Source organism: Symphodus melops (assembly GCF_947650265.1).
Source record: "Symphodus melops genome assembly, chromosome: 18".
Lineage (NCBI taxonomy): Eukaryota > Metazoa > Chordata > Actinopteri > Labriformes > Labridae > Symphodus > Symphodus melops.
The window spans coordinates 22,040,940-22,162,802 of record NC_136708.1 but is presented as its reverse complement, the minus strand read 5'-3'; the positions used below and the strand labels follow the sequence as shown (position 1 = coordinate 22,162,802).

The following is a 121,863-nucleotide window of genomic DNA, read 5'->3' as shown; positions in this document are numbered from 1 at the left end:
ATCAGAAACTTTTGACATCATTGAACAAAAGTTATGATCCAGCACACAGAATCCAAAACACTTCCAGAACATTGAAGCAAAGCTGCTGGTCTCTGTGCTCTCATTAAATCCTCTCATTCATTTAGAGAGGAAAAGAAAAAGTTCTCCTGGAACTCTTCTTCTCATCTTTCTGATTCATGTGGGAGAAAATGTTTGGATACTGAAATGATTGATTCAACAAGTCCAATCTTCAAGTGATGCAGTCACGCCCCTGACTTTCACTCACACATATGTTTCATTCAACTTTTGCTTCTTTGCTCATCAATAACTTGAATGTAGCGACACCATCTGCTTTTTATGTTGCTCCCCTTTCCCCACACCAGCCGGCTCCCAACAACTGTCCTTTAAATGAGCCATCATTTGTGAATGCTGCATGTTGTCTGCTTTCTGAATGCACCTCCATCATTCTTCTCTTTTTAATCTGCTCTGCACAAAAACAAGCTCACAACAACAAAGCTTTGAGAGAAATCTGTGCAGGAACAAATGTCTCCACTTTGAATAAAGTCCACAAACTTTGTACTCTTATTAATGAGGAATTGTTCAGGCTGCTGTGGATGGGTTTTTTTTTTTTTACTTTCACAGATTAAAAGCATTTCTTTATTTTTGAGTCCGGAAACACAAAGTGAGCTGTGACGTTTCAGTCTGAGAATAAACTCGTGACTCCCCTCTGGTGGACAAACTGTGTAATGCACACTCTGTTTCTAAATGATGTTCAAGCTGCTTCACTGTTTCTGTCACTTATCGGCCAACATCAGCACAGAACAGCACAGAAAAGTCACACAAGTATTTAGAGCACATTGATGAAACAATAATAATAGATGTTAGAACATTAAAGTGTCATGAAGGACTTAAAGAGTCCATTGAAATGCTCTGTTAATGCTTTTAGAGGTGAAACACTTTGAAGGCATTTTCTTCCTTTTTCTTTCTCAGTCAGAGTCTATCTGCTGTGTTCACTGTAGTTCTGCTGCTATTTCAGCATTCATGCTCCTCTTCATATGAACTGGGCCTTCATCATTTCTCGGCTTGTCTTTTGGAAAAGAGAAGCAGCAGACACTTTTTACAGCCTTTCTCACAACAACACTTTTCTTGGAAGTATCAGAGGACGTGAACAAACAGGATTTACTGACAAGTCAAATTCAATGTTGACTTTTCACATGTCAACAAGCTGCTTCAGTCCTGACAACAAACATCAAATGAAGCTTTTCATTTCTACCAACACTTTCTAAACACATGATGCCACATTTCCCTCTTTCCATGAAATCGTCTTCAATCAATCTGAACTCACCTGCCGTCGCGTCGTGGAGGAAAAATCCCGCGAGAGCCAAAAACATCAGAGTCTTCATTGTGACCTGTGAAGTCTTCATCTTTGACCAACTTCTCTCTTCTCTGCGTGTTTCCAGCTCGAGCTCTGAGGGTGAAATGAGGTGACCAGAAAAAAGATCGATGACTTCAACCTCTGTCTCAGCCAATAGGAATTCAGCCTGAGCGTCGACGTCACTAGTAACTCGGTCAAACTGACTGAGACAGGTTTGTGAATGAAAGCGAAAGTTAACTGTGCTTGTTTGAGCCCATGACAGAGCATTGTGAGACACGCAGGACTTTATTTATTGATCATAGTAGAGTTCAACCTTCACATGATCACATTATTTTCAGACATTTTGTTGGTTAATGTGAAGTTTGAAGAACAAATGTGGACATTAGTGAGAGTTTAACCCTTTATAGGTCAAGTGACTATTTCTGGTCATTTCCACAAACATTACATATGGCCACCCTTCTGCACCTCAGTAAGGTCGAGAAGCATGTGATCTTCACTCAGCCAATCAGAAGAGATCACCCTACGTCACTGATCCTGCTAGTGTGGCATTTGAACCAAATAATGGGAACTTTGTCAATGTTCATTACATTTAAATTTTTTGTCAAATGTTATAACAGAATTAAAGTTCTGTTATGTCCATGAATAACACTATGAGGTTTGATTTTTGAATTTCAAAGTGTTTCAATGAGTGCTCTGTTAAGGGTTAAAGGTCAGATTCAGGGATAATCTGGAGTCTGTAGGGATGCAGTTTTAGGTTTTGATCACTAGGTGGCAGCACTGAGTAACAACAAGGTTACTCCGTCAAATGATCCTGAACTAGTTTGGAGCTTTGAACGCTGAAATCTGCAGGAACAAGAGAAATGTGACACCTTTGTTGATGTTTGGACACCTGATGCTGTGTTTCATTTTGCTCTACTTTTAGTGCTGAGTAAACTCTGCTTCAATCCTCACTCATGGTTTGTGAAGATCTTTATATCATGTTATGCAACGTAAGGTTTTTGAAATCAATCACTATCACACAAACAAAGCTTTATAAGAGTTATTTTATCTAAACACAACTTTTACATTTTTGTCTTCATAAAGATTTGAACTCTTTCTGACAGAAGCTCGTCATTCTCTCTGCTGATCAACACCTGAGTTTATTACAGACTGTATATAAGACGTGAACGTAACCTCTGCTTTTCAAAAGTGAAGCCAAAAACGGGAGTAAGTTGAAGCTGCATTCTTTCTAATGACCAGCAGGGGGCGACTCCACTGGAGGCAAACAGAGAACTGGACTGTATGGAAGCAGTTAATAATGAACGAGCTCTGAGACAGAGAAAAGTTGAGATGACTTCAGGACACATGACTGACTGATTGTCTTTATTTGATCTGAGGTCAGGTAGTTTGGGTTTTTCATTCACAGCTTTCGTCTTTTATTGTTACGTTTTCCAGGATGAGGGAAACAATCAAATATAACCAAGGAGGAATTAAGTGTCAGCTAATTTAAACAGATTTATTTACAAACTGCAGGATCTAATTCAGATTTATCGTCTGTTCATCTTTAATGTGAGCAGAAGTTTTAGCCATGATAATAATTATGATCGGCTTTCTCTAAAGTTTCATAGAAGAAAAAAAAGTCGGTCAAAATAATGTTTGTGGCGGTGAAAGGTTAAAAAATGCAGCTGATGTCGTGGTTTCCTCTTGTTTAGTTTATTCCTTGTGTGTTTGTGTAGTGTGTGTGTGTGTGTGTGTGTGTGTGTGTGTGTGTGTGTAGTGTACCACATGCAGGAGGACGGCTGGATAAAGGTGTGTAAGGACGACGTGTCAGAGTTGATCCATCGCTACAGGAAGGGAATGTTCTGAGTTTGACCCCTTTAACAAAGACCAACATGTCCAAATGATGTCTTCTGTTCTAACATGATGAATCTGATTCAGGAAATTAATGACTCTACTTTGTCTGATGTTGTATCAATAAAATGGCAGCCAGATCATTTCTTTCCTTCCATATCAAGCTGAACTTAAGCGGCTCAGACTGTTCACATCTCTGTTTAGTTCATTTCTTGATGTTTTCTGCTCGTCACTTCTGTCGCTCTCCAAACGTACAGTGAAGTTTGTGCTGTGGCACCCTGCTTATTTTAGCTGCTCAGACTTTGCCTGTGGTTATTAGTTACCAGATTCACCTGCTTGAAGTAGCAGAGTAATATTCATTGCAGCCAGTAGGTGGCAGTATTGATATGTCACCAACTGGCGCTGTTCCCTGTGTATGACAGGAAGTAAGCACAGTTATATGCGTCACACAGTATAAGTCAGGTTACAAACTACTTTTACTCACCAGCTAAATCTAATGAGCTTTACTTTGAAGTCCATGCCCACGGGTGGGACTCCATGCTTTGAATAAATAACATGTGAACCTGTTTCATTTGTTCAGCACCGGATGAAGAGTCCGGTCCGGATCGATACGTTGTGTGTTTTTCACGCGTCCAGCAAATAAAGAAATATATTTTTGGAAGCCATATTTGAATCATATCAGTGACTAAATAAGTGATGTGATGTTTGCTGACTTGTTTGTGACGGCAGAGTTCATCCGGGATATTTATTGGTGTGTCTCTGATTCGTGTTTTTAGATTTTCTTTAAGTTTAAAGTGGATTTATTTAGAACATTTTAACACTAAAAGTTAGTTATACAGTGTTTAGATTGTACTATATATATATTTTAAAGTTTAAGTAGAGGATGAACAGCTCAGGAGAGTTTACAGCAGTTCTGTTTCTTGTTGCTAGGCAGACTTCAGTACAACAGGTTTGCTCAGGGGAAAACCAGTTCAATGCATGCAGTATAAGAGGAAGGTGGAGTCTGTAAAGTTTACACCACATCTCTCACATCTTTACTCAGGAAGCCTTTTCTTATTCAACAAGAAAGAAACGTTGTTCTTCAAATCTTGTAAATTTAAAGTTAATCTAGAAGGCAGGAACACAAGTTTTTAACAACAGGATTTATTCAGACTGGACGTGAAATCACAAGAAGACTCACTTTTTAAAGGCTTTATTGAAAAACATCACATTTGTAATGTTTACATCACCCGGCACAAGAACTGGTTATGAGCATTGATGCTTCATTTTGATTGGTTTAAAACTGAACATAAATCATTCAATTGTTCTGATCAGTAGACAAATATCTACGGAGAAACATTCAACATCCCTCAAACATTCAAGACCTGAACTCAAAGAAAACTACTTTTCATCCCATCAGTGTGTTATCAGCTTAAGCATTTACACTTTATAAAAATAGATACCACAGAAGAAGAAACTACACAGTCCTGATTACTAATGAAAAACTTGAAACACAAACTTTAATTGCTGGAACCTCGTTTAAATAAACACACTTCATTACTTATGCATAAAAAGGCTGTTCCTGTTTTTTCAATTCAATTCAAAACCTTTATTTTAACTTGAAAGACACTGAGGTTTCCCTCATTTGCAGTGAAGAGAGACAATAAAAGTGAGTCAAAAAGAAAAAAAGGAAATCAGCTAAACCCCAAAAACCAAACAGACAGACAACAGTTACACAGTTAAAAACAGATACATATTAATGACTCTGTTATTATGACCTTAAGGGCTGCATGGGAGGGCAGAGCCCTAATTTTTAAAATTCCTTGGATGACATTCCAGGAATCAGGAGCATCAAATGAAAACTCAGCCTGTCCCAAATCTGAATGTGAGAGGGGGGGGGGAACCTTTAGTTCGAGCTGCTGTGATGAATGAAGGCAGTTTACCAGTAAGGGCTTTGAAATTGAACAGATACCAAGGATTCTTTGCATCTTTCTGCAAGAGAAGGATGATAGATATGACACACAATGGTGAGTGTCACATCTATCATCAGTGATTTATCTGAGAGCAGAGTGGCAGACAGAGACAAGGGGCCTGAGAGCTGATTCTGCAGCATGCCTGTAAATCACATCACCATAGTCTAAAAACCCATCTCTTCTCCCTGGCCTTTGACACTGAGTAAGATGATTTTATTTATTTTATGTATTTTACTTATTTACAGCATACCATGAGTCATGTTTTTATATCTTTTAAATTATTCTGTATTGTGTATTATGCCTTTTTGTAACTTTTTGTTTTATTGTCCAGCACTCTGGTCAGCTGTGGTTGTTTTAAAGTGCTTAATTAAATAAAGTTGGATTGGATTGGACCGATAAGAAAACAGCCTCTACAATCCTTTTCCTGTTGGTTCTGTTTCTTTAGAAGAAGCCGATTATATATCACAACTTGATGGTACGCTTGTCTATATGATATTTAAATGTTAACTTTTCATCCAGCCAAGATACTTGTATTCAGACACTCGCTCAATGCTAAAGCCATTTACAGCAGATATCTGCACTTCATTTTCATTCATATTTCTCGCCCTAGAAAAAAAGCATTCATTTGGTTTTACTTACTTTCAGAACCAATCAGAGTCTCCTGCACAACATTAAAGGCAAGTTGAGATTTCTCAAAGGCAAACAGCACAGAGTCAGCTGTACAATACACAACAGCATCACCAGCATACAAATAGACCTGATCATTTTCCAAATATCAGACAATGATATAGACAATAAAACGTATTATACCTAATAATGTATATGTATAAAAATGTATAATGTTCGTATTGGGTGTGTGCGCTGACATCACTGATGCAACATATTATCGTGCATGTAACTGGTAATTATTGGCTTTACACTCAGAAACGTAACAATGACACAAAATGGCTCAAACAAGACTCGTTTAAATGAACACACAAGCCGGCAGCCCAGGTTTAAATCCAACCTATCAAATCTTTTATGTAACACATGGAGAGCGGCGCGTCTCTTTGTCTTTTAGGACTTTGGAAGCATGTGTTGGTGCACAGTCGGGTCGTTTACAGCTGTAAGATCAGAAACACAAAGTTAGCACACGTCTGACCCTGAAACCATCATTTACACCAGGAAACACTCCACAAAGCCTTTTTCATTTACAGAGGGCTTAAAGGTCACACTGGATATCTGAACATCAAGTTCTACTTACGGGATGGAGGGCGTTTGGCTGAAACAGAAAAAAACAAAAAACAAGAAAACATTATTGATTTATTTTATTAAAAGTCACCTCAGGAGAACTGTTCAGCAGACGTAAATATAGATGTAACCCAGAGATAAATCCCAGAGTTAAATGATACATACTAGTAGAAACACTACTGTTACTATAACATAAGCTATGTCACTTTATTAAAGCCACAAATGGAGGTTTTCTGCAGTGCGACTAAACTGGTTTGGACCTGCTTTCTTCTTTATTACTTTTTCTATGCAATATGACGCTTTTTGCATCACATGAAGAAAACTTTCAAGCAAAGAAAAACATATTTTTCTCGTCTCAGGGCAAAATGAGGGCTGGATTCACGACCATTCAACACTACCATGTTTCTAATGATACACAGCTTCATGCAAATGGGTGAAGTATCCCTTTAACTATCATTTAATTTATCTGATACTCTAAATGACTGCTGGAGTGATTTCATTCACAAGGAAGTAATTTTTTTTTTTACATAAGTCAATAAATACTAAATTAATCTTTACCTCTCGGTCGGTTAAATAAATAAGGACATTAACAAACAGGGTTTAAAACCAGGTCTTCACACTGGAGTAATTCATTTGTGGGGAAGTACTTGAAGGAGCAGTGCACGTAATAAGACCAATGTGAGTTTAAAGAGAAGAACTCGGGGCGCTGTATCTCTGAATAGATGATCAATAGGAAGTGCTACATAGAAAACATGTTTGAATGTTTCCTCTTTGCTCTCTCACCATATCTGGTCTTCTGCAGTAAGTATCCAGCTGCACAGGTGATGATGACAAGAACAAGAACAGCAGTGATGATGGCGATGATGGTCATGATGAGAGGATTCTCTGTTGGACACAAACCAAACACAGTCACATGACCTGTGAGATCAAACAGGTTAAAGACACGCTCATTAAAGACTCTGTGTCCTTCGGTCACTCAGCTCGTCTTCATCACTCCACTGTTCCAGTCAAATCCTCCTTCCATCACTTCTCATGCAGGTCTTACCGTAGTTGGTCTTGATGTCTCGTTTGTCCAGTTTGGTGACGACGTCCTCCTTCACACCAGCCAGCTGAAACACACACTCGTACTTCCCCCAGTCATCAGAGGGCAGTTCAAGGTCAACGCTCATCTGGAAGGAGCCGTCGTGGTTGGGGAGGATCTCTCCGTGCTCCACCTGCTCGTGAAGCTCCTCTCCATCTTTCCTCCAGAACATGGCGGCTCTGTTGGGGTAGAAACCTGTAGCGTGGCAGGTGAGCCGAGAGGACGGAGTCTTCTGGAGGAGAGACACTGTGGGGAGGTCTGGAGAACAAACAGGAAGACACATTCTAGTTTCTTTATCACCACTGACTGTTAAATACTGTTAGCACTCATGTTTGAGCTCACTTTTTAAAGGGACTGATCAAAAAAGAGACTTTAAAATCCACAGTGTCAACAATGAAAATCCACCTTCTTAAAGTGGAATTCAAAGAAGAGAGGCTCAGAGGGGAAGAAAGAGAAGAAGAGAGGTGAGGAGGGTTCACATGGAGGGATGAAGAAGAGAGAGAGAGAGAGAGACTGTGAGAAAGAGCGAGGAGCAGCAGAGAGAAAGAGATCCAACATGAAGGGAAAGGTAAGGGGAAGCTTCCAGATGGAGACAGAGCATGTGTGATAGAAACATGTGTGAAATATTGATTGTTCAATGACAAGAGAAACAAGAAAAGAAGAAGATGAACATTGTCAGAATTCAACTCCATCAGCTCATTTGATCCTACCTGTTCTCATCAGAGAGCTCCTCCCATAGTTCACATACTTCTTCAGCCAATCAACACACTCGTTGTTGAAGTAGTTCTTAGTCTGTGCTAACCAAGCTTTGTTTTGATCCCACTTCTGTTTGGTGCTGACAGCCTGTTGTTGTGGAGCGACATACGTCATTGTCTTCATGTCCAGAACTATGAAGTCTTCTCCATCATAACCATACTGTCTGTAACCATTAACGTCTCCAGTCTCATCATCCCACTCACAGCCGTACATCTGCTGGACAATGTGAACACCTGAGAGAGAGAGAGAGAGAGAGAGAGAGAGAGAGAGAGAGAGAGAGAGGGTTATAGTTTAAATCCTTGACAGACTCTCTCTCTGAGTTGTAGTCCAGACTAGCAGACTCAGATTCAAGCGGTCCTGGACTGAACGTGGACTCTCTGTGGATCAGTCCAACATGTCGCTCGTCCTGTGAGAAACCACACACTCGACTGTCCCCAGCTGGTCTCCAAGTTTCCTCTGAAGGAGAGTCTCAGTCCAGGATCAGGTCTGTAGACTGGTCCTGCTCGGCCCTCACACACTTCAGCAGTGTGTTACTACAGCTGCTCACAATAAGGCCCGGACCAGCAGGACCAGTATGGAGACTGGGAGACAGTCTGTGTGTCCTGATTGGTTCATCCATCTGTCAATCATTCAACACTAGCTGCAGATGTTTGTTTGATGCTGCTGCCTGAGAGGACGAAGCAACACTGAGGTGAGAACAGTGGAGATCATCTCATCTCATGTGGACTTGGACTTTTAGTGAAGAGCTCAGAATAAAGATTCCATTCATCATCACATTATTTGGATTGATTCATGAAGCCAGCACTTCTTTAGAAAGCTCCACAAAGAAGAAGGTGAACTTTTCAAACAGCTCCATCATAACACTGAACGCTCTTTCATTGACAATCCTATCAAACAGCTCAAAGCAGCTCACACTCACATCTGACAAAGTGGAGAAAACATTTTGGAGCTTTTGGATTCAACAGAGTGAAAGAATGAGTCCATGATCCAAATGATTGTCCCTTCATTTTCTGTGGATCATCTCATCAATGAATGGACTCAACCTTTCAGCCTGATGACTGAATCATGGCGTACAAACACTGTTCAACTTTCATTCATCTCATTTCATCCACATTTACAATTCACATGGACAATCTGGGATGGAAGCTGAACATCAGTACGCTCCACTTCATCCCATCCAAAATGTTTCAGAGCACAGATTTACAGCCTCCACTCACTCTTCTTCTTCTTCTTCTTCTTCTTATTATTATTATTATTATTGACGATGTGACGGCTTTTTTTAATCCATCAATAAATGTTGGAATCTGTTCAACGTCAATAAAAAGTCAAACGAGTCCGTCACAACTTCTCCGAGGCCGAGATGAAATCTAGAAATGACTTCTTTAGTCTGAGCGACACTGAGCAGAAACACACACACACACACACACACACCTCTGTGTGTGTGTGTGTGTGTGTGTGTGTGTGTGTGTGTGTGTGTGTGGTAACATCAGGATAAATTGAATCATAAACAAACCTCCAGTTTGGTTGAAGCGCTGCTTTAAAGTGTCAATGCTGACTTTGAAGGTCTGCTGTTGACCCTCAGCTTTCTCAGTCTCTCTCTGCCAGTAGTCATCTTTTTCTTCCGTCATTCTGTTCGCCCAGTCCTGTTTTGGAACGAACCTCTTGGTGTTGCTGTCGTAGTAATCAACCTGAACATCATCAACCATCCCAACAATCACAAACTCTGGGAAGTTTGGGACTTCAGAAGACGCCGTGAAGAAATACTGCAGAGTGTGAGTCGCTGTAAAGACAAAATGTTTTCATCAGTTTAATCAGAAACTTTTGACATCATTGAACAAAAGTTATGATCCAGCACACAGAATCCAAAACACTTCCAGAACATTGAAGCAAAGCTGCTGGTCTCTGTGCTCTCATTAAATCCTCTCATTCATTTAGAGAGGAAAAGAAAAAGTTCTCCTGGAACTCTTCTTCTCATCTTTCTGATTCATGTGGGAGAAAATGTTTGGATACTGAAATGATTGATTCAACAAGTCCAATCTTCAAGTGATGCAGTCATGCCCCTGACTTTCACTCACACATATGTTTCATTCTGTGTGTGTGTGTATAAGTAAATGTGTGTGTTTGAGGGATGGAGAACAACCTCTGATAAAGATGTGGATGTAGAGCTATGGTAGGTCTGTCTATCAGTGACGTGACTTTTTCCTTTCATGAAACTCTGATTATTAATGATGTCATAACAATGAAAGTATTGATGTTCTCAGACCCTCACCAACTCACTCAATCAAATCTAATAACGGAATTTTTTCTTAAAATCAACTATAAAATCAATATATGTCCTCAACTGTGAAGTCACAGGAATTAAAGCAAATAAAACGATTTTGACTAAAAAGTCTCAACTATAAAACAACCAATTTTAAATCAGGGGTTTCTATCTAAGGAGTAAAACTGAGACACATTTTTCTTTTTGAAATCTCAAGATTGAGGCTGACATATGATGTGAGCTGCAGTCAAGTTCATTGTGCCTAAACACAAAACTCAGCTGCTGTTCATCAGCAAACTTTAAAGAAGTTAAACTATGACAAGAAACACAAGTAGATAAAGGTCTGAGGGTCCCAGAGGAACATTTATATTCTGACATTCAGATCCTGAGAAATGAAGACAGTGATGAAGAAGAAGTCGACTCTGTTCTTGAACATAAACAGCCTAAAGAAATAACAACAGAGAGACAACTAACACCATGCGTTAAATTCTCCCTCATTTTACTGTCACTGCTTCATCTGGAGCTATTTTACCTTCACAGATTAAAAGCATTTCTTTATTTTTGAGTCCGGAAACACAAACTGAGCTGTGACGTTTCAGTCTGAGAATAAACTCGTGACTCCCCTCTGGTGGACAAACTGTGTAATGCACACTCTGTTTCTAAATGATGTTCAAGCTGCTTCACTGTTTCTGTCACTTATCGGCCAACATCAGCACAGAACAGCACAGAAAAGTCCCACAAGTATTTAGAGCACATTGATGAAACAATAATAATAGATGTTAGAACATTAAAGTGTCATGAAGGACTTAAAGAGTCCATTGAAATGCTCTGTTCATGCTTTTAGAGGTGAAACACTTTGAAGGCATTTTCTTCCTTTTTCTTTCTGAAGACACTTTTTACAGCCTTTCTCACAACAACACTTTTCTTGGAAGTATCAGAGGACGTGAACAAACAGGATTTACTGACAAGTCAAATTCAATGTTGACTTTTCACATGTCAACAAGCTGCTTCAGTCCTGACAACAAACATCAAATGAAATTTGTATAGGCCTACACCTACAGTTTCGAAAGACATGCGCCATTTCCCGAAATTAAACCCTAACCCTTTAATCTGAACTCACCTGCCGTCGCGTCGCGGAGAAACAATCCCGCGAGCGCCAAAAACATCAGAGTCTTCATTGTGACCTGTGAAGTCTTCATCTTTGACCAACTTCCAACCTTTTTGTTTGAATCAAACTTCTCTCTTCTCTGCGTGTTTCCAGCTCGAGCTCTGAGGGCGAAGTGACAGAAAAATCTGTCTCAGCCAATAGGAATTCAGCCTGAGCGTCGACGTCACTAGTAACTCGGTCAAACTGACTGAGACAGGTTTGTGAATGAAAGCGAAAGTTAACTCTGCTTGTTTGAGCCCATGACAGAGCATTGTGAGACACGCAGGACTTTATTTATTGATCATAGTAGAGTTCAACCTTCATCGGTGAGAGTTCAAAGGTCAGATTCAGGGATAATCTGGAGTCTGATGGGATGTAGTTAAGTCTTATTGTGCTTCTGTTCTGTATGGCTGCTCTGAGATTTAATATAAAAAAAGTCTTCATCCAGATATAAATATAGTTTTATATGAGTTATAGTGAGTAAATGTGGTGATGTGCTCTCCTGTCCTGCAGTAACTCAATGTGGTCTGTGATTATCTCACATTTAAACACCTATTACGAGCTCTGTGTAATATAACGATGACCCTTTAAAGGATTGGATCTGTACTTTATAGTGATGCTAAATAAAAAATCTGTTCCTTCTGAATAAAACTACAAATCACTTTCAAATAATGGAGATGGGACGTCACAGATACCACATACTGGCAGCTTAGGCCTGCAGGATATAAGAGAAAAAAACATGCAATAATGATTAATACATATTGACATTGTTCAATACAGCAATAAAGACTTTTGATTGCAATAAAGTTTGCTTATTAACTGTCTGTCTGCTCATCATGTCTGTTTTTGCAAGATGTCACTCTAATAAAAAACATTTATTTCCATTAATTACCCTGAGAGTAGCTGACAGCATGTCTATAATCCACACAGGCCTCCGACTGGTAAAATGAACTCTTACGAGTGAGAAAGATTTCTGGACCACGTTAAAGGAACAATGTGCAACATGTTCAACATCAATATCTCATAACTCCCGTCTCTCCTGTGTGAATGTGTGTGTGAGTCCTGACTGTCTCCAGTGAGGGAGAAGCTGGAGTCCTGCTGGCTGTGTTGTTGTCAGAGCTGTGTTTACATGGCTCCTCCCCTTGTGTATAAAAGCTGTTTGAGTCAAGAAGAAGAAGAACATACTCACTGATTATTTGGATGAAGAGTTTTTAGATCATTCTGTGTCAGTTTACATGAAGCTAGCAGCTAACTAAAGAGCGCTAACATTAGCATGCTAACACAACAACCTCCTGTATGAACACGTCTTCTTCGGAGCTTGTTTTGTTTGATCACATTCATTGTTTGTCCATATTACTTTTATTACATTTCACTTTCTTCTCTCTTTTTTCTTTTCTTTTTACATGCTGGAAGTGTATTGAGTTTGTTTTGCTCAAGGGCGACATCTAGTGGAACTAAAGGTCGCACATTCTTCCTTTAAGTCATATAAAATAATCTGGGGAAGTTTGTCTTGGTTCACTTCGTCGCTTGCATTTGACTGTTTCGTGTTGATGCGAGTAGAGGGGGTTTGGAGGTGTGACGCTGGAGGAGAGCGAAGGCTTCAGTACGGAGGAGGTGTGGCCAAAAAGCAGTTTGTTTTGGTTTCACGCTGGTGCTCAAGAGCGACACCTACTGGATCGAACAGTCACACACACTGCCTTAGAGTATTTTTCCAAGTCACTGCGATAAAATTTAATTTTTTTCAATGTATTCATTACGAACGCTCACATGTGAGAGGAGGTTTATGACCCTGTAGACCAGGGGTGTCCAAAGTGCGGCCCGGGGGCCATTTGTGGCCCTTGAGTGGATTTTTTGTGGCCCTTGACTTCGTTCGAAGAATCAGAAGATTTTGGCCCCAGGCCTCATCAGATGGCGTATTTTGTTCTTTTTTTCTTCTTCTTGTTAGCGAGGGAGACCTATAAAAGCCTGACTATTCTTTACAAAAAATTAGAACACAACAGTTTCCCACTGCAGTTAGTTATTGTGTATTTACATTATTTTTTGAAAAGGTCAAAATACAAAAAGTTCCTTCCAATATTTAAAAAAAACAAACAAAAAAACCCCTGTGGCCCGTGAGAGATTCTAACGCGACAATTTTGGCCCGCAAGAAAAAAAGTTTGGACACCACTGCTGTAGACGCTCTCACTCTTCTGTAGCAAGAATAAAAATGCCAGACCTGCAAAGGTTTTTTTAGTTTGTTTTTTTACCACTGTGACATCACAAGGACAGCACATTAGAAACAGAGCATTTTTCTCTATATTGTCAGACTTTTGCAGCCCACAAACAAAGCAGTGGATGAGTTTATTTCACATGTTGTGGGTCAGTAGACTCTCAGGTTACCCAGATAAATGTTAAAAACACTGTGTGGTTTTTTTTGTCACATCTCTCCTTTAAGTGATTACAGCACAGTCATGTGGTGTGTAACACTATGAACCGTCACGTTGCCTCTTATATCTCTTCCACAACTATGTGTCATCATCTTCTTCCTCTTTTAAAGAATCATTTTGTTTTCATGAACGTTGTCTGAAAGTTTAAATCTTCCACACTGAGCAGGAGATTTAAAAGTGACCGATTCTTTTTTGTTGCACTAAAGAGTTTCATAAAAGCCAAAATAAGCTCAGATGCAACTCCGTCTGCACTCTGCATACATGTCACTACATGTGGCCTCACCATGTAAATATTAGGAGGAAGTAGAGTGCCATTTTGTGTCTTCGCTTGTTTATGTTTTTTTTTAAAATGGCAGACACATATACGCTGTCTCTGTGGGAGGTCACTGCAGGGCAAACATGTCGTCAACATCTGATTCCTCGCACTCAAACTTTGTTTTGTTGTCGCTATAAAGCAGAGGAGAGGGATTCTGTTTTTACTCGGGGCTTATAAATGTTTCATAAATGCAGGAAATGAAAGCAGAGAATCAGACATGAGCCGAGTCTCACTGATCAGAGCCAGGAAGCCACTCCTTCCTCATATCTCTGTGCCAAACTGCTCCTCCTATATCAGCATGAAGCAGATCAACAGAGCACACCAGCTTTTTTTCATACACACACATTTGTTGTTAGGAGGAGTGCAGTCTTAGAGCGCCTCCAGTGGACAAACAGCACAACTCCTCTGAGCTGTTTCTGGGAAATCACATGACCAGTGAGATAAGTTTTGTTTTGATGTAACTGTGACGGAGATCTGGCAACAGTTTTATAACTTCATTCACTCCTCTTGTTCCACCTGCTTTACCACATTATTGTAATGATGACGAAGACAAATAATCAGAGAGGAACAAGAACAATGATGTGAGAGGGAAACGCCACAAATGTCCTTTTCTAATGTGACTTTAATCGTTTAGCTCAATAGAAAAGAGAATAACACATCTGGTGATATGGAGGATGGGATTTAATGTAACTGAACTAAAACTTTACATGGTGTGAATCCAACAACCCTGTGTTTAAGTCCAGTAACCTCATGACCTGAGAGGCTGAAGGCAGATTTAACATCCATGAACATTATATGTATGTATGTGAGGATAAACAGGACCACTTGGGGTTTATTTTGAGGGGAGGGGGCAGCTAAAGGTGATGTTTTCATATTCAAACAGTGGCTCTTAAAGGGTTAAAACATGAAGCCTGAAGGTAATGATCTCTGCAGAGTCCAGTCCCCATATAAAGAGATCAACTTTAAATGAATTAAATTACACGTGTCTCCCTTCAGCACTTTTCTCCACCCCACATTCAGAAAGGTTGTAGTGATCGATACGATACAGAAACGTTCTTCAGTGTGGTTTATATGAAAGGTGCACGAGTGAAGGATTAAAACCAGCGAAGTCTGAACCACTCGACATGTTTAGAGACGACTTTGAGAGTCTGTGTGAGTTTGTCTGCAATCCTGAAGAAGAAGAAATTACTAAACGTTTGGTGTTTTGGACTTCGATGTTTGTCGTCGAGGTGTCACAACAGATGTCGTTTGATTTTTACCACAAGCCCATCAAAGGTTAAAATTCTGACGTGTTTATTTAACATTAACAGTGAAGGGCAGATGGCTTAGCGGTGAGGTCACGCCCCATGTACAGAGCTTATAGTCTTCAAAGCTGGTGGGCCAGGTTTGAGTCCAACCTGCAGCTCCTCATTCCTGAATCTCTCTTTCTCTCGGCACAAAGACTGAAAATAAATCTTAAATAAAAACAATAACATTAAAGCATGTAATAATGCATCTTTATGGCATTTTAATAGCTATGGATCAAAAGGCTCAATAGCAGCTTCTTCCTCCAACGGGCAGTCAGTCCCACTTTCCCCGGTGAGACGCCCATGGATCTATGAGGGTCATAAACTTCATGTGTAATATTTAGTTTAACATAATGATTGAAGTGTTTGTAAAGCAGCACTCTGATGATGATCGCTCATTAAAAACAAACATCATGTGTGAAAAACTAGCTTTGTGGTTTCAGACTTTATTTCATTACTGTTGTCCTCATGTGACCTCTAACAGTCTGGATTATAATTTTAAACACTTACATCCTTTTATCTCCGTTAAAGTCTCAATATTATCCCATTTTAAGAATATGTTTGTCCTAACATTTGTTCACAGAGTCCTCACCAACCTAAACTATGATTAATGTCAGCTACATGGTGTTTGTAGAAACACAGAGATCATGGCAGCAGGGAAGCTCGTGTGAAGTGGGACACGTCCGGTTCATGTTGGATTATTGCTTGGCAAATGGCGCCATCTAGTGGTCAGATTTGACCTTTACTTTAGGCACTATTTGAGTTCAAGTTCACTTAAACTGTTTGTCTTTCAGTCTTCATGCAGTTTTCCTCGAAAGTGTCACCCCTTATTCTTCGATCATAACCAGTACGAGGTCAACAGACGTTTATCAGCCCGATTTTATTTTTGAAATTATGACCGGAAGTGGTCTTTCTTTATGAAAACTTGACGTAGGAGTTGTAGGTGAAAGTGAAACTAACATGCAGTTGGGGTTTAAGGGGAAAACCGTTCAAATAACTCGACTTTCTTCGTGAGGAAACGAACAGAGAGCTGAACGTGAGGACAAACAGAACTAATAAAAACATGACGAACTTCTCTACGATCTACAAACTGAGCCTGCTGGCTGCTTTCTGCCTGCTTCAAGGTAAACGATCTGTTTAGATCATATCTGTCTTTTTATTTCAGCATATGTGACGAAGAGCTGCTTAGGCATGATAAAGGGATCAAATTAGACTTGTGCGTTTTTAATTTCTGCAGTCTGGCTGCTTGTGTCGTCGTGTAATCAAACTACATTTAAGCCTTTTTAACTTTACATTTCAGCCCTTTAATATGAAGTATTTTAAACATTAAGTCTGTTATTCGTGAGGTTTATGGGCCGACTTTGACATTTGACTCGGTAACTTTGTAAAATGTATAGATTTATTTTGTATTCAGCATATTTTATATTTTACAAGTTGAGCGATATTTCTGTATCGGGTGCGCATGCGCAGTAGCACCCTCTAGTGGCCAAACTTTATAATGAAAAGCACCACGGTGTCCACAGACTCATCAGTCATATATCTGTCTAAATTGCTGAAATTCACACAAAATAGTCAAAGAGAAATTGTATTTTTAGACAAATCCATAATGCTCCCTGATCCTTACTGTGTTTTTAAATAAATAAATATTATATTTCTTGTTTTCTCTGAAGCGGCCAGCAGCAGCTGTCCCGTGTTGGAGTGCTGGTTTGTGCACGAGAAGGGTCGAGGAGGTTTAACTTCAGCCGGAAACCAGGAGAAAACCCTGCTCTACATCTCACCTGATGAACACGGACACCCTGAAGAGTCTCAGAGAGCTTCATCCGACTCCGACAGAGTCATCTTCATTACAGGTGAGTTACAAAATGAAACCCTGAACAGGAAGTGTACCCGGACTGTTAGCTAGATTATTAGATTCACATTTCTGATTTTAAGATGTAAAACATATGCTCTCTCTCCGACGTGTAATTTACTGATATTTTGTGGCTTATTTAGTATCAAATACAATACAGCAGCTATTAAAGACGTATTTTGCACTTTTTGCATACTGCATTCCATAAAGCAGGTTTTCTGTTTGGCATATTAAAGTAAAGTAGGATTTGATTTCATTGGTATTTTTTTTTACATCTCAAGTGGAAACTTTCTCTCATCAGTTTCCAATGAACAGTAAATGGACTTCAGCTGGTTTAGCACTTTTTAGAGGGGTCATTTTGGGGTCTTCGACACTTCGACATGTGGCTGCAGGAAGTTGCGATCGAATCCCCGACCTTGTGTTTCATCTGTCTGACTCGTCTTCCCTCAGATCCTGCCGGCACTCTCTGCCAGCCGTCTCTGAAGCGGCCCCAAGGCTCGGCCAAGAAGCCTCAGTGTGAGATCAACCCGTTCCTGCCGTACCCCTCCGACCTCAAATGGGTCGCTGCACTCACAGAATCCGCCCTGAGCCCCTTATACCTGCAAGCTGATTGGATCACAACCTCTCATCAGGACTTCAATCAACAGCGGACCGTTTCCAGCATCATGCGTGCGGCCACAGGAGCCCAAGAGCACAAAGGTAGAGATTTGTGACGCAGAAGAGAAGTGGACATGAAGGTGTTATGTCGTCTGACTCTGTCCTCCTCTCTGTCTGTCTCCTCAGTCATTTTGAGCGTGACCAGTAAAACGCTCTCCGTTCACGCCAGACTTGGGGAGCCGGTGCAGCTGGACTGCAGCTACTGGGTGGACCCCTCCTCTCCTCTGTCCGGGTCTGGTGTCGCCGTAGAATGGCGATACCAGTTCAGAGGGGATGGACGACTGGTCCTGGGGTACGACGGCAAAACGGACCGCGTGGCCGATGCACGAGAGGAGGGCGCCACGCTGGACTTTGAGGGTCTGCACAAAAAGGGAAACGCCTCCCTGATCCTGCAGGAGGCTAAAGTGCGTCACTCGGGGATGTACATCTGCACAGTGTACCTGCCGTACCTCGTGGCCCAGGTGGCGATGGAGCTTGAGATTGTTGGTGAGGAAAAGATCAACAAACACTTTACAGTTGTATCAAGAAGTGTCTCAAACAGCCCTGCTGAAAATCTGAACTCTCCCTTTAAGTCTTTATGCAAAACAAAAAAGAATTCTGTCACAGCCTGTTTCAGTTTATATTCACAGCTCTGAAACAAATTAACCCACTCTACTCGACTTCCACCCAGAACCTCCATCCCTCTCCATCTACCCCTCTCCCTTGCCGCTCACCGTCCCCGGGCAGACTTTGACGGTTCAGTGTGAGGCGTCTGGTTTCGCGCCGCTCTCTCTGGAGCTGAGCTGGGAGTTTAAAGGTGCAGACGGGAAGTCCAGGCCTCTGGAGTCCAGCAGCGTAACGGGGCACAGGCAGGCCTGGGACGGGACCTTCAGCCAGAGCTCTCAGCTGGAGCTCGACACCAACAACCTGGACCTGGACCTGGGCCGAGGCGGGGAGGTCACCTGCGTGGCCGTCCATCCTGGAGGCACGCGGCGGGCCAGCGTGACCCTCAACGTCATCGGTAAAGTGGATGAAGAGAGATTTCAAGCTCTTCTGGTGACGTCGTCAAAGACAAATATCAGTCTCTGGTTTTTAAATGTTTTTGCTCAATAACAAAGAAGAAGAATAAAGCAGCTCGGCAAGATAATTAATGAATCAGCAAAGTCAGTTTATCTAATATAAGAGCACGTAGAGTTTGGTTGTTATTATTTACTTCTTAAGGCAGCAGGTCAGTAATCCAGCGTGCTGCTTCGTCTCTGTGTCGACATGTCCACATCTTTTACTCAGTGATCATATAGATTCATATTTGACACTTGTGATTAAAGCAGGAGAAATTTTAAAAAATCATATCTCCATATTTTAACTAGTTGTTGGTTAAATTAAATATTTTCTGTGTTAAGAAAAATAAATGAAGACTGGATTTGTGTTTTCTGACTCGCAGGGTTCAGCACTCCCTCCGTCGAGGACTCGATGGCGATGGTGGGTGTGGCACTGGTGCTCTACGGTCTCATCAAGTTCGTCTCTTGGACCTTCACCAGCTCAGGTAGAAAAATAAAAAATAAAAACTGAAACATTTTAAAGCTGCCAGTAATAAAAAATAAATCACTCTTTAGTTTAAGAACATTTTAAAGCTGCAGCAGTTTGTTTTGGTTTCATGCTGGAGCTCAAAGGATCGAAGAGTGGCACATTCTTCCTTTAAAACTTCAAGTATTTAAAATGAAATATTTCATTTTCATTCAGTGTTTGACTTTGTGTTTTATTTGACTGTCCATAGGACCAGATGAGACTGATGAACAACAAAAGGTAAAGTTACTTTTCACACAGTTAAACTCAACATCTGTCCTTCTGAATATCTTTACATGTTCACCTTTAATAACTCTGGATCTGCTCCTGTGTTCACGTGTCTCTGAGTGTGTTGACAACAACAACTGTCCACTTTTTCTTCTCTCACAGAAAAAAAATTAAAGAAGAAGAATGAAGTCGTCCGATGATGAAACAACAAACCTGCTTTTTTTTTGGGGGGGGGGAGGTTTTTAAATTAATTGCTTCATGCCGGCAGCTGCATCTTTTTTTAGAGCTAGCATTGTTTTATAAATGTTGTTTTTGTTTTAATCAGATCCAGACAGAAGTCATATTGAGCCCATAGACTGTATGAAGGATAGCGGACCTCCGTCTCCTGGTCTCAGGAGGAGGCTGTCCGGTCACGGTCTATGATTGGGCTCAAACTCGCTCCGTTCTGTGTCGTTTGTTTCTTTCTCTCTTACTCACAAATAGAAATAAGGTTTTAGACGTAGTGGGATGAAGATGCAGGGGAAGACTTTTGTAAAGATGTACTCCCTTTCAAAACGCACGCCTGTTATCATTTTACAGTCATCCACATAAAAGAACACAGCTGTTATCTCTTACTGTTCACGGCCTCACAGAGTTCACACGCTGTGTTGTTCATGTTTGTCTCAAACACTGGAAAAGAAGAAGAAACCTACCGGAGGGTTCAAAATCCCAGCTTCAGTTCAAATATGGTACTGATGTAACTATGATCACTGAGGGATGAGTGTGTGTGTGTGTGTGTGTGTGTGTGTGTGTGTGTGTGCGTGTGCGTGTGCGTTTTGTAAATAAATTTAAAATAAAAGACTTTTTGGGGAAGATGGAAGGTCATTGTAATTGACAAACCCTCAACATGAATCCTGTCAGTTTAAATGAAGAGAAATCGTGTACATTCAGATTATTTTAATATAGATGTGTTTGTTGGCTTCACTATAGTCATAGTTAAGCTTCAGCTCTGCATACAGCTCGCTGCTCGACTAAACACTAAATAAAATGACCAGGTTAATTCCACTGCTTCTAGTTTCTTGTTTTTATTGTTCAAAGTAAAGGCCACTTCTCTTTGTACAAAGATATAACATTAAATATAAATTTAACAAAAAAAATAAGTAATTATAGCTTAATATTTAATATATAAGACTAAATAAGATATGATAATAGTGCAGTGGTGAGTAGTGCAAAAGTATTTTTAGTATTTACAATAGTGTGTAGATCATTTAAATAAAAATAGTATTTTACGTATATGTACATTCACAGTGACAGAGAGTTTAACTAAACGCTACCGAGGTGAAGAGGGAATCATCAAAGACAAAGATTTATAATTATATTCATAAAACTTTCCATAAAAATCAGTCACAGTATAAACGGGATGTAGTCCGTTTTAATAGGTTTATTTTGAAAGGATTTAACGGAAGTCTATCTTCGCTACGTGCATCGAACTTTACTGTACGGATGTAGTTCTTCCTTAAGGCCACTAGATGGCGCACGATACTGAATACACCACTACATAATGCTGAAACACGAGGAACAGGACGCCTAAAATAAACACAAAATATATTTTAACCGTTGTGTTGTTCACTTCAAACGTTGTCTTCATAAAGTGCAGCTAATGTTAGCAAGAGGAAGCCTATAAAACCTTTACTAGCTTTCACAGTTTGATAGAAGAAATGGAGAAAAAAAATATTTTGTCATAATTTGGTCAAGTTAATTAATCAGCGTGAACATTCACACCGGACGAATTGTTGAGGAGGATTTTTATATTTTTGAAACTTTACTGATCATGAAGGAGAATAAAATACTGAAACTTAGTTAATTTTAAGGTAAAAGTGTTGATAATAAACGTTTTCCACTTCTCTGAAGTCACGATGTTTTAATGTTTCTGTACAAGCTTTCACAGTTTGACAGAGGAAATCGATTTAAAATATTTAATTTAAATTTTTTTTTTAAATTTAATTTATTTAATTAAAAAAAAATATTTTATTATTAGTTTAATTCGGTCAAGTTAGTTAACCGGTGTGAACGTGAATAACGGGTTACTGGCTTTGGCGAATTGTTCAAGAGGATTCAAACTTACCTGTGATGTTTAGAATTGGCGTTAGAAACTTTGCTGACCAAGAGGGACAATAAAATTACTCGAACTCAATTAATTTCATGTAAATATATTAAAAAAACGTTGTCCACTTCTCGAAAGTCGCGTAATTGTGTCTGGAAAGGATGAGCTCGTATTCATAGATACATAAATCTATGGTCGTATTAAACGCAGTTGAAGCAACTATAAACGTAAATACACACTGCCCTCCTGTGGTCAAAGTGCGAAACGACACCAGTTTCCGGAAATGTAGTAGTAATACCGGAAATGGTGCTTTGTAAAAACATCTATCTTGACAGATTGGTGGTGCAGTAATTCTTTGTCCCGCTAATATAATAACAAAGCAAACTGTATCTAAACTGTTTATTTAACTATTGAGGAAAATGTATCCTTTAACAATCTTAAATGATATCGTTTAATTCACTGTAAAATCTGTTTTTTACTGTATGTAACCATATCATGAACAAACGCAAAACATTTAGAAACAAATATTTTACATAGTATTTATTACTTGTAAAGAAAAAGACCCACACACTACTTTTTTTTTGTTTCCTCAGAAAAATGAAAAAATAAAATAAAAAATAAAATAAATAAATACGCTGATGTCAGTTGGTCAACGGAAGAAAAGTCTTCCAATAGCTGTCGACATTACTTAGTGCGATAACTATCTGTTAGCCAATCAGAGGCGTCGATACTGTTTCGTGTTTAGCGGGTAGAGTTTCGAGCTCAGTGTGTCGAAGTTGACTCGTTTTGTTTTTAATAATCGGGAAGTGTTTGTGATTTAAAAATACGAGTTTCCAGAACAATCTTTTTTTAAAAATCTGAAGCCGACAACTGACGTCATAAAAACAAAATCACGCGGGATTTGATTTGTTTTTCTTTTTACTCACAATGCTAACTAGCTAGCTAATGCTAAGGGGAGCTAACAGGGAAAGCAGAATATTTAACGATGAAACGGCTTCCTCTTTTGTTGTGACGTCAACCTGCTCGTAAACAACAGGTCGGTAAGTTAGACTTTAAACACTACAGGATAGTTTTACCCTCTTTATGTCTTTATTTCAGTTTCAATGTTCCGCTTTGTATTTTATTGAACTGTCTCCTTAAAGATGGATCAGAACCGCATTATGGTTCTGTGACACACAGGGGGGACTTGTGAGGCACCAAGGTTCAGGAGGACCCCTTAAATGTAGAGCTTCTTTTGCCTACCAGGGTCGGTTCTGGACTCTGTTGGGACCACATCTGTCTCAGACCCAGCATGGGTCCACATCCAGCTCTCCGACATTTACTCTGGTTCTGATTGAGTCTGTGGGTTTTCACTGCCCCCCCCCCCCCCCCCCTTTCTCCAGGTCTTTGGTTGGCTGCAGGGTACAGATCTGTCCGGGTATTTAACTGTGGTACAAAGCCTCAGTGACGTTTCTGTTTACTGTTGTACAGGTGCCGGTTCACTTCCTGAGCCCTGCCGAGGTGTCCTGTGTGTGTGTGTGTGTGTGTGTTTTGGATGAAGTCGATCTTCTGTACTCAACGTTCCCCCGGTTTGATTTTTCTCTCTGCAGCAACGATAAACCTTTTGGATGGCGGTGGCTCCCACTTCGATGGCGGATAAGATCATTGTCCTCGACGACGACGACGAAGAGGACTCCCCTCCGCTGTCCCGCTCTTCCCCGTCTTCGCCTCGCGTCAAGTCCCTCAGAGTTCAGCAGGCGGCACCGACCCACATCACCCAGTCCCCGTTCGCCTCGGCGAAGAAGGACGCACACGTCCTGCAGGCGGAGAATCAGAGGTTGTTCACCGAGGTAAGAGTGTCGTTTCTGACAGCGTGGAGTCTTAAATACGACCACGACACGATCACACACCAGCAGAATAACTTTCAACAGACTCAGATCCTAGAAGCACGTGGTCATCGTCCACGGTTTTGTGTGTGTCCGTGTTTGATGACAGGGTGTGGTTTGATTATGTCAACTGATGTTTTAACTGAGTGTGAACTGGAAGAACCTGAATCTCTACTCCATGTGTTTGACTTTTCTGTGCTCCTCCCTCCTTGCCTCCTTCCTCAGTTACCTTGACTCCTTCTCATAGTGTCCTTCACTTCCTTCTCCTAGTTTGTGGAGCACTGCTCAGGTCCCACTAAGGACTGCCCAGAGGTCCTGACCTACCTTCAAGCCAAACATTCAAAATCCTCCCCGGACTTCCTGTCGTCCGTGGAGTTCAGGAACACGTTGGGACGATGTTTAACCCGCGCTCAGGCCCAACGCTCCAAAACCTTCGTCTACATCAACGAACTGTGCACCGTGCTGAAGCAGCACGCGGCCAAGAAGAGGCCCGCCCTCACCAAGGTGCAGTCTGGACCTTGTACCTCAACGTCGAGCTCTCCCCAGTCTACCTCTGCCACGCTCAAAAGTAAAAACACGACTAAAGAGGAGGAGGAGACGCTGACCTCAGAGCAGCCGTCCACCTCAGATCTGCACGAGGGCGCCGAGGACGCCAAACACGAGGAACAGGACGCAGAGAAAAAGGCGAACAGGGCGTCCAGGAAACAGGTTTGTGTTTAACAGTATGAGACGAGATGAACGTGATGATGATGAACTTATTCAGCAGCTATTCGGTTACCATGGAGATCTAAGTGTCTCGTAAAGTAGTTCAGCGTCACCTCCAAACTAACCGAAATATTCTCACAGAAATGACCTTTTGATTTCATGTGGCCAATCAGTGAGCAGCATTTCCTCTCGTGACGAGCTTTGAGTGCGAGCTAGAGCACGCAAGAGGTAGAGAGCGAGCAGGGAGACAGGGAGGCTGTGATTGGGTCATCAGAGAGCAGAGAGGCGTGTGATTGGTTCATCAGATTGGTACCTCGTAGCAGACATTGGTTGAAGTTTTTACAGACTTACAAACTGATACAGATGATGGATTTACTTTGATCCTTTTTCAGAGAACCTGAGTTATTAATGTCTGTCAGGACCTAAAGACAGTTTAAAACAGAAATGACCTTCCTTCCTTTCACACTATTCTGACATCTTTCTGCCTCTCAGATAGCGTACCTGGAGAAACTACTGAAGGTTTACAACGAGGAGATCTGCCGCCTGCAGCGTGCCGAGCTCGATTTGGACGACATGGGAACGGAAGACTCTACGTACATCCAGGAGCACAAACTGAAACGAAAGGTCAGGCTGGAGTCTAACGTGGCGTGGAGCTCCGTCGCTTGTGAAAAAGTTCAAATATACGGAGACGAGTTCAGGATGTGAATCTGTTTTCTATCAGGAGGACAGAAGAGAATCTGCTTTTGATTTATTCTCCTAAAAATCAGTTTCAGTGAACTTTGAAAAACCAAACAAACTTAATTCTTTTCATGTTACATTTGAACACATCATGCTGATCGACCTTTGCCCTCTAGTCATTTGACTGAGTTGACCTCAAACGCATCACAACTCTTTAAGCCAGTTAACTCTCTCTGATCCTGTCAAGTAATATCTTTAACTGACGGGACTTTCTGCAGAGTTTTACTACGGCTGCTCTGATTGGAGGAGGAAGGAGCCGCAGAGTTTTAAACCAAACAGTCAATGTAGCATTTTCACCATCAGTGACCGATCACTCGACTCGACGCTTGTATTAATAACGGAGCAGAGTTTTGATCCCCGTCTTGTTTGAAAATGCTGCTGAAAGCTGAAAACAAGAAAAGAGCTCTTACACCAGGTGGTGTCACTCACACCTCTCTCCGTCTTCTCCTCCAGATGATGAAGATTTATGAGAAGCTGTGTGAGCTGAAGGGCTGCAACACACTCACGGGCCGAGTCATCGAGCAGAAGATCTCCTACAAGGGCACTCGTTACCCGGAGATCAACCGGAAGGTAAGAGTGCACGCCACGCTGATAGGAGCAGGGCCGACGTCTATACTGTATAATCATATGAAAACGTAAAGCTGTGAGTATGTCCCTCATCCTTTGTGTCCTGCTGTCAGATTGAGCGTTTCATCAACAGTCCCGAGGCGCTGAAGAACCCTCCGGATTACCAAGACATCTTCCAGCAGGTTCTGCGCGCCAACGAGCGCCACAACCTGTGCCTGAGCAGGAAACAGCTGACCCAGCTCGCCCAGGACGCGTTCAGAGAGACCGCGAGACGCATGCATGATAGACGTCACCTGGACCTGGTGTACAACTTCGGCTCGTCCCTCACCGACCCCTACAAACCTGGTAAGACTTCGCTCACCCCCTGACCCCCCTGACCTCCCCCGGTGGCAGAAAGACGTCCTCTTCACCCTCCTCCCTTCTTCCCGCCTTAAAGCCACAGACCCGGCGCTGTCGGACCCCACGCTGCTGCGGAAGCTGCGCTCCAACAGAGAAGTGGCTCTGTCCCGTCTGGAGGAGGTCATCACCAAGTACGCCGTCAAACAAGAGGACCTGGAGGAGCAGGAGAGGGTCCGTCGACAGGAGAAGGACCGCAAGGACAAAGAGGTATGAGAGCTCCGAGCATCCTCTCCCTCCATACTTTCCAGAACCGGAAAGTTCTGTGACGTTGAATTCTAATCTCAGCAGGTTGCATTCGGAATACATGTAGATGTTTCTTCTCGCCCACTCAGACTCTGAATGTTGGATCAATAAACTAACGAGTCGGCTGTTTTAGGTCCCTCAGCTGACAACAGTTCGACCCTTCTCCCTAACTGACCAATCAGAATCAAGACGGGGCGGGACTTCTGTTATCAGCTTTGTCATTAACAGTGATGTAGAGAGTAATCTGACTCGTGAACAAACGAGGTGTGGAGCTGCCAGGATTCATTTCCATGTTTTCTTGATATGTCTTTGAATCAAAGTGAATCTTAAACGAGTCGACCCAACGAACTCTGAAGTACTCTGACTCTGAGGTCGTGGGCGCTGCGTTGACCGACAGGCCCTGAAGCAGCCACTGCTGATAGAGAGCCGAGGAACATGATGATCACGTTACTTTTAGAGTCTGACGAATGTTTTCCTTCTCTGTCCCCCCCCTCACACACACACACACACACACACACACACATTTCTCTCAGGGTCACAAATCAGAAAAGGAAGAGGAAAAAAACGAGGCCAACGGAGTGAAAGAAGAGGAAGAAGACGAAGAGGAGGAGGAGGAGGAAGATGAAGAAGATGATGAATCTTCAGATCCAGACATTGAGGAAGAGATTCAGGCCAGCACTCAGCAGGAAGGACCGGGTAAACACATTTACTTTAGAAAACTTTAGGAAGTTTTTAAATATTCCGTCGATTCTCATCAAACTCGGTGTTGAATTTAAGAGTTGACAGATTTGATTGTTGCAGCTCCAGTTTAATATTTCATCGTTTCCTGTTTTGTAGACGATGAGGTGGAGGAGGACGAGGAGAACGAGGAGGCAGGGGACCAAACCAACAGAGACGATCAGACGGACATGCAGTCGGGAGTTTCAGCGGGGGACGAAGAAAACCCAAAAGAGGACGATGAGGATCTGGCCACAAGTGGACTCAGTCCTCTGTCTGATGAAAGCGTGTCCCAGATATCTCCGCTGTCTGACATGCCCTCCCCCAGACACAGCCCCAGCCAATCAGAGCCAAAGCAGTCTAACGACCACGTGCCGCTGTCCAATGGTAACCTCACAGGATTAAATGAGCCCGTGGACTCCTCCAATCAAGTTTCAGTCGTGTTGGTCAGCACGAGCAAAGTCTCTACGAAGCCCTCGGAGGGCTCCCCCGTAGCAGCCAATGGGGTGTCTCCGTCACCGGATGTCATGATAGAGAGTTGTGAGACGCACACAACGACCGGCACGTCTCCGCCGCCAAGTCCCCGAGCCACGAGGGCCCGGAAGAGAAAGAGAGACGGTTCACCTTCAGAGACGTCCAAGAAACGCATCATCATCCACGACAGGTAAGGTGACATCATCGGACACGCCTCCAGTGGATTTTCTACTTGTCTCCATCAAGTCAACATTTGTTGTTTCTGCTGTTGATCCCTCTCTCTCTCTCTCTCTCTCTCTCCCTCGCTCGCTCGTCCTCAGTGAGGTAGACATCCCTCTGGACATGGGCGTTTATAGCTGCAATTCTCCGCAGCAGGCCGAGTCCACCCGAGCAGACACTCCAACCCAGGAGAGAGTCAGCAGCTCCCAGATGACCCCGCCTCCCAAGAAAAACAAGGTGGGGGTCACATGGGGGGGGGGGGGTTAGTTTGTTGAATGGAGGTCAGATCATATCTGATGTGTTTAAGGTAGGCTGGGAATCTAAACGCTCATTGGCTGTCGCGACAGTCAGCTGTTTATAGAAAGAAAGAAATCTGTGTAGATGTTCGTCTGGTTTCCATGCCAACGCCAGCCCGCTGCTACACGATTGGTCGACACTGACTCTGACTACAAACACTTAAAAAAGGAAACGATAACGTATAGCTGGACACGTTCCCTAACTGTTCGTGTGTTTGTGTTGGCAGGTCAACGTGGCCACGCAGTGCGACCCCGAGGAGACCATCGTCCTCTCAGACTCGGACTGACCTGGCGCTCTCCCGCAGGACTCCTCCCCCTCTTTTTTTGGAAACTCCTTTTCACACAGAGCGTCTTCGCCTGCTGGACGGTGAAGACTTGTTGACGCTCAATCTGTGTTTTCTAAATCAGGAAATCAACGTGAAGTTTCCATCGTAGCAGCCTTTCACTCGCTGTGAGCGACGGGGGAGAACGAGGAGTCCAGACGAGTGATTCTGACTCGAATAAAAGAATCACTTTCTGAAAGGAAGCTGCTTCGCCTGGATGAGTTCTTGGGGAGACAAACATCAGGGTTTTGGCGCTCTTTCTTGGAGGATTAAATTGTGAACTTGGACTTTAGTTTGTGTGCTTTGGGGAAAGATACCAGTGCCTGGAAACATGAACTGTGCAGCGGGACGTGCGGTTTGTTTTCTCGGACACTCAACCGGCGCCGCCTGCGTTAGCTGGGCCGCCTGTTTGTTTACATTTTTATATCTTGATCCAGTTTTTTTTTTTTTTCCTCTAAAAAGGAACGGGGAGCGGTTCTTTGTACGGGAAGAAATGTGATGATTTTTACTGTTTTATTTGCCGTAGATATTTATGCTTTGAATCAGTCAGCTGCATCGACCTTTAACTTCCTTCTCGACACTTTTCTGGTTTTAAGGTTTGTAAAGAGTCATTTTTATTCGGAGATCTTCCTGCTGAAGCTCAGAGGTTTGGTGGTGGTTGTTAGTTTGAATCAAAGGCTGTCTTTGCAAACGGACGGCGAGCCTCAGACTCCTCCTGTTGAACGGGTTGAAGCCAACATCGACGTCCAATCAGAGCGTGTGTAGCGGGGACGCGCTGGACGAGCGTCTGTGATGGCGTCTAAACGCTCCTCAGCAGAACAGATTCTCGTCTCGCTCTGAAGCTGACACTCCTGCGAATTTTCTGTGTGTTAGATTTGCTGCTGTAATCCGCTAATCAGCACAGCAGGAGCCTCATTGGTCGACAGAGCTGTCAATCAGGACATCGTATAACGTTTAGACAGCATTAAATAACTGAGAATGAAGCACATGCACACTGAAGGGCGTAATTAAAAACAATCATGTTACAGAAAAATGTATCTGATGTGCATTTTGATTTCGTAGTTCTGTTTGAGGAGGCGGGGCTTATGATCTGCCAATCAGCAGGAGGAGCTCGAAACCTTTTGGCATGCCTCGAGGCGACGTGTCCGTTTCTTATATAGTCTTTGGTTGGAATGACAGGCAGAAGATTTACAGACTTCAAAAACGTAGATCAGAATTTCTCCCGTCACCAATAAATCTACTGAATTAATTGATCAGGTTTATCGTTTGTTGTTGCTCCGTGCCAAAGGGATCAGCGTTCAGCACCGGACGTGTTCCCACATCGACGACTTCTTTCTCCCTTTTCCACACTTGTGTTTTTCTGTCACGTGTGAAACGATCGCACAAAACGAGTCAAAGTAACCGGATTGTAATGAACAGTCTTAGAGGAGATCCTTCTTCCCGACTCGTTTCTTTCAAACTGTCGTGATGATGCAGAGATCTGATTTCAGGTGTCTCCTCCTGTACGCTGGGCTTTCAGATACATTCTCCTATGATTTGCTCTTAACATGGCGTGTTGAATTTGAGAAATGAGATTTTATTTCCACTTCTGTGTGTGTGTGTGTGTGTTGTCCTTTTGATTTATTTCTTTTCCTCCCTCTCAGAGTCGATGCAGATATTTGACCAGCGCAGGTAAAATGACATTTTGGGCCAAACTGTCTTTAGAGTAAGTAGAATGTAGTTCTTGTGGCTGCGACGTGTCAGAGGAGTGATCATCATTCACTGTGAACTTTTCCTTTTTTTGATAATAAATGATACTTTTTTACTATCGGCCTCTGTGTGTGTGTGTGTGTGTGTGTGTGTGTGTGTACTGTGTGTGTGTTACTTCCAAACAATCCGCTCCGTGAACAGATCAGTCCTGGTCGGATTTAGATTTCTGTGTTTCCACAGCGGCGGCGTCTTGTTGTTTGTAGGGAGAGCAGATCAGGTGGCGTTGTGGGTCATCAGCGTAACGATATTCCACGTTGGTCGATGACGTGGCTGGAGAGAGGCGGCGTGCGCCGGGCCGAAGACACATCCTTTCTATATACAGAGACTTTAAAAGAGATTAAAAACAGAGGATTTTTCTCACCAAATAATTTATTAATGTTATTTTGATACAGGGCCGAGGTGAACATCGATGTACTGTAGTTAACATTTAATACCCACACAGGATTTACATGAACTGTGACAACTGTCCCTTCCTGTTCAACAATCAACTGGTCATCAGAGGTCATGAAAGAAGTCGTGAAGACGTTTCAGAAATGCACAAAAATAACAACAAATATGTGAAAGTCTTTTCCAGCAGCAGCGCGTAGCTCAAAGGCAGGGTCGGTCATTTTCAAAAACTAGCATGATGTATAAAGTAGAAAGCCACGCCCCCTCTCCATCTGAAGCCACGCCCCTTTCTCCAGAAGAGGACCTCAGCTCATCTCTTTATTGTGTAGAAACGACATCGTCTCACGTCTTGCACTTTGAGTGCGAGCTAGAAGCACGCAAGAGGTAGAGAGCGAGCGGGGAGACAGGGAGGCGTGTGATTGGTTCATCAGATTGGTACCTCGTGGCAGACATTGGTTGAAGTTTTTACAGACTTACAAACTGATACAGATGACGGATTTACTTTGTTCCTTTTTCAGAGATCAGGAGTTATTAATTTCTGTCAGGACCTAAAAACAATTACTACTAAAATCTTGAGGAAAAAAAAAAAAAAAAGTGAAATGACCAACCCTGCCTTTATGAAACCAACTATTATGATTGGTTATTTTAAAGAAGATAGATAGATAGATCGATAGATAGATTGATAGATAGATACTTTATGGATCCCGATGGAAAAAGAAGACAAAAAGGCTTTCACAGAACCGGACTGATTGGGCCGAAAACAACAAACATAAAAACTCTCTTTGGTTTCGAGTCTGGCGCTCCTGAAATCCTAGTTTAATGTTTTATGTTTTTTTTTTTTTTGGGGGGGGGGGGACTCTTGTTCTTCATCATGTTAAAGTCCTTAACTTCCTCTTCTTAACCTCAAACACATGTAGTCTGTTCAGAGTTAAAGATACCTGCCTATGTCGTTAGTATCAGCTCTTGCTATGGTTACCACCAGTTTAGTACATCTTGTGCCCTAATATTGATGACCGTGCTGAAACAAAAATAATAAACACTTATTTAAAGTATTTTACATAAATCAAACGTTTAGTGACATAATTAATTTGTGTTAAACGAGTCAATTTAAACGCTGATAAGGCACATAAACACACGTGATAATGTCCCCACTATAACATAAACAACCTGTTCACAAACAAACAAACATCTGAAATGACGAACAACATGCACAATCTCAAGTACCTGACCTGTTCAGTTTGGTCCCTGAACGCATCACACAGCTCTCACAGTACTCTGAATTTCACACAGTCCCAGTAAACATACAGTATCTACAGCACAGAGCTCAACGTGTTGGTTCACCCCAGCGGGGGTCCAGGAGAGACGACACGGGGGGGGGGAGGTTTTCTTTTAATACAAGTTTTGTTGATTTAGTTCCAACGGCTGAAATCCAAACGTAACTTTATTTAACGGGAAGCGTGTTGCGTTCACATGAGCGAATAAAAATCTGCTCAATTTGTCTGACTTAACGAGACGATCTTCTCTGGAGTAAGTAAACGTTAAAGTAACGACACATTGAGTATCTTTAAGATCCCAAACAGACGATCTCACTCCGACCACTTCAAGCAGAAAACATGCTCGAGTGCCATCCAGCATTTAGATTTATTTGGGTTTTTGGGTTTGACACTTTGGGAGATAATCAAGTCTTCAGTCACCTCCGATCATACGAGACGCTTCAGGGACTCAAGACACCGGCAGGCATCGCTGAAAACACTGGATCCTAAAAGTGCAGCTGAGGCGTCGACCTTTATTTTGTAAATTAGGACGAAAAGCAGATTTTTATTTTGCTCATGATTAACTCTTCTGCGCCTCCTTCATCAAAGTCGACTTCTTCTGAGGAACATTTTAGGACTCTGAAGCTTATCTTTCAAACTGGTGCCTTCTGCACGAACAAGTGACCCGGACTACAACGACATTCACATCAAGAAAAACCAAACAGGAAGTGACCCAGACTGCTTCAAAATAAGATACAGAGTTTAAAATAAACGCTCACAAACATCTGAGAGGTCACGGCCTGTAACTGCTGAAAAGTGTTGCAGAATAAAAACATGAAGGAAAAATCGACTTTTTAAAAAAAACATAAAATGTCACCGTATGAAAAAAAAGAAAAGACTTCTTTGTGTGTGTGCGTCAGCTTTTGAGGATTTCTTTAGAATGAGGTCCCTAGCTTGTTTCAGGTGAGGTAAGCTTGTAAACACACTATACACTGTATAGCTTAGATAGGAGACAACATCTACCGTGAGGAGGTTTCAGAACACAGCTGATCGAGCGGCTGTGTTCATACCACCGTGTATAATCTTCATATTTACACCCATAATAAACAACGACACAGTGAGAGATTTCAAACTTCACTTTTGGACTTTTGTTTCTTTAAAAAAAAAAAAAAAAAAGTCAGCGAGTGTGGAGTTCAAAAAGCCAAAGTAAAACCTTGCGTGTGGATCTTTCTCTGTCCTCTTGTTAAGAAGATAAATATTGAACTGTTAAACTCCTAACCTTTGAGCAAGGCAGCCATGATGCATCCTTCTTAATCCACACTCTCAGTGTGTTAAACAGGAGAAGCGTTTTGCTTCCTCTCTTCAAACCCTGAACCGTGGAGTGCGTGCAGGTTCGTTGTGATGATGTTGAAGAACAATACGATAAGAACAGTCTCGTTTCTACTCTACTGACACGATAACGTCGCCACAGAAGAAGGTTAATTCACTTTTTGGTCTCCTGTCAACATAAACGACACGCCGACACCGAGCAAAGAAAAACAACGTCTGTGAAGATCCCTCTCTCTCGTTTTAGTGAGGCCACGTTTTGGAGGCAGGTTTCCTAAAGTGTTTGTGGATAGTTAGAGACGCCATCAGAACGACCACGACTTCACTTACTTTACGGCACAATGGTCAACAGTGGAATCTTGGGATGGCGTTGATTTATAAACACGGGCGGGTTCTTGTCCGACAGAGGCGACTTCACAAAGATCATCACTGCTTGTTGGCGGGTAAAAAGTGCTTCACTTCCTCCAAGTTTAAAACGCTGTAAGAACCGGGGGACGTGATCGCCCCCTGCTGGACAAAACACACACTTTTGGTTTAAGTCACGCTACTGTCATTGGCACTAACCTCGCACACGTCTTCATCGCACACACTTCGACCCAGCCCCAGTCCACCGAACATCCCTGATCCCTGACCTGGACTTGAAACCACCCCTAGAAGCGCCCCTGTGGCGGCCATGTTGTTGCTCACGCTTCCTGCGGCTGAGACGCCGCCGTGCTGCGGCGACAGAACGGAGCCCGTGAGATGCGATGAAGTAGACACGCCTCCTCTTCCTCCCAGCATGCCTCCCTGTCCTCCGTCTCCTGCAGACAGCAGGAGTTGAGGAGGGGACATCAAATCTTGCCCGTCGTCACTTCCTCCTCCTCCTCCTCTCCTCCCTCCCTCGCTGCCGCTCCCTCCTTCGCCGCCGTCTCCCAACCCGCCGCGCCTCTCGCAGTGCGAGCGGTGCCTCATGAAGCTGTCTCGCCACATGAACTTCTTGCCGCAGCCCAGGCAGTCGTACGGCTTGAGGCCCGTGTGCGTCTTCATGTGCTCCGTCAGGTGATGCTTCATCTTGAACTTCTTGGAGCACACGGGGCAGTGGAAGGGCCGCAGGTCCAGGTGCATGTTGATGTGGCGGTCTCTCATGCTCTTGTGAGTGAACGTCTTCCCACAGTGGCACATGAATACTTTCCCTGAACCCCCCGTGCTGCTGGCCCCGCCCCCACTCCCGCTCCCCATCCCCCCACCGTCCAAGCCGTCAGCTCCCAAACCGCCCTGCACCGACAGGTGCACCGCCCCGTGCTCCAGACCGGCTCCTTTAAAAGAGGCTCCTCCCATCATACCGCCTGTCAGACCCAGGGGCGGGGCCGAGGCGTCCAGAGAGAGACCGGAGGCCTGGCTGTAGAGGAGGATCTGGTTCCCCTGCATGTCAAGGGGGAAGAGCTGAGTCCGGGCTGAGGCTGCAGACTGGACCTGGCCCAGCAGCGCTGACACAGCACGGTTGGCGCTCTGGCTCTGACCGGCGGCGCTGTCATGAAGATGCTGAGCCAAAGTCTGCTCCATTAAACTGCCTTCAAACTTGAGGTAGTCCTCTGAGGAGTGACAGTAGTCCACCTGCAGGGGGACAGGTGAAGGGTTTGAGACTTTCTCATTTTTAAAACCAGACTGAAACATGTCGACGAGTCTCTCAGTTGGACTTGTAGAAAGAAGGTATCTAAACATTATTTATCTATTCACTCTAAAAACTCTGTTCCTTTGTAAATGTGTTAAACAAAATACCAGGATGTTGACGGTCTCAGCTCACCTGTGAGTCCAGCTCGCTCTCGGCTCGCCCCCCCAGCTCGGCTGAGAGGCTCCTCACGTTGGAGATGTTGAAGTCGCTTCTCTCCCTCTGCCTGGCCAGCTCCATCTCCCTCTCCTCCTCTTCCTCCTCGTCTTCTCCTCCTTCCTCTCCAGACACCACGATCAGGTCGTCGTCCTCCATCCGCTCGCTTTTCACCACCACCCACTGTTTACGAGGCATGATGCTGGGCTGACTGTACGCCGGACGCTTCTGAGGTGGCATCGCCGTTTCCTCGCCGTCCTTCAAATCAAGATAATCTGAGTTAGATTACAGACCTGATGTTTCACAGATCTGGATTAGCAGCATGCTAACGTTCTGATCGTACCCACCTGATAGGACGACACTCCAAAGCTGTCGCTGACCCCGACTTCCTGCTCCGACAACGAGCTCATCTTCTTCCTCCTGCCGCTCCCTCCTCCTCTTCCTCTCTTCCTTTGGTGGTACAACACCTCCTCCTCTTCCTCCTCCGCTTCCTCCTCCTCTTCCTCCACCAGGAATCCTTCCTCTCCTCCAGAAGGCGTGCAGTAGCTTGGGGTGTTGCTGGCCCCGCCTCCATCCACTGAAGCTCCTGCGGCGGCGCCGCCGCTCCCGTCCCGGGGGCTGAAGTAGTTGGTGCTGCTGGGAGATTGGCTCTCGCTCGCTGATGGCCGGCTGGGAGGCTGGGAGGCGCGCTGCGGCTCGATGGACCCGACCTCTTGGGCTTGTCCAGAACCAACGCCACCGTTGCTCACAGCTCTGTTACCGCCACCTGCTTCAGTGTCCCTGCTGCTGCTGCTGCACCCGGGGTTCGCTGACCCTTCACCTCCTCTGACGCCCGCTCCATCCTGCACGCCGCCACCTCCGCCGCCGCCGCCACCACCACCTCCCCCGCCACTCCCTGCTCCGGCGCGGCCCTCCTTCAGCAGCTCGGTGCATTTGTCCACGATGTGCCACATCTGCAGCACGCTGCCCACCGTGAGGTAGTTCACTATGTCCTCGCGCAGCATCCGGAGCTGACCGGTGTAGGCGCAGCTCAGCACGCTCTCAAACGCCAACGGGTCCATGACAGCAGGGATGGAGACCGTGGACATGTTCTTCAGTAGTACCTGTGGATCAGAGAACAGAAGCAGATGTTTTTAACATTTCAAGCCTCTCACACAAGCCTCCAATAGGATCAGACACAACTCCCCCACCTGGTCATGGAAATAGGGCGAGGAGGCGGCCAGGACGCAGCGGTGGGCTTTGAACACGTGTCCCTGGACGTGGATGGAGAGGTCACAGAGCCGGCCTTCTTCTCTCTGCCGGTTCAGACTCTCCAGCACCGAGGCCTGAGCGCCGGGGAAGCACACCTGCACCACCGAGCCAGATGTGCCGCTGGGAGCTGAGCTGCTGCTGCTGCTGCCCACTTCCACGGACAAGGACTGCATCTGAAGAGGGAACGACACCTTTAGGAGGTCAACTGTCTGATAAAAGAATAAACTCCCTCTCGTTTAGTTTCTGTTTATCTGCAGAGTTGATTCTACTGTTCGGTCTTCATCACACGGCGGCGTGCGTGGGACTCAGAGAGCACACAGACGGATCATGCAGAGGGAACAGATGCCAATCAAGGAGGCAGTTGAATTGATTTGCCCCTTTTGTTTCCAGGAAAAAAGACTCTTGATTTACCCAGAATACACTGCAAACGAGTCCTACTTGAGACAGCGGCGTGCAACTGGAAACCTTTAAGTGTCTGACCGACGTCTTTGTTCGAGCTCAGGCACAGAGTTCGTCTTTGTGCAGCACGATGCACCGTCAACAACATGCACAGTGTTCAGATCTGCAGCCTGATTACAAATCAAATAAAAACCCATCCCAGCTAAAAGTCTGTTTCACCAGCCTGATGTCGCCGAACCCGTTTATTTCTCATTTATTCTGATCAATTCAGACTTCTGCGTGTGTATTGCAAAAGCTCATGTTGTGATTAAACGTGCAGCTGGAGTTTGTAAAAACGTCGTTATGAACAGTGAAGAACATGAGTATAAGAACACCCTGCAAGTCCTCCCAGCTAGGAGTCATGGAGGGTCTGACATGTTTATTGAAGGTGCATTTCCACTGTGAGGTGTGAGGCGTCTTTAACGAGCTCAAACAGGTGACACTAATTTAGATTACTAAGTGGAGGAGAGGTGGAGTATTTAAAGGCAGAGTAGCGGGTCTTTATGAATTGTTGCTGATTGGCAGGTGTTCAAATACTTATGTGCGTCAATAAAATACAAATAAATTATTTAAAATTCATACAATGTGATTTCCTGGTTTTATTTTGTAAATTCTGTCTCTCACAGTGGAAATGCACCGACGCTGTAAATTACAGAGAAAAGTGGGAGAACTTAAAAGATCACTGGGTTTTCACAAACTTCTGTTCCTCGCTGTATTTCTTATATAAATATTCTTTTCTGACATATATAAACACGTTGTTCTTTGCTCCTGTAGAGCACTTTGAATTATCTGGTACGGTGGCTGGGAAGTGCAAACCAAAGTTAAACTTTTGCAAAGCTTGAGACAAATTAGATTTCTGTTGGTGAAACGTTTTTATAATTTAATAAAACAAGACTTTAACGAAGGACAAAATACATTTACGTTTTATTAAATACATTCACAAGAGGTTGAACACTTTGATAAGTCCCCGCACACACAGACGACAGTGTCAATTCTTTCGTTTTAGAAGAACAACTACGTTAACGGTTTTAAACTGACAAACATCCTTCAGTCTCCTGAAACTCTGTGAAACACATTTCACACAGTCCTGCTTCTGCTTCTTTTGGGTGACAGCACACGCTCTCGTTTATTTATCAGCAAGAAACCACTTCCATGTTTTCATACACTAAAGAGACTGCCTCAGCTTTCAATCACACAGCCACTCAGATGGACACCTGATGCATTCATGGGCTCCTCGGATGGTCCCAGTTTCTGAGTTGGGAAACAACAGCAAACATGGTGGACGCCACAGAGACGTTAGTGAACGTCTCTGTTAGAAGTTATATTTCAGTGAAAATGTAAATGTACAATAGAGCATGAGCAGGCTGTCACAACCCGGTTCTCAAGGCCTGACGACACCACGGGAAACGTCTGGCTTTAACGAAACAGTTTTAAGGTTTATTAACAGAACACAACAACAACAAAGCAACAACACGCTCTTTAATTCAGGAGCTGCTGTCATGCTGAGAATGGATGAGAGAGGGAATCATAGATTGACGGCCCAATCTTAATTAGCCTACACCTGGGAGACTGACCGTGTCTGTCCAGGTGTGGCAGGAGAACAGCAACCTGCGGGGACACAAACAGAAGGACAAAACACAAACAGCAGGTGCTGCTACTCCCCAAGAGAGTTCATCATTATTCCATCATCAGCCAGGGAGGAGTTCAAAGGTCACAATAAATGTCCCATATATTGATTTAAGAAAAATAACACTTAAATGGTCCCAAGCTTTGTCAAAGTGTTTCACACTTTTTTTTTTTTTTTTGCACATCCAATCCACCATAACCAGATATCTGAAAGGTAATATATATAAAATAAACTTACAGTGTGTCTTAATTGTATTCATGAGCGACACGGGTTAAAGCCTATCATATTATTCTTCAAGTAATTATAGTTTGGAAAAAAAAAAAAAGATCAAATCAAGAGCACAGTTTTCTACTTTACAGAGACCTTGAACGCATCATTTTAATATTTACAGTCTGTGGGGAGAAAATCAACAGCTGGAGTGAAAACACTTTCAGAAAATAAAGTAGAGAGTTGACAAAGAGGCCCGCCTAGTTGTGGACATGTGTTACCTCCTCCAGGTCTCCTTTAGACCAGAGAAAAGGTTTAAGGACCGTCCCGGCTCCAGACTCTCATCACCCCCCCTTCAAGATGTGACGTTAGCATCAATGCTAATGTTAGCTCAGACGGCTGGCTTCGCAGACCGGAAGCCCCTCCGGAAGGTTTAAAACTCACCGTGTTTAGTTGACACTGCAGCCTTTAACGGTACAGTCTGTGACCGAGCTGCCGGCCCGGTGTCCCGCCGGTTCGTCCAGGCTCTGAAGTTTGAGAACCATTTTTCCAAAATGTTCTTCCCATCAGAGCGACCCTGCAGCGGCAGACAGCGACGCGTCCCCTTTAAGAAGCTTCCAGACAGACCAGAGCTCGGCCGACAGGAAGTACTTTAAATAATATAATAAATATATTAACTCATATAATAAATATATTAAATAATATAAATATATTAAATAATATAATAAATATATTAAATAATATAATAAATATATTAAATAATATCATAAATATATTACATAATATCATAAATATATTAAATAATATAATAAATAATAAATACATACATTAAATGAATAACATATATATTAAACAATATAATAAACACATTAAATAAATAATAAATATATTACATATATAATAGATACATTAATAAAACATTTACAGGCAGTGAGTTATCTTATATAATAGAAAGGAAAGTGGAAAGTAAAGATAAAAGTAGGAAAGGAAGGTAGTGAATGCACAATTGAATAGTCATTAAGAACTTCATAAAGTGTTTTGTTTGATATATATATATATATATATATATATATATATATATATATATATATATATACACTATTTGAGGACAAAAACATTTTAAAACCATAAAGATTTCTGATGGTTTTGTCTTTCCAACATTTGATGTGAATGTACATATATTAATTTAAATAATCCCCTACCCACACACACAAACCCATGTTTACGTCATCCTTTTGCACTATCATCTTATTTAGTCTTGTACATATTAGTCTTTAATTACTTGTTCATATTGTTAGTTAATTGTTATTTAAGGTTTACATTGTAGAGAGAAAGTAAATATAATAATAATATAATAATAATAGTTAAATATATTAGGACAATAAATCTGATTCTGATTTATACAGTAATCCAGTCTCTATCTTATCAGTCTCTGTGAGCTAGTTTGTTCTTTTTGTCACTCACGATTTTTCTATTTTAGCTTTAAATTTCTGGGGTCTGTATTATAATTCCTCTTCTTCTTGTGCATAGAAAACATTTAGCTGTTCCCTGATGCATATATGTCCGTCATGGTTTCAATGAACAAGCCCAAAAGTAGAAGTTTCATTGTACAAATGAAATTTATGTGAAGCCTAAAAGATTACGACATATTTGGGGAAATAACAACCACATGTAAAGTTTCCTCTCAAGTCATTTATAACTTCAGTCTGAGCAGAAAACAGCATGTCCCTGGTATTATACACATTCACTATATTAAGATTTTATTTCATCACATTCGTCTATCGTGGCACAACGAATGTGTAAAATATAAAATAAAGTCGATTGTTTGACAAGCCATAATTAAAGACGTTTGTCAACCAAGCAGCTAAAAATGAACATTTAAAAAAGAAGACGTTTGGTACCTGAAACATTTTAAACGAGTCACTAAAAACGACAGAATTTCATCAAATGTAGAAGGAGCTTCACTCGCTGAGAAGATATAATGATCCTGATGTCTGGATGATGGATTCATGCATTCATGCAGGATATGTGGGGTTTTGTAAGACCTTGAAAAGGGGGAGGGGGGGGGGCTGCAAGTTATAAGAAATATTTAAATGGGGGAAAGTTAAATGTGCTTTATTGAAGATATAAACGGGTAATGGAGCTTAAATGTTTCACCTTTAGATTAACTGAAGGCATTGAAAAAAAAAACCTGACTGGTGATAATATAAGTACAAAAATCACAAAGAAGCATAAACATGTTTAAAAGCCCGTCCATGTGGTGTTCAGTCAAACAACACAAATCAAAGACTAAATACATCAGGACAGCTGCAGGTGAGGAGGACGATGGTAAAATGAGTAACGACAGTTTGTTTCCACGACGTCTCTATTTTTTGTTGGAACTGGCCGTGCCGATGACGCAGTCGTTCACCTGTAGAACGAGAAAACACAATTTCACATCAGACAGACAATCATGTACTCTCATCATTTAGACATCTTATACTTGATTCAGTGTTGAAGGAAGTCCAGGAGTCTGTTTAAAATCAGTTTATTTAATTTGATCAGAAAGTGAATTCAGATCTTCACACTGACCTTGCTGGCAAACCTCAACGAGTTGAGGGTTTCTCCAAAACTGTCCTGCTCCGGGGCGATGTTCACAAACATCAGGCTGGAAGGGAAAAAACAAACAAAGAGATTAATAGAAAAATCAACCCAGACAGACGTGTATTCAAGTTTACTTGGTGGACATGCACAGGTCATCATTTTTTTGTATTCTTAACGTGAGAAGTAATCCACACATTACGGAGGATGTCAGATTAGCAGATCAATGTTAGATAAAAAAAGTGCAGAAAGATCTCAAGAGAAACCAGATTTGTTGAAGAACTCACGTTTTGCTGTTTCCTCCCAAGCAGCCCTGCAGGAGGTAAGTCAGCTTGGAGTTCCTGTAGGGAACGTAGCTTTCCTGGAACAAATCAAAATTAAATAATGTCAAAAAAAAAAACTAAATGGTTCATGGAGACACAGAATATTTAAGCTATGTGACTTTCAGAGCAGATGTTGCACTTTAGCACCAAACAAGCCTCCAGAGCGCGCAGACCTGTTACAGCTTTAATGTTACGCTTCCACACACTGATGGTAAATAAAACGTTCTCCGTCTCTGAGGCTCAAAGACTCAGAGGAGGGAATCGTGCTCACGCACCTTGTTGGCCAGCGCTGTGATGACGATGCCCAGGTTGGACAGGGAGCCGTTGATGGCCGTCATCTCTTTGAAGCGCTCGCCCTGAGACTGACTCTTCAACATGCGCTCACTGCCTGCCAGGTCCACCAGGCACAGAGTGGCTGTACGCAGGAAAACAATCCAAAGAGATGTACAGGTAAATAAACAGATGAGTTTCTAAAAGCCTGACGCAGACAGATGTACGTTTGTGTAAACAGCTGAAACTCAATGAGGCTACAGAACTTTAACTTTGATCCTTTAGCGCTCAGAACGTGGATTTGATAAATTCATTGAACAAAGTGAAAGCACGTCATGGATGATGATGTCATCAGGGGGATTTTACTCACACTTGCACTTGATGTCTCTGCCAGCGTTCACTCCCTCGATATCCAGCTGGAAGACTGAATGCGAGCGTGAGGAGCGGTCGTTCTGGGCTGTCTGAGCCGTGGAGCGGTTCTGATTGGCCAAAGCGATCAGGCCGAGAACCTGCCAGGTGGAGCAGAGGACATTAACCATCTACCTCCGGGAAACGTACAAACAGGCGGCCAATGACTGAAAGCCTGAGCACGGGATAATAAGACCACACGCCGGTCTTACCTGATCCTCGCTGGAGACCTTTTCGTAGGTGAGGTTGGTGATGGTCACGTCGTTGTTGGTCAACTTTCGGATCTCGTGCTCGGGCCTCTTGCTGGCCTTCCCGGTGTACAGGAGGTCCCGCAGGGTCTCGTTGTAGATCTCAACAAAGCTGGCAGTGTAGCTGAACTGTAATCAAACAGACTGAAGAGTGAGTTACACTTCTTTTGAACGCTCCAGGAGAGAAAAAGAAAAATCATGCCAGTGTGAAATTCTTCAGCCACACTACGAGCATCCGTCTCACACTGTGGCGTCACATTATTGTGTCCTATAAATATCTGAGAGAGAAAAATCTCACTGTAGTCATCATCCATATGTTCCTCTGAGTGAAGAGAAGTCAGGAGCATTTGGCTCAAAGCTGTTTCCTTTAGAAACGACAGCCCTCTCTCAGTTAAAGCTCCGCGGAGGAGTTTTTAAATACGTCATGAAACAAACTGTTATTAAAACTGAATCCAACAAAACCAGACCAGACCACCGGCTACAACATCGGTTATTTCTCCATCGACATTTTCAACACCTAACGTCGCTGAAAATAAAACATTTTTACAGCTTTCAAAGAGTGATATGTTTGATTGTAGAGAGAAAGCAGGAAGAGATGCACATGGACAGGTTAAGATGCACCGCTTTGTCCACAGAGGAAACGTAAAGTTCCTCACAGAAGCTTTAACTCTTCTGAGCATCGTGTTAAGAATGAATAATTCTCACCTCCCAGCCTTGAGATGCCAGTTTCTCTGCAGCTTTAAAGATTTGCTGCACGGCTCTGGGAATGACTCCTCTGGTGGCGTCAAACTCGTCCCCCTCCATGGTGTACGTCTTTCCGCTCCCCGTCTGTCCGTAGGCAAAGCAGCAGACGTTGTATCCGTCCAAAGCGGACTGCACCAACAGCGAGATCTCTTCAAAGACCTGAAAACAAACAGAAGAAGAAGAAACAATCATGTAGTATTCAAAAACATGACGTTTAGTCAGACGTAAATGATCCTTCACGTGACGACGTTTACCTCCTGCTGTGAAGCCTGCGGGCCGAACACACGGTCAAAACTGAAGTTGTAGTTTTTCTGGGTGTCTGCGGTTTTGCCCGTGTGAGACTGAAAAGAAGAAACAGCAGAGATTAGTTTGCACTTTTAGATATCCTGAAAAACTCCACACAAACATTTTGTCCTTCTGTCTCGTTTCCTTCGAGCTGTGGCGTGCTCGGGGATTCTCACCTCCTCAGTTTTGGCCAGAGTTATCGTCTTAACATCACTGGCAGGGAGCTGGATGTGTTTGCTGAGTCCTCCGTCCACTAGAGGGCGCACTCTGCAAAACACTCGGATATTACCCTGAAGGAAATAGAAAATACACCAAACGATTATATCACTGAGGTCAAAGAGGAAGAACTTTTGTTTGAGTGCTTTGACGCTGACAGTCTGCCTCCCACCTTCAGCTCCTGGATGGTGTTGTGGAGCCGTCTGCGCTCCATCTCCCCGGCGTAGAGCTCGTCCTTCTGTTCGGCCACCGTCTCTTTGAGGGAGCGGACCTCTTCCTCGGTGTCTCTGAGGGTCGCCTGCACGCGGGTCAGAGTCGACTCCTGCACCGAGAGCTTCATCTGGAGAGGGAACACACACACGACACTAAAATCCTGCACTTTTCTGAAACGTCTCAACACGTCCAGTTTTACTCCATGATGTTGTTTTTCTTAAATAGCTAACGCTGACTGATTTCCAGCAGCAGGCTTCATACCTTCAGAGTTTGCAGCTCCATCTCTTGGCTGTCCCGGAGAGTCTCCATGACTTTGTATTTGGCCTCTAGGTTGGCGAGCTCCTTCTCCAGCGTGCCCTTGTCACTACAGACTTGCTCCAGCTCAGCCTGGACTCTTGACAAAGCCTGCAGCTTCTCCTCATACTCGCTGAGGTCATGAAAGGAAAGGACTGTTAGTGAGGTAAAGACAGTAACGCCTGAACACGACGCGGTGAATGAGTGGATTCTGCACCTGATCTGTTTCCTCTGCTTCAGAAGCTCTCGCTCCACTTCCACCACTTTGCTTTGGCTCTGGACCATGGTGCCTTTCAGGACCTCGTTCTCCTGGTTGGTAGATTTCACTTTGGTCTGGTAGGTTCGGAGCTTGTCCTCCATGTCGCTGACCTTGGCCTTCAGGTCCCATTTATTCCGCTTGACGACTCCGCCCACACCTGTGCACGGCAGCATCATGAACATGTGAGACAGCCAAAACACACAAAATTAAAGAGCTGTATTCTGATTGGCTGCTTAATTTACAGTTAAAAGAAGAACAGATGCATCACCTGCTTTGGTGCCTGGTGGCGCGACAGTCGGTCTCACATTGACTCCTTTTGCTGCAGTTGAAGCGACAGATTGTTTCAGGACACCTGATGGGAAAAAATAAAAGAGAGAGAGAGGACAAAGTCACATTAGAATCTATTCTAGCACCACCTCTGCTCATACTAGCTTAATTTACTCCTGCTATTCTCTGCGACTGGTTGGTAATCTTAGATGGATCTAAGATTATTCAATCTTTTGTTTGTTTATCTGACTTGTTCCCCAGCGTACGTTACCATGGTAACTCAATTGACTTATAAGCGAGGAATCTGCCTAATCCTGCTACATGGAACGAGCCCCTGACACTGAAAGAACGACCCCAGCGTCTGACCCCCCCTGCGTCACCACGGCGGGCTCATCTCACCTCTGGACGGAGCGCCGGCCACAGTGGCAGCTCCCGCAGGTCGGACTGGCCTCGCTGTACGATGGACAAGGTGAAAAAGACAGAGTTACAAAATTAAACGAGTGAGACACAGACGAGTCATTAAGTTCAGTAAATAATTCTCCACATTGGCTGAGATTAAAGCTGTGAACTCACAGATGGGGGCCCTGGATGCTGCTACAGGAGCCCGCCGGCCGCCGATGATGGTGGCGGCCGCCTGCGGTCTGACCGTTTCTGGGTCCTTCCGGATCCTTTTCTGTAAATACACACACACACGTGTACAATATGGGAAAGTGCTTGATGGTTGAGCATTTTTTATGAAATAGCTTTTGTCCATGTCATTTTGTTATGGCCTGATACTCGGTGGATTTATCATCTTGAAACCAAATATCTTGAAGTTAACATTTCATAGAGGTCCCTGCACAGGTGAAAGGTCAGAGAAATGTTAAAGTACAAACCTGAGCCGGCCCCACGTCGTGGCCATTCTCTGAGCTGCTGCTGCTGCTGCTTGGGAAGACCCTCTTGCTGATTGGCAAGCGGGACATCGTCTGCTGAGGGCGAGCGATAAACAAGGGTCAGAAGAAGAAGAACTGAAGCATGATCACGTCTCATCCATGCATCTCAAACAGGAACATGTTCAATCTCAGGTTGTGGTCTCAAATGGTAAATTTGACAAGAAGGGTCTGCACTGTGTTCACAATCAACTCAATGCAAGAGTGTGAATTTATCACAATGAATAAGAAGAAATTATTGATGCAAACATGCAACACTTTCTCACTCAGCATGCACTCATTAAACTGTCAGCTGGAGGCCTGGGTTTAAGTCCGGGCGTTCTCATCATTTGAAGAGGTCAGAATGAGCTCGAGCTGGAGATCAGCTGGCCTTCACTGATCGACATAAATCTGTTTTTTTTAGATTGAAGAGGGACACGCTGCAAACACGTGTCAGACATGAAAACAGCAGGTAGACATCATAAGGCATTTCTATCATGAACTCTTTAGTTACACATATAATCATCACTAGATTTGAAGGATGTAACTGTATATTTTTCAAAAATTGAACAGACTCAAAGCACGTAAATAATCCACACACACAGCAATTCAGGATTAAGTGTCTTGCTCAAAGGCACAGCGGACATGTTGCTGCAGGAGTGTTTGTAATACAAGTTTTGTTCTCACATGTTCTGGTTTTTATACAGATATGTGCTCTGTGAAGCACATAGTGTTGCTTTCTGTGCTCACTAAATAAAATATAACATAATGCAGTGACTTTAAATGTCCTGTTCTGACAGCATGACTTACACTCAGAACTTTCTGCAAATAAAAAAAAAACCTAAATTGGAGAACAGAGAGAGAGAGAGAGAGAGAGAGAGAGAGAGAGAGAGAGAGAGAGAGAGAGAGAGAGAGAGAGAGCATCTTGTTTTGTCGGAGCTCTGTGTGTGACTTTAATGTAAAGTTTTATAATAACGTTAAAAGAAATCCTCAAACGAGATTATCAACAAGACTAACGATGAAGATAGATAGACGTAGCTGCAGCTTATTTGAATCTAGTAAATAAACAGTATTATTTTTTGCGTGAATAGACATAATAATAATAGATCATAACAATAATAATAGATCATAATAAAGCGGGGACAGTAAACATGTCTGCCCGCCCATCTCTGTTTACTCTGCGCTGTGTTCACGTTACATTAATGTCACTTTAGTTAAATATTAAACTAACTTTCAGCAGCGTTCATTATATCGTATTATAAAAGATTAAGACATCAAACGGAGTTTTTAAACTATTAAATAATCCTCAACTGTTTACGTTAACGACGTAAAAAAACAACTCCCTGCTGCTTCGACGTTTTAACCGTTAGCCAACTGTTACGTCAGATTAAATTCAAGGTTTTTGGGTGTTAATTCAAAAGAGTTATTTAAATATTACGTTATTTTAAAAAAAAAAAAGAAGAAGAAGTATTACGATATATTAAACTAAATATTTACTTTACCTTTGATTCCGTCGACAGAATCAAATCTCTCCAGTCCACCGTCTCTCCGTCCGTTTGAATTTCAAATTGAAATATATTGGTGGGTAACTCAGATAAACTGCTGTGATTGGTTGAGCCAGAGTAAACCCCGCCTCTGCCTTGGGATGTGCTTGATATGCTGTCCGGAGTGTCCTGCGTGGGGCGGTATACATGATATTAGAGCTGCGGTCGGTGCTCAATGCAAAATGTGTATAAATGTAATCTATATATTGATAAGTGAATAATATTAATGATGCATTCAAGTGCTGCTCGGGTGTTCCAAACTCCGAATCGGGAAGTCGTTCTTCAATCTGTTCATTTGATTTCACTCTGAATATTGTGACAACAGCGCAGAACAGCGCGCATGCTACAGAGATGATCTGTGTACTGTAACTGTTTAAAGTTATATTGAAGTCTAAAGTTGATTTGCAGTACGTGAAATATATTTAATACGAATAATTGTATTTATATAGCACATTTAAAACAACACAGGTTTACAACGTTCTTTACAATAATCAATGCAAAGACGATTCTGGCGTCCAGTTGGGAAGTCGATCATCTCCAGAATAATTCTTTTCCGAGTTGTTCCTGCGTTTATGTGGATTTTACAACTGAGAATGCCGTTTTTCCGATGTTTCCGACGTCACTTGAATGCACCAATAATCAACTCGTTTCTTTTTAATTCACCAAATATAATCATGTATTCTTCTCTTTCCTTCGACGTGGTTCATTTACAGAACAACAACATCATTCTGGCTTTTAATTTCTCTTTTGAAAACCTGTGATTTAATTACATATTATGATCTATAATTATTATTAATTACAAAGTTATGCAACTGCAATTGAAATAAGAAATGAAATTAATTTGATGAGTTAATTTGATTTAACTCCAGGAGTTTCTTTTGGAGCCCTGGGGTGCTTTATGCAGCAACTAAACTAAACTTATTACCATTGATTTAATGTTAGGGTGAGGTAAGGTTTTAGAATTCTTGAGTTGTTTGTTTTATCTGTTGTATGTTGAGCTGAATCTGTTACTTGTTCTTTGTGTGGACTTTAGTTTCATGATGTTTAAAATGAATCAAATCAAATCCCTGATTGTAAAGAGAGAGCTTTAACGACTCCAACTCCAACAGAAATGATCAGGAACTTGGGTGGATTTTAATTCCTGATAAACAAATCAGCCAATAACGGGTTTGTTTTCATCATAGTCTTTATTCTCCTAACGGGAAGAAACAGTCTGTTCAGATGAGCAAGAGGTGTAACTGTGCGTACAGTATGCGAGAGTGTAGCATAAGAGGGCAGATGATGAACGTATTATTCTTACCAGGAGCATCAGTAATAACATTAACACGAGTATTGAGAAGGTGTTATCGTCCATAAAAAGACACAATGAAATACGAGGAGGAGTATACATGAAGACCGTGGAACAGGCTGCTCGAACTTTTTGAATGAGGACAAACAGCTTGTGTACAAAAACATGTCTGCCGTGTCCCAGGTCACCAAGGTCAGCCAAGGTCAGCCACGTCACAGTCCGGTTTTCAAACCATGAATCACTGAGACAAACGTTCAGATCCAAACGGTCTGCGTTGGATCTCCTGTAGGAGACGTTCTTCACGCCAGCTCTCTAAGTCTGATCGGCTCAACGATCGGGGGATAACCACGAATCGTCACAGACACATTCATTCAATGACAATCAAGTTCAAGATCATATAATAAGTCATCCTGCAGCTTTTTTCATTTTTCACATTTGGTAATATAAATGTAAATGATTTGTTTTAAGTGGGCCGGTAGAATCATCTCCCTGCGTTTATGGTTTGTCAACAGACTTTGTGATTTCAGTAGAAACGTCGGATTGTTTGAAATTCTTTGAAGAACTCTTAAAGGTTTTGTATCCTGATGACCTCTTAATGAAAGCCTCTGTTTAAATGAAACAGTCACTTAGCTTGCTTTATAATTAGAGTATCACCTGGTTACATGACAACCACGGTTCTCTGAGTGAAGCGATAAGCCCTTTTTTTTTTTTTCAGATTGTGATTCAACGACGAGGCGTCTACAGGCTGCTCCCCACGCTACGTCCCGTGCGCCTGGATGGCTCCGCCTCTGATCTGCCACCAGCGTTTGTAACAGAGGCGTTAAGGAGGGTGTGTGCGTGTCTGTGTGTATGTGAAGCTCCTGCTGTCCACACTGGGACACCAAGGTTACGCCATGAGAGATGCAATGTGCAAGTACGAGGGCATAAAGTTTGTAACGCCTGACATCGCGTTGCCAACAACAAACCAGCCTGCTCCACACACACACACACACACACACACACACACATCGCTGATACGCCCCTGTAACTCTCTCAGCCTCCGCAGGGCGATGTCTCCTACAAACCCAACTTATACATCATCTGGACCAAAAAAAAAAAAAAAAACCCTCCTGAGCACGGGCGAAGTTCAGCTCGACACGCACAGAGAGAAATCAAACATTTGGTTAAAGCGGCGGCTCTGAAGGCGACCTGGGACACGGCCGGTGATTTTCAACATGTCAGATTGAGTTCCTTTAGTTTCCATAGAAGCTTCACACGAGACACACTTCCCTTTTAAGGATGAAAAAGTATTTTCTATCTATTTTATGTACAGCATACTGCAATACAATAATGCCTCGGATTGATAATAATGTGGATAACATTTGCAATACAGTAATAATGAGAGTAGTAATAATATGTATGAAAAGTTCTTTAAAAAAAAAAAAAAAAAAGATTGATAACAGTACCTGTCAGCCATTTTTATCACACAATCAATATTTCCCCAAAAGCCGCCCTGAAGCGATGAGTCGGGCTGTTCTCATTGGAGGAGAGTAAACTGTCTTTGAATAGTAACACAAAAAAGGGGGGGAGGGGGACTCTCTGTTTTCTGTTCCCTTCACATTCATGCGTTCGCTTCGCTCTCTCTCTCTCTCTCCGTGTTTGTTCACACGTTCCTCTGTTGGTAGAAAAATACATACATGATATATAAAAAAAAGTACAATGATGACAAACGGGCGTGAAGAACGAGCTTCATCAAGTGCTTTCTTTAGGACCCCCCCCCCCCCCCCTCCCCCTCCCCCCTTCTTCTTCTCTCCTCGTTCTGCTGCAGGCTCCTCACAGTTGGTGCATCCTTGAACCTCCATCAGCTCTCAGACTTCAGGCTCCGATGAAGACTCGGCTCCTCGCTGTCTGACGGAGGTGTCACACCTGGAGCTGCAGGTCAACATCCATGTTGTCCGTCTGCTGAGCGTCCTCTCTTCTTCTCTTCACTCCGGCACCGGCTCAGCCCGTCTCCTCCTCCGCACGCCGACGGCCTCATTCAAAAAGTTTTTTTGTTTTTTTTTAACGAGTAATTTCTCCGTTTTTGAAACAATACTTCTACCCCTCCTTCTCCGCAGACGTTATAAAAACTCCACCGTTTCTCACCTCGGACTCCTCGCCGTGTTTTTCTCTCCCTTGTTTTGGCTTGAAACTAAAGAGTGGAGAATGTTCAGGTTAATGAGATCTAAATATGTTAGACGTAGCACCGTTACCGCAAACAGTGTCATTTTCTACTCTACAGATATTTTACACCTTCCGCCCACCGCACACGGAGCGAGCCTCGTGTGACTCCCCGGAGAAGAGCTGCTGGTTCCACTCCAGATTCTCCGGTGTGAATTTATTCTAATTCCGGATGATAGAAAAGCTCAAACTGAACTTGGCTGCATGCTGAGGATTTGAACGACTCGCGTCAGTGACCTGGAACTTGACTGAGAGAGACTTGGCACGAGTGGGCTCAGGAATCAAGAAGCACATTGTAAAATATCTGCTGTGAGAAGTAATTTCATTTTGCACTCAGCGTTAAAACATCTTCAAAAAAAAAAATGAAATCGATCATAAAACTCGGAGTAAAAGACGCTTTTCTCCGCCTCAAAGGTAAAGCGCGTCCGTCGTACCGTTGCAACCAAACGCTGAGACGTGCAGCCTCCGCCACCATCACCACTCCCTGCACGCCACCTGACCCGACTGAAAACTCACACGATTCATTGTGCGCTGTAAAGCCGTCACAACACTGTGCAAAGCATGCTGGGAAAACCCTGGACCCAGGGTCAGACTCCTGCACGTCAAGAAGGATAAACCTGGTGAAGTGCTGGTTTGACTGAAAAGACAGCGAGTGACCAGCAGGGGGCGAGCGGGCGGATGTGATAACACTGAATGCAGTTCAATTACTTTCTCACGTGGACCTTTGTTTTGTTTTTTACACTTCAGACCCGATGAGTCCTCGCTCACACAGAGCAGGTCTACGAGTTCATGTGCTCCACCTGTATGGCTGACGTGGACACAGTGAGGCAGAGGTCTTTGTGGGTCACTGGTAAGTCTCCCACACTGACTGGTTTGTACTGGATCTCGCCGGCGGCCACCGTCTTGTACTGGTGAAGGTCAAACGGGCACTGGACCACAGCCTCCGAGGGCTGGTAGCTGCCCGGGGGTCCAGGGTTCGGGTTCTGGTTGGTGTTGGGGTTGTTCTGGTTTTGGAGCTGGCTCGCTCTGCCCCCTCCTCTCCCTCGACCACGACCTCGGCCCCTGCCGGGCGTCAGGCCCTGGGCCTGCTGAGCGGCGACCGTTGCTGCCACTGTTAGCGGGTCGGGGTTGTGCTTCCTCATGTGTTTCATTAAATACGTCTCCTGAGAGAGAGAGAGAGAGAGAGAGAGAGGGAGAGAGAGAGAGAGAGAGAGAGAGAGAGAGACCGTATTAGTAAAGTCAAATCTTTCAGTGACCGTGTGGTTGGTGTTCGATCGTCGGGACCTACCGAGGTGTACGAGCGGTTACACAGGCCGCAGGAGAACAGCTTGGCATGTTTGACGGTGTGCGTGGACAGGTGCACCTCCAGGCTGGCAGCATCCGTGTAACCACGGTTACAGTTGTGGCACTTGTACGGCTTGTCTTTGTTGTGTTGCCGACGGTGAGACTGTGTGCAGAAGAAGAAGATCAAATACTGACAGGAAGAGAAAAACATTCATTCGACAGAGAAATCAGACTTTATATCCTGTAACACATTTTATTCTGTTTAAACTGTAAAAAAAAAAAAAGACTTTTTATTTTAATCCCACAGGATTGAAAGTCCCTTTAATGTGTTTCATGTGACATCAGGAACATAAACGTGGAGCTCATGTTTTTACCAACATCGAAGAAAAACAAACAGGAAGGCATACTGCAGGAAGTCGAGGGTGAAACCTGTGAATTTATTTACCTGCAGGTTGGACAGCTGAGTGAACGCTTTTTCACAGCCGGGATGGTTACACTTGTACGGTCGGTCACCGGTATGAATCCTGAAAAACAGCATCAGTGTGTTAGAGTCTCTTACACTGAAGGCTGCACGTTACTTTCTTTTAATTAAAGGAGCTGTCTGTAACTGCAGTCTAAACTCTAATCGTCACAGAGAGCTGTCTGGCTCCGCCCCCTCCCCTCACACAGGTCAGCATGTGGTGGACACTGTAGCTTCAGTGTTTAGCCAGCTCTGCATGTGGTGGACACTGTAGCTTCAGTGTTTAGCCAGCTCTGCATGTGGTGGACACTGTAGCTTCAGTGTTTAGCCAGCTCTGCATGGGTCTGTAAAGCTTTCTGCGTTCTAACCTCTCTCCATGTTTCATCTCCAACATTGATCCTAGTTTGAGCAGCTTTCTGCTGCTGGAGCTTATTAGAAACATGCAGAGGCTTTTTAGCTCGGGTACAATCACTTCTATCTGAAGCAGTTCCACTGCCCGCTTCCATCGCTGCAACACCTGTTCACCTGATAACTGCTCTCATATCTGGCAAACCCAGGGCAGACGAGCCAGCATGCCTCCACAAAAAGGTTCAAACAAACATGACCCAACTCATCACACTACGGAAGCCTGGGGCGGACATGCAGCCACACATTTTAATTTGATGTTTTCCAATGATACAGAGTCATTTCTGGGTTGTTGTTTTTTTCCAGATCTCGACTGATTGATCTGATTTTCCAAATAAAACAACGAGCACTTTTATCCAAAGATAATTATCATCACAGGAAAACAGCAGTCAAATATAATGTGTGGGTGCACGTCTGCTCAGGGCCTCCGTACCACACACCTGCTCCCATACAGTACATGCACACACATCCAGCTGTAGAAACCCGCCCAGCCCTGCCCGGCCCGGCCCAGTACCGTGTGTGCTGCTGGAGGTGACTGAGCTGCCTGAATGTTTTCTGGCAGTAGGAGCAGGAGTAGGGCTTGGCCCCGGTGTGGATGCGGATGTGCTGGGACAGGTAGCTGGAGTTGGAAAACGACTTGGAGCAGTGGGGGCACTTGTGGGGCTTGGCCTCAGTGTGGTTTCTAACACGGGACACGGGAGGGGTGAGGAGGAGGAGAGAGAGAGAGAGAGAGAGAGAGAGAGAAACAGAGAAACAGAGAGAGAGACAGCGAGAGGATTTTTCAGCTGCAGCATGACCAAACTTCAAGATGAACTGAAGACCAAACGATGCGTTTAAGTGACAGAGGTCTTCGATGAGCTGATCAGTGTGCTCTTTGTGCTGTGTCTGAGTCGTGAAAACACAGAACAAAAACATACAGCAAGCACAGTCACGCTTCTCTCTCTCTCTCTCTCTCTCTCGTTCTCTCTCGCAGTCTCTCCGATGGCGTGCCCTGCTCTGTGTGCGTCTACCACTGTCTGGATGTGCTGCGGTCAGACTGTACAGTACATTTAACCTCCTCCTGTTTCAGACAGACGTCCTGCAGCCCAGAGAGACGAGACCGAGCGTGAAGCGATGAAGGAAATGAAAACATGAAGAAGGTGAACGAGGCGGTCAAACACAGAACTGATGACAGCGTGAAGAGGAGTCGTCCAATCATCAGAGAGTGTGTGTAAAACATGCAGTGCAGAAAAACAAAGAGTGTTGACTGTATTAAAGGGTGAAGGCCTTTTGGTTTTGAATAAACGCAGGTTAAAAAGGGGAAACGGTCTCATGTCTGCAAACTGAAAGTTTTATTTTTCCGACCCAAAAATGCAAAAAAACCAAAAACAAACAGACTCTTCAGTAAAGATAATCAGTGCCTGTCGTGTTTTAACCCAAATAGATTTGTTTTCACTCTTTTTAAATGACGGGGGATATTTGAAGTTACCTTTCATGAGAGTGGAAGAAAAGAAGGATGTTTGAAGGATCAGAGTGGAAGCAGATGAAACAACACTCAGAGTCATGCAGGACCATGCCAGACTAGCTACAGCAGGGTTCAGCCTAAACCTAGGATCACCATGATCATGCACTACTGTAAAACCCTCTCTGTTTGTGATGTCATCAGTTTGAATCCTGTTCGCTAACACTCATCGTTCTGCTGCTCGTGTGGTGAACAGTGACCCTGCATTAATCCCTGCTGCTGAATGAAGCTCCCGAACACTGCGGCGTGCTCACATGCAGGTTTACAGAACGTGTGATTAATCAGACTGAATGAGGAGGATCGCTCAAACTCAAAACTTTAAAGACTCCCCAAAAGAGCCCTGAACATCCCCGACACAAGCACACACACACACACACTTTCCCAACAGAGACCCCATAAACACACACACACACACACACACACACACACAAACACAGACACACACACACACAGACACACACACACACACAGACAGAGGAGCCCACTCAGCACTCGTGGCAGTACCGTGTGTGCTGCTGGAGGTGACTGAGCTGCCTGAAGGTTTTCTGGCAGTAGGTGCAGGAGTAGGGCTTGGCCCCGCTGTGGATGCGGATGTGCTGCGACAGGTAGCTGGAGTTGGCAAACGACTTGGAGCAGTGGGGGCACTTGTGGGGCTTGGCCTCAGTGTGCGACTTGGCGTGGATCTGCATGTCTGACTTGCTGAAGAATGTCAACGCACACATCCGACACCTTGTAAAGAAAGAGAGAGAGAGAGAAGGTTAATGGCACAGAGAGCGGGGCGAGCGAGAGTTAAACACTGCAGATGTTCAGTCACATCTGGACGTTCCTCATTTAAATATCCTTCAGCACCTGTAGGATTTGGGTCCGTCTTTGCTGGGATGATCATCTTCATCATTGGAGAGATCGTATGGATCCACAGAGTGATGCTGCAACACAAAAAAACAACAAATCAGGAAAAAAGAAAATATCACACTCGGACATGTTGTGGGAAAAAAAAAAACCCCGGACTCACCTGTCCTCCAGCAGCGAGGTGAGCCAGGATCAACGCATCACTTCCTGGGGGGAGGACCCCTCCCACTCCCGCCAACCTTCCCATCAGCTGCTTGCTCTTCCTGCCTCGCTTTGATGGCGTCGGCATGACGACAGCAGGAGGGTTTCCAATGTTTTCCTTCTTGTCTGGAAAGGAGAGAGACGGAGGAGGAGGAGAGCGGGAAAACAGGTGAGCTCATCAGTCCCACACGCCGAGCGTGCCGCCTCGTCACCCGTGTGTGTGTGTGTGTGTGTGTGTGTGTGTGTTCCTGCGAGTGTGCACTGACACAGGCGCACATACAGAAAAGGTCAGGGATGCATGTCTAAGACGTTATCATTCGTGACTTTTCAAATCTTTTTCAACATCAAGCTGTTTTTTCTGTCGTGGCGCCGCCGAGCGAGAGTCAGCCGCCTGCTCGCCGATCATCACAGCTGGTCGGTTAAACAGGGTTTGTAAAGTTAGAGATGACAACACTTTGATCGGATGGTGTAAAGTTTACATTAAAGTCTTACTATGCAGATTTTCAGAGCATAAGAAACGCTCTGTTTGGACACACCTCCTTCATCCATCAGCTACCTCCTCCCCTCCTGCGTCACCAGCAGGGGTCAAAAAACAACATCTGAAAACAAGATTCGGCCATCAATCTCAAGTCACCATATGCATTTTATTCAAGTTGATTCGGCTTCGTCTTTTTAGGCTCCGACAGATTGAACGAGGTGGGCGGGGCCGTCTGTTTTGTGTGGCGGTCGGGCTAACGGTTAGACAGCGAGGGCTTCACGCGGGGGGAAAAAAACAAAAACAACAGGAAGCGGCGGCGGCGTCTCCGTGTGAACACAGAGCTGAGAACAACACATCGACTCGTCGTGATTATTCAGGATTTAAAGTGGGCGTGCGTCCGTGTCTCACCTGCGTTCGACGGGTGCAGCGCCGACACGATCATGGTGGTGGCGGTGGGGTGTCCGCTCACAAACGACTGCGTGGAGGCCGTGGGCAGCAGCGTGCCTTGTGGCGTGGTGATCACTAACCCGGCTGAGAGACAAAGACAAGCGTTTCATCTCCGCGTCCACGTCACCAAAACAAACTTTAAAAAGAGCCTAAAAGCTGCTTCAGCCAATCAGACGGCGGTCCGCTCACCCGTGGTCATGATGCCCGTGGAGGGAACAGGCACGACGGTGATGTTCTGCGAGGTGTGCGACTGGTGCAGGTGTCCCCCCCCTCCTCCTGCGGCGCCCCCACTTCCTTCCTGTTTGGGGACCACTCGTGACCCCGCCCCTGCGTCCACCGAGCCGGGGAGGGCGAGCACGGCCATGGGGTAGTGAGGGGAGGAGGTGGAAGACGCAGAGGCGTGAGGGAAGGAGGCGGCATTAGCCTTCTCCTGACCCAGCTGCTCCTTGGCCTTGTTCAGGAACATGGCGTTCTCGATCTAGACCGGGATGAGGGGGGGGGAGGAAGGAAAAAAAGGAAGGAAGGGAGGAAGGAGTAAAGGATGCAGGATGGTTGAAGGTGAAAGATTAGAAAAGGACAGAAGACAAGTGGAGCGTGAGGAAAGGTGACAGGAAGGTCAAGTAGGAGACAAAGAAGGAGGATAATGAAGGAAAGGAAAGGTAGGAGAGATTTGAGATGTCCGATGAGGAAAGAGAACGAAGAGACGATGAGATGCAAGAAGTCGATGGGAAAAAAAAAAGTAAAAGAGCGGGGTCGAGGAGATGAGAGAGCAGAGGCACAGGAGTGATCCAACCTTCTTCACGTCATGAGATTCAAACATCGTCAAAGTGACCTTAAGTCAACGTCTGCGACTAATTTTTAAAATAACTGAAAGTGTTGTGATGAACATGTTCAGCGTGTGATATCTAACATGTCCACAAAGCTGCTGGTTTATCCTTTACACATAGCAGAACACAAGACAATTCCAACAATAAGGGTGTCTCTACCTGTCCTTGTACAGTGGGGACGGGAGACCAAAAGTATGATGAGTTGAAATGGGAATCGTCCATTATTTCTGTAATTAAAAAGCAACACACTTAGAAAACACCCGTCCTCCTCTTCCTCCTCCTCCTCCTCCTCACTCTGCTCTTCTTCTTAAAGACTTTAAGAAACGAGACCATGCAAGGAAGGCTGCGTTTCAACCATCTTAGTGTGCTTCCTTTCCATGCGTCCTCTCCTCCTTCAGCGGAGTCTTTTTAGAGTCCGTGCTGGTTTAACGGGAGCGCTCCGAGTCGGAGCGTTTCGGGGTTGGAGGTTCGAAGGTACTGAGTCAGATTTACGGAGAGGAGGATGTGAAAGGAATCATGGAAAGATGTTCAATCTCTGGATATTTAAAACGTCTGCAGGAGGACGGAACAGGAAACACTCGTCTAGTTTCTGGTGCTGATCACTGAGACCCTGAGACCGGTGGATCCGATCCGGACTCTGATCAGGACCCAGCACGAGTCACGACTCCTTCATGAGTGAACATTTCTAAACCAATCACGTGTTTAATTTTGACGTGCAGTTATGACCTCAGATGGTACAGAACACACAGCAGTAAAATAAGCCGTCACGAAGCTCCGCCTTCAGACGTTCACATGATCCCGGGACGGCGTGATATTCAGCGTCGTCTGTTTCCTGATCAGATCCCACCGTGTGCAAACGCCACGGGGTTTTTTTTTTGTTTTTTTGCACAAAGCAGGAAGTTGCATTTTTCAGTTAGTGCATGCATGTGCACTTTACTTCCATCAAGCAGGACTTCTGTCTGTCGGCCATCTTTACTTCACTTTGTTTATTTAAAAGCAGCTTCCTCCCTGACAACACACCGGACTGAGCATCACTTATAAACGTGTTCGGGGTCAAAGACACTGAAGAGGTGAAGCTCTGGTTTACTGAGCTCGACCTCCTCACAGGACACACTCTGTTAACCCTTTCACGCCACGTCCTCATGATTCACACGACTTCAGCAGTAAAAATCAGAACAAATCATTTCAAAACACGTCATGTTTCATCTTTAAAATGTCTTTATCAGGTTTTATTTAACATTTTTGAATCGTTATCAAAGAGATCTGCAGGTTTCCTCCTCCGACAGACGCTCCTCTGCTTTCGTTTGACTTTTTATTATATAAATCCTGTTTCCTGCAGCTCAGCGGTTCTCAACTGGTCAGCCTCAGGGACACGGCACCAGCTGACCCAAATCACAGATACAACTTTTTCACTTCCAGTACGAGAGCGAACGTCAGAAAAGGTTTGATCACGTGACGTTACTCAAACAGAGAACAACAGTCAGCAACATGAGAAACACTGACCCATTTATTATTAACCAACAAGTTACACACATTTGAACCTTTAACATATCTACAGTATTCTACGATTAAATTAAATAAATAAATAAATTAGAAGACCCTGAAAATAACCTGAATAAATAAAAAATAAATGATACTCTTAATATCTCTTAAACGGTTTCTGTTTATCAGAGATTTCCGACGCAGTCCGATAAAATCCAATATCCGTTTTCTGGCCGATATCGGACCGATATCCGATATTAATATTGGGTCGGGAAAGCACTAATTAACCAACCAATCAGATTTCTTCAACGTGTCGTTATGCAGTTTGGACCTCAGGTGACACGACAAGCGACATGAACAAAAGAAACAAAACATCTTCAGAAGATGTTTCCCAGGCGCACGTCAGCGTCCCACTTTTGGGTCCCCGACCCACCAGTTGAGAAACCCTGCTTTAGTTCACACTTTGATCTCTTCGACTTCAAACAACCTCTGATCACATTTAGAGGAACGTTTTTTTAGATGATCCGAGCTGATTGGGTCATTTAGAAGAAGAATGATAAGTTTAAATGAATAAACTGAGCTGGTAGGCTTCATCATGTCACTACTTCCTGTGTGCACGTGGGGATTGTGATTGCATACACACATACAGTATTGCACACATACATATAAATGCATGCAGCACCTGTCACACCTGTCAGCATGCTGGTTAACCTGGACTGTGATGAGCATGCTTAAGAGGGAAGTGAAGGCTCATGAAAAGCAGCACTAAATAAGCTTAAAGACATATTACATGCAGAACACATGAGCCTCCTCTTCCTCCCTGCTGCAGAATGCACAACCTAGAAATAAATACAAATTAATTTATAGTCATTTACTTCAGGATTACTGCAGTCTGGAAACTTTTAAGTGCTTTTTTAAACGAGGAGAAACAAACTGAGCACCGAGCTGACGTTAGCAGGGGAAATGTTTTAATTTTTTATATTTTATTTATCTGTTAAAGTAAAGTGTCCGAGCAGGCTACAAACAAACATGGCTAACGTTAGCATGTTGACACAAGCGGAGCTAGCCTCCATTAATGTTCTCCTTTTGTTCGCTCCGGCTAAGAGCTAAGAGGAGGCCTGCTGATATTTAGCTGCAGGTCGGTAAACACAAACATGCTCTCTACCATCCCTCCCTCTCTCTCTCTCTCTCTCTCTCTGCTCATCTCGCTGTGAGAAAATAAAAAAAAACAGAAAAAAAAAAAGTCTCGGATTAAAAAAAAAAAAAAAAAAAAACGAAGACTGAAAAAAAAAAACGGTCGACGCCGCAGCTCGAGGAAGACGCAGCTTCATGCAGGGACTTCCGGCGGCTCTCAGACACAACTGAACATATTATCGGATCATTAACGACCCCGCTGCTTCTTTACCGGTTAAATCGATCCCCCGTCGACCCCCCCGGAGCGTCCTCGGGTCGGGACAGTTGGGAAACTTTGTCAAAATCCTCAAACCCCCCTCAGATCTGCCTTTTTTTTTTTTTCTTCTTCTTCGTTTTTTTTCTTCCCTCCAGCCCACCACGGCAGAGTCAAGCTAGAGCGTTACACTACCGCATTTCCGGTCATTCCCGTCAAAATAAAAGTCAATATACATTGCGGTTTAATCGAAAAATATCGAATAATTCTTTTTTTTTTCATTCAGTTTGATTAGCAGAAAGGTTCCATTCCATGTAATATGTTAAATGAACTTGAAATTGTATGGCCAATTTTGTAGTCTACACCGCAGGTCCCACTCCCACTGTCTATCTGCAGCTTAAGGTGTGAATGTGTGAATGCATGGAAAACATACATTAATATCGCTGAAGCTTATTAAAAATAAAACAAAATTACATAAAAGAAAAAAAACAGCTGTGCAGGTGGACCTTGTTGGGGGTTTTTTAAATACAAAAAAGAAAAAATTAAATAAATAATTTCATTTAACCTGACTTCATTGGGCTTCACTATTTGTGGGACTCTGTATATGGGTGGTTTATGGAAAACTACACAAAGGAATGTCTGCTGGGATTCTTTCTGGAGCTATTGTTGTTACATCAACCAAGTAAAAGCCATTCAACGTGATCAGTTTAAACCAGAACACCGACTCGTTTATTTGAAATAATTAAAAGTTAATTGACTTAATTTCAACACATCACTTAAAAGAAGTGAGCCTAACTAAGTCACATTAAACAATTTAATTACCAGTGATATTAAATATCTTATGTTCTTTGTGACAAACATACAAGAATCTTCAGTGTAAAAGCACTTTGAATAGTCAGAAAACAAGAAAAGCACTAAATAAGCTCAAGTCCATTTACCATTACTCATAAGGAGTAACACTAATGCTCTATAAGTGTTTGCTTTATTTTGAAAACAAACCTTCTCTTACTTCCTGTAGTAGCTCCCTTATATGTATCTAACTTGACACAGCTGCCGAGGACCGTACGGTGTCTTCCGGTGAGCTCGTTATCGTCAGTGTTAGAGGTGTTTGCACCAATGTCAGTTAAATGTGTAAATCCAACATTAGAGAGAGAGAGAGAGAGAGAGAGAGAGAGAGAGAGAGGGAGATGGAGAGAGAGAGAGAGAGAGGGAGGGAGAGAGAGTGAGGGAGAGAGAGAGTGAGTGAGAGTGAGAGAGGGATAGAGAGAGAGAGAGACAGAGAGAGAGTGAGAGAGACAGAGAGAGACAGAGAGAGAGTGAGAGAGACAGAGAGAGAGTGAGTGAGAGAGAGAGACAGAGAGAGTGAGAGCGAGAGGCTGAGTGCAACATGCAGAGAAAACCAGTGTATTTATTTGGAGCAGCTGTACATGTGAAAAACATGAAAAAGTTTACATACAAAAATTAAACAGCAACACAATTTGTCCACAGGTGGAAAAAAACCAAGACTGGACTAAAATACAGAGACAAAACATGCTCAAATGACATGTGTGTAAACAATATCGTATGTGAACACTGAAGTTTTTCCCATCATTTATCGTCTACAGCAGATCGACAGAAACTCAGCAGCAAACTAAAAAACACAGAAATCTCCACTAAAAAACCCGTTCATAAAGAAACACAGAGGAGAGAGTTAGTCGAGGTGAAGCAAGCAGTATCAAATATATACTGTCTAAATACATCTATGTATGTATGTAGTTACACTGACAGAGTCAATAACAGCAGAATAAATATCACATTTCTTTTTCTAAAGATCAACAATAAATAATTCCCGCCTACTTTCGAAACAGAATAGTTGTAGTAGCGGTTTCATTTCACGCACGCTAACAGTAGCTGTCGTCTTTAAATAAATACAGTTATCCTAATAAAGCTACGTCACTACGTTAGACTGAAGCGTATTCAGCAGTGCAGAGGAAACAGTCACAGACAGACTCTTAAATAAACATCAATGTTCTCGTATAGTGAGGCTCAAATGTTCACGTCTCTGAGGCCGTGAAAGTCGAAGTGACCTGTAAAATAAAGTGTGAAGTTTAGAATCTCCAGCCCAGGAGGAAGATGATGAGGTAGAGGGGTGGGGTGTGTGTGTGAGGGGTGATGGTGTGTGTGTGTGTGTGTGTGTGTGTGTGTGAGGGGTCGCGTTAAAGGTGAGGTTAAGGCCTTTTTTCTTTTTTAGCTACTGATGCATGAAGCTGGGATACTTTGACTCTGCATCAAAGGTTGATTGTGATGAGAAACGGATCACACTCAGAGGTCGAGACTCACTTCCTTCCTTCAAACATAAAATCTTTAAAACATTATTTTCCTGAAGCTGAAGACTCACATTCGTCTCTATGATTTAAATAAAACAACTAAAGATAAATAAATACTCTGCTACAGATTCCTTCATCAGTAGATTCACCAGCTGCTCCGGAACCGGCTCTAATAAAGACTCAGACATTCAGTGTATGGGATCGCTTTCTGTGAGCGATGAGTCGACTAAACGTGACACTTTGTCACCACAGTGACTCGACAGTCACACTAACTATTCTAAATATTTATTTAATCAGGGCGGTTTGTTGTGTTCTAACTGTAACGCAGCGATCAGCCACTAGGCGGGGCTGCAGCTCGAGTAAACGGCTGATCGTTGAAATAAGTCGCCTCACAACATCTCCAGTCCAGACGGGTGGAATTGATGTATTTTCCCCGATCTGTCAACGTGTTGACATCCAATAATAACAGTGAAAAATAAAACGTACTGAGACGATAAGGGAGGTGGAGAACGCGTGCTCAGGTTTTGCAGGTTTGATTATTTACTATAAATGTTCGCCTCAAGCTGACGGTCGCCATGAAGACTCCCTCGTCCATGAAGGGTTCGATTCTCGTGAAGCAGGACTTCAGTGAGACAGGTGAAGAGAAGTGGAGAGACATGCAGAGGCTGGAGCCGTGTGAGGTGACGCTGCAGGTGTGTTAGTGTCGTTAGTGAAATGAATTGAAACTCTCCTGTTAAGATGCACTTAAGGTTTGGCAGCAAGGCTGAGCACAGGCAGTAAGATGTAAACACAGACAGCCGGGACGACTCGGGACTTTAAGACAGAAGGGACAGACAACTGCAGCCTGTGTGGTTCAATACTTCAGCTCCACATTAGGGACAGAAAAGATGACAAAGAGAACCGTTCTTTCACAACACGGAGACGTGAGGACAGAGTCACGGGAGGGGGACAGGTTTACACGCCGTGCCTCGGCTTCCTGTCTGCAGAAGGAGGAGGGTGGATCTGCCTGGTCACCTGAGAGGAGGGTTCTGTTCACTGTACACGAGAGCCCACCTGCAGAACAGATGGAGGGAGAGAGAGAGAGAGAGAGAGAGAGAGAGAGAGAGAGAGGTCTTTCAGTGTCAGAGGAGCAAAGAGCCAAAGCAAGCGGCGAAATGTTGGATGCATATTTAGCCGTTCTTCTGATCGACGTGTAGGAAAGTCAAATGTTTGCACACTAACGGTGTCATGATGCCTCTCAAACAATTAATTCTCCTTTTTTTCTGCTGTTGGACATCAGACAGACGTGGTGGGATCAAGTAAAGACTGTGAGGTTGAGAAACGCGACTTGTTTTAAAGCAGGAGCGTCGACGAGGTGAGCAGAAAAGAGACGAGACAAAAAACTGTGTGCAAATATCTCAAGAGTCCAAACACGAGAAGTCTCAAGATATCACCGCGATGCATTCACTGCAGTGAGAGGGACGGATGCACAGAGGGAGGGAGTTCATTCAGAGACAGGTCGTCTGGTAAGAAGAGCTGAGTGTGCTGATGTTCTGCGACACGTGTGTGTGTGTGAGTGATTGCGTTACCTGGGAGATGCTGATGCCGGTCAGTTTCTCCACAGCCTCGGGCAGGCGGGTCATGATCTCCAGCACCTCTCCGGACAGTTTGGACGCCCCCACCTCTCCTCCTCCGCTGGACACCATGGTGATCTTGTGGGCTTCACACAGAGGCCTGCTGATCTCTTCTGCCATCTGGTCGAAGAAAACAGAGAGAGAAAAAAAAAAAAGTTAACAAGGTTAGCTGCAGTGCAGAAGCCTGTTAGCGAAGGGGACGTGGACTCACCAGAGGCAGCTGCTCCAGCAGCATGTCCACCATGGCTCCGTCCTTGTACTGCTTGAAGGCCTCGGCCTTCTTCGCCATCTGCTCGGCCTCAGCTCGACCCCTGGCCTCCATCGCAAACGCCTCCGCTTCACCTTTGATCTGCAGGAGGGAGAGAGGAAGAGTTTAACTCTGCTGGAGTTAACAGTAGAGATGGAGGACTCGATGACTCACCCTGATGGACTCAGCGTCAGCCTCTGCTTCCATGATCAGCTTCAGACTGAAGCGAGAGAGAGAGAGAGAGAGAGAGAGAGAGAGAGTAAGCTCAACAAAGAGGGCTGGTACAATCACACAACTTGAGGCAGCACTTCTCCCTTCATGTCGTAGTGATGGTGAAGCGACTCTCTTACCGCTGAGCCTCTGCCAGTTTCTCCAGCCGGTACCTCTCGGCGTCTGCAGGCTTCATCACCTTGGCCTCCAGCTCCTTCTCCTTGCGTGTGATCTCCTGCTCCTGCAGCATGACCTGCTGCGTCCGCTCCACCACCTGGACCTGCATTTTCTCATCCTCGATGCGCTGCTTTGTCTTCGCTACCTGGATGATATTAGAGTTTGTTACTGTCGCTCGCTAACCAAATCCAAAGTGGGAGATTGTTCCAGAGCCAAGGCATCATCTGCATCAACATCTGCATCAACATCTGCACCATCACCTGCACCAACATCTGCATCAACATCTGCATCAACATCTACACCATCACCTGCATCAACATCTGCATCATCATCTGCATCAACATCTGCATCATCATCTGCACCATCATCTGCATCAACATCTGCATCAACATCTGCACCATCACCTGCATCATCATCATCTGCACCATCATCTGCATCAACATTTGCATCAACATCTGCATCAACATCTGCACCATCATCTGCACCATCATCATCTGCACCATCATCTGCACCATCACCTGCATCATCATCATCTGCACCATCATCTGCATCATCATCTGCACCATCATCTGCACCATCATCTGCACCATCACCTGCATCAACATCTGCATCATCATCTGCATCAACATCTGCATCATCATCTGCACCATCATCTGCATCAACATCTGCATCAACATCTGCACCATCACCTGCATCATCATCATCTGCACCATCATCTGCATCAACATTTGCATCAACATCTGCATCAACATCTGCACCATCATCTGCACCATCATCATCTGCACCATCATCTGCACCATCACCTGCATCATCATCATCTGCACCATCATCTGCACCATCATCTGCACCATCATCTGCACCATCACCTGCATCATCATCATCTGCACCATCATCTGCACCATCATCTGCACCATCATCTGCACCATCATCTGCACCATCATCTGCATCAACATCTGCATCATCATCTGCACCATCATCTGCATCATCATCATCCATCCTGTGCACAAACATCTGGCTCACCTGTCAGATAATGACATCACCCAGGTGTTTACCTGCAGCTGATAGGCCATCTCGGACTCGGCTTTCTTGGTGTTGACCTCGATGTCATAAGCCGCCTTCTTCAGCTCGTAGTCCCTCTGAGCCTTCGCCATGTCGATCTCATTCTTGTACTGAGCTGACACTTTCTCCTGCATGGCGTGAGCCTCCTGCGGAGACGCCGAGAAACACGGATCATGAAGACAGGATCATCGGACTGAAGACTTGAGGTGAACGTCAGAAACAGAAACATGTGAATGAACTCGTCTTGTGTCGGTGCAGAGAGTGAGACGCTTCAGAAAGGTGGAGGATGGACACGGTGCTGGAAGTCTCACCCGGATCACAGCATCTCTCTTGTTCTTGGCCTCGCCGATGCGAGCGTCTTTCTGAACCTGAGCGGTCCGAGCCTTCCCCAGAGAGTGCAGATAATCCTGCGTACAAACAGAATCACGAAGAAAGACAGTGAGCCCAACGTGCAGACACGTTCTTTCACCTCGACGGCCTGTGATCATGGCTTGCACTGTGTTTTCATTTAAAGGATTTCCTCTTGAATCCGAAAATCACAAATCAAAACGATCTATAAAAGATGGAGATTTGTGAGTGGAAAGCGTCCGTACCTGGTCATCGTGAACGTCTTTGAGCGTGTAGCTGACCACGCTGATGCCCATGTTGACCAGGTCAGAGGAGGCCACCTTAAAAACCTGCTCGGAGAACTTCTTCCTGTCCTTGTAGATCTCCTGAAAGAGGAACACGATCACGGTCATGGATCCGAGGTCGACGCCTAACTGAGCCGCTAACAATCCTTAAACATCAATCTGTTTCGTCTCTCTGCCAAATAATCGACAGTTAGATATTTGTGATGAAGGACGTCAGAGACGAACGAGGCGGGGAGAGAGTGGAGCTCGCTCGTCAGGACACACTGGAGTTCTGAATTTACACTCCAGCTGTTAAACCGTCAGTGTCTCACCTCGACAGTCAGGTGGGCGATGATGGCCCGCTGGTGTCCCTCCAGCGTCTCCAAGGCGATCTGAGCGATCTCTGCGTCCGATTTCCCCATGAACATCTGGCAGGCTGCAGCCAGCATCTGTTTGTTCTGACCCTGGATCTTCATCTGCGACAAACAGCAGGAAGAGAAGAGTGAAACAACAAACCAGCAGCCGGTTTGGATCATCTGCTTGAATCATCCCACTGCACGACATGTGAAGGGCAGATGTGCTTCGTTTGTTTACTCGGCGTTGGTCAACACTCGGAGACGAGGAGCAGCTGTGGAGGAGGCATTAAAGGCCATTAGCAGAAACAAGGTGTCGTGCACGCTCACCTGAGCGATCCCCGTGACAGAGACGGGCACGCCGTGGCGGGTGTACACCTTGTCACTCTTCACATTCAGAGTCAGAGTGTTCAGAGAAATCCTGCAGAGAAGCAGAGGAGATGAGGATTATTGATTGGCTGACCTGCTGCTCTACAGATTCAAACTGGAGACGACGTTTTCCAACTGAAGTGTTTGTGCTGAGAGCAGGACGAACGAACATCCAGCCTGGATACTGAGTGATGAACTATAATAACTGTAGGAGGAGCAGCGTTCACATTGGAGGATCAGAAAGATCCTGGATTGTGGCGTGCATGTTTTATTTTGAAGGGGTGTGAAGAAGTCAAAGTGCTTTTAGAAGGTGGTTGTTTCCTCCCACAGAGGTGCAGATGATCTAGCAAAGAAAAACTCAATGATTCTAAACGCTTCTCGCTGCACGCTGGTTATCTCTGCTGTTCTCTTAAACATCCTCCTTCGTTTTAAATGAGGGTTCTTTAATCCAGGTGGTGCCGACCTCTGAATCTGCTGGATGCACGGGATGACGAAGACTCGGCCTCCGGGGATCATCAGAGGAGGAGAGCGACAGAAACCTGCGAGAGAGGAGAGAGAGCGAGGAGAGCCTTCAGTCTGAACGTCAAGAAAAAGTCACGTCAGAGGAAGAGCTCACATAGACAGCGTGGAAGCTAAAAAAACAAACAGTGATGAAGTAAACTTGAGTACGGTAAATGTTTTGTCCTCCGTGCTTTTACTCTGAAGTCAGCCGATGAACTTGATTTTCTCAAATCTGATCCGAAAGACAATCAACAGTGTCTGCTCTGCGTGTGGTTTGTCCACATGGTGTTGCCGTACCTAAAGCCTCGGATCTTGTGTGTGTGTGTGTGTGTGTGTGTGTGTGTGTGTGTGTGTGTGTGTGTTATTCTGGAGCTCATCATCATCATTTTACCTGATACCACCATAGCCTCGTTGGGACCACAGGTGTAGAACATGTTCACTGATCCTCCTCCAGACTGAAAACCAAAGCAAAGAGCAGAATGATAAACACCTGGTCCTGAATCCAGAATATTCTGTTTCACTGAGGGATTGTTTGTCCAGCAGTTTCACTGGATATATACAGGACTAAGAATCAGTTATTTCCCCATTATAAATAAAACACATGCGTGTAGTTTATGTAGGATCAGACAGCACAGAGGGGGGGGGGAGGGGCTGTGGTGGGCAGCAGACAGCACAGGAGCAGCAGGGCTTCTTAAATCTAATTATATAGCAGTGATATTGAATGTCTCTGAGGAAAACCATGAAAGAAAATCTGCACGGATAAAATCAAACAACAAGCTTTAAATAAATACATATGAGATACAGGCTGCTGTGGAAAAAAAACCTGCAATAATATGTGTACAACCAGTTATAAATGATGCAGACAAATGTGTGTTTACATGTCCAGCTGACGCGGATAAAGACGTCACTCACCGGTCTGAGAAGAAACGATGATTTCTGTGAAGAAGGGGGAAAATGGCGGATTAAGAAGGGATCTTCTTTGGTGTCAAATAAAGTAATTTTTATCTCAAGAGACGGATATTCCCGTTAGTCAGCAGCTGATGTGACGGGCAGAACACAACACAGTGTGACTGACTGCAGCGCTCAACGGCTTCAACTGAGCATGCGCAGCATTCACACTGTGTTCGTCCGCCATCTAGTGGACTGGTGCAGAACTGACATGACCAGAAATGAACTGAAGTGTGATGAAGAGCAGCAGACATTGTTCATATGTGCTTACTTACCTTTTCAGTATTTACACACATAGATGACGTCATGTTTTATTTGAAATTAAACTGCATCTTTTTTTTTTTTAATTCCCAAAGCGTCTCATGTCCCCCTTCTTGAGGACTCTGGACCCCCTGATCCCCTGACCCCCTGACTTTGGGAACCAGAGTCCAGAAACTAGACTAGACTACTTGCAGACTCTAAACTGCATAGACTACAAATGAAAAATAAAAGTAGTAATTCATTTTAAGCGAATATAAATCTTATTAATGGTAACTGCTTTGATCAACTTTAGGGCCACGTCATCAATTAACGTCTGATATCTTCTTTAAAAAGGTTTATAAGTATTATACAGTTTATTAGATCCAACACTCTCATGTTAATTCTATTTTTATTTCTTTGCAAAGTTTCAATGTAAAGTGTTGTTTGTACCCTTAATATACACAGTCTATTCTCGCACCCTGATCATATATCATTATATCATTATATTTTATTTGTCTTTATTGGGAGCCTCTTCTAAAATCTGGACCACAGATGGAAAATAGCTTTTTGGCATCTTCACAGAAATGTTTATTTATTGCACTGTCCTGGCAAACTAATTAATGTTAATCCCTATTGATTCATATTCTGAAATATTTTGACTGTTAATAAATCTTTTTTAAAGTAAAGACAAAGAGATTATTTCTCCTCTTTCTTTTCTTTTCGGGTTTGTGAAGCTCCAACGGGGCACTGATGACAAACACGGCACTCCCTCTCTTCTTCCGGTCCCTGCCTGAGAGCCCAGAAAACCCCTCCGGAAAAGGAAAACCACCGCTTCAGCCAATCACTGGCGGAGTGACAGCGAAGAACAGCCAATCGCAAAGCGGTACAGAACTTTAGCCCCGCCTCCAGGATTGAGTGGAGCCCCTGACGCTCGTCGGTCCGTCACTTCGGTCTGTGTTCATCAGTCTGTAAATCAGTGGTTTAAATCTCTGCTCCTCTTCATCACTCTTCATCACTCTTCATCATGAGGGAGATAGTTCACATCCAGGCCGGACAGTGTGGAAACCAGATCGGTGCCAAGGTAAGAAGACGAGTTGGAAACTAATTAAATACTTTTTGTTGAAAAATGGATTTTAATTTTGAAACACTTTATTAATCCCTGAGGGAGAGTCTGGTTTAAAAAAACTAAAAACAATTAAATTAAAAAATAAAACCGAGAAGGCTTTATTTAGTTTTTGTTATTTACAGAACACAACTCCAAAATGGTAAATATTAATTATTTTGTAGGCTTATTAATTGAAAAAAAAAAAAAAAAAAAAAGGAGCAGGCAGCATGAAGCCCTTTAGTTTGCAGAGGAGTCTTCTGATTCAAAGACAGTGAACTAAGTCTCAGTGATCCTGTAGGGTCTGTTGGGGCCTTAAATCTATTGGAGGCCCTCCAACCAGCGTTCAGTCTGCTCCAGTCTCCACGTCTCCTCTTCCTCCTCCTTTTTTTCCTTCAGACAGAAAGTTCCTCTTCATCGTTTTTTTATTTTATTGCAATAATGCAGGCGACACCTGGCAGGGCGATGACGCTGACTCTGTCAGGTGGGGCCCTCTGAGGGAGGTTTCCTACTGTCACTGCAAAATGTGCACATTTTGGGACACTATTTTTTGGCCTTCTGGGGCCCCTTCACATGTGGCGAGCAGCGTCTTTATTACTCGACCTTGTTTTGATTACTGACGTCTCAACAGGTCACAATCTTGTGCACACAACACTGTTATCGATTGTACCAAAGATAAATTACACCGTTTTTGTTCTCAAAAGTTTCCATCTAAATGAACAAAATGAACGTGTTTTTTTACATTTTTGGTATCTCTGGGGCTTTGTAGTTATTTTTCCAAAATGTCCCTAAAAAAGTTTGTTTTTTAAAAAAGTTATAATTTCTCTCTAATGTGACATATCACACGGTTTATCCTGCAGAAACATGACAGGTGTAGTTTGTTTTCTCTGTGTTCGTTCCGTCCACACAGTCGTCTCTTTCATGGAGATGTAAACATTTAGTTCTTGTAAAGAAAGTTTTCACAAGGCGGCCGCTCAAAGTGAAATCAGTCAATTCACTTTGAACTCAATAAAGTGAAATAAAGTGCAGACAGGATTTCATGTGATTCTAAAGTAAGTAAAAAAAACAAAGGTCAGACTTTAATGAAGCTATCTGACCCCAAAGAGGCCGAGGAGTCTTGTTTTGATATTGTGTCTGTGGGATCAGTCTGCAGTAATCCTCTTATTGTCTTTATGCATATACACTGAAACACAGTGTCAATTCACAGATTTGGAACTGTTGACAAAACAGAGACTCGGGTCATTGATCCGTGATTAATGAAGCAGACACGCAGGACCAGCTGGCGTCTTGGCCCGCCTGCTGAGCCGGACTCTTTGTCGCTCGGAAAAGAGAAAGGGGGGAAAATGAAGGAGAAGTTAGCAGAGGAGAGGCACGCAGCCGGAGGGGGCGAAGGGGGGGGGGGGGGGGGGGGGGGCTGATAACAAGTGTCTCAGTGTCTGCTCTCACAGGACTCACCAGGTTATTTAAAATCACTGCGGATCACATGCGAACGCCTCGGGCCACGCAGGAAGTGATGAGCTGTGATTTTCTCCTGAATCAGCAGCTTTAAACGTCCTTTAATGTTTGTTCAACACATCTCCAAGAGTCACAGAGTCCCAGCTGCAGCTACACACTGATCATTAGAAATCAGTAGATCACTGTTAATGATCATCTATGAGAGCCTTTAGCTCTGTGCTGATCAGGTGACGTACTGAACCTTTGATTTGTCTGAGCAGAAAAGTTCCTTCTGGTACCTTCTCAGTAATCTGAGGAAGAACACGTTTTCCTTCAGCGTTCACCCGGAGACGACCTTGTTGTGATTCTGATTGGATAAAAACTTTCTTGTGTTATCTGAGGACGTGTGTGGATCGATCTTCTTCTCCCTCAGTCTGCAGTTTTTGCAGGATGATAAAATGTGGATTCGTGGTGCAGCCTGGACTCGAGCTGTGGAGCAGACGACGGGAGCTGTGGCAGCAGGACGTGAGGACTCTCCTCCACGGTCCTGATCGCTGAAGACAAGTGTATTTACAGCGGATTTAGTGAGGCCGAGGTCATCCTCATTTAACAATGGATTAACTCTGCGTGAACTCGCTCGCTAACCTGAACTCTGTGAGTCTGCAGCTCTCTTCAGCTGCCGTCATGACGGATAGAAGTGATGCAGAGGAGGAGGAAGAGGAGGAGGAGGAGGAGGGATCCCTCAGACCCGGGTCACAGCGTGTTTCCACTCGATGGTGTAATTATAGCTTCTGGCCTCTCGCACGATGTGAAGGTTTAGGTGAAAGTGGAGAGTTGTGTGTGTGTGTGTGTGTGTGTCCCCAAAATCTACTCGACTGAACTTTTGGTCACCTTGTTGCCATGGTGACCACAGGAGGTGAAGCCAAGGCCGAGGCAAAGATGGTGAGAGAGGTGACAAGCAGTGGAAGATTAATAAAATGAGATTGTCCTGCCCACCAAGCTCGCTCGCCACACACACACACACACACACACACACACACACACACACACACACACACACACGGTCCCTGGCACAGATTAGGGTCAGCTGACAGTGTGTGTTGGTGTCTTAACTGAATTTGGCGTTAAAGTCCTCGGAGACAGATCGGCTCTGATCGACCGTCGGACCTCGAGTGGACACGAGACCAGAAGTTAGGACGTGTTATCTTGTGTATCTTATGTGTGTACATTGTGATTAGAGTACACAGTCTGTGTTGGAGGACGTTCAGGCGTCTTTTCTTTCCCTCCATGCTCGGTTAGTTTTTTAATCCAGCACATGTTTGAAATCAGAGTGTCTCTCTGGTTTCAACACTTCAGCTGTGATCTGGATTAAACACATCCGGTCTCTCTGTGTGCACTTTAAACTCCTGCACAGCATAATAACAATCTGTTTGTACCCACCTGATTTAACACTGACGGACATGGGGACGGTTGGCTGCAGAGACATGTCTCTAGCTACATTCAGAGGGGGGATTTCTTCTTTCTTGTGTCTTTTTTTAGGTGATCTTGTGACTGCAGCAGGTAATCAGATGTTGGTGTGTCACGGAGAAGCACACAGAGGTGATTGTGAATGCAGTCTCCTCTTTCAGCCTGCAGTCATGGTCTGAATCTGTGCACAAAGACGCGTCTCTGTGAGGCGTGTTTACCGAGCTGAAGAACCAGAACCAGAAGCATGAAGCGGCTTCTTTACCGACGACGTCATGGCCTGTGTGTGTTTGTGTGTTCAGTTCTGGGAGGTGATCAGCGACGAGCACGGCATCGACCCCACAGGAACCTACCATGGAGACAGCGACCTGCAGCTGGACAGGATCAGTGTGTACTACAACGAGGCGAGCGGTGAGTACGTCCTGACGCACACACTGAGGGCGTGTGTGTGTGTGTGTGTGTGAGAGAGAGAGAGAGAGAGAGAGACCTCCCCCCAGTGGAGACACTGACTCACTGCAGCAGCAAGAAATAAGACAGATAAAGATTCAAACAAGCTGAGTCCAAGTCAGGCCGGGTTTAGGATCTGAGCTCTACTTCCTGTCTGAGCCCCTCTCTTTGTTCCTCGGCCTCGACTCCACCCTCACGTTTTTTTAAAACTAATATAACATCCTCAAAATACTAAAAAAATGAGCTTCAACTGTCCATCTTCAAAACATTGAAGAGGTAACACCGAAGAGTTTGAGCTTGTGGTCCCCTGACCACAGAGCTGAGAACAACAAACACAACAAAGGGGGAGTTTGACTTCACTATGTCCTAAGAAATTTATAGCTCAGTTATATATTTAGTTTGAACGATGGCGGTGTTGCATATAGTCAAAAAGTATCAGCTGACAGTTTTATGAATGAGGGGAGCAGTGCAGATTTACTCATCACTTATAAAACAAACAAACAAACAGATATCTGTGTTGTCTTTAAGTTAGTGCTATGAAGAATGAGTTAAATAAAAAGTCTCTAAAGTATCATCGTTTCTAAATCTACCTGAATGCTTCCCACCTTCATGGTTCATGTTTGGCTCCCTCTAGTGGCCACATGCTGGAACTGCATCCTGAAAGCACCAGCTGTGCGGTTATGATCTGAGCTTTCACATTAAACGGAGCCTCTCGTGGTTTTACTTACATTAAAAAACCACTGACTGAGAATCTCACCACCTTTCGTCCTGTAAATAAAACATGTATCTCTCAAACACTCTGATCTAATCAAACCTTGTGGTCACGGTTAACATTCAGCTTTGTCTCCATGTTCAGGTGGGAAATATGTTCCAAGAGCCATCCTCGTTGACCTGGAACCCGGCACCATGGACTCGGTCCGCTCGGGACCTTTTGGACAAATCTTCAGGCCGGACAACTTTGTGTTTGGTAAGAAAACCAACAAGAGGAGAGTTTGAATCTTTAATGTGGCCGTCTTGACCCCAGGAGGTCAAAGGTCAGAGGTCAGGGAGGGATCTATATCCTGGATCCTGGATGTTTCTGGGTGGACTTCTTCAAATGCAGCAGCAGCATTAGAAGGAATCCTCCACCCTGAAAGATCTCACTCTCCTTTTTTTAATTTCACAGGTCAGAGCGGAGCAGGAAACAACTGGGCAAAAGGTCACTACACGGAGGGGGCGGAGCTTGTGGATTCCGTCCTGGATGTGGTGAGGAAGGAGGCGGAGAGCTGCGAGTGCCTGCAGGGTTTCCAGCTCACACACTCCCTGGGAGGAGGCACGGGCTCCGGCATGGGCACCCTGCTCATCAGCAAGATCCGGGAGGAGTATCCGGACCGCATCATGAACACGTTCAGCGTGGTGCCGTCTCCCAAGGTAACGCATCAAATACCCGCTACAGCGGAGTCGTGAAGTAAACCACTGCTTATGAGACATGTCTCCTCGATGTTTGATAATGAAAGACTTTACACTGTGTGTGTTCAGGTGTCGGACACGGTGGTGGAGCCGTACAACGCCACGCTGTCCGTCCACCAGCTGGTCGAAAACACGGACGAGACGTACTGCATCGACAACGAAGCTCTTTACGACATTTGCTTCCGCACGCTCAAACTCACAACACCCACCTACGGTGACCTCAACCACCTGGTGTCGGCCACCATGAGCGGCGTGACCACGTGCCTGCGTTTCCCCGGCCAGCTCAACGCCGACCTGAGGAAACTGGCCGTCAACATGGTGCCCTTCCCTCGTCTTCACTTCTTCATGCCCGGCTTTGCTCCTCTGACCAGCAGGGGGAGCCAGCAGTACCGCGCCCTGACCGTCCCCGAGCTCACCCAGCAGGTGTTTGACTCCAAAAACATGATGGCGGCCTGCGACCCTCGCCACGGACGCTACCTGACGGTGGCGGCCGTGTTCCGCGGGCGCATGTCGATGAAGGAGGTGGACGAGCAGATGCTGAACGTGCAGAACAAGAACAGCAGCTACTTCGTGGAGTGGATCCCAAACAACGTGAAGACGGCCGTGTGCGACATCCCGCCGCGTGGCCTCAAGATGGCCGTCACCTTCATCGGCAACAGCACGGCCATCCAGGAGCTGTTCAAACGCATCTCTGAGCAGTTCACCGCCATGTTCCGCCGCAAAGCCTTCCTCCACTGGTACACCGGCGAGGGGATGGACGAGATGGAGTTCACCGAGGCGGAGAGCAACATGAACGACCTCGTGTCCGAGTACCAGCAGTACCAGGACGCCACGGCGGAGGAGGAGGGAGAGTTTGAGGAGGAGGTGGAAGAAGACGCCTGAAGACGGAGAAGTGAACGACCAAATCAATCAAAACAAAAAATCTCAAAAAATGTGAAAGAGAAATGAAGCAGCGGAGCAGAACGGGAAACAAAGACTTCCCGAAGAATTTTTAAAGAACGGAGGAAAAAAAAAAAAAAACGACAACGCAAGAAAATTCCTGAAAGAGAAGCGTGACGAAAAAAACAAAACAATGAATGTGCGGCCGTCCAAACTGACTCGCCAGCTTCACGTCTCCTCATGTCGTCCGCTTGGCGCTCGCTCCGAAACAAACGTCATCATAAAATCGATATGAAGACGAGTCCGCACTTTAGGCCGTGAAAACCGATTTTTAAAAGTCAACGTCACACTTGCAATTATTCAAACCCATTCAGACCCTACAGACTCAGTCTGGACCCTACATGTCTTGGTCTTGACTCGGTCTGGACCCTACATGTCTTGGTCTTGTCTCAGTCTGGACCCTACATGTCTTGGTCTTGACTCGGTCTGGACCCTACATGTCTTGGTCTTGACTCAGTCTGGACCCTACATGTCTTGGTCTTGTCTCGGTCTGGACCCTACATGTTTTGGTCTTAACTCGGTCTGGACCCTACATGTCTTGGTCTTGACTCGGTCTGGACCCTCCATGTCTTGGTCTTGACTCGGTCTGGACCCTACATGTCTTGGTCTTGAATCAGTCTGGACCCTACATGTCTTGGTCTTGAATCAGTCTGGACCCTACATGTCTTGGTCTTGAATCAGTCTGGACCTTACATGTCTTGGTCTTGCCTCAGTCTGGACCCTACATGTCTTGGTCTTGACTCGGTCTGGACCCTAAATGTCTTGGTCTTGACTCAGTCTGGACCCTTGGTCTTGACTCAGTCTGGACCCTCCATGTCTTGGTCTTGACTCGGTCTGGACCCTACATGTCTTGGTCTTGACTCAGTCTGGACCCTACATGTCTTGGTCTTGACTCGGTCTGGACCCTACATGTCTTGGTCTTGTCTCAGTCTGGACCCTAAATGTCTTGGTCTTGACTCAGTCTGGACCCTACATGTCTTGGTCTTGACTCAGTCTGGACCCTACATGTCTTGGTCTTGACTCGGTCTGGGTCTTCACACCCACTAATGTGAACTTCAGAACTCTGGACTTTAATTCTTTAAAGCGCTTCAGGATGAGAAATGATTTCACTGGATTGGAGAACTGGAGCAGATAAATCACTACTTCTGTCTTTGGATCCTGAGTGAGAGAAGGAGTCGATGGACTTATAGTTTGAAAACAGAAACAAGCGAGACAGTTTTAGTTTTGGTTGCAGAGTCTGAAATTGATGCTTCATCATGTTTCTTTAAAATGCAGCAGGAGGAGCAGGACTGTACTTAGACGCCAGCCAACGTCATGAGGAGGGTCACACACTGCAGACACACACACACACACACACACAGTGTTAGCACTCATGTTAGCATGTTAGCATTAGCCTCACCTGTTATAGTCAGATCGTATCTTGACAGGCAGCCTCCCTGCTGCTGTCAGATTAGAACAAAGTAGGTTTTAAAAATGCATCATTTTCCCAAAGTGACAGAACATAAACGACTCTGATGACGTTAACAAACTCATTTGATAATCGTGGACTCTTAAAAAAAAAAAAAAAAAAGTTTGTGATCACAGTGAAGATCTCATTAGAGAAGCTCGTGTTTATTACTGATCAGTATTTCATCCAGCAACACGTTTCATCCTGTGAATTAAAGCACAGATTCACAACTTTAAGCATTTAAATCTTGGTGACGTGTAGCCATGTTGTCTTTGTCTTCTTTATGTGTACTTGATTCTTTGTTTACCTTTTTTTCTATTCCCATGAAACAATTTGAACTGGAGCTCCAGTGACTGTGAAACATGTGAGAAATAAAAAGTCATTTGTAGGAAAACCTGCACCAGTAGTATTTATTGATAAAGTGCTTTAGTGCTGCAGGGGTTAATGCTGTGGCCTCACAGCGAGGAGGTTCCTGGTTTGAATCCCCGTCTGACACTTTTCTGATAACTCATGGATGTAAACATAAAGTCTCACTTCTTCACGCTGTCATATTTCAGATATTTAACTTCAGTGCTGAAACAGGATTGTTTACATCATAAGTTCAGATTTTAAGTCTTTGTACGATGATCCAAGATAACACGAAGGTATAGAAGCAGACATTTGCACAAATATCTCATTATTATTAATCGATATGAAACACACAAGCAGCAGCTGTTTAGGGCTCTGAGGTTCAGGACCTCGGACAGCGTCAGCACCACGCAGAGACGTTCAGATCTAAGATTCAGGACCACGGACAGCAGCACCAAGAAGAACCAGAGAACCATCATCTGCGAACCAGGTTATAAGAAAATAAAGGCTTTTAAACCTTTATTTAGAATTAGTATAATCAAAAGGCCACAGATGCATCATGGGAATGTTCGGTGATGAGTTTCAAGTTTAGATGCTCCTTGTTTTATTTAGTCTTTTTCTTCTTTGTTGTTTCTGTTATATCTCTGAGTTCTGTTGGTCTTCATTGTTTCCAGATTTATTTTGTATTTCTATAACCCAGTGTTTCCTGTTTTATTTTGTAGTCATGTATCGCAATTTGTTTCCTCTTTTAATTTGTAGTTCTTTCCCTTGTGTTTCCTGTCTGGTTTTACTTCCTGCCCTTGTGTTTGTTTTCACCTGTGTCGTTTGTCGTTAAGCTCACTTTTTACCAGAAACAAAAATCAAGCAACATGGAAAAACAAACCTCAGAGAGCCCCAGGTAGACTTACTAAAGACAAGACTGATGAAAAGAGGAAGTAAGACGACATGATTCACTGGGGCAAGAACTACAAAATAAAACAGGAACACAAAGGAATAAACTACAGGAAACAATACAAGGGTGGAACATGACAAAAATAAGACAGAAAATTACAACAAAGAAAACGAAACCATGATAAACCAAACACAGGCCAACCCAGGTGCATGCTGGTCCTCCACCTGCCCTCTTACCTGAATAAGCTCAGCCAGTGTTACCCAAACATGAAACAAAACATGCAATTAATGCCAAACTAAATTTACAACAAATAATTCTGAAAAGAATATGTGATCAAAAATCTATTATAAACATGAAATACAAAGTAAATAAAGCTAATAAATAAAATTATTTGCAACCAGTAAATATTATGAACACACAAATACGTTCTCTAAACATTGAGAGTAAATGTAAAGGAACATGAATGTCAGGAAAAGAAATAAATTGTGTTTGTCCTGGAACAAATCTGCCCCTTCTTGTGGCTCCGAGCCAGAAACGACGAGTTTTACCGAAGCTTCCCGAGCGCCTCCGAGTTCAGCGGGTCCACAAAGCCGACACCAGCCGAAAGTCTCCAGTTCCTCCCGATCCGGTCCCATTGAAGTGTGTTGTTGGGGGTGAAGGGGAGGACGAGATTGATGAAATAAAGAAGCTTAAAAAAAAGAAAAAGGAGTGTTTGCAGATCGCCCCTCCCTGTCGGCTGCTTTTCGGCTTTTCGCCTTGGAACAGGTAATTACCATCATCCAATTACTTGTGTATTACAGCTTTGTAGCTCTTTTTTTCTCGGTGTTTGCTTGAAACAGGGAGGCAGTGGGTTAAATTCAGCAGCTTTCCTGTCATGTTTGGACTATTTGCTGGTGCTGTATGATTCAGGGCGTGTAACCATCAGCACAGCAGCGTGTGGGAACATACCATCACACAAGATTACACAAATCAACATTTACCCAGCATGAAAAATATGTTTAATAACAAACACTGAATCCCCCGAAAGAATGGCGATAAATGGAACCAGCTTGAGTCAGGGATGCGATCCTTGCTCAGGGGTTCCGTGGCACTGATCGGCCTCCTTTCTTCAGTCCAGGAGGATTTTTACTGGAAATTCACTTTTCGCTCTGCTGGTAACAATAAACATCATCCTGAAGCTGAAACTGGGATCATAAAGGGTTTGTTTTTACGCACGACATGTTAGTTGGTAATTCCTGAGTGTGTGTTGGTCGAGCTGTGGTGCATCGTCCTGTCCTGTGTGTGGGATATACCCGTCTGTATTGGGGTATTTTCTGCTGGTTACGCAATGCTGTTCTGCGCTACAGCACGCTGAGTGTTTGTCTCAGAGTCTTTTAAATGAGTGCAGTGTGGATCCAGAACTCGACTCAGCTTATTACCAGTACAGAGAGTTTAAATGATCTGGAAATCATTCTCATGTCTTTTGATCGCGTGCCAGGACACGAAGCAGATCTTTAATGCAGACAGACTTGTGGTGCTGGAGTGTCTGTCATGTCCAACAACATCTTGTCTTCACTACTCGGTCGTGTCCTTTCTTCCATCTTCCCTCCGGACTTCCCCGACACGGGACAGCCCCTTTCATGCCGGTCGTGACACACCCTTGGTGCACCAGCAGCAGCTGCTCCAGGCTGTGTGTTTGGGCTGCGTAAAGAGTGAGGAGGGGGCGAGTGGGTGCAGGTGCAAGAAAGGTGCCAGGGATGAACACATGCAGAGAGAGGAACACACTTTAAGTGTGACTTTATTTATTTATTTTTTTAGATTTAAGATTCTAAAATCAGGATCATGATTTCACCATACTTCAGGAAAATAAGGCCCCCCCCCCCTCCACACACACACACACACACACACACACACACACACACACACACTTCACTTCTCCTCCAGGTCTACACTCCCTTCCTCCCCCAATGAAAGGCATCTGAACAGAGTCCTAAGTCTCTAACTGGACCCTTCTCCTCTGTCGCCCCCCGGTGTCGAACAAAATACCTCGCTCCTTTAACCTGCAGAGTCACTTTGCACCTTTAAGAAAAAGCGACACATGTAATGATGATGATGATGATGATAAGATCTCTCAGCTGTCAGTTTTATGCTTTGCCTCTTGTCGTCTCTCAACCGCCTTCGAGAGGAACCCCAAGTTGCTCCCTCTGATTCATCAGCGGTGTATGAATGGGATCAGTTGCTTCTGATTGGTCACTTTAAACAGCAGCCTCTACCATCAGAGTGTGAGTGTGGAGGTGTGACCTGCTGTGTCGAAGAGTTTTGAGCAGTCAGAAGACGAGAACAAAGATAGCAAGACACAGACGGTAAATGTAGAATAAGTGTACGAGAATAGAAACCCTCTGCTGTGGGAGGAATTAGACCATAAAACAGGACTCATTATCAGAGCAAGTAGACCGCTACATCCTCTAACTGGTGTTTGGGTCTGACTGAGCCTGATAGGAATGAGTCAGAAGGATAATAAAGGAGAGAGAGAGAAGATTACAAGGCAAAGATGAGTCAGAACAAGAACAGAAAGACGAAGACAAAGACAGGAAATCAGAGACGGAGAGAGGCGCAGATATGAGCGAGGCAGCTCAGCGATGAAGAGGAGGACCCTCCTGACTCGTGTGGGAGAGCAGAGAGGAGGCCATAAGGCTCTTAGGTACATCAGTCAGGATCGTCCGGACGTCAGGCTGAACGAGATCCCATCGAGGAGGCAGCTGGACGAGTCACAGGCGATCCTCGCCATCGATCCCATCGCTCGTAACAGGAGACACCGGAGCAGGGATCCCGAGTACAGTCCGAGTTTATGAATGGAAATCACAGCGTCAACCGTGACCTGAATCTATGATAACACAGCTCTGAAGAGGTGTGTGTGTGTGTGTGTGTGTGTGTGCGTATGTGTGTGGTGTTTGTAAATGCAAGAAAGACAGAAAATGTATCGCGCTCCTGAAAGTGCTGCAACGATCGTCCTCTCTCTAACCCTCTTACACAGCTTAAGGTGACACTCCAGCTGTGTAAATACAACTTCTCCTGCACTTCTCTAAATATGTGTTTTCATCTTTCAGTAAATCAGCTCCTCCAACCTGTCAATTTGTCGTAAATATCACCTCGACAAACGCTGCAGCCACCTCTTATTTGTGCTGCAGCTGTACAGCTCTCTCCTTCGTGCCTCTGAGCACCAACACTCACACAGCCAGCCAGCTAATGGCTCAGAGGAACATTAAAGAGGTGATGCTAACCGGCTCCACTAACAGGAGAAACACGTCATGATTACAGAGTTCCACTGAAACGCTAAAAGGCCTTTTGAGCAGTTTTTTCTGCCTGCTCTCCGGCTCCGCTGTCATGTAGAAGTCGTCTTGTATCTGTGGATGTGCAGAGGGAATGTAGATGGGCTTTTCTCTCCCTCCTCCGAGGCCGCTGGCAGGACTTCACTTTTTATTGTTTTAAGTCTGCACGGCGAGCTGCCGGGGATCCAAACATCACAGGTCGTCTTCTTCAGGGCAGATCTCTAACATTCACTAAAATCTGCACAATGACACACAACTCTTTCTTTTAATAAAAACCTATAGCATGTACATATCTAACGTTTGTATGAAGACGGTGCGGTGGGTGTTTATGTTTTGGCTGCTGCTCTGGATGCTGATGCATCTGGATCTGTCCTCAGGATGCTTCGGGGTGCGTTCCACTTGTTAGCAGCTCACCCAGGATGAATGTTCCTGTGAGGCGTCAGCAGGGCCGTCCCTGGTGTTAGATCCATCCTGTCAGTTTGAAAAGAGTGAGCAGCTGTTCTCGTCCCTTCAGAGCGCCTTCTCTCTGTCTCTTCCATTATCTATCCAATCGAATTACCCCGCCCTGATAACTCTGCTGCCACTGCTTAGTCTAATCTAGTGCGGGAGTCGTGAAAGGTCAAAGAGTTGTCTGGTGCCAGCTGGCTCCCGTCCATCTTCTCGTCCCAGCGGGATGCTCGCTTCATCGTCTCGCCTCTCTCTCTCTCTCTCTTTCTCTTTATGTTTTGTCTTCCCTCTCTTTGAGACGTGACATATTTGTTGCTCTTCAGCTCAGCACGCTGCTCCTCGAGGCCTCTTCCTGTATCTGTGTCTGTACTGTAGATTTGACTGTCGGGGACGCTTGGCAGAGCGCCCTCTCACTTATTTGCCGAGCTCATTGGTGAGATGGGCCGGATGCTGCAGCGCTCCGTCTGATCACACAGATTCAAGTTGGCGTGCTTCTTCTTTGCAGATGTGTGTCTCAATTAAACACAGATATAAAAGCAAACTGACCTCTTCAGGCCAAGATGTTCTTTCGTCGTCTTGATGTAATTATAGATGAAATCATTTTGTTTTTAGGAAGTTTTATATTTGATCCTTCAGAGTCGCCGTCATGCTGTAAAAAGTTTCTGTGTGTTTGTTGTTCGTCGTGTGACTCTCTCTCTTCCAGAGACGCTCCGTGCACGATGAAAGTAATCAGCTCTGCAGTGCTCAGCGCCCTGTTCTGCACCGGTAAGCACTAACATAACCAGTCACTGGGGATTGGGTTTGGATTAATGAACAGCTGAAAAAGGCTTCCTGCAAAACCTGCAAAGTGTTGCAGCAGCACAGAAAAGCTCCATGTCATATATTAGTTATATTCTTGTTTTCCTTTGTTTGCTTTCCTTTCATTTCATGCAACAAAGCCAGCGTGTGTTTACATCTGCTCTATTTTCACTGCTTATTATGTGGGGCATTAACATTTCAAACACTTGGAGACTTGTGCTGTTTTTTTTCTCCCTCCAATTAGAACAAAGAAAGCTGTTTGAAGCTCTTTGGACGAATCAGCAGATCACTAAAATAAGATATATTTGACTCTGCTCTTTGTTTCCTTTCACAGTCGTGTCGGCGTCTTCCAAAGGTAAACGTGCATGCTGGTTGGGACTGCAGTGCATGACGTGTGTTGTACATGTTCTTGAGTGTGTTGGGGTCCGAGGTGACCCGTCACTGTGCTGTTTTCACTTCCTGTCCTCTGCACGGGACGCTTAGCGGGGCAGCGAGATCCAGCAGCTGTCAGACGGGGCGCCGGAGGGAGGTTTCCTTCAGTCGCTGCAACTATCTGCACAGCTTGAACTCATGCTGTGATTTAAAAATGCTGTCAGCCCTCAGGGGCCCCCCTCCACTGTCCTGGGGCCCCAAGCAGTCGCCTGCCTTGCCTGTTAACGAGCAGCGCCTCTGGTCAGACTGAGAAGCCCCAGAACATGAATGACTGAAGCAGAGCATGCAGCATCCTTTCTGCATGGGTGAAAGACGTTTCCTTCAGTTGTAAATGTCAGACATGTTCATCTTCCTGTTCAATCAGAGATCAGCTGCTGGGAGAATCCTCCTCTCACTGTTACACATACACACCTTAAAGAAGAATTCAAACCAATCAAAATGCATGAATCCGTGAAAGTACTTCCTGTAATGTGCACGAGGAAAGTGAGACAGGAAATCAAACGTTAAACACCTGATTGTGTCCTTCAGTGAAAGACGAGCACAGGACCGCCTTCTTCGGGGAGGATATTCACATCGACGTCCCGCCCGGGAACGCCGGCGAGGTGGTGTTCAAACCCAGAACGGACGGCCTCGCCGAGGTGGCTCTGATGCACGAAGGGAAGGTGGTGAACCCACGCTGCCGCATCAACTCTCTGGGCCACCTGGTGCTGGAGGACGTGCAGGAGGAGGACGAGGGCGTGTACGTCATCAAGACCGCCAACAGCTCCAACGCCGCCAAGCGCCTCATCCTCATCGTCCGGGGTACGCTGCCTCCTCCACACTTATAAGGAGGCGGAGAGACACATGTGACATCACATTGAGATTATGAGCAAACTTTAAACTCAGCTGTACGACGTTAGGAAGTCGTCCTGACGTGAGATTTAAATAAGAATAAATAAACGGAGGATTTCAGAGAATGATTGTTTGTTTTTGTCTTGTCGATCAGACTGCTCAGTGGAACAAGTGGTGAAGTATGGAGACACGTACACCATCCATCTCAACCAGGTGGAGGGCCCCATCACGCTGGAGTTCAGGTAGCGTCGGTGCTTCACACAGAGCCATGACTCACTGTGACGTCTGACAGCGTCTCTCCTCGCTAACGTTCTGCTAACCTGTGTCTTTGTTTTGTCCTCTTCCAGGCCGAGTCTGATTCATCCCAATCAGACCGAGGTGCAGCACGCCACGGAGCCTCCGTCCGTCGTGCTGTACAACCAGACGGCGGTGACGGCCGAGGAGTACGTGAGGCGCCTGAGCGTGACGGAGAAGAAGGTGACGCTGCACCCTGTCAGGATGACGGACGAGGGGAGCTTCACCGTGCTGGACCGCGAGGGCAAAGTGAGGAGGAGGAACTGTCTGAACGTCAGAGGTGAGGACAGATCGGCGCTCGTCCTCTCAGCTTTAATTGGGGGGATTCATCAGTCTCAGGCGCCGGAACCCGTGGGCCTCTGCAGGGAGCTCATTGAAATGCGGCGCTGATGTTCAGGCTGTGACACGTGATGTGCTTCTCCCAGATCTTTGATATCGAGCTGATTCGGTTCCATGCAGTAACGTTAGCCTTATCGTGTTAACACCCTGATTCATTTTCATCTCTGCAGAGACGCTCGCAACATTTATGTGATCTTTTTTTATGTATGTATTTAAAATGAAGTTAACCCTTCGGGGGCAGGATCGACCATCTCGTGACGGGGGGGGAGTGATCGAGTGATTTATCCTTTTTTTGTCTGTTATAAACTGTATTTCTTCACACACACACACACACACACACACACACACACACACACACACACACACTTTTTCTGGCTTCTACTGTAATCGTCTCTCGTTTATTGTCTCTTGTCTTGCAATTTGAAAAAAAAGAAAGAAATGATCCCGTCTGCACGGAGACTGAAAAAACAACAAAAAGATGTCACTTAAAAACTGGAGCAGATTAAATGAAACGTTAGGAACCAAACTTCATCTCTGCACACAGTGTTTCAATGGACTCTTCTGGTTGGAGTTCAGACCTGCAGCTTTCTTCCTGGTTTTACACTCGAGGGTTGATGATTGATATTTATGGTTCTGGTCTCGGTCTCGGTTTCGGTCTTGGTTTCGGATCAGTCTGGTCTCCGTGGTCTCGTTACACTAAAGACCAAAGAAGTGACAGCGTCTGCCAGTAAAGACCTCCTCCACTGCGTTCACGTTTGAACAGTGTGTCTGATGATAAGCCTGCAGAGCGTCTCGTGTTTCCCAGCTCGATATCCTCTGACATGATGCATTAAGGACGTCTGCAATTCTTTTATCTTCTCTGCAGTGTTTCTTATAATGTGAATGAATCACACACTCACATCCTCCTCATGATATCATCTTTAAAACCGAAGCTCTTAAAGGAGCCGGTGAGAAAGTTTTTAGAGGCTTCAGTCTCAGATATCTTCTTCACATCGGATCTGAAACATGCAGAACAAACTGCTGCAGAGAAGCACTTCAGCGTAGTCTGCATTGGATTGACCTTTGACCCCAGAGGCTACAGTCTCCTCTTATTGAGGTTATGATAGATCCTTTTTTTGTGGAGCTCGGCACAAACTCGTGTTCTTTCTCCACAGAGCACCAGACCTTCACCAAACTCTCCTACGGAGCAAACCTGAAGATGAAACTCTACCTCCATCACTCCAACCTCAACATCGTCTACATGCCCAAATCAGACAACCGGCCCCGCGTGGTCCTGCAGCAGGGGGTCCTGGTGAGCCACCTGGACCCCATGCTGGAGGGCCGTCTGACCGTGGAGGGGTCGGAGCTCATGATGAAGAAGCTCCACGTGGCCGACGTCGGCGTCTTCACCGTGACCGACCTGGACGGGTTCCTCGTGGCTCATGTCTACGTGGAGGTGGAAGGTAAGAGAGAGAGAGATTTGACGTGACATCCTGTGTTTCCACGGCAACGGTAAATGTTGCCGTTTCTGTCGTTATGGTGACGGCCAAGACAAGACGCACCCGCTACAACTGAAACACTTCAGATTTCTCTCACTTTGATAACATCTGGAAATATTTGAGGTGATACTAAATAATCCCTCCTCCTTATTTTTCTTATTTTTTTGTATTTTTATTTTACAGCTCAGCTTAGAAATAACCACAAGAACTTGTCATAGCTCTGTTAAACATTTCAGCCTATCAGGAGAAGGATCCTGACTGAGACGATGCAAACAGTGATTTATGTTTATGTTGGACCTTTGAGTTTACACCGGCTCATAAATTAGATATAATTAAACGTGTATTTCTCGGCAGGCGCTGGGATGGAAGCTGAAGAAGCGACAGAGCAGACTCATTATTTTCCTCTGTGCATGTTTCAGCCTATAAGCTCCCTCCGCTGACTGTGGCCATCCTCTCCCTGCTGGGCCTGATCGCCTTCATGCTGCTGGTCTGCCTGCTGTCCTGCCTCTATAAGATGCACAAAAGGAACGAGAAGAACAAGAAGCTGATGCTCATCGCTCAGCAAGGCAGCAAGGGGGACGGCGAGGCTTTCAGACAGGTAACACCCGCCCAGTGCGTCGCCTTTGTTCTGCTTTTTATCAGGAGGAGACGAGATGAGACCCTGCTTCATGTTTCATAAGAGGGAGGTTTGTGTTTTGGTGTAAAGGCAGAGGAAGGTTCTGCTCCTGCTGTGGGAGTCAGGATGGTCAGCTGGTCCACTTCCTGCGCCTGCAGAGCCGGACCTGGCACTGTCTGAGTACATCTCACAGTAACACACTCTTTCTAATACAGCTCCGTTGATCCCTTTGTGTGTGTGTGTGTGTGTGTGTGTGTGTGTGTGTGTGTGTGTGTGTGTGTGTGTGTGTGTGTGTGTGTGTGTGTGTGTGTGTGTGTGCGTGTGTTTAACCCCAGAGTGTGTTAGTCGTTATTTTAGGCTTTTGTTGGTGATCTAAAAGTGCGATAAACTTCCTGCGTAGGCTGTGAACCACACAGAGGAGAGGAGCACAGAAAAGCATGAGCAGTATAAAAGTGGACCTCCATCAGGTCGATCCAGGACGTGATGCTGCTGCGCACACATGGGGGGGGGGGGTCCCGGCTGAGGAACCCCTCGCCATCACCTGACAAGATTTCATCAGAGTTGGTTAAAAGAAAAAAACACGACAAACATGTACAAATCAAAATCAGCAAAACAAGAAAGTGATACTGCTTTGACCACAGGGGGGCGCCAAAATCCACTCAAACCAGAAGTCCCTTACAGGAGCTTTAAGTAGATCTTAATTTATAGACTTTAATTAAATGTTTATTTTTTGTCTTTTTTCAGGAGCTCTGAGTATTTTTTTTTTTTAGTTGAATTCTGGAAACAAAAACTGGAAACTTTAAACTCCCCAAATCGTCCTCCTGGCTTTTAGCACCCGCTCGATATGTTCAGAGAATTGACTTTAACAAACATGAAGATGTGAACATGAAAAAAAATCTTTTTATGTTTTTTTTTTATTGTTAAAGATTTAAAAAAACACTCCTCGGCTCAGTTTAGTAAAAAACATGTTTGTTTTTTTTCCCTCATTGTTGTAAATCAGAAGTATTGATCAGCTCGGGAGTCTTAAATGGATGATTGATGATGAGTAAAAAAAGCCCCCTGAGGCACATTTATTACCCCTGTGATTCTTCAAATGTCGATGTTAAATGAAACTCCTCCAGCAGACGGCGGACGCTTCAGCAGCAGAAGAAGAAGAAGAAGAAGAAGAAGAAGCAGCTTTGCTTGTCTTCTTAATGATTTGTATAAGCTCTGCTCTCAGCTGATCAATACCAAGAGAGGAAGTGACCGATGGGAGGAGTCATTTAAAGAGTTAACCCTTCAGCTTCCACTCAGCGTGTCGATATCCGAGGGTCTATTAAACACACGTTACATGAACAACGTGAGGCGGATCGGCTTCAGGGAGGAAAACAGAAAGTCAGGTGTTTTTTTGATTCTCAGGAGAAATGCTGATAAATGTTTGTGCGGCTCATGTTGTGTTCATGACTCTCTGGTCCAGTTGGACGTCTGAATGCTGTGTGAGTGTGAACCAGAGCTGTGTGTGAACCGAGGCCCGGCTAATGCTGTCGCCTGTGCGTTACGTTTCTCCCTCTGACTTTAAAGGAGCCTCAAACGGAGCCTCTGCTCGGTGAGAGATTGCTGTTCTGGCCTCTTCTTCTTCTTCTTCTTCGTCTTTATCTCGATGTTTAGAGAAATGTCAAATAAGTCCTTCGATCATCCTGCTGTTTGTGAGAAATCACTGCTCAGCATTCTGTAAACGTTGGTGCATTAAACACTTTTAGTGCAAGCTCACAATAGAAGAGGAAATGTCCATCAGTGTGAACGAACAGGAAGAGGATGATTGAAGATCTAATTTGACAGTCAGTCAATGAACCACCATCAGGTTCTTCGAGCTCCACCACTTGAGACAATCTGTGCCTGCGATCCTTCTAGACCCTTCAGTACTCCGCTGACTGAGCTTCCTGCACAAGTGTCCACTTCTGTGTCGACTCCAAGTATCTAGATTTTGATTTGCACGTTTTAAATCAATGTAAAGATTCATAGTGTGAATAGAAAAGGAAAACTTTCAGTGAAACGTTTGGAAACACAAAGTGAAGCTGATTTACAGTGAAATAAGAGGATGAATGTTTCTCATCTTTCTCTCGTGCTGGTTCAGTCAGGAGGGACTTCTGTCTTCATGGATCTGAGTCACAGTTTTGTCGCAGGTCGTGCTGCACAGTGCAATCAAAACAAGAGTCCATTTGAACGAGTCATTTGATCGAGTTAGAATCGGATGTTTCTCAGCCGAGGAGGAGGAGGAGGAGGAGGAGGAGGAGAGCCGTCCTGACGGCGGACGCCACTCGCTGTTGAGAAACAACGACTGAATGACCTGTTGAGATGGCGTTTAACTCCTTTTATTGTCAGTGTGTCCAAAGTGCTGCTGAGCAACAACAACCGAGAAAGTCACATCATCACGTGTGACTTTCTTTCCCACGCATTCGATCCGTTCTTCTCTCTCTCTCTCTCTCGCTCTCTCTCTCTCCATCCCTCTCTCTCTTTATCCCTCTCTCTCTCTATCCCTCTCTCTCTTTATCCCTCTCTCTCTTTATCCCTCTCTCTCTCTCTCTCCATCCCTCTCTCTCTCTCTGTCCCTCTCTCTCTTTATCCCTCTCTCTCTTTATCCCTCTCTCTCTCTATCCCTCTCTCTCTTTATCCCTCTCTCTCTTTATCCCTCTCTCTCTCTATCCCTCTCTCTCTTTATCCCTCTCTCTCTCTCTCTCTCCATCCCTCTCTCTCTCTCTCTATCCCTCTCTCTCTTTATCCCTCTCTCTCTCTCTCTCTCTATCCCTCTCTCTCTTATCCCTCTCTCTCTCTCCCTCTCCTCTCTCTCTCTCTCCTCTCTCTCTCTCTCTCTCTCTCTCTCTCTCTCTCTCTCCCTCTCTCTCTCTCTCTCTCTCTCTCTCTCTCTCTCTCTCTCTCTCTCTCTCTCTCTCTCCCTCGAGCTTCGCAGTTACTCATGAACTCAAACGTTTCTGATAACCGCCGGCGTTCAGCTTCAGCGCTGTGTTTAGCGCACTTCAGTGTTGTTTGGCTCTGTGAGGTGAAGTACGAGGTGAATATATCTGATGTGTGTGTGTGTGTGTGTGTGTGTGTGTGTGTGTGTGTGTGTGTGGCGTCGTGTGAAGGTCAGTGGTGATTAAACGTGCGAGTCTTTGATCAAACAGTGAGTTCTGTGTCCGTCTGTGTGCTGTCGTGTTTCTGTCCAGTGAATGTCTCAATGTTTTGTCGTGATATATTCCCATGAAGCATCACATTGAGACGGTCCCTTTCTGGCATGCTGCTTTTATTATATAAACTTTAAAACACCGACATCACAAATCAATAAACACTGGATCCATTTATCTCTCCTGTCGGAGACGAGGTGAGATGAGATTTGACTGACCTTCCTTTAATCCACATCAGCAACACTTAAAGTCTCATTCACTGATAGGGAAGAAAAACAGGTTTTGCTTGTTTAGTCAAGTCAAGGGTTAAACTTGATCCCCCTGCTGGTCAGCACCGGGATTACAAGTCGATTTAACTAATTATTCGTGTTTTTATACGATCATTGCCGGTCATTATGTTGGGCTCCAGCTGCTACACAGCCAACGGCCACTAGGTGGCGCTGCAGCCATAACCTGGCTGAGTCTTTGGTTAAAGCTTTGCTCTACTACCGGATGTAAACAAGCGTCACATAGGAGCAGAAAGGTTTTTTTTTATTAGAAAGGACAGCAGATTTTTTTTTGGGGGGGGGGGGGGGGGTGACATACAGCAGAGGTCAAAGGTCAGATCTGAACATAAAGCGGTTGCTATGAGGACCAGAGAGTCTGCCTCCCCTCCCAAAGGATTTTAATTAGGTTTAACCAACTAGTAATTCTGGCGCCGGCTCGCGGGGGGGGTTTGGCGTTGAAACCATTTTATGTTCAATAACCAGATAAACCAGCAGGTGCAACATTATACAGAGTCCCAGTTTAAACAGGAGCAGGTAAAGTGTCAGTGAACATCAGGTAAGATGTCCAATCAGCAGCCATGAATCTGTCGCTCGCTCCATGTTGTGTGTCAGTACACGTGTTGTCACGGCCTGTGTGTGTGTGTGTGTGTGTGTGTGTGTGTGTTTGTATATCGATGTGTTCTCGTGTGTCCCCGGCGGCGTGGGTTGGAGTATTGACTGCGTGGAGGTTGAGATGACAGCACACGCCCTTGATGTCGCTCACTCGACTCGAGATGGATTTCCTCATAGATCCGAGAATGCCGAGTCAGAGAACCCGAGAGAGCGGCCGTGAAACTCGGATCAATCCCAGCTCTCTCTCTCTCTCTCTCTCCCACCTTCATCCTACACACTCCTCTCTTCCATACACTGACCCTTTCATCGGGCCGACACGGTACCGGTCGTCTCTCTGTACCTGCTGAATTCATTTACGAGTCACGACCGAATGATGTCCTCGCTCTGTTTGAGCACGACTCACACAGCGCTGACAAACCGTGTCAGAGCTTCCTCCCCCTCTTCAGCATCGCCTCCTTCTACATTACTTCTCCATTTTCTTGTTATTGATCATATGTGAGGTCAGGTCAGTGTGTGTCTTCTTCTCCACCTCTCTGTGAATCCGTCTGAACGAACCGAACTTCACGCCGTTTTACGTGGCTCGTGAACCTCTCTCACTTTCCCTCCCGCCTGCACGTCCGTGTCTCGGATGTTTTGGAACATCTGGGCTCTGCTTCCTCTCAACCTCCAGACGATTTCATGACCTCATCCTCCGTTCAATAAGTGTCTGTGTCTGTGTGTGTGTGTGTGTGTGTGTGTGTGTGTGTGTTTAAGAGCTTCCTGTGCTGTTACAAGTTTAATGTCTGTGTGTGTGTTTCTAATGAAGTGTGCTTCGCCGCTCTAACATGACGCTGTGTCCATATTCTGACGTCCTCCTGTGTGTGTCGTGTGTGTGTGTGTGTGTGTGTGTGTGTGTGTGTGTGTGTGTGTGCAGGTGGTCCATGAAGCGTACACGAGGTTTGCTGAGGAGTCTCTGATGCAGTCAGTGAGTGAAAAGACCCCGGAGACCACAGAGGTCACCATCAAGGTCAGTTTTTTTTTTTTCATATCGCACAAACAAAAACACTTGTGAGCGTGTGCGTGTGTGTGTGTGCGCGTGTGTGTGCGTGTGTGTGTGTGTGTGTGTGTGTGTGTGTGTGTGTGTGTATGTGTGTGTGTGTATGTGTGTGTGTGTGTGTGTGTGTGTGTGTGTGTGTGTGTAAAAGAATAAAGGCGACAAAGAACATTGAAAGTGTCAGTTTGAGTTGTTATGACACACTCAGGACTGTTTGGCGTGGCGCTGGAAATCAGGCCAGCAGGTCAGAGGAGTAAATGTTTAAACGCCACAGATAAGATAAGAAAATGTCAACAGTTAAAAGATCGCCACCGTCACAGCCCGCCCCCCCCCCCCCCGCTACACGCCACATTCAGCGCCACAGTCATTCAGCATGAGGCGAGGGATTATGCGATCAGCGATGAAAGCTGAACTTCAGGGAGGAGACACGAGGAGGTGACTTGTAGACTTGGGAGGACAGGTCGTCTTCAGCTGATGTTTGACTCGACGCTCTCGTCTCGTTGATGACGCGGCGTGTAAATAATGAAATGTGTATCTGACAGAGGAGGCGGTGACCTACATTTCACAGTTCACCTCTGAATCGATGCGCTCGCTCTGACATCCATCCCTGCAGATGCTAACAACATTAAGTGTTGTCTGCATGCTGCTGGAAGGTAAAGCTATAAATACGTGCATAAATTATTCACCTCACTTTTCCACTGACCTCGATTTTTTTTACTGCTTCCCTTTCCTTCCCTTCCTCCCGTTATTCCTGCTCTTCCTGCTCCGTAGATCAGCTTCCTCCCTCTTTTCTTCTTCTTCACATTTACTTTTATTTTCTCCACCGTTTCTTCAATTAACAAGGACTTTCTTCTCCTGTTCCTCCTCCCTCCTCCTCCTCCCCTCCTGTGCCTCCTCCTCCTCCCCTCCTGTGCCTCCTCCCGTCCTCCTCCTCCCCTCCTGTGCCTCCTCTCTCCTTCTCCTCCCCTCTTGTGACTCCTCCCTCCTTCTCCTCCCCCTCCTGTTCCTCCTCCCTCCTCCTCCTCCCCTCCTGTGCCTCTCCTCCTCCCCTCCTGTGCCTCCTCTCTCCTTCTCCTCCCCTCTTGTGCCTCCTCCCTCCTTCTCCTCCCCTCCTGTGCCCCTCCTCCCTCCTCCTCCTCCCTCCTCCTGTGCCTCCTCCTCCTTCTCCTCCCCTCCTGTGCCTCCTCCCTCCTCCTCCTCCCTCCTCCTGTGCTTCCTCCCTCCTTCTCCTCCCCTCCTGTGCCTCCTCCCCTCCTGTGCCTCCTCCCTCCTCCTCCTCCCTCCTTCTCCTCCCCTCCTGTGCCTCCTCCCTCCTCCTCCTCCCTCCTCCTGTGCTTCCTCCCTCCTCCTCCTCCCCTCCTGTGCCTCCTCCCTCCTCTCTCCTTCTCCTCCCCTCCTGTGCCTCCTCCCTCCTCCCCTCCTGTGCCTCCTCCCTCCTCTCTCCTTCTCCTCCCCTCCTGTGCCTCCTCCCTCCTCCCCTCCTGTGCCTCCTCCCTCCTCCCCTCCTGCGCCTCCTCTCTCCTCCTCCGCAGGGCCTCGAGGTTTCCAAACCAGGACGCTACCAGGCTTTGACCTCGGACAATTTCATGGAGATGAGCGACTCCGGGGTGGAGTTCACCCACCCGGAGCTCCCGCTGGACAGCGACACCGACGCCGCCATGACCTACGCCTCCCACAAGCCCCTTCTGAACGCCATCTCCCCGACAGCCGTGACAGCGGGAGTTTTCCCTGACAGCCTGGAGGCCACCATGACCACGCAGGGGGATCTCACGGCCAGCCGGACCCCTGACTCCGTCCTGAGCGCCAGCCCCGCCTCAAACCCTCGCTCGCTCGCTGCTGCCACCCCGGACGGCAGCCTCGCTGGCGCTGCGTCACCCGGAGCGGCCTCTAGGGGCACCGCCGAGTCGGATTCAGCCAAGACAGAAGAAGGAGCAAACGGTGTGGAGGCGGGGCAGAAGGGGGAATCGTCTCCGAGCACCTGAGAGGATTCACCTGCGTCTGTTTTTTTTTTTTTTTTTTTAAATCTTGTGGTTCCTAAACAGTTTTGACATCTGCACCCGTCTGGCTCGGTGTTTCCAGGAACTCGATCATATCCAAACATCACAAAGTCCTCACTGCATCTCAAACACACTCACAGACTAAACACTCACCCCTGGATCTGGATTTCAGTCGAGCCCCCCCCCTCCAAAAAAAAAAAAGAAAAAAAAAAAGGGGGAACTGCACAAAATGTATGGCACTAAATGAGACCCCTCGCTTTGTGCATATGGAAACATGCATGCATTTAAACTAGCGTAGTTATTGTAGTTGAGATCTGCAGGAGATGCTGAGCGTAGAGTAGATGGACTGCATGCAGGCGTACGACGGCCCGAGACGCTCCGTGAACACTCGCAGCACTTTTAGGAAAACACTTTAAAGGGGGGATCGAGTGTTTAAAGCTCCCGTTCAAAGGTTGTCAAAGAGGATGAGGCAAGTTTGACAGTTTTGACGGCTGAGTGAAGACGACGCAGGAATCAGACAGAAGCTCCCACCAACAACAAGCTGATAGGCTCGGTGTGTTCCTCTGTCTGCTCAGACAAACACTGCGATGATTACATTTCATCCCGCCCACTCACAGACTCTATTAAAAACAGAACAAGTCTGTCAGGAAGCGTCTCCGCCTCTCGGGAAGAGCTGCTCGTCTCAGCACTTGTTCAATACCACCCGTGAGAAAGAAAACGCTGAAACAAGCTGAAACGAGCCGCTGCAGGTTTCAGCCTGATGTTACTGGAGGTGGTTTTTCTGCCACACGTAAAAGAAATCCAATCAAACCTCCCCCTCATCTTCCTCTCTCTGAACACGAATGATAAAACCCCACAGGAGCGACTGCTCACTGAAGACTGCGTCCCGTCTGTTTTTGTTTTATCCCCCCGGTGGAGCTGTCACAAGCTGCATGGATTCAGCTTCCACACACACATCTGGGACTTCTGGATCAGCGCCGTAATTGGATTCCTGGTGTCCTCGCAGAGGGACGGATTCACGGACGCCGTGGAGTGAGGAGCGGAGATAAATGGAAGAGGGGGGAGCAGATAAAGTGACTTGCATGATTTAAAGCCTCCTACTTTCATCTCGTCCCGCTTTACGACGGACGGCGCTCTGGTCGTCGCAGCTTAGCTGTTAGCCAACGCTGTCGGATCAATCTCTGATAACCATGCAGCCCCGACGGAAAGAGAAACACAGTGATTATAACTGGTGTGTGTGTGTGTGTGTGTGTGTGTGTGTCGGGGGGGGGGACACATTCCCTTCACTTCATGGAAATGATTCCCTTAAATTCCATAAATCCGGTTGAAGCATCCACACAGGTGCTTCGTACATCTCAGACCCTTTGGTGCTACAACGAACAGCTCCAGGTATAAGATTGCAAAAAAAAACAACAACCTCGCACTACATCTATTTAAAAAAGAAGAAGAAGAAGAAGAAATGAGTCCAGCTGCAGGTAACGCCTCTCATCATTAAGTTCAGACTCTTAACTTTTCCAGTTTGGAAGCTCGAGGAGAGTTTTAGCGAGCAGGGAGGGAAAGTGTTCAGGTGACATCTTTGGATACAAATCTGCAGGTGAACAGTTTTTCTTGTAAGTAGATTAAAGTGGGGATAAAAAAAGACGAGGAGAAGCAGACCAGGCGTTCAAGCTCAAAGGCTGAAGACGCGGCGTGCATCGAGTTATTTCTGGACTCAGATGAAGCTATTTACAGAACGCACACTTACAGCTTCTGAAGAGAGGCTTTGTTTACATTTTTCTCTGCAGAAGTTCACAGTGAAGACACACAGTGTGTGTCGAGCACACTTGTCAGCACGAGGCGGCCAAGAAATAAGACACACGGCTTTGACCACAGGGGGGCGCCAAATCAACACAAAATGAAAGTTACTCGCAACAACTGTTGAATAAAGATGAACGATATTAGAGAGACACGAAACACAGCGCTGCTCCTTCAAAGTGAATTTAGTAAATTCAGACGAGTCGACGAGTCTAAGTGAAGAAAACGTAGCTTTAAGAGCATCTTACAGCTAACGTCTAAGATCACAGGACGACCCCCCAACTCCGGGAAGATTTTATTCCGACTTTGAACATTTGTATTTGACTTTGAAATGGCTTGAAAAGTCTGTCGGTGTACGGCCGGCTGTGTTCACTCAACACGACTAAAAACAGGATGACAGCGTCTGCAGAGTGCGGCTAACGCAGAGTTAGCAGCCTTCTGTCCGACACGCACGTCTCGGCCTCGGAGCGCTCTGTTCTCTCGGTTAGCAGATATAGCCACACGTTAGCATCAGTACACACGGCAACATCGCTAACCACAATCTTTCACTCCATGCTGCAGCTGAAACGACGTCGACGTGGAAGGTCTCTTTAAAAAGCTGCATCATAGACGTGAAGAGTCGAGAGCACAAACTAACACGTGAGGCTTTTGAAGCAGGAAAACATTAAAAGAGGCTGAAACGAGTAGCAGCGACTGTTAATATAGTTTCTGCAAAAAAAAAAAAAAAGAGCTCCTTTAATATTCAGGAAAACTGCAGAGGGTGTGCTCAACCTTCTTACACATCATTGATTATTGATTTGCATGGCCGAGCTGCAGAGATGTCTTATAATTATGATAGAGAGTCACCATCAGGAGTCTTAAGTGTGATTTGAAGCTTTGTTAAGACAGGAAGTTCGAAACACGGTGAAATATTTTTTACTCAATCTAAAGCAATATTAACGATAATGGCACTGAGACATCGCTCATGTCACCCCCCCCCTAAAAAAAAGGACTCTGACACATCTCAAACCCCTCTTCATCGTTCTCCTTCCACTCTTGTAAATATTTAAGATGTATGATCTGCATGTGTAAAGTGTTTCTTACTGCAATGCTTATGCAAGATTTGATACTATCCAACGCCGCTTCCTACCTTTAACCACACGAGGAGCTGGAGAGTTCACGTCATGTTTACACGTCGGAGTCACAGCGACGCTGCGTGAAATCCTTTCATCAAAACTCACTTCAGGAGTGTTTCTGTCTCCAGGCTGCACAGTTCAACACATAGACAGCTGCTGTTTGATTTAACCAGGTGCATTATTTACAATGTCCTCCTTCTAACTTTAGATTCTCTGGATTTGCCCTGGTGAAGAGTTCATGCCTCATGGCAAAGTTTGTCAATCACAGTCAACGAAGAAAAATGGAAGAATTAGCGATTTACAGGAGAGAGAAAAGAAACAGGCAGACATGTTGGTGATGAACGTTGGCTGCAGGGCCCTCGATGGGTTTTTGTCTCGGGGCCCCGACAGACCGTAGAATCATCCAGCCTGCGTGAACTCCTTCATGTTGTTGAAACAGTCGGCAGATCCCAGCTGATGAAGTCTTAGTGAAAGGATTTCACCTTCTGTCGTGCTCATCTGATGTTTCCTGACTGTCATGAAGCCTCGCAGAGCAGAAGTGCTGATCGTGTGTGTGTGTGTGTGTGTGTGTGTGTGTGTGTGTGTGTGCAGGAGGACATCTTTGTTAATCTGCTGCTTCCTGTGACTGCAGAAAATCTCGTAAACAAAACCCATGAAATGACGCCTGCAGGGTCAGAGTTCAGTAATGTGTGTGATTATAGCAGATCAGAGGTCGAACACTGACGCTCCTGCGACTCTTCTGATTATTTGTGAAGCATCAAGAAGGAGAGACTCTGAAGTCATTTGCATGTTGTCTCATGTTCAGCAGCACTTCTTCTCTGTGCCGCTCTGAGAATCCCTCCTGAATGCGTCTCACTCCTATCTGCTCGTTTTCTATCATCTCTACCCACCGCCACGCTCGCAGCACTTGAGAATGTTTTTTATACCAGAACAACAACAAAAAAAAGCTAACAATCATTTTCATATACTCGACGTGTTTGCTGAACGAATGAATGAAAACGTGACATCGTGAGACCACGCCTCGTCTCTCCTTTACCCGCTGTTACCTGCAGCATGCTAACCTGTAGACTGTGTGATGCTAACAGCTAATGATAGTAGTAATAACGTTCACCTCTGTGCACAGACGGCCTGCTGAGTCTCACCCTGGTCTGTTGTTGACTCAGAGTCAGGATGGCTCAAACAGCTGCAGGTTGTTTTCACCCTGAAGTATTGTTATTATCAGTTTCATGTCATTACAGTCGGATTAACTGGAAGACACCTGAACACACCTCAGTGTGAAGGTTAGGAGGGATTACTAGTCCGACTCATTCTGCTTTTTTAAATGTTTGTTTCCTGGCTTTTACACAAATGGGGTTTTATTGATTTTGAATCATTTTCACAAACATTTCTGTCTTTTTTTTTGCAAACTGAAACTTTTATCAAAGTAACTGTCAACATGTCTCATTTCCTTTGTTGTGTTTGAGATTCAGTTCACAAAGAGAGACAGAAAACTTGAGTGCATCACACACATGCTGTGATTATGAGTTTGTCTGCATGAAAAACTTTTTCTTTACTTGTTGCTTTTATTTGAACCTTGCTCATCATGGACTCTAACGATACTTCAGCGTGCTGCGGTGAATGAGCGCTCACGTCCAATAATCCTTTCTGTCCTGGAACATGTAAAACCTTTCTGGCATCCTGCACCCACTTTTGTAAAGCTTCTCCTTTTTTTTCTGTAATGAATGAATAACTCCAATTAAAGGACTTTTCAACAGAGAATGAGTCACAAGGTTTCATTTTGTGTGAGAGCTTTTAAAGCAGCTTCAATTTAAAAACTCGAGTAGTTGGTTTTAAAGAAGCACTTTGAGAGACGTGCGAGGGAATCCTTTTTAAATGATTCAAATGAAAGACGAAGGCTTTCGAGACTTGAAGCCTTCTTTTTAAAACTCTGAGTTCCACGTCGAGGCGAAATAAAAACAAGACACAGTTTTATACTATACCAGAAAAGCACAGTGAGCAATGATGAGTCGACACAACACACATAAAGTAAGAAGAGTTACATCATGGGACGAACAATGAGAATAAAATGTAAAAGCTTGCTTGGTAAACAAAGTTGCTCACCCTGCTCTATGGTTTTATTGGAGATTATTTATGTATGTATAACCGGTGTGTGTGTGTGTGTGTGTGTGTGTGTGTGTGTGTGTGTGTGTGCAGGCCAGAGGGGCGAAAGCGATAACCCCCAATTTACATGAAATATCTGAAATCAAGAGAATAAAAATACGAAACTATGATCCGAGCTCATTTCCTGCTCTGTGCTGTGATATTAATGTTTTACATCAGTATGAGCAGCATAAGACTTAATAAGGCAACACAGCAGGCGAATGTGAGCACAGATTCCCTGAATCAATAATAATAATGTAAAAAAAAAAATGAAATAATAATTTGTGCAAACTAAATACGTTTTGTTCTCAACATAACATCTTGTGCACACAAGATCTTGGGTTTCAGTTTTGGGTAATTTAAAGGCTGTGAAGGTCATGAACCAGATTTTAAAATGTAAATATTAAGAAATGAAGGAGAATAAAGAGACTAAAAGAGAAAAATAAAATAATATAAAATAATATAAATGAGACTCTGAGGGATGTCTGTCCTGTGTCGTGATCTGTCTCCTTGTTATAAAATTTAGAGGTTTGATTAAGTTGCAGTTTTCTTGTCTCTTTGTGTCTCTGACACTTGTCCTCACCACAGGCCCGTCCTGCTCCCGCTGAAGGCGCCTTGGCCGCCAGCCAATCCGGGCGGAGCAGGAAGTGACGTAGCTTCAAGCGCTAGGAAGCCCCTTGGACTGGCGCGCCAAATTTCAAAGGACTTCCTCCTGGGAGGAAAAAGGAGACGAAAGACCAGCAGCAGCGTCCGGAGAAGAAAGTCGATAAAAAAAACCCCTCAAAAACGACGAAATAATAATTATAAAAGAAGTGGGATCAGTCCGCGGGGTGATGAGGCGACGCTGCGTGGGGACTATTTAACAGAAACTCCGAGTGAAGCTCAGTTTGTGTTGTTGGAAGTTTTCATTCAGTCCTACGAGGAACTAACGTCAGCTAGCTTCACCCTGTGTGGGACTGACAAGCTGAAAAACAACACCAACAAATCACTTCATCCAACTTTTGGCGGATGTATACGTGAGTAGAAAGATGAAATAAATCCGAATAGATGTAGTTCTTTGTGCAGATAAAATAGTGCTCGTGTGTCCTCTCGTGCCGGTGCGCGTGTCCTGCTTTGTGTCGTGATGTGTCAGTGAGTCTGCATGCAGCTGTTGCATGCGGTGCAGACAGCTCAGAGTCTTTGTTGTGTGTTTTTAATGTTTTAATCTTCACATGAACATGATTTAAAACCTGTTTAAATGTTGTTATGTTGTTTGAAGCATCAATGTAATTATTACATTATGTCCTAAACATGCAAAGACTGCTTTTTAATCTCTGTGTTTTTTCTTCTTCTCGTCTTTTAGATCAGACCGGTCCTCAGGTCCCTCACCTGTGATGTCACGAGTCGAGGGTTTGAATCCCGCAGAGCGGCTCAGATGACGGCTGTTCGAAAACCTGCAAAATATTAGATGTCAGAACTGAAAGACGCTAAAAGTCACGGCTGTCGGCTTCTTCGGCAGGTTTACTTTCCTGCTGGTTCAGTGTGAACACACACACACACACACACACACACACACACACACACACACCGGCTGAAGCTCTTTCTTCTCAAAGCCTGCACTTCATTTGTTTAATCTGCTGGAGTGTGAGCTCTTAGCCGTGTGCGGACGCTCGTTGTTTATTCATGAGCTCACAGCAGGACACGAGTCGCTCCGAGCTGCAGCACCTGCCTGCGACCTTCACACTCGCTGCTCGCTGAATATTCCCGCTTTATTACAGTTTGATGTCCGCAGTCGGCTCGCTCTGTGGGAGCCGCCGTGCCTCTGATTTGACGTCTGGTCGTTAGTTAAGAGTCGTACGCCACCATGGGTCGCAGCCTGGTGTAGCTGAGACGGGGCGTGGCGTTTAAGGGGGCGGGTGGCGGCGGCGGCAGACAGTCAGAGGCTTCAGTCATGCTGTCCGGGGTTCAGCCGTGTTTCCAGCTGCTTCGGATCGGTTCCTCCGCTGGAGACTCGGCCCGGGACCTGTACACGTTCAGGCCGGCGCTCAACCACTCGGTGTTCCGTCTGGGCCGGGCGGCGGAGCTGTGCGACGTCACTCTGGACTCCGAGTCGGTGTCCCGGATCCACGCCGAGCTGCACGCGGAGCGGGAGGCGAGTGAGGGCGCTGCGACGACTCCGCCGCCGCCACCGCCGCGAGAGGAGGGCTGGACGGTTCACATCAAGGATCGGAGCAGTCATGGTGAGAGAGGGGCTGAGACACACACACACACACACACACACACACACACACACACACACACACACACACACACACACACACACACACACACACACACACACACACACACACACACACACACACACACACAGGTAGTTCACGGAGAGGAGAAGTCGGCGTGCTGGCGGTCTTTAGTGAAACAGGAAGTCGTACGAGGAGCGATTCTTCCTCGCTGTGTCTGACACACCGTCAAACTCACCGTCTAATTTTTGGAGAAATTTCACGCTCTGTTTCACACATTTCTCGCCGCCGCCGCCGTTATTAAAACCCCATCCGAGTATTCGCTGTGCATTTCACATCCTGTTTGACGGCCTCGTAGCGTTCCAGCTCCTGGAATCTGTTTTTCCCGTTTCATCCGAACTCTGGGATCTGTAAACACGCTCCTCTTCCTCCTCCTGTGATTTTAGGCACCTGGGTGAACGAGGTCCGCCTCCAACCTGGCGTCCAATGGGAGCTCTCCGACAACGACACGCTGACGTTCGGCGGTCAGTCGACTTCGGGGAGCCACGAATTCTACTTCCTGTTCCAGAAAGTGAAAGTTCGACCGCTGGATTTCGACGCCATCACGATCCCGAAGGTAACCCCCGGGTTTGATGAAAGCAGGAAACCGGAGCGTTGCGTGCTGTCAATCATCGCCGGCTGACGTTTGTATTCGTGTTCCGTCTCGTCCTCCAGGCGGGAACCTTCTCCTCAGATTTACAGAACCGCATCAGAACCAACCTGGACCGCAAGGAGGACGCCAACCTGGACCTGTCCCGGCTGTCCATCAACCGGGCCACCGTCATCCTCAACTCCATCGGCAGCTTGAGCAAGATGAAGGGCAGCGCCTGGACCTTCAAGAGGAGCCTCAGCCACGACGGCGCCGCCTCTGATCCGGGCTCCTCCTCCTCGCCGCCTCTGGCCGTGGGCATGTCGTCTCTGCTGCCCCCCTCCACGCCTCCGTCCTTCTCCCCCGCGGCCACGGCGCCTTCCACCAAGAGTCTCCAGCCGACGTCGAGGAGCCGGAGGAAGTCGGCGCACACGGTGCTGCTGGAGGACGACAGCTCGGACGAGCCGCGGCGTCGAGGAGGTGAGGCTCGGATGGCGAGCAGCGCTGGAGGACGATGGTTTGTGTTCGTGAGTCTAAACGTGATCTCCGCTCTTGTTTTGATTTTTCAGCGCCGAGCGGCGTGGTGGAGGACGGACAGAGGGCGCGAGCCAAGAAGAGACGGCGACTCTACAAGTCGGAGTCGGAGAGTTTCAGCTCGCCGCCTCCTCTGCCGCTGCAGCCAAAGAGCCACGGCGATGTCCGGCGCCCTCTGGAGGCGAAGCCCTTCCCCGTCGGCATCAGGACCATCGGAAGTTTCCACGGCGCCATGACCAACAGCCGACTCAACCACCAGCTCCTGCAGGCGTCGTTCACGAGCGGCGCCGGTCACAAACAGGAAGTGCAGACGGTGCACCGGGTCCAGACGGTGATGCACGGCAACATCGCGGCTTTCCGCCAGCAGAAGGCCGCCCACTGCTCGCCGGCGGCGCAGAGAGGCAGGCGCAGGGCTCACAGCTCGCCCGTTTTCTCCCCCCTGGTGGTCGGAGGGGAGAACTACAGCCTGGCCTCCCCGTCTGTGAGGATCCGCACGGAGGACGGGGGCCGGGTGACGTTCAACAGATATCACCACCCAGCCAGGTGAGACTCGCCGCACAAACCGCACGCCGGCGTGACAGTGACCCCGTTTGATCCGTTCTTTAAGTCTCCGTTTGTTTCTCTCCTGCAGCAAGCGGCGAGGGCGCCCGAGGAAACACCCGCTCCCCCCCCGCCCCTCCCTGCCCTCTCCATCCTCCTCGTCTTCGTCCTCCACCTCGTCCGCCTCCTCCTCCTCGGGCTCCTCCTCTTCCTCCTCCTCCTCCGACGAGGACGACGAAGAGGAGGAGGAGGAGGAGGAGGGGTCAACGGGGGGCGCGGTGGAGCCGTGCGCCGCCCCTCGCTGCCGGCTGCCGCAGCAGGACACGGTGCAGTGGATCCAGTGCGACGTGTGCGACGCCTGGTACCACATAGACTGTCTGCACGTGGACCGCAAGAAGCTGCTGAAGGACCCCAACGCCGACTTCCACTGCGGCTGTCGCTGATTTGACGGGGGAGCCAATCAGACGCTCCGGTTTCGACTCCTCCAATCACCACCTTTCTTTCCATTAAATGTTAAATATTTTCTTCTCTTGTTGGAATCAAACTTCTTTCAAGGACCGGCTGCTGCTTCTCCTCGTGCAGTCTAAACTCTCTTACCTCAACACACACACATCCTGGTCCTCGGGCACGCCGTCCTCACAAACCTCTGGACACGCTCGCTTCCCAGAGTCGTGGCGAGGAGCGATCCGGGGCGGGGGAAACCGAAGTGTCTCCGATCAGGCTGCTTCGACTCAAAGTCGATACGGGACGATTTCTCTGTTTTGATCAGAATCAGGAGTTCCCTACTCTGCTGCTTTAACACTGTATGTAGCGTCTCGGCGCAGCTCTCCCTGCGGCGGTGGCGGCGGCGGCGGCGGCGGCTGTCTCGGAGCGGGCGTGTGATGTTTCAAGACAATTAAACAGCAGAAAAAAGTGTCCGCAGACGTCCCCTGTGGCTGCTGACGAGCGGCGCTCTCGGGAACACTGATCAAATATTTTGAAGGCACTTGAGCAGAAGCAGCTGTCGGAGGCCGGCGTGCGTGTGCGTGCGTGCAGAGGGGCCGTGTTGTTTTAAAGACGCCTCATTATCCAATGAAATGTTATGACACATAAAAACGTCTGGCGTGATGGCGCTCTGTTCTCCAGCAGAATATAATCAAAGTGTGAAACTGGGATTTCTCTCCTAAGCACCTTTTTTTTTTTCTATTTAATAAACTGTGACGTCTCACCTCGTCCAACACGCCGCCTTTAATCCTGCACGCTTTCTCTGCCTCTCGATTGGAACATATTCTTCGCTCGCTCGCTCGGGTGTTGTGTAAATAATCGTCGACCTGTTTGGAGTTTTCTCACGCCACTAAGACTGACCTCTACGGAGGCCCAGAAGGGACATCCTGGGGACGAGCAGTTTCTGCTGCTGTCTGTCCTTCTGTCCTCGTGTCCTCGCGGCCCCTCGTACAGACAGGAAGTAAAATGATTCCTGAGCAATAAAATAAAATAAAAATGAAAACTTCAAAAAAAATTGTATTTTTGTATTTTTTTGTGGAAACGTTGAGAAGCAGAAACTTAAAAACAGGTTTGACGTTGATCTTCTAACGTGTTCATCCAAAATGTCTTTTAATGAATAAATGTGGTTTTATGTGTCAAAGTGTCGTTTCCTTTCTGGGATTAATTCAACATATCACACGTTCTGTTTGGTCTCCGTTTAAAAGTTTTATCTTTTCGTGACTTTTTTAAAGATTTGGAGAAAATAAATATCCTCCTTCTGAGTGTCACTCCTTCCTTTTCCATCAGTTTGTGAAGCATTCAAATTATTTTATATAAACAGGAACATGACGTTAAAACGTTTGCGCTGCACCTGAGCTGTAGTTCATTCAGTGGCCACCAGGGGGCGACGGCTCACAGTCGTGTTCTTCAGAAAAGTTTAAGCTGCTGATAACAGAAAGATGCTTTTATTGTGAAATGTCTTGTTAAGTAAACGTGTTTCATGGTGTGATCTCACGTCAGATCACTATGAGATCGATGTCATGTGACATCACGGTGATGCACATTGGTTGGAGGGGCCCCCCTGTGAATCTTTGCCCGAGGCCCCTGCAGACTTCCGGATCGGCCAAAGGGACCGTGCAGACTTTATGCAGCTTGTGTTTGTGCAGAAATAAACAGATTATTGAGATGTAATCAGTGTGTGTGTGTGTGTGTGTGTGTGTCTCATGTTAGAAGAAGAGCGATTTGTGAAGTTAAAACATTTCATTCATGAAGGATTCTTCTGACGCCTCGGGCTCCAGTCGTGACTGATGAAACACTGATATGAAAAATGAGCGTTGTGTTTTGCTCGTGGGTCTTTAAACGTGGCAGAGATGTGTGTGCGATGGGTCTGCTTATTGTTTTTATTGTTGTTGTCTCTGAAGTGATTGAAAGATCGAGTCAGCACACAAATGAAGCTTCTAATCTTTCTTTCTTCATAATGAATCTCTCTTATCTGACTTCTCCAAGCATGACGTTTCATGTGTTCACAGAAAGCGGCTCCCTCGTCTTTAAAGAGACAACACAGCGAGCATGAACCTCCTTCAGATCAACTCGCCCTCTGACACGTGCTGGGCACTGACACACACCACTTATTCAAATCTACATCCATCCATACTCCATCATAGAGACAGACAACACAGCTGGAGAACCCAAACTTCTGTCAGATGAGGATTCGAACCAGCAACCTCCTCGCTGTGACGCGTTAACCACTTCCAGCCCTCGGAAATCAGGGTTTAAAAATGGCGTAATCACCTCACGTGACTCCTCTATTGACTTGACGTTCAGCCGTTGTTGTCTTCAGCAGAATTTAAAAAACAGAGGTAATGTTGTGAATCCAGGAAGTACAAAACAAGCCAGCGAGCCAATCACAGGCCTCGCTGTTGTGTCATTTCGATGCAGTGGAGTTTGATTGACAGATGACAACATTAATGTTACGATGAAAAAAAAAAAAGGCTCATCATGTTTATATTTTGAAACAAGACTTTAACTTAGTGAAACAAAATGAGTTGCTTTAATGAGTAATTAGGATGGGCTTTTATTTTGTTAACCTGTTTCCTGCGTAAATCACGTCTTTACGTTCACAACCGGATATTCCACTGGGATTAATAAAGTGTTGTAATATTTCATGATGTAAGGCTTATATTTTGAACTGAGAGTTCACGTCACACTTTTTGTAAGTACAAATATAAACTTTATTAACAATGTTATTTCACTTAACGCGAGCTTAAAGTTCTGGGATAAAAAGGGTCACGTGACCTCACCGCCGACAACCCACAGAAACACACCTCTAAAAGACACTGCACACACACAAACACACAGCAGTCAATAAGACACGCACGTGACGGCATGCACGTCCACCACTCAGGACCAAGATCAAAACCACTTCAAACCACCAGGGGGCGACAGAGGGCAGCATCAAGCGTCCCCCTCAATTACAACCACCTGTTAGCTCATCAAATATTACAATGAGGATTAATAACCTATAAGCAAGAATTAACTAGTGACACAAACACATCATAGTTTGTGCATAGTTCAAATGATTTGTGGATTTAATGCCTTTTTCACGTCACTGTTCTGGATCGTGGACAGATTGGACATTTGGTGAGTGGACATGTTGTGATTCTAGTTGAGTACCCCTGGCCCTGGTTATCCTGACGTCCTAACATTGATGTGTTTCGTTGTCATTATTAGTAAAATAACGTATTAAATGACTTGATATCGTATGACGTCACAATAAGTGAAATGGTGGAAACTTGGACAGGTCCTAATCATGTTGTGGGAACACGTTCAAGGATCAGCTGTGCTCACACTGGAGGATCATTGCACGCTGTCCTCACAAAGACTTCCCCGCACACCTGGCACATTTAGTCTTCCGGTTCTTTCTGGAGCTTTCTGAGCTGCTCGTGTCTCTCTGTGTGTGTGTGTGTGTGTGTGTGTGTGAGTCCCTGTGAAGTGAGGCTGGATCAGAAACCACTTAGTGTAGCGTGGAGTCAGACAACCTGCCGATACCTGTCACACCTGTGGCGGGAAAATCAGCTCGTGTTTTTCTACTTCAGAGCAGAAATCCGTTTTCCAACCTGGCAAAGAGGCTGAACTGTGTCAGCGTGTTGTCATTTAAAGAGCTTTAAAAGGTTTATTTTGAGACTTTTTTTATGCCTTTCATGGAGAGACTGGACGGTGGGAAGAGTCAGAGAGGGAGAGAGAGAGAGAATGGAAGGGGAGGGGTGACATGCAGAAACGGAGCCACAGCTAAGACTTGAACCTGGTAACACCCCCCCCCCCCCCCCCAAAAATAAATAAATAAATAAATTAAAAACAAAACATTTGATTTGGCTTTTAGATGTTTCCACACACACTTTTTTTTAGGCGTGTTGTAAAAGTTGATTCCATGTGTTCTCTTTTTAACTGAGGTTTCATTCTGAGCTTCTGTGAGTTCCTCTGTCGGCCGATCGTTAGAGAACTCATTGATTTCTGATCATGAACAAACTGTGTTCATGATCTGTTCTAAAGTGTGAAGACTATCAACACTTTCTCTCCTCTTCTTTAAGAAAGCGGGTGTTACCCAGAGAGGCCCGAAACCTGCAGAGGGCCCGAGACCTGCTGAGGGCCCGAGACCTGCAGAGGGCCCGAGACCTGCAGAGGGCCCGAGACCTGCAGAGAGGCCCGAGACCTGCTGAGGGCCCGAGACCTGCAGAGAGGCCCGAGACCTGCAGAGGGCCCGAGACCTGCAGAGGGGCCCGAGACCTGCAGAGAGGCCCGAGACCTGCAGAGGGCCCGAGACCTGCAGAGGGCCCCGAGACCTGCAGAGAGGCCCGAGACCTGCAGAGGGCCCGAGACCTGCAGAGAGGCCCGAGACCTGCAGAGGGCCCGAGACCTGCAGAGGGGCGCGAGACCTGCAGAGGGGCCCGAGACCTGCAGAGGGCCTGAGACCTGTAGAGGGCCCGAGACCTGCAGAGGGCCCGAGACCTGCAGAGGGCCCGAGACCTGCAGAGGGCCCGAGACCTGCAGAGGGCCCCGAGACCTGCAGAGAGGCCCGAGACCTGCAGAGGGCCCGAGACCTGCAGAGAGGCCCGAGACCTGCAGAGGGCCCGAGACCTGCAGAGGGGCGCGAGACCTGCAGAGGGGCCCGAGACCTGCAGAGGGCCTGAGACCTGTAGAGGGCCCGAGACCTGCAGAGGGCCCGAGACCTGCAGAGGGCCCGAGACCTGCAGAGGGCCCGAGACCTGCAGAGGGGCGCGAGACCTGCAGAGGGGCCCGAGACCTGCAGAGGGCCTGAGACCTGTAGAGGGCCCGAGACCTGCAGAGGGCCCGAGACCTGCAGAGGGCCCGAGACCTGCAGAGGGGCCCGAGACCTGCAGAGGGCCCAGATGCAAAAAGCATCAGCTAAAACCCACAGGTGAGACCTCGCTCTGTTTTAGCCCCTCGGCTGCGAGCCGTCACGTCTCTTTCTTTGGTCGTGGGATAAAGTGTCGGTGGGTTTGGCAGGCTGCAGGTTCAGAGCGGGGCGTCTCAAAGTTGCTGCCCGGGAGCATGTTGTTGTTGTTGTTGTCGTCGTTGTTGTTGTTGTTGTTGTTGTTGTCAGAGAGGCAGCTGAGTGGAAGACACGCAGCGATGCGTCTGAGTAGAAGAGCGTTCGTGCTGCTGCTGTCACTTCTCTCCGGGGTTGTAAAGACACAGGATCTCATTTTGGAGCTAAATAAGATGTGAGCGCCCACGTGCACACACACACACACACACACACACACACACACACACACACACACACACACACACACACACACCGGTTATGAAATCAGCTGATATATGAAGCTTCATATTTGTAACTCTCAACTCCAGGAAACCTATTACACACTCGCAGGCCAGCGGGGGAGACGTGGAAGAGATGGAGAGATTATGGAGCTGAAATGCCCGCTGCCTTGACCTGCAAAGGTGGAGGGAGACAATTACATTTGTCCAAACTGTTTCCATAGCAACATCTCTCTCTCTCTCTCTCTCTTGCTCTCCTCTCTCAAACTCTCTTTTTATTTTTTTGTTTGAAAGTGCCTTCTGTAATAACAGCCGGCACCTACTTTCCCCTCCGATGACGCACAGAGTCAGACAGACAGAGAGGGCGAAAAGCTGATTCTGTTCAATGAGAGAGAGGGAGAGAGAGAGGGAGAGAGGGAGAGAGGGAGAGAGATGGAGAGAGAGAGAGAGAGGGAGAGAGAGGGAGAGAGAGGGAGAGGGAGGGAGAGAGAGAGAGAGAGAGAGGGAGAGGGAGTGTAATGGGTTAGAGATACAGGACAAACACATCAGTAATAAGTGAGGGTGTTTCCATCTTGTCTCGGTGCTAAAGAGAGGTCACAGGGATGAAAGCACAGGGATGATAACAGAGCGCGCACACACACACACACACACACACACACACCTCTCCAACTGAGCCACAGATACGCTTTCATCAAAGAAATGTATATTTTGGGAAATAAGTTTAAGTTTTGTAAGATGTTGATTTTTAGCGTATAGATTAAAAAAAAAGTATATTTGGAAAATAAGTTTTAATTTAATTTCAGTAAATCATAGCGTTAGGGTTTGTGCTTTCCTGTTATGTTGGAGCTGTAGTTCCCTGGTGGTCCAGCAGGGGGCAGTGTTGACCCAGCACAGCCTCAGACAGCAGTGTGAGGATGAACAGAGAGATGAGGAGCCACTCCCTGCACATTAGACTCAGAATGGAAATCATAGGTTTGTATTATTCCTCTCAGGGAGCGCGGCGGGGGGTTACTCTGGATGAGTGTGTGTGTGTGAGGAGTCAGCAGTGAGAGGAAGAGGAGGAGGAGGAGCAGGAGGAGGTGCAGGTGAGGAGGTGAAGGTCGTAGCTTCATGATTTTAACAGATCACAGAGTTCAGCTTAGGGGGAGTCTCCTCTCATTCAGATCAGACGACACAGCTTCAGTTATAGTTACTGTGTGTGTGTGTGTGTGTGTGTGTGTGTGCGTGTGTGCGTGTGTGCGCCTCCCTGCTCACCTCTTCTGTGTTTAATAAAGCTGCAGCATCAAGGATGAATCTTTATTTGTACATAACAAATCTGTGTCTGTGCACAGCTGCAGCTTTCTCTGTATGTCAGAGTGTACGTGTGTGTGTGTGTGTGTGTGTGTGTGTGTGTGTGTGTGTATGACATGCAGTCTTTCTACTGGCTGAGGTCTAAAAGGAACAGCTGTCGATCCTCCCCATCAGAGTCCTCTCCTCTCCTCTCCTCTCCTCTCCTCTCCTCTCCTCTCTCCCCTCACTTCCTTCCCTGTCTGTGACCATAGACTGTAAATATTAGTCGACGATGCCTGAGTGACGTCACATATCAGGACGCTTCGGAGTCGCTGGTGTAACTGTGAGTCAACCAATCGACAGGCAGCGTTTAGCCTCTTCTCATCTCCTTGTTTCCTCTTTCCTCACAAGTCCTTTACCGTCTTCTTTTGATGCTCCCTCTGCCCCTTCCTTACTTTTCCCTGTTTCCTTTTAACCTTTGTGATTTACACTTGTCTCCTTCTTTCCTTCTTTTTATTTTCTCATAGGTTCCTTTCTCGATGCCTCCTGGTGTTCTTTTATCTCCTCTCCTTACTCCCCCCTTCACCTCCTACTCTCTCCTCCCCCCTTTTCACTCCCTCTTCTGCCTCTTCTTCCCTACTCTTCCTGTTGCCTCGTTTCCTCTCCTCCTTCATCTCCTTTTGTAGCCTATAGCTCCCCTCCTCTCTCGTCTCCTTCCCTGTGTCCTTCCTGTTCACCTTTTCCACTCGGTTTCTTCCATCCCGATCTCCATCAGTGACATTCTTCCTTCCCTCCTTCTTCTCTCCCTCTGACTCCCTCCTCTCTCTTTCTCCCCTTTAGCTCACAGGAAATGAGATTCGGGCTTATTGGCTTATTTCCACCTGTCCCCAGTTTGACCTTTGCATGTCTCTCTCTCTCTCACACACACACACACACCTAGCCACCCACTAACCTACACACACACAGAGTTATAAAAACACTAAAGCCCTCTTTTGCACACTTGTAACTCGACACACTCAGACACTCCACTTTTCCACCCACAGACGCACAATCGAACACGCTCCACTTCATTCCTCCACATTGTTTCACCTCACAAATCACTCTAAATTGGCTCCAGCTAGAAGAACACACAACCTCTCTAAACTGTTTAATAACGTCATTAATCATCCCGCTTTGACTCCGCTACGCCGCCGCCGCCAGCTCTGTAAGTGGCCTGAAAGTGGGTTACGATTTAAGGGGGCCCCGAGCCACGACAGGGGGGCCCCCAAAGCGCTGAATTAATTGGCCTTCATCTCGTGTAACGTGGTCTCACAAACGCCCGACATGGACTCTGCAGGGAGACGAGTTCAGACCTCGATCCAGACTCTCCCACGCCAGCCTGTGCAGCGTTTCAGAGGCACGAGAAGAAGAACAGCTGAAGATGTTAAATATAGACCAACACACACACACGCACACACACACACACACACACACACACACACACACACACACACAGCCGCAGTGTTAAACATGTTTTTTTACAGTAAAATCTGTTTTTAAAGTCGTCAGGCTTCAAACGTCGATATCAGTTGGATTCCAGTTTGTTGTTTTGAAATCAGATGATAAATCACCAATATTTCTGGTGCAAATTGCAGGACTTGGCGTTTTGGCGCCCCCCGCAGTTCTCTGGCTGTAACTGCACTGTTGTAGGACACAAGGTGCCGCAAATGCCTGCGAGTGGCCTCGTTGATTTTATTTTATTAGCTGGGAAACACGTGGTGGGAAACTGGATTTCCCGTAAATATAACTGTGAAGCGTGGGTCTGCATCTGTTACCATGACGACGACTGTAGGCTCTGATGACATCAGAGAGGGTAATTTATTATGCTAGTTGAGATTGTGAGATTCAGGTTGACTTTAAGATGGGCGAGGAAAGAGAGGAGCTTTGGGTGTGAAAACTGATTTATTGATTTTTTCAAACCTGAAAAATAACAATGACACCAATAATTAATCGTTATTTATTAATCTTATCTTTTTCCTGACTGTTTAAATCCCCCATGTGTCATCGTCTGCACTCTGATTGGTGTTTTTCTTTCTGCTCGTCTCGAGCTGTCTCGTCTGTTCGTCCTTTTTTACTCTGAAGCAGTTTTTTTTTGCCGCAGTGTTTCTTGGAGCTCGGCGTTCTTCTCGTGGACGACGCCGGCTTTCTAAATATTAATCTGTCTTTCATCTTTTTGCTGTCGAATATTCGATGTGCTGTTCAGGTTGGACCCTTGTCCACCGCTGCAGTCTGCATCTGGGTCCCATCTGAAATCACTCTCCTGCTCTTTTCTCTCTGTCTGCGAGGCCGTTTGAAAGCAGTGATTGGCTCAAAAGAAAATCAGCCAATCAGATCCTGTAGTTTTTATTGAGCTGTTTTGACCGTGCACAATAGATAAAAAAAAAAAAAAAGTGAAATACCAAATCTGGATCATTGTTACCCAGATGAAACTTGAGAGCGGGCTGCAGACCTGCATGCAGAGGGAACACACTGGAACACCTGCACCCACCTGTCAGCCAGGTGAGCTATACGTGTCTGATCACCAATCACGATCATCCTTCATCAAATCAAAGCCGATGAGACCTGGATTAATCCCCCCCAGTACAGTGTGTGTCGATGGAGACATGACCAATTCTGACCCTTTTGAATGGGTGTGTATGTGACTTCCTGTGCTTCTGTCGCCAGCCTCTAGTGGACACTCGATGAACTGCAGCGTATTTTTGTTCTCCCCGCTCGGCTTCATTCTTTAACCCTGTGAGGTCGTCATAACACTGATGTGTCGACTTCATCAGCTCTGAGAGGTTCGACGTCGCAACTTCCTGTGACGCGCTCGCCTCGACAGCACGCCGGCTTTACGCTGATCAACTCTGTAAACGCAGCTCAGTGGAAGAACTGTTCAGAGGAGATCAAGGAAAACTGGTGTGTGTGTGACGGTCATCCTGAAACCTTCTCTCCAGTAGAGAGATATTAAAGTTTGAACTGGCTGATTGACAGTTCTCTCAGCTGCAGTTGCTGTGTGGTGAAACATAGCGGGGGGGAAACACTCTGCTGCACACACAGTGATTAATTTCACACCACTGACAGTGCACACTTGGCTTCCTGTAAACACAGCTGGATCAGACGTGAGCGTGAGCAGCCGCTGTGGAAGCTCAATGTGAAGCCATGCTGCATCCCGGTCCAGGGCCAGAGTGCATCCCGATCGATGAATCAGGCCGGTCCCTGTGCAGCGTCCATTCATCAAAAAGCCTGACAAGACAACGCGTGCATGGTGAGAATCTTATGATCTCCATTAAGTTAGAAAGTGGAAAATATCACAAACCTTTCAGTGGAGCGAGGAGAGGAAGCCTCGCGGGTTGTAAATGACCTGCTGGTTGGTCAGTTCGTCACAGATCAAAGTCCAGTCCAATAAAAAACCTGCTCCCACGTCCCTGTTTGCCTCTCAGTTACTCCTGTCCAGGTTCTGTGGCTTCACACTTTCAATAACTCCCTGAACTGTGACTGTCTGCATCGTGTACACAACACAGACATCAAAGACTCCTCGACTGACGTGTCGACATCTCGAGTCATGAAGACGCTTTCATGATTCAGGGAAGAGAATATCGAGGGCTCCTTCCACCGTGTGAATGTGACCTCGCTGGTTGAGCTTCAACTCTCTCAGTGAGTTTTGTGAATCGGGTTCCAGATTTATGTCGTGATGTTACAAGATTTATTCACCAAAATAAAACGTCATTTGAGGATCCCTAAAAATCGAGCTCTTCCCTTTTCCATCAACACATTACAGTCAAAGTTAATTACATGCAAAAGTCCTGGGAAAAAAAAAAGAGAGAACGGGGAAAAGTCGGAGATATCTGGCATCTCTGCCTCAGTGAACAACACCAAAGAGTGTAATGAGACAGACGGATAATGTAGTCGTGCATCAGCGTGCAGCTCCGACAGGAAGCCCAGAGTTTTCGTCTCTGCTCTGAACATCCCGAGAGTCTCTGACTGCGGGCTCTGATTTAGAGAACGGCTTCCCTGTGAGGCAGAAACATGGCTTCCCGGTGCAGGGGGGGGGACATCAGCAAATTAGCAAGACAAAGAAACCCAAGGCGAGACATGCTAAAAAGAATTAATAATTGAAAGGGCAAATCCTCCCTCGGATATGCTCTCCTATCATCAATCTGGGACGCTCGCTTCGTCCTGCTCCGTCTCATCTTGGTTGGAGCACCTTGCCCTGAGCCTTTTTGTTAGGATGCACGAAAAGATGCACAACGAATCAAATCGTTTCCATGATCTGAAGTCACGTTAGATGAGCCTGTGACTGTGAGTGGTTTGGAAATGTTGAGGGTGGATAGATAGATGTGTAGATGGATGTAATAGATGGAGAAAGTGAAAGAGGACTGAGAATAATGGAGCAGTGTGGGTGTGTGTGTCCGGCGTGCTCTGCTCTGCTCGTGTCGTCTTCTTCGGGCCTGGTTAAGGTTCGGCCTGATCGCTGTGGGGACACACGAGTCTCTGCAGCAATTATCTGTCAGTCTGCTGCAGGATGAGCTGCTCGGACTCTGGAGCCGCCGCTCGACTTCTCAAGCTGAGTGCTTCGGAGCTGCAGACGGTTCAGCTCGGTCTGGATGCACTTAGTATGCACCGCGTACAGACACAGTGCGTCTCCAGCACGGCTCCTTGAGAAGGAGCTCACACAGTCATCAGATAATTATTATAAAAAGTGATCAGGATGTTTTATTTTTAAATAATTCAATTCAATTCTAAAAACTTTATTTGTCCCCGGGGGCGATTCAGGGCGCACAGAGCAGCAAATAAAAACATTGTGTTTCATTTCAGGGCTGTCGATGTTTATTTGAAGCCTCAGCAGAGAAAGGACGTCCAATAGTTTAGGATATAACTTTATTGATCCCCAATGGGGATCGGGCGTTACAGCAGCAGCAGTGCAGAATCAAAACAAAAAGTCATAAACCGAATAAACATAATAACAAACAAAAATACAATTCCAAATAAGGACGTCAGCTTCACTTCGTCAATACTTTTCAACGAGGAGAGTTTGCAGAGAAAAACATCCAGCGCCCTTTGTTTGTGAAAAGTGCGTTTATAAATAAAGTTTAATGACGGCTTCACATCCAGTGAAAAGGAAACAGGGCAGTGCTGCTCAAACACTCTGTTGTCATAGCAACAGGACGGACATGCAGCGCTTAAAAGCTTCATGCTAACACTCGTGGCCTTAACTTGATCTTAATATCTTTGTTGTTTTTTTTAATGTGGTGGTCATGTGATGTAAACAGGAAGTGTATGAAAGAGGCTTATCGCACACGTTTCCTGTGTGAAACCAGAATGGCCTGACGAAACACTTTTTACTTCGACGCATGTCATCAACACTTGTGCCTTTCAGTCATTCTTTACATGGAGAGCGTTTTCCATGAGCTTTGTCTGACGGTGTTATTTGAGAAACGGGTTCACAGCGATGCCTCTCAGATTGTATTTCCTGCTTACGGAGCAGAGCCGGAGACGTGTCGGGGGACTTTGTGAAGGTAAACAGAGAAAAAGGCCGGTCCAGATATTTCAGAACAAACAAAACAGACACACGAGCGCGGCGGTCGGGTCCTTTCCGGTTAGTGGACGCTCAGCCTGCTGTCTCTTATCCTCCAGCGTCCCATTAAGTCAGGACAGAAAAAAAAAAAAATAAAATAAAAAAGCAGAAGCACCGACGGCAGCACGGTGCCAACTAACAAACAGGCGAGGCCTCTCAGGCTTCAGGAACACAGAAACCTGTCAACAACACTCGGCTGCTTTTCTTAAATGTTGACTGTTTTCAACCAATCAGGAGGGAAGTTTAAGAACAGAAGAAGCTCTCAGTAATGGTGGCACACAAAGGCAGCACAGTTCACAGAGTGCCTTTGTGTGTCTGCAGCAGGCTCAGGCTTCAATTACTGTCAAATCCATTTGAATGCTAGGTGAGCAGCAGCTCTGATTGATATAACTATTATACTTTACTGCTGGACAAGCGTTCATGTGCTCATAGCTGAGGGAGACTCTGGGGGAAGAAGTCAAGCAGTCAGAAGAAAGAAAAGCCACAGATGATGGACTAATTGAACACATTCAAATTTCAATTTTCTCCTGAAGAATTCAGCGGGGACAGATCACCGCGAGCAGGGGGGGGGGGGGGGGGAAGCGAGAGAGGAGTGGAGACAAAGGAGTAGAGCGAACGAGAGCGAGGAGACAAAGGAGACGCAGATAAATACAGAGGAGGAAGATGGAGAGGGGGAGATAAACTCACAGACAGAAATGTGCAGGGAGAGAAATACTGAAGCAATAAAGACGATGAGACGGTGAGACACAAAAGCCTCTTTCCAACACTCCTCTCTGTAAATGTGCAGAAAATAAAGATTATCGCTCCAATAAATGTCATCAGTTTAAATCAGTGTTGAAGCGGCTCCCAAAGGGTGAGCAGGTATCTTTATCCGCTTCATGCATCCTTCTATTTTATTACTTTTTTTTTTAGATTTATTTCTGTCTTTTTGGTGAGTCTGCATGAATACACATCACTGTCATATAATGTTCTGTCTTCAGGTGTGTGTGTGTGCTGTGCACGGAGCTGATTGGGCTCCATGGAGAGCAGAGTCTTTTGTTTGGCTCCCGTGTGAGAGCTTAAAGTTTGAATGTAATAAATATCGATGTGTAATAAAAGCAGACATAAAGACCAGACGTCTGCTGTTTTAAAACCTGAAGTTTTAAAAAAAGGAAGCCATTTTGGGAAAGCGTCAGACTGCGGCTCTGCAGCCCCGAGAGGAAAACGAGCACGAGCCTGTTGACTGTGACGCGTAGCCAATCAGAAAGCGAGGTGACGTAGTGGCGAGGAAACAAACTCACCTCCGTATCATCATGTAGCACAGGGGTGTCCAAAGTGCGGCCCGGGGGCCATTTGTGGCCCTTGAGTGGATTTTTTGTGGCCCTTGACTTCAAATCGAAGAATCAGAAGATTCTGGCCCCAGGCCTCATCAGATGTCATGTTAGCGAGGGAGACCTATAAAAGCCTGACTATTCTTTCCAAAAAACTAGAACACAACAGTTTCCCACTGCAGTTAGTTATTGTGTATTTACATTATTTTTTGAAGAGGTCAAAATACAAAAAGTTCCTTCCAATATTAAAAAAAACAACAACCCTGTGGCCCGTGAGCGATTCTAACGCGACAATTTTGGCCCGCAAGAAAAAAAGTTTGGACACCACTGATGTAGCAGGTGCAGCTCCCGTTGTCTCCGCTCCTTTGTCCATTTTGTTGACTCTGGAGTCACGTTCCCTGCCTGTCGGTTCATTCAGGAAACACGAGCCGAACTCTGATTGGCTACAAAAGTCCAGTTTTAGCATCAGAATGAGGACGACGTCGTCTGTCATGAGATTATTCCGGATCATCACCTCGCGTCTCTTCCTGGATAAAAACCCGTCCGTCCTGCGTTCAGACCAGACGTCTCCTTGTCTCAACGAATCTTCCTGAGCTGAACTGTGTCCGCTTCCATCGCGTCAGTCCCCCGGTCTGTTTGTTTGTTGTCCCCACATGGATCACATTCACTAAACCCCCCCAAACCGATCTCAAGTCAGCTCGAGTTAAAGTGAAGAAAACCGGGCGAAATTGAACTGTCCCGAACCGAGCAGAAAGCAGAGAGAGAGAGAGAGAGAGAGAGAGAGAGAGAGACAGAGAGAGAGAAATTAAAACAAACACACACACACACACACACACAGTCATTACAGGCCTGAGAGCTTTATGATAACTGTCATCACGGTGTATTAAAAGACGCCACGGCGCAGGAAGTGACCGGCTGCCGGTGAGTGAGCGGCCACGTGTGTCAGATAAAGCGGCGCTGTAATTACACGAGACACTTTAATGGCTCCGTCGCAGCCACTCTGGGGTCAGCTGGAGGGACGCGTGAGCGAGGGCTCGCCGGCTGTTGGGAGATTAAAACACCGGCGGCGCTGAAATGGCGTGACCCGCTGTGACACGACAGGTGAGCCGGTTCGACGCCACAATTCAATCTCAGAGCCACGAAGTGTAAAGATTGTTGTTGCCTATTTAAAGTCTCTCTCCACGTTCACCTCGCCCACCTCCCTGTGGCGCACACACACACACACACACACACACACACACACACACACACTCTCACACACACACACACACACACACACACTGTGTAGGCTTGAGTGACATCATGCAGAAGGCTCAGTCCACACTTTTCAAACGGAGGACTGTGCTGGCACTCTGACTCTTCCTGCACATTTACCCGACGACCTCGTCGATGATTTTCCGAATGGAGGCGGGGCTAACCGTCGTGTTTGGCGTCCTGCTGCGATGGGCACGCGTGACAAAGCAACCCGGGATGGTAGAAGAAGAAGAAATCATTCTTTCACGACGTTGCATCCAGGAGACCTGCAGGATTGAGCGACATCATGCCTACACACACACACACACACACACACACACACACACACACACACACACACAGCCATCACTCACTCAGCAGCACTCCACAGCAGGCGGCTAGCAATCTTCTCCAGGCTTCACGCTGCGGGAGGTAAAGCAAACAATCAGCACTTCTCACCGTGACATCAGAGCAAACTGTCCTCACGCGGCTCCATTGACTTTCCCGTGACGCTGCAGGAGGAGAGGAATCTTTTTGCTTTTTTAAAGAGAACACTCGAAGAGTCAATAACAAGCAACGACTTTGTCTGGACTTTGGGAACAGGAAGGAGGGACGGACTGAGCGGGACTCTTTCACAGAGAAATGAAACATTATTTATCTGAACACACTCGAGACAAATCCTCTGAAAGCTGCAGTTCCGCAGCCGGCATCACAGCCTGGTGTGTGTCCACGTCCTCACATGTTGCACAGCGAGTGAATCATGTATGAATCATGAGTGACGCATAAGAAGAAGGAGGAGGAGACGCTCGTTTGTCAGAGGGCTTTCTTACATTGTGGGAACACGTTTGTCCAAGCGGCTGTCGGTCCAAACTAAAAGGAAGGAGACGCTTTGACACATCAGGTGTGTGTGTGTGTGTCCGAGGTGAGGGAGAGGAGGCCGTTCGTGAAGCCTCCAAACACCAACAGCAGTTAATTGGCCGGCTGCTCTCATATTGTGGCGCAGCATATTTTTACCTCTAAGTGGGTTTGTGTGGAAGTGTGTGGGCGACAAGTAAACATGAAGAGTGTAATGCACATCCACATGTGACGACAGGAAGTGGTTTAACTACGGTGCGCCTCAAGGGACAAAATAATAATAATATGAATAAACGCTTTAAAGGATCAATATGTAACTTTCTCTCCATGTTTCAAAAGCTTCTATCTGTGGCTGAAGTCGCTCTGCCTCATCATTGCATCGTGCACATTAAGTGTTACAGCTCGCGCTTCCTGAGATGTGATTTTTTTTTTAGGCCGCGGCGTCCTGCCCGCTGACAGGCCGAGAGTTAAGTCATGAATCTGAGCGGAGAGACTCGTTCTCTCGTTGCGTTTTCAAATACATTCACGCTGACTGCGGTTACTTCCTCGTGAGCAGGAGGACGCTGGAAGTGACACCTCATACAGGAAAGGAGCGTTTGAATGAAAAGAGGGCGAATGAAACCGGACCCACTGTCAGCTTTTTCCATTTACTCTTGTTATTGCCAGCCGAGGAACGTCACTGAGGGACGGTGGCTCCGTGCGTCTCAAGCTGGGAAGGAAATTGTAATTCACACTTTCATACAGTCTCTAAATCCCTTTCCACCTGCCTTCATCAAACACCGCCGGATTTCCAATTCGATTGGTCCACCGTGCTGCTGTTGAGCTTTTGACAATGTCCTTTAAGAAGACTCAACAGACGCCACTATTGATTAACCTTCACTTTACTAAATATGAGGCTCTTATTTTGAAACTCTGCAGACTCAGCCGTCTTGCATCAGAGATTTTAAGCAGTGTTTCGAAGATGATTTGATCCATCGAGAACTGAAACACACGAAGTCTGTCCAGAGAGAGAGAGAGAGAGAGAGAGAGAGAGAGAGAGAGAACATGCAGGAGCCACAGGTTAAACTTCGGCCGCCATCTTGGAGGACTACGGTCTCTGTAGGTTGCACGCACTGTGCCACCAGCGCCCCCTACAGTTTGTCAGAAGCAGCAAAGTGAGAAAGGTGGTGGCGTCATGGCGGAGACAGTTGGAACATTCAGCCAATGGCAGGCCGGTTCACGGTCTGAATTCAGCCAGTGGCTGATTTCTTGTCGGCGTTATGAAACGCTCGTCTTCATCCACTGATCCGTCGTGGCTGCTGAAGATGAAGGACTTTTTCTCTCGCTGCTCTGGATTCTCGCCCGCTGATTGACGGGGGGATTTTTGTACGGCTTGAAACACGAGTACAACTTGTCCTACTCAAATTAAAGGACATCAAACTATTTAGCGGTTCACGCCTCTGTCGGAGCCGACAGTCGTTGACACTGACGTGTTACCTCCTCCCCCGCACTGCAGACAAAAAGCTGCATGAATAAAAAAAAAAAAAAAAAAAGCACACTTTCATCCGACACCTGTTTGTGACTCTGCCGGCGAGGAAGTGAAATCAATACCTCCGATTTTCTCGCTGTTTCTCTGCAGTGTCCTCCAGACTTTATTAACTCTCAACTTAATAACAGAGAGCAGATATGAAGTGCTGCGCTGCTTTCTTCTGGGAATCTTAATTATAGATGCTGATTTATATCCTACTGTACACAGATGTGTGTCTGCAGCCTGCGAAGGAGAAGAACACACAAACATCCCAACACATCAGAACAGATGCATCTGAATGACTTTGCAGAAGAGCTTGGATGTTTGTCTGAATTATTTCATCAATCAAATCTTCTTGAATGTTTGTTTTCATGCTTTTCTCTGAATTGAATCGTCATGAATCAAATAAAAATAAAATCCAGAGTTTCCATTTGCTCGGGTTGCTGTTGATGTGTTGTCCTGCTGTTTTCAGAAACCTGAAGCGAGGTCGGTCAACATTACAGAAACGAGCTAAACGAAGACTTTTGATATTTATCTGAAGAACGTCCGACAGTGACACACCTCCAAAAATCTCACGCACCTCATTTAAGCACCTTTAAGAGCAACAAATCTGACGTTTGCTTGAGCTGCAATCACCTGTGGCCTGTATTGTTGCGTTAGCATGCTAACGTTGGCGCTCTTTCGTTAGCTTGTAGCTTCACATTAAACAATGACACAGAATGAGCGTGATCTAAAGGCACTTACACGACCTCGAAATGATCGGTGCGTACGCTCTTCTCCTTTTCTCCAGTCCTTGGCACGTAGCTTGGCATCCACGTTTCTGCCGCCATTTTTGCTCGACCACCTCGCTCTCTTTGTCCGCCTCAGGGAGGACTCTTTCATCAGCAAGGAGTGCAAACGCTTCGATAAGGAAGGAAGGCAGATAATCATCCCGATCATATCACCAAAAACACAAATCTAACAGGTTTATGAGAAGCCTTGAACAGCAGCAGATAACAGTTTATTTTTATTGCTGCAGAATTTGCTAAATTAAATGACGCTGGGATATTAATTTCAGGGAAATAAAAGTACAGATAATAGATCCTCTAGCGTGACTTGAAGTGTCCTCCTGTAGCAGCAGATCTCCTGCCGTGTGATCTGCAGCCGATGTCTCATCGTGCTCTCATGCGTTGATCCTAATTACATCAAGTGCTTCTAATTGCTCTGACATTGATGTATCGATGTTTCGACTGCACCTTTAACATTTCATTTGTCAGGGGAAGTTTTCCAAGGCCCACATGTTCTTTATCAGTCACGGCCTGTTTCACATTCATGCATCTACTTCACATTCACTCGCACCTGGCCGACACCGCCGGCCCTGCACAGCTGGCCGCGGGGACATGAAGATGCACCTCTGTGAAGGCGGCGGGGGGGGGAGCGGGTGACCTTGATGCGTCTCCTCGCATTACTCTTCCTCTGCATTACCAGCAAAGCGTGGAATAACTCCGCAATAGAATCAGTGGACACCTGTTTACAAGTCCCTCCGCCGGCTCCACATAAATGAAATCAATACCTCGGCTCCGGAGTAATTCCTCCGCCGCACACGCCGTCCACAAGTTCATCTAACGGCACATCCTTTCAGAGCAGAAACGATAATGGAGCACGATGCGGAGCTGC

The 121,863-nt window shown here is 45.7% G+C and overlaps 11 protein-coding genes and 1 long non-coding RNA gene across 16 annotated transcripts in view; 5 read left to right on the top strand and 7 right to left on the bottom strand.

Moving 5' to 3' along the window:
- LOC306838980 (uncharacterized protein) overlaps positions 1-1,471 on the bottom strand; it is a 15,219-nt gene extending 13,748 nt beyond the window's left edge. Inside the window, exon 1 of the mRNA XM_079367420.1 lies at positions 1,325-1,471. Within this exon, the coding sequence (XP_079223546.1) occupies positions 1,325-1,403 (79 nt within the window). The 5' untranslated portion in view covers positions 1,404-1,471. The remainder of the gene's footprint in view (positions 1-1,324) is intronic.
- LOC306839319 (major histocompatibility complex class I-related gene protein-like) overlaps positions 1-11,756 on the bottom strand; it is a 16,260-nt gene extending 4,504 nt beyond the window's left edge. Inside the window, exons 1-7 of one of the 2 annotated variants that reach the window (XR_013781178.1) lie at positions 11,584-11,756; positions 9,717-9,983; positions 8,158-8,436; positions 7,412-7,705; positions 7,150-7,251; positions 6,380-6,397; positions 4,670-6,239 (exon numbers count right to left, since the gene is read on the bottom strand). Coding sequence is in view for 1 of the 2 variants with exons in the window: in XM_079367936.1 (XP_079224062.1) it covers positions 6,193-6,239; positions 6,380-6,397; positions 7,150-7,251; positions 7,412-7,705; positions 8,158-8,436; positions 9,717-9,983; positions 11,584-11,662 (1,086 nt within the window). In the remaining variant the exon portion in view is untranslated. Of the gene's footprint in view, positions 1-4,360; positions 6,240-6,379; positions 6,398-7,149; positions 7,252-7,411; positions 7,706-8,157; positions 8,437-9,716; positions 9,984-11,583 lie in introns of those variants that run through there. The other variant, XM_079367936.1, reaches the window with a different exon arrangement.
- A 4,643-nt stretch (positions 11,757-16,399) lies between these two features.
- tapbp.1 (TAP binding protein (tapasin), tandem duplicate 1) lies at positions 16,400-20,958 on the top strand. Its single transcript, XM_079367509.1, has 8 exons — positions 16,400-16,762; positions 17,309-17,488; positions 17,938-18,186; positions 18,271-18,630; positions 18,815-19,144; positions 19,565-19,666; positions 19,898-19,926; positions 20,077-20,958. The coding sequence occupies exons 1-8, from the start codon at positions 16,702-16,704 to the stop codon at positions 20,086-20,088; spliced, it is 1,323 nt and encodes a 440-aa protein (XP_079223635.1). The 5' UTR covers positions 16,400-16,701; the 3' UTR covers positions 20,089-20,958.
- On the bottom strand, positions 20,147-22,353 carry LOC306839040. The gene is made up of 2 exons (XR_013781148.1): positions 22,019-22,353; positions 20,147-20,583 (listed from the first exon to the last, which is right to left on the bottom strand). It is a non-coding gene; the product is annotated as an uncharacterized lncRNA (long non-coding RNA).
- A 139-nt stretch (positions 22,354-22,492) lies between these two features.
- Positions 22,493-28,830, top strand: daxx (death-domain associated protein). Of its 2 annotated transcripts, none has more exons than XM_079367506.1 (11): positions 22,493-23,033; positions 23,587-23,826; positions 24,133-24,570; positions 25,060-25,191; positions 25,759-25,875; positions 25,986-26,217; positions 26,309-26,478; positions 27,048-27,210; positions 27,352-27,895; positions 28,026-28,161; positions 28,448-28,830. In XM_079367506.1, exons 2-11 carry the CDS (start codon positions 23,605-23,607, stop codon positions 28,505-28,507), a joined length of 2,214 nt encoding a protein of 737 aa, XP_079223632.1. In that variant the 5' UTR covers positions 22,493-23,033; positions 23,587-23,604; the 3' UTR covers positions 28,508-28,830. The 2 variants fall into 2 exon arrangements, with proteins under 2 accessions (XP_079223632.1, XP_079223631.1); XM_079367505.1 differs by having other exon boundaries at positions 22,586-23,037.
- A 4,371-nt stretch (positions 28,831-33,201) lies between these two features.
- zbtb22b (zinc finger and BTB domain containing 22b) lies at positions 33,202-39,211 on the bottom strand. Its single transcript, XM_079368958.1, has 5 exons — positions 39,030-39,211; positions 36,253-36,486; positions 35,410-36,165; positions 35,042-35,320; positions 33,202-34,851 (listed from the first exon to the last, which is right to left on the bottom strand). The coding sequence occupies exons 2-5, from the start codon at positions 36,484-36,486 to the stop codon at positions 33,793-33,795; spliced, it is 2,328 nt and encodes a 775-aa protein (XP_079225084.1). The 5' UTR covers positions 39,030-39,211; the 3' UTR covers positions 33,202-33,792.
- A 1,046-nt stretch (positions 39,212-40,257) lies between these two features.
- Positions 40,258-47,209, bottom strand: kifc1 (kinesin family member C1). 2 transcript variants are annotated; one of them, XM_079367964.1, is made up of 17 exons: positions 47,103-47,209; positions 45,568-45,657; positions 45,266-45,365; positions 45,092-45,145; positions 44,694-44,777; positions 44,384-44,582; positions 44,134-44,299; positions 43,832-43,999; positions 43,620-43,733; positions 43,413-43,499; positions 43,120-43,317; positions 42,379-42,543; positions 42,129-42,267; positions 41,764-41,903; positions 41,453-41,526; positions 41,157-41,232; positions 40,258-40,995 (listed from the first exon to the last, which is right to left on the bottom strand). In XM_079367964.1, exons 2-17 carry the CDS (start codon positions 45,652-45,654, stop codon positions 40,951-40,953), a joined length of 1,896 nt encoding a protein of 631 aa, XP_079224090.1. In that variant the 5' UTR covers positions 45,655-45,657; positions 47,103-47,209; the 3' UTR covers positions 40,258-40,950. The 2 variants fall into 2 exon arrangements, with proteins under 2 accessions (XP_079224090.1, XP_079224089.1); XM_079367963.1 differs by having other exon boundaries at positions 45,568-45,660; positions 47,103-47,208.
- A 1,103-nt stretch (positions 47,210-48,312) lies between these two features.
- Positions 48,313-60,174, bottom strand: znf384a (zinc finger protein 384 a). 2 transcript variants are annotated; one of them, XM_079367507.1, is made up of 11 exons: positions 59,971-60,174; positions 57,243-57,310; positions 56,446-56,734; positions 56,218-56,340; positions 55,294-55,457; positions 55,131-55,207; positions 54,786-55,010; positions 53,295-53,462; positions 52,361-52,439; positions 51,920-52,078; positions 48,313-51,794 (listed from the first exon to the last, which is right to left on the bottom strand). In XM_079367507.1, the coding sequence occupies exons 2-11, from the start codon at positions 57,303-57,305 to the stop codon at positions 51,411-51,413; spliced, it is 1,731 nt and encodes a 576-aa protein (XP_079223633.1). In that variant the 5' UTR covers positions 57,306-57,310; positions 59,971-60,174; the 3' UTR covers positions 48,313-51,410. The 2 variants fall into 2 exon arrangements, with proteins under 2 accessions (XP_079223633.1, XP_079223634.1); XM_079367508.1 differs by lacking the exon at positions 53,295-53,462.
- A 1,168-nt stretch (positions 60,175-61,342) lies between these two features.
- Positions 61,343-68,525, bottom strand: flot1a (flotillin 1a). The gene is made up of 13 exons (XM_079368126.1): positions 68,311-68,525; positions 67,790-67,853; positions 67,361-67,436; positions 66,859-66,949; positions 66,508-66,651; positions 66,158-66,277; positions 65,876-65,971; positions 65,558-65,710; positions 64,469-64,650; positions 64,293-64,338; positions 64,083-64,220; positions 63,827-63,991; positions 61,343-63,311 (listed from the first exon to the last, which is right to left on the bottom strand). Exons 2-13 carry the CDS (start codon positions 67,830-67,832, stop codon positions 63,291-63,293), a joined length of 1,275 nt encoding a protein of 424 aa, XP_079224252.1. The 5' UTR covers positions 67,833-67,853; positions 68,311-68,525; the 3' UTR covers positions 61,343-63,290.
- Positions 68,526-69,490: 965 nt separating this feature from the next.
- On the top strand, positions 69,491-75,930 carry LOC306839318 (tubulin beta chain-like). Its single transcript, XM_079367935.1, has 5 exons — positions 69,491-69,667; positions 72,889-72,997; positions 73,890-74,000; positions 74,199-74,443; positions 74,552-75,930. Exons 1-5 carry the CDS (start codon positions 69,611-69,613, stop codon positions 75,362-75,364), a joined length of 1,335 nt encoding a protein of 444 aa, XP_079224061.1. The 5' UTR covers positions 69,491-69,610; the 3' UTR covers positions 75,365-75,930.
- A 2,603-nt stretch (positions 75,931-78,533) lies between these two features.
- Positions 78,534-95,136, top strand: LOC306839750 (uncharacterized protein). Its single transcript, XM_079368635.1, has 10 exons — positions 78,534-78,873; positions 82,567-82,628; positions 82,996-83,016; positions 83,622-83,894; positions 84,079-84,166; positions 84,272-84,498; positions 85,712-85,999; positions 86,455-86,633; positions 91,604-91,696; positions 93,256-95,136. The coding sequence occupies exons 1-10, from the start codon at positions 78,572-78,574 to the stop codon at positions 93,703-93,705; spliced, it is 1,983 nt and encodes a 660-aa protein (XP_079224761.1). The 5' UTR covers positions 78,534-78,571; the 3' UTR covers positions 93,706-95,136.
- Positions 95,137-100,410: 5,274 nt separating this feature from the next.
- On the top strand, positions 100,411-103,916 carry tcf19l (transcription factor 19 (SC1), like). The gene is made up of 5 exons (XM_079368121.1): positions 100,411-100,987; positions 101,434-101,603; positions 101,702-102,095; positions 102,185-102,692; positions 102,781-103,916. The coding sequence occupies exons 1-5, from the start codon at positions 100,699-100,701 to the stop codon at positions 103,130-103,132; spliced, it is 1,713 nt and encodes a 570-aa protein (XP_079224247.1). The 5' UTR covers positions 100,411-100,698; the 3' UTR covers positions 103,133-103,916.
- Positions 103,917-121,863: the final 17,947 nt, after the last annotated feature.

Coding starts and splice junctions, on each gene's coding strand:
- tapbp.1 (XM_079367509.1), top strand. CDS start 16,702: ATGACGAACTTCTCTACGATCTACAAACTGAGCCTGCTGGCTGCTTTC. Junction 18,187..18,270: donor AGGAGCCCAAGAGCACAAAG/GTAGAGATTTGT, acceptor CTGTCTCCTCAG/TCATTTTGAGCGTGACCAGT. Junction 19,145..19,564: donor CGTGACCCTCAACGTCATCG/GTAAAGTGGATG, acceptor TCTGACTCGCAG/GGTTCAGCACTCCCTCCGTC.
- daxx (XM_079367506.1), top strand. CDS start 23,605: ATGGCGGTGGCTCCCACTTCGATGGCGGATAAGATCATTGTCCTCGAC. Junction 23,827..24,132: donor ATCAGAGGTTGTTCACCGAG/GTAAGAGTGTCG, acceptor TCCTTCTCCTAG/TTTGTGGAGCACTGCTCAGG. Junction 28,162..28,447: donor CGCCTCCCAAGAAAAACAAG/GTGGGGGTCACA, acceptor TTGTGTTGGCAG/GTCAACGTGGCCACGCAGTG.
- zbtb22b (XM_079368958.1), bottom strand. CDS start 36,486: ATGCAGTCCTTGTCCGTGGAAGTGGGCAGCAGCAGCAGCAGCTCAGCT. Junction 36,166..36,252: donor CGCCCTATTTCCATGACCAG/GTGGGGGAGTTG, acceptor TCTGATCCACAG/GTACTACTGAAGAACATGTC. Junction 34,852..35,041: donor AGAGCGAGCTGGACTCACAG/GTGAGCTGAGAC, acceptor GTCCCCCTGCAG/GTGGACTACTGTCACTCCTC.
- kifc1 (XM_079367964.1), bottom strand. CDS start 45,654: ATGTCCCGCTTGCCAATCAGCAAGAGGGTCTTCCCAAGCAGCAGCAGC. Junction 44,300..44,383: donor AAGCAGAGGAAACAGATCAG/GTGCAGAATCCA, acceptor TCATGACCTCAG/CGAGTATGAGGAGAAGCTGC. Junction 41,904..42,128: donor CAGAGACATCAAGTGCAAGT/GTGAGTAAAATC, acceptor TCCTGCGTACAG/CCACTCTGTGCCTGGTGGAC.
- znf384a (XM_079367507.1), bottom strand. CDS start 57,305: ATGGACGATTCCCATTTCAACTCATCATACTTTTGGTCTCCCGTCCCC. Junction 56,341..56,445: donor CACGGGCATCATGACCACGG/GTGAGCGGACCG, acceptor TTTGTCTCTCAG/CCGGGTTAGTGATCACCACG. Junction 55,208..55,293: donor ACCTCGCTGCTGGAGGACAG/GTGAGTCCGGGG, acceptor TTTGTGTTGCAG/CATCACTCTGTGGATCCATA.
- flot1a (XM_079368126.1), bottom strand. CDS start 67,832: ATGTTCTACACCTGTGGTCCCAACGAGGCTATGGTGGTATCAG. Junction 67,437..67,789: donor CGAGGCTATGGTGGTATCAG/GTAAAATGATGA, acceptor CCTCTCTCGCAG/GTTTCTGTCGCTCTCCTCCT. Junction 64,221..64,292: donor CTGACGCTGAGTCCATCAGG/GTGAGTCATCGA, acceptor TCCCTCCTGCAG/ATCAAAGGTGAAGCGGAGGC.
- LOC306839318 (XM_079367935.1), top strand. CDS start 69,611: ATGAGGGAGATAGTTCACATCCAGGCCGGACAGTGTGGAAACCAGATC. Junction 69,668..72,888: donor GAAACCAGATCGGTGCCAAG/GTAAGAAGACGA, acceptor TTGTGTGTTCAG/TTCTGGGAGGTGATCAGCGA. Junction 72,998..73,889: donor GTACTACAACGAGGCGAGCG/GTGAGTACGTCC, acceptor CTCCATGTTCAG/GTGGGAAATATGTTCCAAGA.
- LOC306839750 (XM_079368635.1), top strand. CDS start 78,572: ATGTCAGGAAAAGAAATAAATTGTGTTTGTCCTGGAACAAATCTGCCC. Junction 82,629..82,995: donor CAGCGCCCTGTTCTGCACCG/GTAAGCACTAAC, acceptor TTCCTTTCACAG/TCGTGTCGGCGTCTTCCAAA. Junction 91,697..93,255: donor CCACAGAGGTCACCATCAAG/GTCAGTTTTTTT, acceptor CCTCCTCCGCAG/GGCCTCGAGGTTTCCAAACC.
- tcf19l (XM_079368121.1), top strand. CDS start 100,699: ATGCTGTCCGGGGTTCAGCCGTGTTTCCAGCTGCTTCGGATCGGTTCC. Junction 100,988..101,433: donor CAAGGATCGGAGCAGTCATG/GTGAGAGAGGGG, acceptor CTGTGATTTTAG/GCACCTGGGTGAACGAGGTC. Junction 102,693..102,780: donor AGATATCACCACCCAGCCAG/GTGAGACTCGCC, acceptor TCTCTCCTGCAG/CAAGCGGCGAGGGCGCCCGA.